Source organism: Pelophylax lessonae (genome assembly GCF_965119305.1).
Source record: "Pelophylax lessonae genome assembly, chromosome: 1".
In the NCBI taxonomy this organism is placed as follows: domain Eukaryota; kingdom Metazoa; phylum Chordata; class Amphibia; order Anura; family Ranidae; genus Pelophylax; species Pelophylax lessonae.
In genome coordinates this window covers 214,295,016-214,439,194 of record NC_138768.1, presented here as the reverse complement: position 1 = coordinate 214,439,194, position 144,179 = coordinate 214,295,016, and the positions used below count along the sequence as shown (strand labels likewise).

At 42.8% G+C, this 144,179-nt stretch overlaps 1 pseudogene across 1 annotated transcript; it reads left to right on the top strand.

Annotated features, from left to right (window-relative positions):
• Positions 1-71,090: 71,090 nt before the first annotated feature.
• On the top strand, positions 71,091-134,176 carry LOC309544696 (annotated as a pseudogene). Its single transcript has 2 exons — positions 71,091-72,068; positions 134,165-134,176. The product of its transcript is annotated as an uncharacterized misc_RNA (transcript).
• Positions 134,177-144,179: the final 10,003 nt, after the last annotated feature.

Genomic DNA, 144,179 nt, shown 5'->3' with positions numbered 1-144,179 from the left:
TCCACCAAGCTCGGACAGGTGTTTCAATTTGTTGCAGTCCTTTAGGGAGACTGCGGGGGAGTTCGGAATCCCTTTGGCAGAGGAGAAGACTTGTTTGCCGACCACGAATCTAGTTTTTTTGGGCATGCACATTGATACCAGTCGAATGGAGTTCCGATTGCCTGCAGAAAACTGGCAAAATTGAAGTCATTAGTGCGGCATTTCATTGCTAAGAGGAAGGTTCTATTGAAGGAAATGCAGTAGTTCTTGGGCTTTTTGGCCTTTGCGTGCAGAATTATGCAAATGGGATGTGTTTTTCGCGTCGTCTCTATCTATTTCGGGCTTGAAATCACCCTTCTCCCATATCAGGATGACTTGTTCTCTGAAAGAGGGCTTGTTGGTTTGGGCCAAGTTTTTGGACGTCTACAACGGTTGCTCTTTCTTTCAGAAGGATTTTATTTTTGCCCCTGATTTTCATTTGTTTACTAACGCAGCGGGCTCTAAGGGCTTCGCAGCTATTTGGAAGACGCTTTGGTGTTGCGTGGTGTGGCCTGAGTCCTGGAAAAGTAACAAACTGACAAAGAATGTGGTTTTGTTGGAGCTCTTCCCGGTCCTGGTGGCTTTGGAGCTGTGGGGTGTATTTTTCGAAAATAGGCAAATTTTGGTAGAGACTGATAATAAAGGAGTCCTGTTCGCAGGTAACTGCTTGTCCTCCAGGTCCTTATTTGTAATTAAAGTACTTAGGCAGATTGTGCTTTTATGTCTGCAATGTAATATCTGGCTTAAGGCTAAATACACCCCAGGAGTGCTAAATAATTTAGCCAACGCATTATCTCAGTTTCAGATGGACCGTTTTTGCCAACTGTTACCAGAAGCAGAGGAGGAGGGCCACTTATGGGAGATTGTCAGGGTTTAGTGGCAAAGGTGATTGAAGGATCAGTGGCTCCAAAAACTTGGGCAAGCAATTCTGCTGCCTGGAGAAGCTGGTTGTCTTTTACGGAGACGAAGGAACTGTTTGGTGGATGTCCATCTGAAGGGACGGTTCTGGAATTTGTAGCATGCATGATGCAGCAACATTTGTCATACAGTCACTTGCGAAAGATACTTGCGGGTATTTCCTTTTTCTGCCACTTGAAGGGTTTTCCAGCATGCATGGGCTATTTTTCAGTACAGCAGGTGGAGACCAAGTATAAGAGGGTCTATAATATGTCAAATGATTGTCAATTGTCACAAATTATCTAAATATATGTATTCTTTATATTAATTTCTTTGCATTATATCAAGTGTTTTTTAACTTGCAATTTACAATAAAATGTGTATTTTTATATAAATTATGTGTTGGTGTACATCATGAGTATGATACCAAGAAAATCCCCATACAGCCCACATTCACCAATCCCCAGCAGGGGTTTATGGTAACATAAATAGTTCAATTAATTTGGGATGCAGGTATCAAATATTTTAAAAAACTTTTCTACTACATAGCACAATCATTTCAATCACAAATTTCTGAACTTTTACCTTTATCACAAAAGGTTGGTGGTGGCGTCTTGTACGAACATGTGATAGTGGGCCAGGATGGGGTCGATATTTGGATCAGCCATTCAAAAATGGACACTCTGGGTAGGGGGGTGGGGATCACCCTGCGGGCCCAAACTGATGGGGGGGTGCCCCTGGAGCGGTGGTCCAGCAATTTCTGGGGGTACGGCCCCAAGGAGGTAGGCAGTTTTTGATCCATCAGGATTTTACCCCACTTACGAAGTATTGATTTGATTTTGTCCTGCGCAAATGCTTAGAAAGGTTGGGTTTACACAATTTTAAGTTTGATTCCCACTATTTTCGGATAGGGGCAGCATCCGAGGTAGCTAGGAGGGGGTTTTCGGATGTGGCCATTAAAGATATGGGGAGGTGTAAATCTAATTGTTTTAAGTTATATGTGAGGCCTAACCTGTTTGTTTAAATCCCTCAGGTTTCCAGCGTACGGTTTGGATTCTGGGACATTCATTAATTTATTGGGCATGGAAAAGAGCGGTTACACTACAAATTTGTCTCTGCATCCGGAGTCTTTTAAGTTATTTTGGAAAGGAATTAGAGGCCTCCAGTTGCACCAACTTTATTTCCATTTGTCTAGGCTGTATCAGGTTTGGCCCCCCATCCATTTTGCTAGTCCATGCAGGAGGTAATGACTTGGGGAATGTCAAAACATTGGACTTGTTATTTATGATCAAATGGGATTTGCATTTTTTCACTCTTATTTCTCCTGGGACGGTTGTTGTTTTTTCAGAAATGGTCCTTTGCCTTCCTTGGCTGTCCTTGTCTCAGACGAGAGTTATGGAAAAAATGAGGAAAAGAATAAACAGGGCTATGGAAAAGTTTATGCCTTCAATTGGCAGCATGTCTTATCAGCACGTGGATCTGGAAGGTGGAATTCAGGGGCTGTACCAGCAGGATGGTATTCACCTTTCGCATGTAGGTCTCGATATATTTAATTCAGGACTGCAGTGTGGTATCGAAAGGGCCGCGCTGGTGGGGCAGGGCTGTTCTTGATGCTCAAGCCCGGCTGCTGGGGACGTTGTATTTTATATGTTAATTTAAGATTACTGTTGCTCAAGTTCTGATAACTGAGCAATTAAAACTCTTTTGGTTCTTTAAGTGAATTTATATAATCAATTTAAATGTTTGTGATTTTCATATATATTAAAACCAATAAAGAGTGCCGCAAAACTGTGAATCTATTTTGTTTTATTTTGGTAGTTTGAAGATAAGGTGTCTGTTTTAGGAGAAAAGGTGCGATCTACAATGCCATATAAAAGGGGGCACAATAAGTGGCCACTTGTGAGGATTGTGGCCACCCTCAGCACATGTTAGGAAATTAGGTCATAGGCCTATAGGCATTAGAACTGTTAAGGAATTAAAAGGTTACATTTTTTCCTTAGTGCTGGAGCAGGGATTAGCCAATGGGGGGGCCATGAAATGTTCTGGGAAGCAGGGGAAGGCTATATAAGGTTAGGGTGGTCTGGAGTTCCTCCTTTTGCATCCAAAGAGCACAGGAAGAAAGTTCCCCCCCCCTCCCTTTTTGTCCCGAGCACTTTTGTGTCTTTGGGTCACCCTGGAATTCTAGGGGGGACGTGGTATTTTATATGTTAATTTAAGATTACTGTTGCTCGAGTTCTGGTAACTGAGCAATTACAACTCTTTTGGTTTTTTAAGTGAATTTATATGATCAATTTAAATGTTTGTGATTTCCATATATATTAAAACCAATAAAGAGTGTCGCTGCCTTTCTTTGCCAAAAACTGCAAGTCTATTTTGTTTTATTTTGGTAGTTTTAAGATAAGGTCTGTTTTGGGAGAAAAGGTGTGGTCTACAATCACAAAAATATATAAAAAATAAAAAATTATATTGTACAAAGACTTAACCTGAACAGCCTTCTCACAGACAAGGAAACATTACTTAAAACAATACTTTAGACGCATAAACATTACAGATGCACATCAACCGCAACACCCAATGCTAGCAAAACATAATACCTTTGCACCAAAGAAGAGAAATACTTAAAAACCAAAGACAATATACTCCAGCATTTATAAACTGGAAAGATATCTGGCTAGCAGGAACCTCCGATATTTTCACTCACCGTTATCAGCATCCAGTTAAGGACTTTAAATCAAGTCTCTAATCCAGCTTCCACTTAAAGTGGTTGTAAACCCCATTCATGAAATCTGACCCATGAACATACTTTATCTATGTAATGTTTACTTATCTCTCTCCAAAGCTCTAGATGTTGTGTCTTTCTGCTGCTTCATTCCTCTGTTATCATCATGATAATGTCTTACAAGTGCTCTTACACACAAGATAATAACAACTGGAAATTTGTGTCAGGGAGGGTGCTTAGAGATAGATAAGCAGAGAGATGGTCTATTCACAGCACAGCTTTTCAAATGTCTTTGTTGGTACAGCTCTGCAAGTTTCTTTGTTCCTCTGCCTATGTGGAGGGGGGGGGGGTGCGAGTTCTAATCAGCTCACACACAGTGTATGCCCAGACTCAAGACCTACTGCTTACTGAGGAAATAAACTTTGTAACACAATGTGCACTTTCTAAACAGTGTAGATAGCTGAAAGCAGCACATATACAAGTAGTAAAACCTATGTAGGAGGATTTGTTTAATCTCTGTGTATCATCTGAGGCTGTTCACTTCACTGGGTATATGTGAGGGTTTACATCTACTTTAAGTCTCTCCTAATCTGGCCATTCATTTAGGGTCTCACCAAGTACTCCTCAGTCAAACTCCCCGTCGAGCTCCAAGTCAAGCTACAGTCAGGGTCTTCCACTGTCCTCTCTGGCCTTCAATCAAGGTTTACAAGCTACTTCTCCATCAACCACCCCTTAGGACTCTCTTGTCAAGCTCCCTATCAGGTTACCAGTCCAGCTCCCTCGTCCAGTCCACCAGCCACGTCTTCTCAGTCAACAACACACCTGGGCGTTTTTGTTGCAGGCTTTATTGGGCATTTTTTGGGCGTCTTTGGAGGCAGGCATAACATCTGAACTTCTGTATAGGGTATATATACACACACACATATATGTATATATACACATACACACATAAAGGTGTTATAGGAGCGGAACCCCACCCCTGCAAATAATTTCATTAGCACAGGGATGGGGTTCCGCTACTTTCACACCTATATGTGTGTATGTGTATATATATATATATATATATATATATATATATATATATATATGTGTGTGTGTGTGTATATATACCCCTATACAGAAGTTCAGATGTTATGCCTGCCTCCAAAGACGCCCAAAAAATGCCCAATAAACGCCTGCAACAAAAACGCCCAGGTGTGTTGTTGCAGGCGTTTATTGGGCATTTTTGGGCGTCTTTGGAGGCAGGCATAACATCTGAACTTCTGTATAGGGGTATATATACACACACATATATGTAAATATACACACATATATGTGTGATAGGAGCGGAACCCCATCCCTGCAAATAATTTCATTAGCGCAGGGATGGGGTTCCGCTACTTTCACACCTATATGTGTGTATGTGTATGTATGTATATATATATATATATATATATATATATATATATACTAGACATTAAGCCCGTTAAATTAACGGGCGCTAGAACATATGTGGTCAAACATTTGTAAAAACAGACTTGTTCCAGTTAAGCGAGAGCCTCTGTTAGCTCTGCATCCTTGTTGCCCTAGCAACGGTGAGGACATGCGCAGAGCTGACTGAGCGGCTCTCGCTTATCTCGTTCTTTTTTCTAACAATGCCGCATGACGTAGCCAGCTCTGCGCATAGCGTCCCTGTTGCCCTAGCAACATCGGGGACACGCGCAGAGCTGACCAAGCGGCTCTCGCGTGACATCGCTCGCCCGCCGCCACTTGTAACACCCGCTGCTGCTTAGCAGTAAGTCCGCGCGAGTACACATCCGCCGCGTGCCCACGCACACCCGCCGCTTCAACAGTTTTGCCCGGTGTTCTATCAGATTTCCCTACCCCACACCCGCCGCTTCAACAGTTTCGCCCGGTGTTCTATCAGATTTCCCTATCTACGTAATTTCCGATTGAGATCAGCTGTGGATTCATCATGCAGCAGCTTGTACCTGCGTCACACGTCCTATTGGGCATGCGCAGAATAGGTAGGGAATTATGATAGCATCGTAAGGGGTCAGACAAAAGTCCTAGTGTGCATGCACCGGCGCATGCGCACCAACGGGTCGGGCAGCGGGGTCTCTTATAACAAACATCCATCCAATCTCCATGGCACACACTGCGCTGACCCGACACTGCATCGACCCGACAATCCGATCCCCATGCCCCACACTGCGCCGACCCGACAATGAGACAGTGGGCGTGCGCTTGTGGGTAGGGAATAGGATTGTCCGATTGGCGCAGTGTGTGCCATGGAGATCGGATGTATGTTATAAGAGATGGCGCTGCCCGATCCGTTGGTGCGCATGCACCTGCTCATGCGCAGTAGGACTTGTGCCTCAGCACTTACGATGTTATGAAAATTCCCTACCTATTCTGCCAATGTTTCCTCTAATTTTTTACTGTGCTGAGCAAGTAAAAAATTTTCTGAGCGCAAACCTTTAGACTGAGCAATTGGGGGGGCGTCAATGCAGAGTGCCCACGGCGATTCCCCCAGTCGCAGAGTGCCCACGGCGATGCCCCCAGTCGCAGAGTGCCCACAGCGATGCCCCCAGTCGCAGAGTGCCCACAGCGATGCCCCCAGTCGCAGAGTGCCCACAGCGATGGCCCCAGTCGCAGAGTGCCCACAGCGATGCCCCCAATCAGAGTGCCCACAGCGATGCCGCCAGTCGCAGAGTGCCCACAGCGATGCCCCCAGTCGCAGAGTGCCCACAGCGATGCCCCCAGTCGCAGAGTGCCCACAGTGATGCCCCCAGTCGCAGAGTGCCCACATCGATGCCCCCAGTCGCAGAGTGTCCACAGCAATTCCCCCAGTCGCAGAGTGCCCACAGCGATGCCCCCAGTCGCAGAGTGTCCACAGCGATGCCCCAGTCGCAGAGTGCCCACAGCGATGCCCCCAGTCGCAGAGTGCCCACAGCGATGCCCCCAAATCTCAGAGTGCCCACAGCGATGCCCCCAAACACAGAGTGCCCACAGCAATGCAGAGATGCCAGCGTTCCCCCCCGTGCACTTACCTCACGGTCACGTCAGCTTCTCTTCCATTCAGTCCCCGGCTTCCCGCGTCTCCTCAGTCCTCCCGGTGCCTCCTCCGCCTCCTCTGGGTGTCCGTCATCCTGGGCGCCCCGTGCAGGCCCGATCCCCGGCCTCTCCTATAGGCCGCGGGCCAGCCGCAGTCTCCGCACTCCGGGGGGTGGCAGTCTCCACCGATCGGAACGCCACCCCCAGCCAGGGCCGGCGGATGTTGAAAGGTGGGCGGGGATCCGCTCGAATACACGCCCACCCAGCGCCGCCCAGTGTTCTCTGCGTCCCAATCGCATTGGCTGTCCGTGTGGCACATGCGCAGTAGCGCAATATCACGGACACAGGGAATCTAGAGTCTGGACGCAGGGACAAACGGCTTTTATTAATATAGATATGTGTGTGTGTGTGTATATATACCCCTATACAGAAGTTCAGATGTCATGCCTACCTCCAAAGACTCCCAAAAAATGCCCAATAAACTCCTGAAACAAAAACGCCCAGGTGTGAAAGTAGCGGAACCCCATCCCTGCGCTAATAAAAATTCTAAGAAAAATTACCTTTTTTTTCTGGTTCTGGACATGCTACAGAGCTGAAACTTCACAGGCACACTTTTTAGACCCACCAGACACGAAATCCAAAGAAATCTCTTTTTTTTTTTTTTTCTCAATAACTTTTTCAAAAATTGGCTCTCTATCAAAAATGACAATTTTTAAGAACTTTTTTTTGTGTGATTAATAGTCCCTGGGGCATGACCCAGAACCCTAGGCACTTTTTAGGGGCATTTATTGGGTTTTAGGGCTTCAAAATTATGTTTTTTGATTACTGAAGTTCGGGTCCCATTGATTTCAATGGGGTTCTGGAATCCGGACCCGAACTTTCGGGAAGTTCGGGTGTTCTGGTCAAACCGACCTTTTCAAAAGTTCGATCATCCCTATTTGTCATCACCCTAGACTTTAGGATAAACAGTGCCCAAATTAGCATGCTAAAGCCTTATAACCAAATGGAGACACGGGATGTCTGGTCACCAGCCCTAAACACAAAAGGGGCAACATTACAACCTATTTACAATGCCTAACATTTGGCTTTGACTTACTAATGAAGAGAGGGAAAACTGGTTCTTTTGAGAAACAGTATGCAGTCTTGTCCTGTATGGTATACAAACATACTTGAGATCAGGTATATATAGCCATCACACTATGTATTCCCACATATCATTTTATTCATATATATATATATATATATATATATATATATATATATATATATATATATATATATATACACAGTATCTCACAAAAGTGAGTTCACCCCTCACATTTTTTGTAAATATGTTATTATATCTTTTCATGTGACAACACTGAAGAAATTACACTTTACCACAATGTAAACTAGTGAGTGAACAGTTTGTATAACAGTGTAAATTTACTGTCCCCTCAAAATAACTCAACATACAGGCATTAATGTCTAAACAGCTAGCAAAAAAAGTGAGTACACCCCTAAGTGAAAATGTCCAAATTGGGTCCAATTTTCCCTCCCGGTGTCATGTGACTCATTAGTGTTACAAGGTCTAAGGTGTGAATGGGAGCCAGTGTGTTAAATTTGGTGTTATCGCTCTCACTCTCTCATACTGGTTACTGAAGGTTCAACATGGCACCTCATGGCAAAGAACTCACTGAGGATCTAAAAAAAAAGAATTGTTGCTCTACGTAAAGATGGCTTAGGCTATAAGAAGATTGCCAAGACCCTGAAACTGAGCTGCAGCATGGCGGGCCAAGACCATTCAGCGGTTTAACAGGACATGTTCCACTCAGAACAGGCCTTGCCATGGTTGACCAAAGAAGTTAAGTGCATGTGCTTAGCGTCATATCCAGAGGTTGTCTTTTGGAAATAGACGTATGAGTGCAGCCAGAATTGCTGCAGAGGTTGAAGAGATGGGGAGTCAGCCTGTCAGTGCTCAGACCATAAGTCGCACACTGCTTCAAATTGGTGTGCATAGTTGTCGTCACAGAAGGAAGCCTCTTATAAAGATGACGCACAAGAAAGCCCACAAACAGTTTGCTGAAGACAAGCAGACTAAGGACATTGACTACTGGAACCATGCCCTGTGATCTGATGGGACCAGATTTTCAGTTTATCAGACAGTGCAGTATAGTCTAATTGGAGACATTGCTAGCAGTGAGTTAGGCAGGGAGAGGATCGTGATTGAGGCAGGGAGAGGAAAGTGATTTGCAGTTTATCAATTGATTATATATTAATTGATTAATTTAGGCCATTGAGTATCTATCAGTCAGTTGAGCATAGAGCATACATTGATCTCTCTATAAATATAGGACAATTGATTACATATATTAGGCCATTGACTATCTATCGTTCAGTTCAGTATAGGACATACATTGATCTCTCTATATATATAGGACAATTGATTACATATATTAGGCCATTAAGTATCTATCGGTCACTGTCAGTTGAGTATAGAGCATACATTGATCTCTCTCTATATATATATAGGATAATTGATTACATATATTAGGCCATTGACTATCTATCGGCCACAATCAGTATAGAGCATACATTGATCTCTCTATATATATAGGACAATTGATTACCTATATTAGGCCATTGACTATCGGTCATGGTCAGTTCAGTATAGAGCATACATTGATCTCTCTATATATAGGACAATTGATTACATATATTAGGCCATTGACTATCTATTGGTCACGGTCAGTATAGAGCATACATTGATCTCTCTATATATACACGACAATTGATTACCTATATTAGGCCATTGACTATCTATTGGTCAGTTCAGTATAGAGCATACTTTGATCACACTATATATATAGGACAATTTACATATATTAGGCCTTTAAGTATCTACGGTCAGTATAGAGCATACATTGATCCCTCTATATATATAGGACAATTGATTACATAAATTAGGCCATTAAGTATCTATCGGTCACGGTCAGTTCAGTATAGAGCATACATTGATCTCTCTATATATATATGACAATTGATTACATATATTAGGCCATTTACAATATATCGGTCACGGTCAGTTCAGTATAGAGCATACATTGATCTCTCTATATATAAAGGACAATTGATTACATATATTAGGCCATTGAGTATCAATCGGTCAGTTCAGTATAGAGCATACATTGATATCTAATATATATAGGCCACTTGAGTATATATTAGGCCATTCAGTATCTATTAGTCGTTTCAGTATAGACCATATATTGATATCTACATTTATATAGGCCACTTGAGTATATATCAGGCCATTCTGTATCTGTTGCTCAGTTCTCTATAGACCATACATTGATATCCCTATAGATATATAGGCCACTTGAGTATATATCAGGCCATTCAGTATCTATTGGTCGGTTCAGTACATATCAGCAGTGCATTATATATAGATTATATATTGATCAACCAGTAATAAAAACCACCCCAAAATCCACATCATGTCCGAAAGGCTGACAAGGAGAGGCAGATGCTCACAGGCCATGAAAAGAGGGCAAGCAGCCTCTGTGTCCCCAGAGAAAAGTGGTGGTCACAGACATAGTGCATCCTTTGCAGGTGGGGCACGCCCGTTCTTTTTTTTCTGGTGCTGGCCGTGTTATTCAGCCACAACATGTAGAAGAGTTCTTGGAGTGGATAACTAAGCCGTCCTCATCCTCCTCGTCTTCTGTCACCCACTCTCATACTAGTTTGCCTTCCATCGTAGCTGCCAAAGTGGCCCGTGCCACAGCTACTCCTTCTGTCGCCCCACCATCATTCACAGAGGATTCACTGAAACAATTCGATCATAGTGTTAGGGACATGCTGCTGGAGGATGTGCAGCAATTCGAAATCTGTGACGTTGGTTCCCAGGTTGATGAAGGGAATAATGTGAGCCTAGAGAGAGGGGGTGACAATGACGGACAAGAAACTAGCAGTCATGTTGCCACAGCTGCAGCATACTGCCAAGTTTGCTCCAGTGACGAGAAGGGAGGGGGTGATGAGGTCACTGACTGTACTTGGGTGCCTGACAGGATAGGAGGAGGAAAGTGAAGGGGAGGGGGAGGAGGAGCCGGGACTACTCCAACGAGGCAGGATGTGCTCCAGGGGCCGCCATAGGAGTAGCCAACCTATTGCATTACAGCACAGAGCTCCACAGGTGCAGGGTGCTGCAAACTCCCTGCGGACCTCCAAAAGTTCATTAGTGTGGGCTTTTTTTAGCACATGTGCAGTAGACTGCAGCGTTGCGGTTTGCAACATCTGTCTGCAGTGGATCAAGCATGGCCAGAACACCAGACACTTGGGCATCACATGCTTGACAAGACATATGACGACCTGCCATGCAGTCCGTTGGCAACAGCACCTGAAAGAGCCACAAGATAAAAACAAGCATACTTCACCATGCTCCTCATCTGGGATCTCTAACCCTACTATACCTCATGTCTTCTCAAATACCTGCATTGAGAGGGATGATAGTATAGCAATGAGTGACACAGAGACTTGCACCCAATCTGCTAGCAGTACACCACCGCTGGATTTGAGCAGAAGGCAAATTTAACTACCCCAGTTGCTGAACCATAGAAAGAAATACTTTCCCAGCCATCCACATGCTCAGCGTCTTAATGCTAGCTTGGCCAAATTGCGATCATTCTAATTTCTGCCTTTTCATCTGGTAGACTCTGCTCCCTTTCCCGAATTTGTGGAATGTTCTGTACCACAGTGGCAGGTACCTAAAAGGCATTTATTTTCACGTAAGGCCATTCTGGCTCTCTACCGTCATGTGGAAAGTAGTGTTTTGGCCTCATTGGACAGAGCAGTCAGCAGGAAGGTTACTGGTCCAGCAGGCATGGACTGGGACGTTACATTTAGTTCACATCGCACTGGGTAACTCTGCTGGCAGCTTGGAAGGATGCAGGACAGGGTTTAGTGTTGCAGCTTGTTTTGCCACCTCCCCTCCAAAAAGCTGGTGCTGGTTCTGCCACATCTGGCTACTCCACCACCTCCTCCTCCGCTTCTTCTTCCTCCATGTCCTATTCTGCTCGATTGTCCTCTGAAGCAGCAGTGCTCCGTAAGCGTTCAAGGGGCTATGCAAACAGTCAGGCTAAAAGATGCCATGCCATGCTTCAGTTGGTCTGTCTAGGAGATAGGAGTCACACCGGGGCAGAGATTCTGTCAGCTCTGCAGGGGCAGGCTCAGAGAAGGTTGACGCCACGACAGCTTGAGCCAAGAATAGTTGTATGCGACAATGGCACCAACCTTCTCTCCGCCCTCTGACAGGGACACTTGACACATGTTCCATGCTTGGCACATGTCCTGAATCTGGTGGTACAGCATTTCTTGACCAGATACCTGGGCTTCCAAGATCTTCTGAGGCAGACCAGAAAAGTCTGTGGCCATTTCCGGCATTCATACAATGCCACTGCTCGCTTATCTGACATTCAACGGGAATTCAACCTGCCCACCAACCACTTCATTTGTGACATGCCCACCAGGTGGAACTCAACATTGGCAATGCTGTGCTGCAGCGGCTGCACATGCAGCAGAGGGCCATCAATGAGTACCTGTGTGAGTATAGCACAAGGATAGGGTCATGGGAGCTTGGCTTTTATTATGCCACGCCAGTGGCTTTTGATAAAGGATGCATGCACCATCCTGTCACCATTTGAGGAGGCCACAAGGATGGTGAGCCGGGACGATGCATGCATCAGTGACACTATCCCTCTAGTCTACCTGCTGGGGCACACACTTCGTAGAATCATGGACAGGGCACTTGAGGCAGAACAGCGGGAGGGAGAGGAGGACTTCCTTTCCTCACAAGGCCCTCTTAATGCAGATATCATGCCTGCAGGGACACAAAAAACACAGGAGGAAGAGGAGGATAGCGGCAGCGTGGATGTAGAGGATAGCATACAGCAGTCTTCAAGGGATGATTTTGATTCCAGCACCTTTGGCAGCACCTTTTGGCTCTGAGGAAGAGGGTTTGCCCTCGAAACGCGTCAGCCTAGCATTATCAGACTTATGCGGATCACTGCATGCTATCCAGCACCACGCAGTGCCTTGGCTACCTTGGAGATCTTGTGTTGATCATGTTTATATGTGTGATACTTACATCTGTTTCGTGAGTATAATATACACTTTTTTTTTATTTTAATAAATCCTTTTAGTGGTATTGCACTAGGTCATGTGCCCTTCTCTTGTTGTTGTCTTTTAGTGTTTTTCGGATACCCTTGATCCTAAAGGAGGCAGCAAGACCACAAACCATACCTGCTTAAGTCCACTTGAACATTCCCCCTATCATACATCACTTGAGTGCACAAGAATTGTTTTAAATTTCAAAGGGAGAATAGCCTGTGGATGCTTGCGGAACCTCTCGTATGGAAAACATTAGGTTTTGTCAACCACTTTTTTTTAGCATACTTTTCAAGGTTTTATTAAATCTTTCGACCAAACCATCTGTTTGGGGGTGGTAGACAGAGGTACAGAGATGGGAGATTTTGTATAATCTACACAGTTCTTGGTAACCCTGGACATAAATGGGGTGTTCTGATTGGTTAAATCACTTTTGGGATTCCCACTTGACTAAACACCTGGACTAACTCCTTGGCGATGGCCTTAGCAGAGGTGTTACACAAGGGTATGGCCTCAGAATAGCGTGTCACATAGTCGAGGATTACCGGAATATACTGGTGACCCCGGGCAGACTTCACTACCGGCCCCACCAGGTCCATGCCAATCCTCTCATAAGGAAACTCGATGATGGGTAGAGGGACAAGGGGATTGCGAAAATGGGGGGATGGTGCTGACATTTGGTACTCAGGGCACGATTCACAGTACTCCCTGACATCTGCATGCAACTTGGGCCAGAAAAATCTCTGGCCGATTCCCTCCCTGGTCTTTTCGATACCGAGATGTTCCCCCATTACATGACCATGGGCCAGGTCTAGGGCCACCCTGTGGAAGGGTTTGGGAACCAGTAGCTGTTCTACCTTATCCTCTCCATGTTTTACCACCTGATACATTAAATTATTTTTAATGGCCATGTGGGGGAAACACACCCCCCAGTTAGGATCCACCGGTTCTCCACCCACCATCTTAACGTTTTCTCTGGCTCTAAGGAGGGTGACATCTCGCAGTTGCTCAGTACAGAAATCCTCTCCCCTGACCTCTAAGTTGGGTACCACATTCTGGCTACTCTAATTGTAAGGACCAGAAATGTTCTCCTGTTCGTTACCCTCCGGCTGGGAGCTAACTTCCAGGCCTTCCGGAAATATACTGATTATCCACTACCTCACCTCGCATACTGTCACAATATATATATATATATATATATATATATATATATATATATATATTACATACATTTACTGAGCATGGTAATTTGTTACACCTTTTCAGAACTCAACTGGGCCCCACCTGACCCCATAGCAGCTACATAGACTGAAGTGGCTTTAGCAATATTTTTACATGTTTCTTTAGACTGTTTATGTCTATGGATAGTTTAATATCTGTTAGAGATATTCATAGTGTTATAGGTCACTTCTAATGAAGACATTTAAGCTAAGGCAGAGACTTTGACCCCCACCACCTTTCCAGTGATATGAGATATCTATATGCAGAGATACCCAGAGATGTAGAAAAGGAAAAAATCAATGAAATGATGAAGCACAATTTTTTCTCTGTTGAATCTGTGGCTTGTGCTGACGGTCATCGCTTGTACTGTGCTGCAAGGTGAACAGATAACACAAAACTCTCCTTTCTGCTGCTTTTGCATGCAGCTAAGAGCTACAATGACAGCTTCATTGCCACAGGCATTCTGATAAGGCTGCATGAGAAAGTTCTGTGATACTGTAAAAGAAACTCGGTACATATATTTTAAGAGAGCAGTCACTGTAGTCATTGGTGGGAAACTGGAGAAAAAATAAATGATTGTGATGCCCATAGCAATTACTCAGAAGTGGAGGTTAGAAAATAAATGAATAGTGATTGGTTGCTATAAGTAGTACAGACATTTGCCTTTCCTGTGCACTGCGTACATGAGGCTCACTGCATGCTACAGACAAAATATCATAAGTAAAATTTTATAAAGTGGTTATATAAACAGGAAACATTGTACTATAATTCATATTAAATAATTTATGTATTTTTATTCTAAACAGAACAGTTTCTCAAATAAAATGATATGTTTTCCTCTCTCAGATTTAGTTTCCATAGCTAAATTGTATTTTTGCATAATGTATCCTCTTGGTTATTATATTCTAATATTAATAACATATTTTTGCATGCATCTATGATCTTCTGACTTTTATTTCTTTATTGTTAAAAAATTAGGAACATTTAGGTGTGAACAAAATATGCTCACAAATAGTATATTTGCCTTTTCTGATGTTTAAAGGAGCACATTTTTTTTTTACAGAGGTTAATGAAAGATTTTAGCAACAATGAAATGCAATCTAATCACAAGACAGAAGGTATGTGGTACCTAAAAACAAACAAACAAACAAACAAACAAACAAACAAACAAACAAACAAAAAACTAACTGGAGGTTGCATGTTCTCTCTGTGTCTGCGTGGGTTTCCTCCTTGTACTCTGGTTTCCTTCCACACTCCTTGGCCCTAGTATGTGTATGTTTGAATGTGAGTTAAGGATGGTAAGTTCCTTGAGGGCAGGGACTGATGTAAATGTATAATATATGCGTAAAGCACTGCGCAAATTGACGTTGCTATATAAGTACCTGTTGTAACGGATCCTATAGTCTCTATGAGAGAGATCCGTGCATCTTCTCCCAAAATCCCAGTGACAATACCATCAAGCTCCCCATTCCTCCAAACATGAGTCCAGACTTCATGAAGGGGTAAAACTAACTGTTTATTGAACTCACACACAGTCAATTTATACACACATGAGCACATCCCCCTCCTCATCAAATTACTACACACAGGTCAGGTGTTTAATGACCACACCATCCCATGCAGATGAAATGGTATACAAGAACTGAACTAATTATCTAGCCCCCTAAACAGAAGCAATGGGAGTTCATTAACATTTCTAAGGAATAATGACCACAAACACTATTCTTAACAGATGACAGTGACTCAATCAATCTGAGCCAATTGACTGGAAGACAGAGGGTTGAGCTGATGACATTATCTGTCCCAAGAAGTAGTTAAAGACTTTATGGCAACAGGCCACAGGTCTCACAGAGCAACTTGGAGAGACATTTGTTGACGACTATCACTCTCCCTTACAGGCAAAACTGTTTATCTTTTGACCTGCCTTTCTTAAAAGGAACAGGGAGGCTCTCATTGTTTGCCTTCTTCTGAAAAACTGAATTTTTGTAAAATCTTACCATAAAATTCCTTTCTCTGAGTCCTCCGACAGTCGCCGCCCCTCATATAGCCTTCACCAATGGGTATTGACTTACTCTCCACAGGAGTAGCTAGGCATAAGACTTGTTAAAAACAAAAGCATCTAACATAGACACACCCATGGGGGCTGTCCCACTGGTCAATACCCCCCTGCAATAGCCATCCCAACTCAGTTTGGTAGCATAGCTGTAAATGTACAAGAAAAAACCCCAAAAGAGGGGCGGGGGTGGCGACTGTCGGAGGACTCAGAGAAAGGAATTTTACGGTAAGATTTTACAAAAATTCAGCTTTCTCTTACGTCCTCCGACAGTCGCCGCCCCTCATATAGTCTTCACCAATGGGATGTCCCAAAGCAGTGTAGACACGAGGGGTGGGAGACGCAACCGTATAAAAGGCAACGCAGTACCCACATCAGAGAAAGGAACCTTACACGCACAGTAAGAGAACCTTCTGGGCAACAGAAAAGGCTCAACAGGGGCAACAGCCAAGGAAAGCAAATAACCCAGGGGATAAACAACCCCAACAACTAAGGACCCACAAAAAAAGGGTCCCCTATGGCACTGCCGCACAGAGAACTTTGCGGCCAAAGGAGGCATCAGCTGATGCCAGAACATCAATCTTATAGAATTTGGAAAAGGTGTGCACTGACGACCAAGTCGCAGCCTTGCACACCTGGGCCACCGAAGCCTGATGCCGGTACTCATCGATCTGGTAGAGTGCGCCTTAACAGGGAAGGGTGGAACCCGTTCCTTCAAAGCATAGGCCTGGACAATCGTCTGTTTGATCCATTTGGCAATGGTCGCAGCAGACGCAGCCGTGCCCTTCCGAGGTCCCTCAGGAAGGACAAAGAGGGAATCCGATTTCCGAAAGGATTCAGTGGACGACAGGTAAACCTTGATCGCCCGGACAACATCCAAGGAATGCAAGGCAACGTCCTTAGGATGCTTAGGCTTCGCACAGAGTGAAGGCAAAACAATGTCCTCATTAAGGTGAAAGTCAGACACCACCTTAGGGAGAAATGACGAGTTAGGTCGCAAGACCACCTTATCTTTATGAACCACCAGGTAAGGGGAGCAGCAAGACAATGCCGCCAACTTCGGCGAGCCGAAGTGATCGCCACTAAAAAGGCAACCTTCTTAGACAGCAGAGGCAACGATATCTCCCGGATGTTTTCAAAGGGAGAACGCTGTAACAAGGACAGAACCAAGTTCAAGTCCCATGGAGGTAAAGGCTCCCTCTGGGGAGGGGCCAAATGTCGTACACCTTGAATGAAGGTGCGAATTAAGGAATGAGACACCACAGGGTGTTGAAAAAGAACAGCCAGTGCAGATACCTGGCCCTTTATCATGGCCAGCGCCAGACGCTGGTCCACACCAGACTGGAGGAAAGCCAACACTCTCCTCACCAAGTATGAGCGAGGAGAAAACCCCCTGGACTCACACCAGGCAAAATAAGCTTTCCAGGTACGGTAATAAATTTTACCAGACGAGGCTTTTCTAGCCTTGATTAAGGTAGGAATGACCTCTGGGGAGAGACCCCTGTCTCTCAGGACCTGGCTTTCAACAGCAAGGCCGTTAAAGCCAGCGACTGTAAAGCAGGATGGAAGATCGGTCTCTGAGACAGTAGATCTTTTTGCATTGGCAGCCGCCAAGGAGGCGCGACTGCTAGGTGAACGATGTCCGCATTCCAGGACCGGCGTGGCAAGTTCGGTGCCACCAGAATCACCAAGTTCGGTTCTGAGGCCAACCTGCGAAGGAACCTGGATAACAACTGAATCGGAGGAAAGGCATACATCAGACGATACTGATGCCAAGGGGCCACCAGCGCAGAGGATCGTGCGTTCCTGCCACGAACCTTTCCACCTTGTGGTTCAGCCGAGACGCGAACAGATCCACATCCGGGGATCCCCACTTCGCACACAGCATTTGGAAGACCTCCGGGTGTAGGGACCATTCCCCCTGATCCAGGGTCTGGCGGCTCAGATAATCTGCCTGCCAATTCTCCACACCCGGAATGTGAACTGCCGAAATCGCCGGGACATGAGCCTCGGCCCAAGACAGAATGTCGGTCACCTCCTGGGCCGCCCAGGCACTCCTGGTGCCCCCTTGGTGGTTGATGTAAGCCACCGCGGTAGCATTGTCCCTCTGTACCCGTACAGGACGGCCCCGAAGTCGATCCGACCGCTGGAAGAGACACAGTTTGATCGCTCTCAATTCCAAGATGTTGATTGGAAGGGAGGACTCCTCCTCCGACCAAGTGCCCTGGGCAGACAGGTTGCCCAGGACTCCACCCCAGCCCGATAGGCTGGCATCCGTGGTAATCACTGTCCACAGCAACAGACAGAAGGATTTCCCTTCCGACACAACGAGACACTCCGATCCAAGGACTGAGGTAGTCTGTCCCACCTGGCCAGGATCTCCTCTTGGAGAAACCGTGTGTGAAACTGAGCAAATGGTATCGCCTTGAAGGCTGACACCATCAACCCCAGGCACCGCATACAGGCCCTAAATGATGAGAATTCGTTGTCCCTGAGGGACCTGATCTCATTCTGAAGGGTCCGGAGCTTGTCCTCCGGCAGAAAAACCTTCGCTTGAGCAGAGTCCAGAACCATTCCCAAATAGGGAAGATGAACCGAAGGAGACAAAGGCGACTTCTGAACGTTGATGGTCCAACCGAACTCCTGGAGCATCTGTACCGTAGTCGACAGATTGCGCAACAGGCTCTGACTGACACTCGATCTTAACAGGAGATCGTCCAGATATCCCAAGACCGCAATGCCCTGTGCCCTCAACAGGCCCAGGACAGGCGCCAGCACTTTGGTAAAGACCCTTGGAGCCGAAGCGAGACCGAAAGGTAACGCTACGAACTGATAGTGGTCCTCCGCTATGGCAAACCGGAGGTACCTCTAATGACCCTCAAAAATGGGGATGTGCAGATACGCATCCTTTAGGTCGATCTCAATGCCAGGAATTCCCCTGGACTCAGGGAGGCCACCACCGAGTGGAGGGATTCCATACGGAACTTTCGAACGCGCACAAAGCGGTTCAGAGCTTTCAAGTCCAGGATTGGACTCACCTTGCCCTCCTTTCTGGGCACAGTGAACAGATTTGAGTAAAACCCCCGAAACCTGTCCTGATGAGGCACCGGGACAATCACCCCTTGGGCAAGGAGGTCCTGTAGGGGCCCTGGGGTCAAACGAAGATTTGAGGGAAAGAATCTGTCCGCCGGCCGTGAAAGGAATTCGATCTTGTATCCCGATCGAATGATTTCCTGAACCCACCTGTCCGGAATCCGGAGCAGCCAAGGTTGGAGGAAACCGCGCAAACGTCCCCCACCCCTGAAACGGGTGAGGGCGTCCCTTCAGGCAGAGGCGGATTGAGCCGCCGCACCAGCATGGCCTTATTTTGCTTGCCCGCCCAGGGCTTTTTCTGGCTACCTTGGCCCTTGAAAGGTTTGCCCTTGTTTTGTGGCTTGAAGGCACGAAAGGACCCCTGATTGGGTCTAAAGGCGGGACCCCTTTTGCCGCGAAAAGGCTTGTTCTTTGGATTTTGGGGCAGCAGAGTGCTTTTGCCCCCAGTGACTCCTTTCACCAAAGTATCTAAAAAGGCAAGACCCTGCATAGGGAAAATCAGCCACCGTTTACCGTGACGTCTGGTCAGCCGACCAGCTCTTCAGCCAGATCAGTCGACGGTGAAGTATCGCGACACTAGACAGGCGTGCAGCCAAAGGGGCCTCATTCAAGGCCGCAGCGCATAAATACATGACCCCTTGATGAATTTGGTCCACCTTGCCCAGCGTAGCAGGTGGGGCAGAATGAGATGCGAGAGTGCGTCTAAGCACCTTAGTCCAATCTGCCACCGCCTGAGCCACCATGACAGAAGCGAAAATAGGTTTGAGCATGGAACCCGCCACCATGTAGGCATGGCGGGCAAGAGACTCCAACCTCCTGTCCGTAGGATCCCGGAAAACCGGGGTATCCTCAGTGGGAACCAAAGTAGCCTTGTTCAATACGGCCACAGTGTGATCCACCTGGGGGGGCCACACACCAGCGCAAATCCGTAGAAGGCGCAAAGGGGTAGAGCAGTTGAAACCGTTTAGGCACCGTGAAAGGGCGTTTCAAACTGCGCCATTGTTTATTCACTGTGTGATGAAACTCAGCGGGGCAGGGAAAAACCTGCGCCGACTTGCGGGTCCTATGTGTACCAAAGGAGGACACAATGCCCGGAGGATTGGGCTCATCCTCCAAATGTAGTGTTTCTTTAACAGAAGAAATCAACGCATCCATAGCTGCACGTTCTTCAGGCGACCATGGGGGAGAATAATCTACCCCCTCCACCTCCGCCTCCCCCTCAGACCCCAGCGGGTCCAGGGACGAGCGAGACCCTGAAAAGGGCACGCCAGCCACAGCAGCCACATCACCATCTGAATCAGAGGAGAAAGATATTCTAGGCCTTTTTCTAGCAGCTCGTTCAGCCATCAGCACCTCCATTTTGGACACTCAAGTCGCCACCACAGCGGCCAAATTAGGTATAACGGGGGGTTCAGCAGAACTAGGGCCCCCCACCAAGGCTGGGGGGAATTTGCTGTCCTGAGATTCCATTGCAGAAAAAAGTACTGGCCCTTTAAGAGCGCTGCGGACTGCGCAGCCCACCGCTAGATACACTGTGTACACAGACCCCCCAAAAGGAACAAAACTGAGCCAGATGGGATAAAACAGAGAAATATGGAAGAGACAGTCTGCAGAGCCCCACAGAGTGTTACCACACCGATCGCTCCAGAGGAAAAGGAAGTGAGGTCACCAGAGGCTGAACTATATGCTGCAAGGCTAAGGGAAAATGGCTGCCCATAGGAAGTAATGGGAGGCTTCGGCAAGATGGCCGCAGACATGTGCTCGGAACGATCATTCTGCCACACACAAGATGGCGCCGGATGGCGCCAAAACCACTGCATAGCAAGCTGTTAACAAGCCCACAGTGAAGCCAGACATGCTGCCCACACCTAAAATGGCGGACTGCGTGGTTTTTACCTGCTGCGGCTGCCGCACACATAGTCTGCACCTCCAAAACACCGAAGTGACACAGGAGAGGGGCCCCCAAACCCACACAGTGCCAGCAGTGCAATAAAAAAGCCCTGCAGGTATCGCATCAGGGAGCCCCACAAAGCACAGACATGGGGGAACACACAGCAACACAGGACTGCCACCCCAGACAGAGGCCCCACACAGAAAGTACTTACCTGTACCGGATGGCGTGGGGTGCCTCAATGAAACGGAAAGCCTCTGTCCTCAGATGACAGGGAATGCCGTCAGCCAAACGCAGGACACTGCAGCACCAAACCGCAGATATGTCCAGTGAGGTAGCCACCTCACAGGCTGCATCCCTGCTGTGAACAGGGATAGGTTGTTCTTAGTGCCAGAGCGAACACATAGCTGAGCGCTCGATGACGGGCTGGAGATCCATCTGACCCTCTGCCCTGGAGAGCCAGGGCGGCCAGTCCGATTCCCAGCTCCGCAAAATCCATCTTCATCTGAAGATCCGACTAAAAACTAAAGCTGACAAAATAAACAGCTAGTAAAGCAAAGAAAAAACTGACATCCTTGCAAATAAAAATCATAAGAAAGATTAGAAGGCTTAGACTGTAGCCCCAGCACAGGGAAGCCTATCTACTCCTAATGCTAGGCAGAAGACAAACTGAGTTGGGATGGCTTACTGCAGGGGGGTATTGACCAGTGGGACAGCCCCCATGGGTGTGTCTATGTTAAATGCTTTTGTTTTTAACAAGTCTTATGCCTAGCTACTCCTGTGGAGAAAACTTATAAACTTATAAAAAAATACCAACAAATACCTCATTTCCTGAGAACCCGTGGTCAACTGAGAAAAGGGCAAAAAACCAAGAGTGCTTTTATAAGAGGGAACTAACTCTAGAATACTAATTATCATAAATATTAAAAGCTAATTATACATTGTGCATTTAGAAACATGTTTATGTCTCTTTTGAATTAATCTATTCAGTTAGCTAGGACCAGAAAGTATGGTAAAATGTGGGATTTTTAAGGTATGCGTTAGGTTTACACACAAAAAATAATGGATACAATCCATTTCTTTCTTTGTACATAAATATTAAAATCTCAAGAAAAGGTTACTTAATACCCAGTTGAGGCAACTTCAAGGACTTGTTAATATAGATGATACTGATTATGATATTTAGTATAGACAATATTACCAATACGCACACTAAACAAATAAATTCACAGACATTATTACCTCAGGCACCTTTACAATTGATGGCAAGTGTAACAGACAAACAGGTAGCACCAGTTGGTGATTCCAATAATATTTTGTTTTTTGAAGCCCATGTAGAGGGGATGGATTTTCCTTGAGGTGATTTATTTTATTTTAATAATAAACATGTTATACTTACCTGTCCTGTGCAATTGTTTTCAGAACAGTTTCCTCTTCTCAGTCTGCCAAAATGGGAAAGCCACTTGTCAGGATTGGTGTCATTACTTGGGTCACCTGCTGGTGGCACTGTTGTTCCTGGAATCGAAGGGCATAATTCCGGGGGCCACCAGCAGGTTTCTTTCAGCAGCTGGACTGTAAACTTAATTAGACTGTACCTGATGTGGACTGCTGGGGGAATATAAGCCTGCCCTTCACTAAAGTTCAGGGCTTCAGTATTTTATCTGCAAGCCCTGTCCCTGTCTGAGCCTGAACCTGATCCTGTAACCTTTATCCTGATCCTGAGTCTTGTTTGCTGTTCCCTGATTCCTGTACCTGGCTTCCTGTACCTGGCTTCCTGTACCTGGCTTCCTGTTCCCATTGTCTCCTGTCCCTGTCCTGTCTTGCTTATGTGTGCTCCCTCCATTTTGTATATAGTAAGTTAGGTTATAATTTGGGTTTCACACTCTCACATTTATTTTCACTAAAGCCCCGTACACACGTAGCGATTGTCGGACGTAAATATTCGGCCGCCGAACGATCGTCCGATTGTCGGCTTGTTAGTATGATGCTACCGACAACCGACAGCGAATTTTCAGCCGAACAGAATCTGGCATTCACACTTTAAAATTTTTGTTGGCCGTCACCAGAACGGCCGATTGTTCGCCAGTCAGTACAGAATTCGGCCGACAAACAGCAGATTAGCAAGACTGGGTATGCTCAGAGAAGAAAAAACACACGGAAAGTTAACCATCACATGACATCACTTCTGCAGTAGGCTGTTGTTGGCCGACAAAATTCGTGTGCAGTCTTTAGCACTTTTCAACCTACAGGACAGCACCGGACAAAAGACGGCAGATCATTCGGCCGACAATCGGTGCGTGTGTACGGGGCTTTACTGTTTATGGTTTACTGGTGTTGGTATTGGAGTGTGTTATTTGGCTTAATAAACTTATTTCAACCTTATTCAATCTGGGTCCTGATTCCTTAAGTGCAGCCAGCTGATCCGATCACCCTTGCTGGAAGCCTGCATGTGGTATCCCTGACATTATACTGAAGCCCCTAACGATGAGATCGGTAGCACCTGGGAATTAAGAATCTTCTGGTCTCAGCATTTGCTAATTTCTGCAAGATGCAGTCAGAGGATGTTTTTTTTATTTCTCACTGCTTGTAACAGAAGACAGGGAATATTGCTGCCAAACTTTGAAACTAGCGAGCAATTGCTGGAATGCATCTGTCTGGCTTGCTCTCTTGTTGACCAAGGCAGAGTTTTGTTTGCAGAAATTCAGCCACTTATTCAAATCTGTGCAGAGTTGGCTTTGTCTAGTATCCCTAACAATGATGATTATTCTTCTCCTTTTAGTGTGTCCCAGGTGGAATCACTTGTGTGGCTATTGGAAGATGATAAACCCTATTTTCTTGAACATTATTCAGTATATTTTGCAGAAGCTCTGCTGGATTGTATGAATGCAGTACATTCTCAAGTCAGACAAGGGAATTGTAAACTGAGTTTTGTTCAGCTCTTACTCCAAACCTAGGAAGATATTTCCTATCTAGCGTCAGCTAACATGCACCTTTCCACTTCTGTCTCTAGACACCTGTTTGCTCAAAGACCCCACCCCCTCTATGTTACCCACAGCAACCACAGCTGCAGTTTAGTATGCTTTGCTTCCAACTGTATGTCCATATCCTGTCTCCACTAGCTGCACTTTTCCTGCATTTAATGCAGTGAAAACCCCCTCTACTACTCCATTGCCCCTAGCATCCTCTCAGTAATCCTCCTCTGTATCTGTCTATCCTTTTCCACTATCTCTCAGTACTGCCATTATGCTTCCATCTACTTTGAAATCTATTCATAGCCCTGCAATCACTCACAAGGTTGTCCGGTGTCTAAACCTAAAAAGAAACCTTCCCAATGCATACAATTATGCCTGCTGCCCAGCCTGATGTGCCTCTGCCTGCTGCCCAGCCTGATGTGCCTCTGCTTGCTGCCAAGCCTGATGTGCCTCTGCCTTCTGTCCAGTCTGATGTACCTCTGCCTGATGCCCAGCCTGATGTGCCTCTGCCCACTGCCCAGCCTGATGAGCCTCTGCCTGCTGCCCAGCTGATGTGCCTCTGCCTGCTGCCCAACCTGATGTGCCTCTGCCTGCTGCCCAGCCTGATGTGCCTCTTGAATCGAAGAGAGAAATTCCGGTGGCCACCAGTGGGTGTCTCCCAGCAGCTAGACTGTACACTTAATTAGGCTGCACCTAATGTGGACTGCTGGGGGAATATAAGCCAGGCCTTCACTGAGGTTCAGGGCTTCAGTATTTTATCTGCAAGTTGTGTCCCTGTCTGAGCCTGAGCATGAATCTTAACCTGATCCTGTAACCTGTATCCTAATCCTGAGTCTTGTTCCATGTACCCTGTTCCTCTACCTGGCTCCCTGTTCCCCTTGTCTCTTGTCCCTGTCCTGTCTTGCTTATGTGTGCTCCCTCCATTTTGAATATAGCAAGTTAGGTTATTATTTGGGGTTTCACACTGTCACATTTATTTTCACTTACTTTGTTTATGGTTTACTGGAGTTGGTACTGGAGTGTGTTATTTGGCTTATTAAACGTATTTCAACCTTTTTCAGTCTGGGTCCTGATTCTTTAAGTGCAGCCAATGGATCTGATCAACCTTGCTGGATGCCTGCATGTGGTATCCCTGACACACTTTAATGTCACTTACTACAAATGTTATTGAACAGAGGGTGGGTAGCAGTATGCTCTCATTTCCTTTATGCATAGGTATAAGTAACATAAAGGATATGGGTGCAATGCAACACAATGTTAAATCACAGTGTAAACAGGATTTTCTGGTTATCGGCATTCTTCTCCTAATGCTGACAGTGAGTGTGGAGAGGAGAGCCAATAACCGGCAAATCCACACAGGGACATCTACACTGATAATCAGGGCACTGATCAATCTGATTTTCAGTAAAGCCCCAACAGTGCTCACCAGTGCTGCCAATCGGTGCCCACCAGTGCTGCCTGTCAGTGCAAAAAATAAAAAGTGCAGGGCCTTAAAAACATATGACAAATCGCATATACTTTAAATAACATTAAAGTGCTTTAGTGATCTCCCATCACCCATGTACAGAGTAGGGATGATCGAACGGTTCGGGTCGACCATCGGTTTGACCCGAACATTGAGTGTTCTAAATTCGGCCGAATTCCGAACTTTTTGCGGAAAAAGTTTGGAATTCAGCAACCAGAACCGACCAAAATGCAATGGGACAGGAACTGGGCTTTAAAAGCCCGTGATTGGACCAGAACCATCAGTAAAAGCCAATTGAGGGGTCAGGAGGATGCTAGGAATGTGATTGGAGTGACTAGGGGATCCAGAGGCCAATCAGTAGTGAATACGCCCCCCCCCAGTATATAACATAGCGCTGTAATACAGGGGCTGTGGAAGAGAGTGGAAGAGAGTGGAAGCAGTTCTGTTACTCCTGCTGCAGAAGTGTAATTTAGCAATTATTAGTGTGAGGAAAGGGATATCTAGTGTAGTTAGGGTACTATATGCCACTATAGTTAGATTCAATAATCTAGTTTCTGTAGGGAAAGTGTTAAGTGTCAGGGTGACCGTAGTGTAGTTTAGGGTGAACTGACTCTGACTGCTATGACAGGGTGACCAAACTCTTCCATGTCAGGGTGACCGCCAGAGAAAAAAGATCATTTGTCTTAGAATTGCAGTAGCGCAGGGATGGGGCTCCGCTCCTTTCACACCTGGCCGTTTTTGTTTCAGGCGTTTATTGGGCTTTTTTGTGGACGTCTTTGGAGGCAGGCATGACATCTGAATCTCTGTGTAGGGGTATATATACACACACACATATATGTATATATACACATACACACATATAGGTGTGAAAGTAGCGGAACTCCATCCCTGCGCTAATGAAATTATTTGCAGGGATGGGGTTCCACTCCTATCACACCTATATGTGTGTATGTGTATATATACATATATGTGTGTGTATATATATACCCCTATACAGAAGTTCAGATGTTATGCCTGCCTCCAAAGATGCCCAAAAAATGCCCAATAAATGCCTGCAACAACACACCTGGGCGTTTTTGTTGCAGGCATTTATTGGGCTTTTTTGTGGACGTCTTTGGAGGCAGGCATAACATCTGAACTTCTGAAGAAAATTCTGAAGTTCAATGGATGCATGTGCTTCCATTGTTGTAGACTCTCAGAATTTAGAGTTAGGACCACAGATAATGGGGTGCCTTGATGGGGCTCTGTGGCTTACACATGTATTTGCAAATGTGTGCAACTAAACCCCTGTTTTTAACGCGTACTGTTGGACAGGTCAATTCGGTTGGTCGCAGATTGGTCGGTAAGGAGAGCTTGGAAATCTTTTTGTCTTGTTATATGCATCGCCCTTCCAATGCTCCTTGCTCAGAGACCAGTTACAGGTGTGGACAGTAACCAGTTGTTTTTGTTATAGACTATATTGACCAGGCAACGCACTGACATCTTTGCTGCCATTGTGCAATAGGCTGGATGTTCAGTGTGCCCCTGTGCCTTTAAGAAGGGGTGGGCTCCCTTCAGGTATATCTGTCCTACATCTGTCCATTAAATGCCTGTGCTTCCATTGTTGTAGACTCTCAGAATTTAGAGTTAGGACCACAGATAATGGGGTGCCTTGACGGGGCTCTGTGGCTTACGCATGTATTTACAAATGTGTGCAACTAAACCCCTGTTTTTAACGCGTACTGTTGGACAGGTCAATTCAGTTGGTCGCAGATTGGTCGGTAAGGAGAGCTTGGAAATCTTTTTGTCTTGTTATACACTTTATAGACCCCCCAGACACTAAATCCAAAGAAATCTCATTTTTTTTTCAATAATTTTTTCAATAATTGGCTCTCTATCAAAAACGACAATTTTTAAGAACTTTTTTTTTGTGTGATTAATAGTCCCTGGGACATGACCCAGAACCCTAGCCCCTTTTTAGGGGCATTTATTGGGTTTTAGGGCTTCAAAATGGTGTTTTTTGATTACCAAAGTTCGGGTCCTATTGATTTCAATGGGGTTCTGGAATCCGGACCCGAACTTTCGGGAAGTTCGGGTGTTCTGGTCGAACCAAACTTTTCAAAAGTTCGATCATCCCTAGTACAGAGTGCAAACTCACCAAAATTAGTAACTTCCACCACAGCAGCATAACCGCCTTAGTCAGCATGATGCTCAAAGACGGATCATTGGCATATAGGGATTCCCAGGACATCTCCTTAAAAGCCTCCAACACTGAATAAATAAAGCTTACCAGGAGCCAAGAGAAGATTCCAATAGTGTAGTACTTTTAATGTAAAAATAATATAGAAGTACATGCAGGACAATGAATCAAATCACTCACATCTAAAAGCCGCTGTCGACCCAGAATTGAGCAGCGGTGTGACGTCAGCACCAAATTCTCTTCCCCAATGCATTTCGTCCAATAGGGCATTATCAAGGGGTATTGTGATACTAAAGTACATTCATATAAATAGTTTCCCTACAACTGCACACAGTTAGCCACTGATGTATTGCAGTGGCCATGTTTAGGGAGTCACGGAGGTTACCATGGACGGCTTAGCCGGAAATAGCGGAGCCGCCATATTGTTGTAGTCCCAGGAAATGGCCAGATGGCCATGATGTAGGTTTATTAAAAAGCTAATTCAGGTAGGGACACAGCAAAACTTCCTGCAAACAAATTGGAAAACCAAGTCATTTACACCCTATGGTTATATATGCCAAAACTAAAACACACAATAAGTTTGGCTAACTTTATGCAGCCGTAAAAATTACATTCTGCAAAAAACATATGTATGATATTTAAAAATATATAAAAAAGTTTTAAAAAACATGACCAGCTCCCTAAAATGTGATTATACATCCTGATCTCATGAACATAAACTCATCATAAGGAATATAAAATATTATTAGTTATGGACCGTAAAAAGATCAATCCCATTAAACACGTGACACAGAAAGTCGCATGTGTTGACTATTTTTAAAACTAATGAAAATATATATGTGAATGGAAACAGCGAAGTCTTAGTAGCTGGGAAAATTCAATGTCTGTTTTGTATCTTTAAATCAATCCCAGGCTACGTTTAACCCAAAAATCCATTGCATCTCAAGTTTGGATACTTCTCTTGTTTTATAGCATCCTCGCCAGTGTGAGTTCAGTTTGTCTATGCCTACAAAGGGGAGGTCCTTTGGATTCCTTTTATGAAATTGTTTAAAATGTGTAGATAGGCTATGGTTCTTAAACCCACGTTTATTATTGTAGACGTGCTCCCTCAGGCAATCTCTGAGCCGCCTGGTGGTCCACCCAACATCTTGTCTTTGGCATGTACATTGAAGCAGATACACAACATGTGCGGTGTTACATGGAAAAAAATGTGTCTATATTATAATTCTTTCCTGTACTAAAGGATGCAAATTCTTTGATTTTTTTTGTTTCTATTGCCCTTCACTGCACATATTACCCATCTGTTGCAAGGATAAAAGCCAGCAAAATGAGAAAAAAAAGTAGGCTGTGTGTGTGTGTGTGTGGGGGGGGGGGGGGTGTGTTGGGGGGGGGGGGGTCAGTAACATTAGGAGCAATTTTATCTCTTAAAGCGGAGTTCCACCCTGTGAACACTTTATTTAATAAAAATACCCCCGGGACAGTCAGGGCTAGTACATTCCACAATGGCTAGCCTCTGATCTGTCCCGGGTTGCACTTACCTTTTAGGAGAAATACTTACCTTGAAAAAGTATTGTCCAGCGCTGCCATCTCAGGTGTGGGCAGCTTGAAGCCAGCGCGATCCTCTTCTGCTTCCTCTTCCTTCTTCTTCGGTCCCACGATGCACTGCACCGGCCCCGCCGTCACTTCCGGTGCGCGCGCGTCATCCCTCCGCAGCTTCTGGGCATGCCCAGAAGCTGTTTAGAAGGGAATGACGCTCGCACCGGAACTGATGTCGGGGGCCGGTGCAGGCGCAATGATTCCTGGGAGCGATGACGTTCAGCTCCCAGGAATCATTGCAAAAGCCAGGAGGTGATGAATCGCCGTGGCCGCTGAGGGGAGGAAGAAGGAAGTAAGGTAAGTATATTTTCTCTACGAGGTAAGTAAAAAAAAAAAAAGTTGCGATTATCCATTTGTTTTTCAGGTGACCCGGAGCGAGAAGATGGAGGTAAGTATAAATTTAGGGTGGAACTCCACTTTAAGTTAGGAACCTTTCTAAAAACCACACGGAGGATCTCAGGGAGAGCATTATTTAAAATCTCCTCTTATAAAATACCCAGTGCTGTTTAATTATACGCTTAGAAAATCTGAAAAAGAACTACATATTCTTCTCATACAAATAAATTGTCCTTTAGGGATATTTTATAACCAAAACAGGAATATGACAGCTATTAAGAGGAATATAGCTATTTCTGTCTGTACTTTTGAAATATGACTTGGTAACTATTTTGTTATCCCTAACCATCAGTGTCAAACCAGAATATTGATTTCATCCTGACTGAAATTATGAGTCAATTCTATATTATGGTCATTAAAATTCAGAAAGGTGATAGGCTCCTGCAAAGAAAGGATATCATCATTCCAGATAAAAATTACATTATCGATGTATCTTTTATAAAAAGAGAGGGCTGGCCATGTTCCACCATTATGCCATGAATAAATTGGTGAGGCTGGCTACAAATTTTGCATCCCATTGCCAAGCCCCTGATTTGTAAATAAAATTGTTGATTGTACCAAAAAAGTTATGGGACATGGCAAAATCAATCAGATCCAAGATGAATTGTTAATGTGGTTGTGGGATATGATCAGTTTTTTGCAGAAAAAATTCTACAGCTTGAAGGCCATCAGAATGTGATATATTAGTATATAGTGACGTGACATCTGCAGTCACTAAGTAAGCCCCATCTTGTATCTCTAGATGTTGAAGGTCAGTGATGACTTGTTTGGTATCTTTAATGTAAGAATTAATTTAAACTACCAAAGGCTGCCTGTCAGTGCTCATCAGTGCTGCCTGTCAGTGCCTATCAGCAGAGGTGGGGGACTTGAGTCACATGACTTGACTTAAGTCACCAGTTTGAGGACTTGAGACTTGCTTGACTAAAATTAATAAAAGACTCGACTTGACTTTGACTTGGTATTCATGACTTGACTTTAACTTGAGACATATGACTCGAAATGACTTTACTTTTTTAAGTTTTTTAATATTTGCATTTTCTCAAGATGTGTTAAAGTAAAATGAATGTGCCTGTTTCTGACACCACAGTCACTTAAAACACCTCAGTGTGTTTTGATTTGGCTGTTTAACAATGGAAATACTGAAAGCGGAGTTCCGGCCTTGGAAACAATTTATCAATAAAAATACCCCCGGGACAGTCAGGGATAGTACATTTCATAATGGATAGTCTCTGAACTGTCCCAGGTTGCACTTACCTTTTAGAAGAAATACTTACGTTGAAAATGTCTTGTCCAGTGCTGTCATCTCAGGTGTGGGCAGCTGAAGCCAGCGTGTCCTCTTTTGCGTCCTCCTCCATGTCCTCTTCGGTCCCACAATGCCCTGCACCGGCCCCGCTCGTCACTTCCGGGGCAGGCGCGGCATGTCCAGAAGCTGTTTAGCAGGGAATGACGTGCCTGCCCCGGAACTGACAGTGGGGCCGGTGCAGACGCGTTGATTCCTGGGAGCAATGACGTTCAGCTCCCAGGAATCAATGCAAGCAGGCCGCAGAGGGAGGAAGTGGAAGAAAGGTAAGTATATTTTCTTCAATAACAAGGTAAGTAAAGAAAAAAAAATCGGCATTATCCATTTCCTTTTCAGGTGAATGTTAGCAAGCGGATGGCCCAAAGTCATTTTTGAGGCCCGGAACTCCGCTGTAACATGTTTTTAGTGACTGTGGTGTTGATGAACGGATGAAGGATTTTGAGCTGTTTGGGCATTCAAAGTCTTTGTTTAATATGCCAGGAAAAAAGCACTAAGCAGTTTTGTTAATGTTGAAAATAAAATAAAACCTTTCCTGACCACTGACTTTTAACTGATTTAAAGGTGAAAATTGGGGTAGATCAGTATTTTGACTTGATTTGTGACTTGACCAAAATAAATGACTCGACTTGACTTGCTTGACTTCTAGCAGGGACTCGACTTGACTTGCTTGCTTTTCGCCACAGTAACTTGGGACTTGCTTGAGACTTGAAGGTTAAGACTTGAGACTTGCTTGTGACTTGCACATGTGTGACTTACTCCCATGTCTGCCTATCAGTGATGCATATCAGTGACCATAAGTGCCACCTATCAGTGCAGCTTCATCAGTGCCTCTTCATCAGTGCCAATCAGTGCCGCCTCATCAGTGCCCATGACTGCAGCCTCATCAGCGCAGATCAGTGAAGGAGAAAACATTCTAATTTACAAAATGTTATATTAGAAATAAAGAAAACCTTTTTTTTTTCAAAATGTTTGGACTTTTATCTGTGAAGATGATTAAATATCACCAAAAGGAAGCTCTATCTGTTTAAAAAAAATTGATAAAAAAATGTGTTTGGGTACAGTGTTGCATGATTGCGCAATTGTAATTTAACCACTTGCCTACAGTGCACTTTCACTCCCTTCCTGCCAAGACCGATTTTCAGCTTTCAGCGCTCTCACACTTTGAATGACAATTACTCAGTCATGCAACACTGTACCCATAAAAAAATTAGTGTCCTTTTCTTCACACAAATAGAGATTTCTTTTGATGGTATTTAATCACTACTGGGTTTTTTATTTTTTGTGCTATAAATAAAAAAACGACTGAAAATATTGTGAAAAAAACACATTTTTCTTTGTTTCTGTCATAAAATTTTGCAAATTAAATTAGTAATTTTTCTTCACAAATTTTGGCCAAAATTTATACTGCTACTTATCTTTGGTAAAAATAACCCAAATAAGTGTATATTATTTGGTCTTTGTGAAAGTTATAGAGTCCACAAGCTATGGTGCTATTCATTGAAAATGTATCACACTTGATCACACCTGATGTACTGAAGGTATCATTTCTTGAGACACTAAAAAGTCAGGAAAGTACAAATACCCCCCAAATGACCCCTTTTTGCAAAGTAGACATTCCAAGGTATTTAATAAGGGGCATGGTGAGTTTTTTGAAGTTGTAATTTTTTCCCACAATTCTTTGCAAAATGAAGATTTTTTTTTTTGTTTTACAAATTGACGTATTAACAGGTTATTTCTCTCACACAGCATATGTATACTTGGAACTACACCCCAAAACACATTCTACTACTCCTCCTGAGTATGGCGATACTACATGTGTGAGACACACAGCCTGGCCACATACAGAGGCCTAACATCCAAGTAGCACCGTCCAGCATTCTAGGAGCATAAATTACACATATAATTTCCTGACAACCTATCGCACTTTTGAAGGCCCTGGAGCACCAGGACAATGGAAACCCCCATAAAATGACCCCATTTCGGAAAGTAAACACCCCAATGTATACTTTTTGAGGTATAATGAGTCTTTTGAACGTGTCATTTTTTTCCACAAGTTTTTGGAAACTGTGGAAAGAAAATGAAAATGCATTTTTTTTTTACACAAAGTTGATAATTTATTAAATATTTCCAACACATAGCATGTACATAGCAAAAATTGCACCCCAAAATACATTCTGCTACTTCTCCTGATTATGTCAATACCACATGTGTGAGATTTTTTCACAGCCTGGCCACATACTGAGGCCTAACATCCAAGTAGCACCGTCCGGCATTCTAGGAGCACAAATTACACATATAATTTCCTGACAACCTATCGCACTTTTGAAGGCCCTGGAGCACCAGGACAATGGAAACCCCCATAAAATGACCCCATTTTGGAAAGCAAACAGCCCAACGTATAGTATAATTTTTTCGGCATAATGAGTCTTTTGAATATGTAATTTTTTTCCACAAGTTTTTGGAAAATGTGGAAAGAAAATGAAAACGCATTTTTTTTTTACACAAAGCTGTCCATTTATGCAATATTTTTAACACATAGCATGTACATAGCAAAAATTGCACCCCAAAATACATTCTGCTATTCCTCCTGAGTATGGCAATACCACATGTGTAACACTTTTACACAGCCTAGCCACATACAGAGTCCCAACATCCAAGTAGCACTTTACACAAAGTTGTCCATAAAATGGAGATCGTTGCAATATTTTTTATCACACCATATTTGCGCAGTCTTCCAAATGCAATTTTTTTTAAACAAATTCACTTTTTTGAATAAAAAAATAACAAAACAGTAAATTTAGCCCATTTTTTTTCCATAATGTGAAAGATAATGTTACACTGAGTAATTAGATAGCCAACATGTCATGCTTCAAAATTGAGCACGCTCACGGAATGGCGCCAAACATTGGTACTTAAAAATCCCCATAGGCAACATTTTAAAAATTTCTACAGGTTACCAGCTTAGAGTTACAGAGGAGGTCTAGGGCTCAAATTATTGCTCTCGCTCTAACGATCGCGGTTTGAACACCGTTTACATATGTGGGTGGGACTTGCGTGTGCGTTTGCTTCTGCGCGCGAGCTAATGGGGACAGGGCACTTTCATTTTTTTTTCCTATTTATTTTATTTATTAATTTTTTATTTTTACACAGTTTTAAAAAAAAAATGTTTTGATCATTTTTATTCCTATTACAAGGAATGTAAACATCCCTTGTAATAGAAATAGGCATGACAGGTCCTCTTTATTGTGAGATCTGGGGTCAAAAAGACCTCACAACTACACTAAAACAGAAAAAAAAAAAAAATTGTTGAAAAACAAAAAAAAACAAAAAAACAAAAAAAAAAACGGCCCTTTAAACCGGTTGCTAGGCAACGACTTTTGACGTAGCTCTGGGACCGGATAGTTTTCCCCGCTGCCGGCGGGTCCGGTAAGCTGGGAAAACATCTGGGACGCGGCGGGAGGGGGGGGGGCACCTCTTCCCCTGCACCGTAAGGGTAATTCCGCGGCGAATCCGCCACTGGGACCACCCTTATCTGAAAGCCAACCGCTCGCCGTTTAAAAAAATACCGGGGTTATGGCAGCTATCAGCTGTTCTAATCGGAGCGACTTAAGTCGCTTTGATTTAGAAAAAGGTTCCTGCACTACTTGGGGACGACTTCAGAGTGGCTTGCATTGACTTCTATTAAAGAAGTTGTTTGCAAGCTGTGCTGAGATCGCGCTCTATGGGGCGGCTTAAGAGTCAAGCAACTTTGAAGCTGCCCCAGTGTGAACCGAGCCTAAGTTCACTGCAGGTATTGCAGACTGTGTTAGTCCAAATGCAAGCACCCACTGATTTGTAATAGGAATGAGGTTTGTGTTTAGATCTACCATGGGTTTGTGGCAAACCTGAGCCATTTGCATCTTGCAGAACCTCCAAACTAGTGCAGCAATTCACTGTCATAGTAACCATAATGCATTTCCTGCCCTTTTAACTTAGGTCAGCTGTTTGATAAAGGTCAATGTGAGTTATTTTGGTTCCCAGCAGTCATATTGACAATGTGCTTTAGCTGTGATATTAAAAGCATAGAAGGAAGAGCACAAGGAGACTTTAGTGTATAGCTTGTGGGCACTATCAGTGCTCTTTAAGTAGATATAAACCCCTATACAAAACTCCTGCTAGCAGCAAAATGCTGTGTATCTTGGGGAATTCTGGGGGTGGGAGAGGGAAGTGTTTTTACTACTTTTAATCCTTTGTGACATCCTAAGCTTCATGCACACTGGTTTCTTGTAAATGCTGTTTATCCTAACATGAGAAAATCAGTATTATAAACAAGCTGCATTTTTTTCAAAAGAGTTTAGCAGAATTTAACAGAGTTTGAAGTTTGGGCATTTATTTATTTAATTGGCCACATTTTTTATTTATTAAGACCATTGAAATAAATAAATGCTGAGGTGCTAAATATTCCTAGAGTTTATGCACGTTTATGACCAGTAATGGGCATTTTTCAGCGTTCAGCGTTTTTTGTGGTAAGAAGAACTGCTCTTGAACGGGATTTTAGGGCATTCAGACTACAGCCCATGAACTCCCCTGCTGATAATATGCAGAGGAGTTTAAGGGCTGTTAAAAAGAAAAATGCTCAAACTCACAAAAACGTAAGTTTAACAGCATCAGTGTGCACGAGGCCTTAAATGTAACTATTATGGGAAATCAATAAATCAATGGGTTTAGTTCCTCTTTAAGCATATATAAACTCAGTCACTAACATCTCGAATAAGCTTTAGTCTGTTAATGTAACTTAAAGACTCATTTTAATTCTGCAGCTTTTATTAAGTCAATAAATAGTGATCCTGCATGAGAGTCTTTCTTCAGATGTTTCCTGCTATGAGGTGACAACGTTTTGTCTCCCAGTTGTGCCTCTACAAGGTGGTCAGGTGGTCATCCTTTCACATGAGACAAGTGACCATTTCTACACACATTATGCAGGCATGGTTCCCCATTGTCTTCATCAGAAAGCTAGCTTGGGAAATGCAATGCAACCATTGCTGTAATGCATACATGTAGACAGAAAGTGGCTTCAAAGGGTCTTCAAAAACAGCACTGAGTGAAACAAAAGAAAAAAGTTAAATGAATAAAAAAAAGTTTAAAATATTGTATTTAAAAAAATGTTGTTTATGATATGTTTTTGATATGCAGTGCTTTATCAAACTAACTGCCTTTCAGTTAGGGGTTAGATCTACTTTAACAGGTCTGAAGTTTCAGAATTTAAAGTGAATCTAAGCACAAAAACACAAATGCAATATATTGCAGCTTACCAGTCCCTGGATACGGTGCCTACATTAGTTTTCTTTTTTAGGCAAATTACCCTATTATCTTTACCTGGTGATCCTGTGAATAACATACTTTATTTCCCTGAACTTTAAACATACCTGACTTTCTTTACATGAGCTAGTAATGCACTAGTATGCACTGCATACTAGCTCATTATGAAATACTTACCTTAGAACGAGCCCCCGCCGCGCCGCCCGCTTACCTGTATGATGGGCGACATGTCCAGTCGCCCGTCTTCCGGGATCGCGGCATCCGGCCATCTGATTGGCCGGAGCCGCGGTGACGTCACTCCCGCACACGTGCGCGGGAGCCAACGGTCACGGCACAGGGCTCTGAAGGAACAGCACCAGCGGCCGTTCCTTCAGAGCGCATGCGCCAGTGACGTCACTGGCTGCATGTAAGGTAAATATCTCCTAAACGGTACATTTAGGAGATATTTACAGTACCTATAGGTAAGCCTTATCATAGGCTTACCTATAGGTAAAAGTTGCAGAGGAGGGTTTACTTCCTCTTTAAAGAGGAACTGCAGTCTGCTCACATAATTTGTAATAAAAACATATTTGCCATTCTGAGGCTTCCCTCCTAACACTATGCATATTATTTTATATACACTGTACTTGCCAAATATGCTGCAGAAATCTCCCTCCACTGATTCTGGCTGCAGCCATTTTACTGTAGACAACTGAAGCTGCTCCTTGTTCACTTCCTGGATTTACACAGACATACAGAGGCACACAGACACAGACACACACACACACACACACGTATATATACAGACAAACAGATATAATCACACCACTGCTTGCCTGCACATTTCTCCTCTTTTGATGGATCCTCATGAATCTCTTCTGTCTCCTGTTATCTCCACCCTCATCCAGCCCCCTCCAGCTCTGCAGCTCTCATTGACCCTCCTATGACTCATTCCCCCTCTCTTGCTGGCAAACTCTCACGAGAGTGAGAGAGAGAGAGCTGTGTAGGATGTCATTAGCCTAGGCTTTTTATAAGACAAGAAAGAGGAAGTGGGCTGTATAAGGTATTCACTGACAGAAAAAAATGTTTTACTATCCAAAGTTAAAACAACAAGGGCAGAGGATTTAAAAGATAGAAAGATGAATAAATGACTGAAGGTCCGATTTAATATAAAATCAAAAGCTGCAGCAAAAACTACATAAAATAACCTTTTTTCCAAGTAAAAATTAATAAGAGGGTGTTTGTGCTGCTGATGTTATCTGGAAATCGTTACTGTTCTGTAATACCACATACTTAAAGACAAGGATTGGTGTTTTTTTTTTTTTTCATGTTGCTCTCAAAGTTGCATTAAAAGAGACCTCTCCTTACTGTATGGTAATTATTTTTAAAATGTCCCTCATAGCAGTCCCAGTACCCCATGCTTTATTTGACAATAGCTTGCCTATTAGCCTTGAAAATTGCTATAATTTGAGGAAAAGTGTCACCTCCACCCCTATAGTCCTCCACCATGTACTCGTTGATCCCTATAAATGAAAAGTACACTGCTTTTTTAACGATCAACAATTATGTTCTCTATTTGTTAAAAATGCACAGAGCCTGAAAAACTAAACCCAATGCATCCATGACATCTAAGGACCGGAAGGCTGCAATATATATTATTTTTTGTACTTAGGTTTAGTTATACTTTAAAGTATATCACCTATGCAGAAAAACTAGGTTATGCAGATGCTGACATCCACAGTATTATCTTTAGAACAGTAGTTCAATTATTGCATGCAGTTTATAGAAAAGTCCACATATTATAGTTATATATATATATATATATATATATATATATATATATATATATATAGTTATATATACATATTATATAGTTGCTCATATTATATTTAGATATGCATTTACTACTAAATATATAAACCTTTCTGTGTTTTTATATACATTTATTTTGTATACTTTTGTTAATTTGAGGGCCAAATGCAGCTATACCTGTTTTAAAAATTATGTATAAGAGGAGCTACCCATGTTTAATTTGTGCAGGTCTGTCGAATCCGGCTTGATATCTGCAGATCTAAAATTTAGCATCAAACCCAACTGAAACCTATAGGGAAATCTTATACTACATTCTGGTCATTTTCAAGGCTAATGGGCAAGCTTTTGACAAAATAAGGGTATGGAGAGGAGGGACTGCCATGCAGAACATTTAGCAAAGCAAAAATAATATGGTAAAATGGGGGAAAGCTCCTTTTAATGCATCTTCGAGTGTGACATGGGAAAACACCAGTCCTTTAAATGACAAGCTTAGGAGATGCTTTTAATCACTTGACCCCCAGGCCAATTCTGGCATTTCTCTCATACATGTAAAAATCTGTGTTTTGTTTGCTAGGAAATTAGTTAGACCTCCAAAAATTATATATATATTTTTTAAGCAGAGGCCCTAAATAATAAAATGTTTGGTATTGCAATCTGGTATGTCACACGATATTTGTGCAACAAATTGTTTGGAAAAAAATATATTTTATTGAATTTTTGTGAGCATAAACACAATATAATACCATGTTTTGGGTAAAATTTTAAAGATGATGCTATGCTGAGTAAATAGATACCACGCATATCATGATTTAAAATTGCACATGCCAAACTACTTTACAATAAATTATCCATTGTCGATGCTTTAAAAGCTTTTATAGGTTACTGTGCCTTTACAAAGTTACACAAGGGGTTTGGTGCCAGAATTATTGCTGTCACTCTGACGTTCATGGCTATACCATGCTACTGGAACCTACTCGTGCATTCACATGTGTACATGAGCATGGGGGGACAGGGGCCCCTAAAATAAAAATGTATTTATTTGATTTTTTTTCAGAAGCTTTACACGGGGATAACCGCTTGTAAATAAACAAACCAAAGTCAGAAGTGATTCAATCTACATTGCTTCCAGTTTCTGACATCAGAGAAAGGGGGAAGGAACATCTATTCCTTCCATTCTTCTCAGTATATGTGATCAGACCAGTCTCATTGGTCCCAGACTTGGACGGGAGAGCAGGGTGAACGGCGGTGGTGGTGGGACCCCCTTCAGCTGCCTGTAAAAGTAATTTTCTGCTGTAAAAAACATACCAGGATCATAGTAGTAGCTGCAACCATGATCCTGGTATAACCACCTCAATACAAGGTCGTAAATATACGTTATTTTTTTTTTCATTCAATACATTTTTATTAAGTTTCAAGAGTACAACAACAAAACAAAGTGTAATACCAAAACAAACAGTTTCCAATGTCATGTAAAATAATACAAAGGTGATCGAATACAGTATTTTAGTTACAGGTGAAATTTTTTGTCAAAGACAAAATTGAAACATAGTAAGTACTTGAATCATGTTAGAGGAGATATGACGCCCCCCCCTCACTCGGAACCCCTAGGAGGGAGCAATGTCACCAAGCCCAGGGAGGGCAGTGCCAATCCCCTCCAATTAGTGAGAGAATACATCATAAACCTGAATTAAGATATTCTTTTGGCAGTAGTAAGATGAGGCCAAATAGACCAGGATTTTTTGAATTTTTGATATGTTAAACCGTTAACAGTTAAGGATTTTTCTAGTAGATAATTATCATCCCCCTTTCTCTGATGTCAGAAACTGGAAGCAATGTACGTTATTAAGGTGGTTAAACTGTATGTAATGTAATGGAACAGTACTATCTTCAAAAGCAGTTTCAGCAACACCGTATGCTGGCATAACATATTTTGGACATTTGAACTTTTACATTTAGCTTGGTTTAAATACAGCAGCAGCCCAACTTGGTCAGTGGCAAAGCAGCTTAATAGTATAGTATTGAGCTTCTATTTTCACAGTACCACACAGTATCTGTAAAGGTTTTATTTTGCAATAAAAATGACAGCGTATTATCTGAGAGACAAAATCCGCAAATATTGTTCAGTGGCTGGACAGTATGTAAGCAGCTTGGTTGGGCCACAATATTAATGAGAGAGACAAGATAGGTTTTACCTTTAATTTGTGAGAAAATAGCCAAACAATCAGTACAGTGGCAGGACGGTGCAACTTTAGATGGCAGCAGGCATCAGCTGGAAAAGAAATGATAGAAATAACATTGCTAAGGTGTTGACAATTAAATAGCTAGCTATCAGTTAGATGTTAAAGACAGTGATTGCATGGAAAAAAGCTGCATCCAACAATTTGTTCAGCTAGCTCTCCAATGCACAAGAATATCAAAAAAGTATGGCTTAGCCACCTGGTGGGAACATGGCAGGGCCCAGAATGGAGCACATTGTGTCTGTCAATGGCTGAAAACCACCATGTCAGTTTTGTGAAACTGTAATGCAATTAGTGTGGCTCAGAAGTAGCAAGGCCCAACTTTGGTGATGTTTCTATAGTGCAAATTATATCTTTTAGGTTTTGTTGTCTACTTTAAAGTATTATACATTGCTTTTTTCCAGAACAGATAGGGCTTTAATTTGGTAGCAGATATGGATACATATATTTTTGTTTCATTAGTAAAAATATATGTTGAAGAATTTGTATTTATATTTTTTTCCTAATCTTTCTGCAAAATGCTTTATGAGAAATGGGGGTTCAAAGTGCAAGGTATACCTCTTGCCAAAAACCTTGAGGGGTCTACATTTCCAAAAAGTAGAAGAATTTTGGGGTCCTGCCATTCCTCAGCCACTGTTAGGCCTTTTTCACACAGGCTTTCCGATCAGGTCCGCCTATCAGTTTTTCAGGCGGACCTGATCGGACACTCCATGCACCTCTATGGAACAGCGGATGTCAGCGGTGACATATAAGCTGACCCCCGCTGCTATCTGTTCTGATCCTGTCCGTGAAATGCAGACACATGGTAACCCTATTTTCCATCCGTCCGGAGGATCGGATCGGGTTGGATTGGATGAAAATGGACAAGCGGTCCGTTTTCATTTATCTCCCATAAAGGAGAGCGGGGCTTTGACAGGTCCATCTCAGTACAGTGAGCAGAGATGGACTTGTCATGCGCCTGCTCAGCGGGGATCGACGTATAGATCCCCAGCTGATCAAAGCGAAGTCCGCTGGGCGGAAAGCCCGTGTGAAAGGACCCTTAATGCAATTTGGTACCAAAAAAATGTCAGTCCCCAGCCATTGAGAGCGCGAATGCCCTCTCTTGTTTCTGGCCCTGACATGTTACCCCCAAGGAATTATAGCATTATGTATTGTTCTCATGTATAGAATCAGTAGTTTAAACTATTTTAAAGCATCATTATCTACTTTTACATAAGAAACTGAAAAAACAACAAGAAACAACAATTTCCTGAATTGTTTTCATTTTTTGCTTTAATTTTAAGTAACTCCAACTAAAACTATTAATTACAAATGTTCAACACATTCACAATCTAACACTTCAAACTGTTTTCTTTTCAAAAGGGTTCAATTTGAGAGGTAATTTAATATATTATAAAATATAGATTCTTTGTTGTCATGTCATAGTGTGACAAAAAAAAACTTTTGTAAATAATGTCTAATATATACACTATTGTTTTTACACCATATATTTACCCATAAATTGGAAAAAAAAACAGGCAAATTTATTATATTGTGTGATTCCAGAAATTGTTTTAAAAAAATAATTTCAGAAAATAAAACACTGTGGCTCCTCTTTTACATTTTTTTATATGTTTCAGAAAGTACTATTGGACCCCCAAAACAAGATTGAAGACTGGCTAGGTTGACACAATATATGAATAAAAAGACACCCGGCTTCACGTTAGGTTGATTGCAAAACAAAGCAGCAAATGTAAGACAATCCATCACATGTCGAAAACCTGGTTTTGCCGCATTTTGCATTTTCCTGTGGCAGGGGGGTCAAAATGTTCCTATCCTGAATGCGATTTTTCCACGGTCAGAAGAGGGCGGTTGAACCTCACCTAACCACAGAAGCTCCTAAACTCTGCTAAAAACCTATGTGTACATGAACACACAGGCTTTTATGGAGTTGAGTTTAAAAGCTTTAAAAACACGCTTTGGGCATGCCATGAATGATAACCATGAAAGCTGTTTGTGCTCTCTACTGAACTGTCAAGCCATCAAATGGCTGGTACCAAAATTGATCACATGTGCAGCACCCTGTCAACTGCAAATCAAACAGAGGCTAAGACGGCACCTACAAAGATGGGAGGTTTAGTCCTGCTTTCCAGACCTTTAGCATTATTAGACAAAGAAGTGCTTTTTTGTTATTGCTGTTGTTTGTTTTAAAGTTTCTAAAGTTGAGACCAGAAAAAAAAAAATACAGTAATAATATTTACAAGCAAAACATTGTTGACCAACAGCAAAATTCAGAGCTTTAAAAGCTAAACTGTAAAAGAGTCACATAAGTAAGCATAAATATGAAATCTAAGCTTTATAACTTAAAAAAAAAATCCTTTTACCTAGTGTTGCTGCTAAAACCCACCAGACCACTTAGCGATATGACTATAAATCATCAAAGTGTTTTATACAATATCCTCAGATATCAGTATGTACATAGAGTGAAAAAGAATATAGAATATGTGTATGTATAAATTGCATTTGGAACTTTGCAAAGAGCTGCTCTGTGGGTCGGCATTATACATGTCTCCAGGAATCATCTATAAAAGATTTGAAGTGGCATTCACACTAACTTGCACATTTCATCCAGGGCTACATTCTACTTTGCTGATGCAGTAAGTGAAGTCCACATTTAGGCTCTAAATTGACACAATATATGAATAAAAAGACACCCGGCTTCACGTTTCATATTTCTTTATACCGACATAAAATGGAAAATAAAATGTAATGGGAAAGACACTTTTATCACAGCAGCTCGAGCTCAGAGTGCTGACGATGGATAAGTATTTTGTGTTTTTTTGTGTTTTTTTTTTTTCAAAGTAGATGCTCATTACTTGTGAGGGGTTAGAACAGCATTTTTCACCTTTTTTCAGTCATGGAATCCTTTAAAACTATTCAAAATCTTGAGGCCCCTCAGTCTAAAATGTAAAAAATCTAAATGTTACTTTATAATGGTAATCATGAACCTGAGATAATACACACAACCTTAAAATCAGAGTCCCGCCAGCACATCAGAGGACCCCATCACAGAATCCTCTCATAACATCAGAAGCCTAAACTTCCCATTAGAGTCTCCCCTTCACTTTAAATCCTTCCTTCACAGAGTCCCCCTCATCACAAACTCCCCTCTTCCCATCAGGGCCCAGCTTACTCTAGGAGCAGGTCTAGACAGAGGTGCACTTCTATTTATCTGTGAAGGCCAGTTACAGGTGGGGGCAGGTGCCATTTTGTTTGTTACTGATGTAATATTGGTAAGGGGACACTTTGGGCACCACAGCTGCCATTGTGCTATGTGCTGTGTGTCCAGTGTGCCCCTGTACCTTTAAAGAGGAATGGTCTACCTCGAGGCCCACCTGCTCCCTATCTATCCATTAGAATGCATTTGCTTCCACTGAGGAGACTCTCATAAATTTACAGGAGTTAGGACTGCAGGTAATACAGGGTGCTGTGAAGTGGCCTTGCAGCTTACGCATGCATTTGCAAATGTGTGCTACCTAAACCCCTGTTTTTAACACATACTGTTAGACAGGGTAATTTGGTTGGTAAGCAGACTGGTTGGTGAAGTGAACTGGGAATTTCTCTGGTTTTGTCTTTCATGCGGTGCCTTTTCATGGGCTCCTTGATGTGAAGGCCAGTAATAGGTGGGGGAAGGGGCAATTTTGTTTGTCACTTCTATTTACTTCTGAATTCTGGGGGTGGCCCTGCATACAGATTGCGCTGAATCAGTGGCATGCCTCCTGGAAATAGAGATTTATTGTTTTTTTAAGATGTGAGCAGCCAGCCAACCCACACCATGGCAATATATGATGCTGATCCAGGGCAAACTGTGTCATGTGTTCATGGAACCACGAAGAACCAAAATTGCTTCTGGGTTGAGAAATGATGAGTTAGCAGCTTAAAGAGTATATATACACAGAAAAATGGGAAAAAACATAGACCACTGTGGCTGATGACGGCATCTACCTCTTTTGTCTGCTTGTGTAGCTGGAACTGCTAGAGTTGCATTTTGCTATAGTGGGCAGCTGATTTGAACAGCCAAGGGTATGTTTGAGCCAGGGAGAGACATAAAACAAAAAGACAACCACTGTTGTGCAAATAGGGGCATACAATCACATGCTGGTGAAAAATAAGTTTCAGCAGAGAAGGTGCTGGATCTCACGACTGGTATCTGTGAACAGCATGTGGCAATAAGTACTGTATGTACATAAATTCATTTTCATGTTGTATCATTTATTTATAGACCCCTTTATGGATAACTTGCCGTGGTGAAGGGGCTTACGTAATTCAGTGAAGCTACGAGCTATGCCCTGTAGGCTCAGCCAAGATGGACAGGTCACAACTGAGAATTCTGACAAAATGTGATCCACTGGAGAAGGAAATGGAAACCCATTCCCCTATCATTGCCAAGAAAACCGCATAAACAGAAACAAAAGGCTAACAGATATGACACCGAAAGATAAGTCCCCCAGACCGGAAGGTTCCCAATGTGCTACTGGGAAAGAGCAGAGGGCTCCAGTACTAATGAAATGACTGGACCAAAGTTGTAGGGACTTTCAGCTGTGGATAGTAGGAGAGAAAAGAAAGTCAGATGCTGTAAAAACGAATACTGCATAGGACTTGGAATGTAAGATCAATGAATCAGGGTAAGCTGGATGTGGTTAAACAGGAGATGACAGATTGACCATTGATATCTTAGTAACTAGTGAACTAAAATCGACTAGAATGGGAGAATTCAAATCAGAAGACTACTATATCTATTACTTTGGACAAGAATCTCTCAGAAGAAATAGTGTAGCCCTCATAGTCAACAAAAGAATGAGGAAAGCAGTACTGGAGTACAATCCAAAAAATTACAGGATGTTTTCAGTCCATACCCAAGGCAAACCACTCGACAATAATCCAAGTTTATGCACCAATCTCTGATGCTGAAGAAGCTGACGTTGACCCCTTTTAAAAGATCTACAACACCTTTTAGAACTAACCCCAAAAAAAGATATCTTTCTCATATTAGGAGATTGGAACGCTAGAGTAGGAAGTCTAAGCATATCCGGAATAACAGGTAAATATGGTCCTGGAGTACAAAATGAAGCAGGACAAAGGTTAAAAGAGTTTTGTCAAGAGAACACACTGTTAATAACAAACATTCTGTTCCAATAACCAAAGAGGGGACTCTACACATGGACATCACCGGATAGGGCTGACGCTACCACTATGCAATATTGGCAGCCGCCTAGAGCACACTGGCTTACCTACTCTCCACTGGGAAGAGAGAGGATGCCTAGAGCTTATCAGTGCCTGTGCGACTGTGCCTTGTCCTCTATCACACCCCTACCCAGAAGCTATGTGACCAGTGGCGTAGCGTGGGGGAAGACAGGCGGGGCTACGGTCCCGGGGCCAGGTGCAAAATTTAAATAGGTGCTGTTGTACGGTCCCGAGTGTGTGGGCAATTTAGCATGGGGCAAATACTGTTGCCCCTTATATGATATCCTTCCCAGAGAGTCAGGTTCTGTGGTGGACCGGCGGCACTGCAGGCTGCGGCAGCAATCAGCACAGCAGTGCCCTTGGTGTGTGGGCGGCTGCTGGCTAGGCATCTCAAGCCAAACATGGCAGTAATCAGCGAGAGACCCAAATGAGCTGAGGGCAGATAGGCGGGCGGGCCTAATAGAGCCTGGGACTCGGTAGAAGAGCTCCACCAGCACTGCCTCCTCCTTTCTCGACCTTACCCCCTGACCCTGACCCCAAAGAGGCGAGAAGCAGCGGGGTGGGCACAGCGTACTGTACCCCGTGCTTCCAGAGCAGCATTGATTGCTCCAACCTTCTCTCAGTCTCCGTTCTCTAATGTCATGTGAGTCCCGGAGAGCCAGAGCAAGGACTGTCCTCTGAGGACAGGATGGCTGGGGGCACAGAGGATGGCCATGAGCCACTGCCTGGCTGGAAGTATTAAAGCAGATCATCATCAAGGACAAGGATACAGACTGGCATGGAATGGAAGGTACCATACTGTCATTATCATCACAGACCTGGCCTGCAGGTTGCAGATCTGCAGACAGAGACTGGGACAATAAGACAGAGGAGGGGCTGCAGATAGGAACAGGCCTAGGGGTCTCTCTCATCTCCCCCCTCACTCCCCTCTCTTAGCCCCCCTCCCGCTCAGCCCCCCTCTCCCCTCCCCCCTCTCTCAGCCCCCCTCTCCCCTCCCCCCTCCCCTCCCTGAGCCCCCCTGCTCTTCCTCTCTCAGTCCCTCTCTTAGCCATCCCATCTCTCAGCCCTCCCTCTCCCCTCCCTCTCTAAGGCCCCTCCCTCTCTCACCCTTCTCTCTCCAAGCCCCCTCTCTCTCAGCCATCCCTTCTCTTAACCCCCCCCCTCTTCACTGCCTCTCTTAGCCCCCCTCACCCTTCCCTTTTTCTCTCACCCCCCCACTCTCTCAGATCCTCCCTCTCCTAGCCCCTCTTCAACCCTCCTCCCTCTCAGCTTTCCTTGTCTCAGCCCCTGCTCCCTCTCTCAGCTCTCCCCTCCTTCTCGCAGACCCCCTCTCTCTCAGCCATCCCCTCTCTCAGCCCTCCCTCTCTCAGCCCTCTCTTAGTCCCCTCTAAGCCCCCCTCTCCCCTCCCCTCCTTTTCTCAACCCCCCTCTCTCTCAGCACCACCCTCTCTCAGCCCCTCCTCAATCCTCCCTCTCTCTCAGCCCCCCCTCAGCCTCCCCTTTCTCTCTCAGCCCCCCTCTCCCCTCCCTCTGTCAGCCCCCTCTCTCTCAGCCATCCCCCCTCTCATCCCCCTCACACTCAGCCCTCCTTCTCACAACCCCCCTCTCTCTGCATCCCCCTCTCTCTTAGCCCCCCTTTCTCTCTCAGCCCTCCCTCTCTCAACCCCCCTCTCTCACAGTCCCCCCTGCCTCTCCCCTCCCTCTCCCCTTCCTCTCTCAGCCCTCCCTCTCTCTCAGTCCTCCATTTCTCTCAGCCCCCTCTCTGTCAAACTCCCCTCTCTCTCTCAGCTCTCCCTCTCCCCTCCCTTTGTTTCTACAAATCTGTTTTTTTTTTTTCCTTTTTTTTGGTAGGGGATCTGGTCTTTCCTAGGGTGCAAAATAGTCTAGCACTGGCCCTGTCATCAGATGGTCAACACAGAAATCAGATCATTTATGTTCTCTGCAACCAAAGATAGAGAAGCTCTATAGAGTCAGGTAAAACAAGACCTGGATCTGACTGTGGCTCAGGCTATGAGCTTCTTATGGTAAAATTCAGCCTTAAATTGAAGAAAGTGGGAAACACCACTAGACATTTCAGATATGATCTAACTTGGATCCTTGTGAATACTTAGTGGAGGAACTATGGAAGTAAGTGTGTAACATTGTACATGAAGCAGCAATGGAAACCATCCCAAAGAAAAAGAAATACAAGAAAGTAAAGTGGCTATCTGATGAGGCTATACAAATAGATGAACAAAGAAGGAAAGCAAAAGGCAATGGAGAAAGGGGAAAATATACCCAACTGAAAGCAGACTTCCAGAGGATAGTAAGAAGAGACCTCCTAAACAAAATAATGCAAAGGATTAGAGGAAAACAACAGAATGCAAAGACTAGAGTGCTTTTCAAGAAAATCTGAGATATCAAGGGAAAGTTTTGTGCAAAGAGGTGCTTGATAATTGACAAAAATGACAAGGACCTGACAGAAGCAGAACAGATAAAGAAGAGAAAGTAATAATACAAGGAAGAACTATACAAGAAAGATCTGAATGTCCCATATAACCACAATGATGCAGTCACTGACCTTAAAACCGGATATCCTGGAGAGTGAAGTCAAGTGGGCCCTAGAAAACATTGCTAATAACAAAGCTAACAGAAGTGATGGTATCCTAGCTGAGTCATTTAAAATTCTAAAAGATGATGCTTTCAAACGTGCTGCACTCAATATGCAAACAAGTTTGGAAAACTCAACAATGGCCACAGGATGTGAAGAAACAAACTAAGTAAAGGAGCAAGCGCTCTGGTACAGGCTGGATGGGATGGTGATAGTATACGAAAGAAGGGAACAATAAGGAACAGAACACTGGACTATAATAAAAACAATAAAAAGTCCTTAAAAAGAAGTCCAAGAGTTAAGTCCCAAATAAGGTATTAATGGTGCAATAAATGGTAATTGCTGCTGAAAGGGCTGCTCCAGGGATCACAGTGAAGTCAACGCTGTGGGTACATGTAAAAGAGAGAGAGAGACAGAGCGCCTCTAAGTGCAGCAATTTATTATAAAAATGGACATCATAATGAAAGCAACTCACTAGATAAAAAGTAATCAAGGCTTGTAATCTCCGGTGGTAGGTGGAAACGTAGCTGTAGCCCCCTGATGTCCCGTGGGGTAGAATGCTCCGTGCTGGCCGGATAGACAATCAGACGCTAGCCAGAGGATCCTCCAGTCTTCCGGGTACCAAGTATGGCTGGGCGCTCAAGAACCACGCTGGAACGCAGCGCACGCTGTGTGACGTCACTGGAGATGAACCAATAGCACGCAGTGAGCAGCCATCAGACCGGCTGCCAGCCCAGACAGTGCGGAGTGTTGGGACTCCTGACGGCGGCGGGCAGTTCCGGCGGGAAGGAGATCGGGCGATGACGGTGAGTGACTGACGCACGCATCGGCACTGCCCCCAATGACGTCAGAGGGTCAGGATGTCCTGAATGATGATTGGTCCAGGCTGGAGTCTGGACCAATTACAGCTAGGACATCACAAAAGTTGGGAGTGTCGGGGCGAATTGCTCTGTGCTCCGGTGACCCCCAGAAGGCCGCCAATCGGCGCCTCTGCCCGCCGCAGGTGGGGTGGAAACCCCCCCCCCCCCATAGCCACCACTAAATCCGGCGCCCCTAGTGGGCTAAAAATTTATTTATTTTTTTAATCTTTTTTTTTTATCTTTTGTTTTATTTTTTTTTGGGGGGGGCGTCGCCCCTGCGCCCCCTATACACAGGCCACCACTGGAGAGATCCTCTTTAATTTTTCTATAAACCTTTGCAGACTTTACAAGCAATATATTTCCTGTGGCATGTAAATATTTTCTGTAGTATAATTGCTGTCCAGTATATAGACATCACGTATTTCCACATTTTCTCTGATCTTCTGGTTATGTTTTGCATCATAATGAACATGAAAACAGAATATATGTTGTGTATTGGCAAAGGACAATCTCAAGATTCTGTATCTTTCAGCACATTATTCTCTAAGGCTTTTTGTGTGATTTTTTATTTTTTTTTGTTTTGATTATCGCGCACATGTGTTAAAAGCCTCCGAGCATATTGATTTCTGAAAGCTAGTAACAAGATATTTTCAGAGATGACTGGGCCATGTTTAAAAGTACATCAACAAATTATGGTTAAATCACACTTAGCTTTAAGATGTAAGATAATGAGCCTCCTCTGGCCCAGGTTACAAGGGCACATTTTAGTTTTAGCTTGTAAACACTAGTCTAAAAGGTGCTGTGTTCAACAACAAGCAACAACAGGCATTTACAAATCATTTGAAAAGCATCAAGTAGGTGTTTTGACACTGTTAAAATATCCTTTAACTTCGTTCTGGGAGTGCTGATGCAATATCTTAATGGGAATGCTGGCTATAACCTTCAAAAGCATTTAGCAGGCTTGAATGCTTGAAGACTACTGTTTAAATCTATTATAAATAAATAAAGTGGAACTCCAGCCCACTTTTTAGCGATAAAATTGGAAGAGTTAAGACCTCTGTCAGATAAGTATTGCTGTCTTTGTCTCTGTTGTGGAGATTTATCCTAACTTCCTGTTCTAAAACAGTCCTAAAGCAAGGGGAAATCCAAGATATGACAGTTGTCATCAAACCAGGCTATGAGAGGAAACATCCCACTGGAATCAGCTGTTCTGGTTATGTAGCCCACGGCACTGCTGTCATGGCAGCCACACGACCTGAGCTGTTGCACTCAGCTGAGCACACATTGCTCCTGTGCAGCTGTCATTTCACTGTCCCCTGCTGTGTATGTATGGAGTGGCTGTATATGAAGAGGGAAAGAGTATATGGGCACTGCACCTGCAGCCGTTGGATGAAAGTTCCACACCCAGCCTGTGACAGAGTGACACAGTATTTTGGCTGCTGAGCAGCTGAGAAGAGGAGGAGCAGGGTCATTCACTGCAGGAACATGTGGGAAATGTAGTCCATACCTGGAGACTTTGCACCAAAAAAAATCTGTGTGGGACTACAAGTCCCATGAGGATCAGCTGCCTGAAGACTAGTAAGCCTGAGTCTTGACTCATGTGGAAAAAAGGAAAGAGTGGTGCTGTGCAGTTGCAGGTGTGTTGCTGACCCGGTGGACTTGATGAGGTTGGTGGCACAGTGGAGTGCCAGTACTACCTGCCTGCAACCACTGCTGTTGTTGAAGGGACTGTGCCCTGGAGTGAAGGAACCTAAGTCCTAGGAGAGGACACCTGAGCCTGGAGCACCACTAGCTTTACCTGTGATTGTTACAAAAGGGACCAGAGTTGCCGCCTTTGCCATTGAACCCCACAAAAACTATGCTAACGAGGGTCCAGGGTTCTGGACACCAACTAGAGGGAAGAGGTTCCACAGCAGAATGTTGAGAGATGAGAAGGCGCTGGCCACCAGCTTAGTACTCTATTCCTAAAGGGACATCGCCACCGTAAATCGGGATGCACTTTGGGGACAATTCCCCCATTACCATTGGAAATAAAATAACACTTTGCTCCAATATCATCTTAGGCCAAAATTCTAGCCAACATCAGGAGTACCACTGGCCAGTGGGAGGGGTTAAAAAGGGACTGAAACCCTTATATTCGACTCCCATATAGTTCAGGACCCAGGAGGTGTGGATTTTACCCCTTTGAATCAGGATCTGGGTACCCAATGGGGCTGTGATTTTTGCAATAGCTAGTTTACAAATTAATACCAGTGTAACACATAATTTTGCCTTTCTAACTGTTTACTGTTGCTGAGGTTATTGTCACTTTTCTGGGTGTGTCGAACAAATAGATATTCTTTTATCTAGCCTTGGTGTGTCAGTGGGCATGGCACTACTGGAATGGTTGTTGTCACCAGGAATCAGGGAACCCGTAAATAAGCGGCTCCTACCCATACATCAAAACTAATTAAAAAAAAGTATTGGCTGGCATTCCAAATAATGCCCTAGTAAACTAAGCCTTGGGGTATCTGCCATTGTGCTACCAGCTTTTAGTTATGTTTAACAATGCACATGCAAATGGTTCTTAGTTCTAGAAAGCAAAAGGAAAACATATGGGAACTGCCATTCTTGACTTGTTTTTCTAGATGCTGGCTCTGGGGTGATCACCCTCATAGCTTCCTTTGTGAATTGTAATATGAAATTTGTAATATATCTTAATACTTCTTATATTTCTCAGGTTCGATATGTTGGCTGAACCACTAGGAGGCTCTGAAAGCGTCTCCATGACCATGTGTATGATAAAAATTATTTGACTAATGCTTCCAAAACTTTAATGAGTGCCATGGTGGGAATCTTGTGGCTATCCAGATTAAGGCTGTTGAAAGAGTAAAGCTGGATACACACTATCCAACTTTTGTGGTTAGATTTCCTTCAGATCTACCTTTTCTATGTAGTGCAAGGGCCTGCCAGATTGTATACAAATTGAAAGTGTTTAGGTTTGACCTCATATTCTATGGTTTTGGTAAGTCTAAAGGAAAAAGTCTTCAGAAAATCTTATAGTGTGTATGGCCCATAAGGTGTCCAGGGGGTGGACCTGTTTAGGCTCTAGTGCAAATGTTAAGTATATTGGAATTTCCAATTGCAAACAAGACACCCCGCTGGTCTCAAATTTGAGTTGGACATCATTCATTTTATGAGTGACACCAGTTTATCTATTTTAGCATATGCGTTATATGGTCAGATTTGGGTTTGTCTGTCAACTAGGTAGTAGTAGGAACTTTCTATTAGCTGGGGTGGTTTAAAAATGTCATACTTTTTCCTTAGTGCATATTAATTTTAGTTTGTAATGATTTTATTGTAGCACCCTACAGGTAGGTGCTAGGTAAATGCATAGTGGGCTTTGTCAGCATAACAGCAGGGCCATGATTGCTTTTTGGTTAGAGTGTCATGGCTTTCAGGTGTGTCTGCTGACAGGGGAGTCTCCCCACTGGCTCTGTGAGAGGTTTCTCATAGGGCAGTGAAGGAAACCCAACCAGGGACACATTCAGGCTTGTAACTACCCCCGAAGGCAGATTCTGGTGCAAAGGATTCTGGGAGTGGGTATACTGTAAGTCAAGGGGCGTGCGTGACTCATGGTCTTTGGCGGGAAGCAGAGTCCCAGGAGGGAGAGGACGGCTGTCTCTCCTCCTGTCAGAGGAGCGGATGTCTTGGGTGCAGCCTGAGAATCCAGAGAGTGCTGAGTTGAGCTGAGGGGGATCCAGTGTGCCGAGAACCAGTGGAGAGCAAGAGGGGTCCAGTCCCAGGAAAGCCTACACAGGTTGTGAGTACTGAGAATTGCCCCTGGGGGTCTGCCTAGTGTTAGAGGGGACCACTCCGGAGAAGGTTCTAGGATCCAAGTATCAGCTAGCTGTAAAGGGGGTGCCTGGTCAGAGGACCCTGAATAAGGGGGTACCTGTAGTTTGGGCCCTGAAGAGTCAGAGCACAGTGTGTAGTGCATCAGTTAGGAGTTGCAGCCATACAGGAATCTACAGCAAGCTACCTCAAGCCAGTGCAAGGCTGGAGGGAGCAGTCAGTGACTTTGCAGTGCAAGCAGTCTCAGACATTCATTGTTCTACAGTCCTGGATCTTTTGGACTTAATTTAGAGTTCCAGCACAGCTTTCAGAGATACAGTGTGTTCAAAGCGCCAGTGTGCGTTGGCTAGTTTCGGCTGGCGTCAAGACATCGCTAACGGGCATTTTTGCTATAAAGTCCCGGAAATTGTACATAGTCGAGCCAAAGGAGTATCCCACTCATTCCCTTCTCCCATCCACTAAAACTACAATAAAACAACCAAACAAAGATGCCGGAGTTGTCAATGTGTCAGTTCTCACACCCAGGGTCGCAGCTCACATGGGCTGGAGAGGTAACCGGTAACAATGGCAGACCCAACTCAGGCCACAGGCCTGGAAATATTGCTACATTATTAATTTCATTTATTTTTATTTTTTAAATTTTGTTATATGGTTTCATTTTTTGTCCATGTAGGGGTTAAAGTTTTATTTTTGTTGCTGATCTCTCTGTTTAGTTGCACTTGGTGATATGAGGTTGGGTTGGACATATATGTATGCATGGGATTTAACCACTTTACCTCCGCTCATATGGAGGTTGCTGCGGCACTTTCCCGTCCAACGACATAGACCTACGTCGGGCGCGATCACGGCTCCCAGAGCGCGCTCCCGCGCGCCGCGGGAGCCGATTCCGATCAGATTCGTTTGGGAACCGATCAGTCACCAGATACTGACCAATGATTTTTGGTCAGTGTCTGGCGATTTGTCCCTGCCAATAGAAATCTGTCCCCTGTCTGTGTAATGTAAACACAGGCAGGGGAAGTGATGTCACTGTCCCTCCTGGAGTCCTTTCAGTTCCAGGAGAAGACAGAGAGACATCAAAAACGTGAGTTCCACCAAACACTACACTGACACACCTCACATAGGCACATTTAACCCCTTGATCACCTCTGATCACCCCCTGATCACCCCCAAACCCCTCACAGTGAACACTATATAGAGTGGTATACAGATATTTTACTGATCACTGTATAAGTGTCACTTGTGAGCGTAGTTTGCGCTTGCGCTAGGCCCAAATAGGGTTAGGGCACCCACCACCTAGCCCCTAATAAAGTTTTAACCCCTTGATCACCCACAGTTAACCACTTTACTCCCTATTACTCTGTGCACTAAATACAGTATATAGGTAAATACTGATCACTGTATTTAGTGTCACTAGTGACCTTAATTTGCACTTGCGCTAAGCCCAGATAGGGTTAGGGCACCCGCCACCTATCCCCTAATAAACTTTTAACCCCTTGATCTCCCCCAGTTAACCCCTTCACTCTCTATAACACAGTGCACTAATATATACAGTATATCAGATAACTACTGATCACTGTATTTAGTGTCACTTGTGACCCTAATTTGCGCTTGCGCTAGGCCCGAATAGGTTTAGGCCACCCGCCATCTATCCCCTATAAAGGTTTAACCCCTTGATCTCCCGCAGTTAACCCCTTCACTCCCTATCACACAGTGCACTAATATATACAGTATATCAGATAACTACTGATCACTGTATTTAGTGTCACTTGTGACCCTAATTTGGGCTTGCGCTAGGCCCGAATAGGTTTAGGCCACCCGCCATCTATCCCCTATAAAGGTTTAACCCCTTGATCTCCCGCAGTTAACCCCTTCACTCCCTATCACACAGTGCACTAATATATACAGTATATCAGATAACTACTGATCACTGTATTTAGTGTCACTTGTGACCCTAATTTGGGCTTGCGCTAGGCCCGAATAGGTTTAGGCCACCCGCCATCTATCCCCTATAAAGGTTTAACCCCTTGATCTCCCCCAGTTAACCCCTTCACTTCCCTGTCACAGTGTTCACTATATACAGTGATTACCGATCACTGTATTAGCGTCACGGGTGACACAACTTAGGCTAGCTAGTTAGCGTCAGGGTCCCACTACACCACCGTTACTTAGCATCAGTTAGAGTCAAGTACACTAACACACATACACACATACACACACCTCCGTTACTAGTATAGTGTTTGAACAGATAAATATCTGATCTGATCAGAACTATACTAGCGTCCTCATAATTTAGTGTTCCCAAAACGCAGTGTTTGCACAATCAGCACTGATTCCTGCTAGCACCTGCGTTTAGCCCCCCTGCCCAGCCCACTTTACCCAGGCAAGTGTAGTAATCAATAGATTACTGACACTTCCAAAAAACACAAATCACACAAAACCGCTGTGTTAGCAGAGTCAGGCCTGATCTCTGTTAGCACTAGCAGTTTTTTTTTGTAGCGACCAAATAGTCCTCGACAACCAGGTGCTTTTATTACCTAGTAGTCACACTACTGTACCGGTAAATTTAGTTACTAAAATGACAAAACGTTGGTACAGTGGTGAAGAGGTATATAATATACTGACCATGGCAGGTGAGAGCGATGGGGAAGCCTCACTGGCAAAATCAGGGTCAGTATATGAACACGGTGACAGCAGCGGCTCCCTGACAGATAGCTCTGACAGAGGGGTCCCTGCTAGGGTCAGGCGTACCCGACCCCATTCTGGAGTTGCTGATTTGCAAGAACCGGGAGTTTCTCGTATGCAGCAGAGTGCCAGTACTAGTGCCGCTCACACTTCTCGTGATCTGGCAAGCACGAGCGGCCTAGTACACCCTGGACCTTCAACCAGCACTGCAGTATCACCTGGTGACGTGGCGAGTCACCTAAGTGCAGTTGAAGCTGGTGCGGTGGCTAGCACGAGTCGTGGCCCGCAGCCACCGCGTATCCGAAGACAGGCCCGTAGAGCCCATAGTGTCCTCCCTGAAGCGCTGGCATATCCTAATTGGCAGCCCACAGATTCCACAGCGCCAGTACTTCCCCCATTCACCGCCCAACCCGGAATCCAAGTGGAAACAGCTGGTTTTAATCCCATAAACTTTTTTGAGCTGTTTTTCACTGAAGATCTTTTCAGATCTATTGTGGACCAATCAAATTTGTATGCTCAACAATTCATCGCCGCCAACCCAAATTCACCCCTTGCCAGACCATTCGCCTGGAATCCTATTACGATTCAGGAGTTTAAAACCTATCTGGGCCTTTCCTTCAACACGGGCATTACAAGAAAGAATGAATTGCGGTTATATTGGTCCACTGACCCAATTCATCAAATGCACGTGTTCTCTGCTGCTATGTCCAGGGCTCGATATGAACAAATATTTTGGTTCATGCATTTCAACGACAATGAACTCTGTCGTCCTTGGGGAGACCCTGAATATGATCGGCTCCACAAAATTCGGCCCCTCATAGACCACTTCAATCAGCGGTGCGCAGCCTTGTTTACCCCCCAACAAGATGTCTGCTTTGACGAGTCCCTGATTAAGTTTACTGGCCGCCTTGCTTTCAAACAGTACCTCCCCAGCAAGTGTGCCAGATACGGGGTCAAGTTGTATAAGCTTTGTGACAGGGCCACAGGCTATACAGTTAATTTCCGTGTCTACGAGGGAAAAGATAGCACTGTGGAGCCCCCCGACTGCCCAGGCTACATAGGGAGCAGCGGCAAGATAGTTTGGGACTTGGTGTCACCCTTATCCGGAAAGGGGTACCACTTGTACATGGACAACTTATATACAAGCGTGCCACTTTTTAGTCACCTCTTTCATTTGCAAATTGGCGCTTGTGGCACCGTGCGATCTAATCGCCGGGGGCTTCCCCCAACGGCTAGTAAATGCCCCACTGAGCTCGGGGGAGAGAGCCTGTTTGAGGTGCGAGGAATTGCTTGCAGTGAAGTGGAGGGAAAAACTGAAACGTTTATGTGCTGTCCTCCATTCACCCAGACACGGCAGTCCAAATTTCTACGGTCACCGGTGTTGTTGTTGAGAAGCCCCTCTGTATCCACGACTATAACCGTAAAATGGGAGGGGTGGACTTCAACGACCAGATGATGGGACCGTACTTAATTGCCCGTAAGGCCAGACGCTGGTACAAAAAAGTGTCTGTATACCTATTTCAATTGGCTGGGGTCATTTGGGGGGGGGGGGGTTGTGCTGTCTTGAAATTTCAGGGCCTCCGAAACTGTGATGGGTAGTGAGGAGTAAAATCAAAAATTTACGCCATTAGAAAACCTAAAGATGGAGATTGATTTTTGGGGTCCCGTACACAGCTAGGCTCCCAAAAAGTCTCACATATGTGGTATCCCTGTACTCAGAAGAAGCAGCAGAATATATTTTGGGGTATAATTACTCATATACCCATGGCATGTGTGAGCAATATATCATTTCAATGACAACTTTGTGTAAAAAAAAAAGATTTTTTTTTAGTCATTTTTCAAACACCTGTGACAAAAAAATTAAATATTCAATGAGCTCAACATGCCTCTCAGAACATTCCTTAGGATGTCTACTTTCCAAAAAGTGGTAATTTGGGGGGGTCTTGTACTGCCCTGCCATTTTAGCACTTCATGAAATGAGATAGGCAGTCAGAAATTAAAGTTGCGTAAAATTTCAGTATTTACACCATAGTTTGTAGACGCTATAACTTTTGCGCAAACCAATAAAAATACGCTCATTGAATTTTTTTTTGTCAAAGACATGTAGCTAAATATATTTTGGCCAAAAAAAATGACAAATTGAGTATATTGGATATTTTTTAAAAGACAAAGTTGAAAATGTCATTTTTTTTGCAAAATTTTCGCTCTTTTTTTATTAATATCGCAAAAAATAAAAAGCGCAGAGGTGATCAAATACCACCAAAAGAAAGCTCTGTTTGTGGGAAAAAAGGACGTAAATTTCGTTTGGGTACCACATTGCATGGCCGCACAATTGTCAGTTAAAGTCGCACAGTGCCGAAGCACAAAAAGTGGCCTGGACGTAAGACAGCAAAATCCTCCGGTGGTAAAGTGGTTAATTGCTAAAAAGCATCTGCAGCTACATAGGAAAGTGGTGGGTTGGTTTAAAGCTTGTTTACTGCTTTTTAAAGAGATGTACAGTAAATACTTGAATGTCCATAACCTGGCTATGGGTTCAGTTTATGCCCTAGATTTAAAAAATGACACACAAGACACACAATACTTCAAGAAACCAGCCTAGTAATCTTTCCATTAGATAAATGATTTAGGTATCTTCTATACATATCTTTTTCCAAATGCTTACATTATCACCATACTCCACTAGTTATGGACTAAAATATATATAACTCCCTTTCCTTTTTTGGCAGCATTCTCTTCTAATGACTGCTATTGTAATAATTGCTTTTATAACTGCTCTAAAAACTCAGTAACTTTAAAGATGGTTGCTGTACGTTTCTCATTGTACATCTTTGTGTTTATGATACAAAGCTTTCTCTTACTACATGTCATAATGCTATAAACTTTATGAACATAAGACGACAGAAAAAGGGAAAACTAAATTTCTGCTTCAATTTATACACACAACTCTCAAGAAAGAGAGTTTTATGACAGAAATAAAATTAATAGCACATCACGGATCACATTTCCATGTATGAGGAACTAAACTACACTATTTATGGTTGCAAAAAATCACAAAGTGGCGTGCTAAAATTTTATGCAAGCTGATTTTTAATATTAATGGGACACAAGTGACAATTTTCTCTTTCAAGAACTAACAAGAAAACAAGATGCCGCAAAAAATGATTTGACTATAATATCTTGATGACTTAAACAATTAAATACAATGGAAACATCAAACTAAACCTGTCTAAATGTTTACATTGAACTGACTAGGTTTACTACTAGAAGATATATACAATCACAATGAAAATATATATTATTACGTGAAACTCTTCGGCAAGAACATTTTATGTATGTACTGATAAGAGCAACACAATGGGTTTCTTTCAGTGCAGCGGTACTTGCCTTTTCTCCTTCTAGTCTCTATCACAAACATGCCCAGTTCCAACTAATTTGATCAAAAATGCCTAAACAAAGGTTATCATTAACCACTTAAGCCCCGGAGGATTTTCCTGCTCAAAGACCAGGCCCTATTTTGCGATTCGGCACTGCGTGACTTTAATGGACAATTGCGCGGTCGTGCGATGCTGTACCCAAATGAAATTGACATCCTTTTTTCCCATAAACAGAGCTTTCCTTTGGTGGTATTTGATCACCTGTGCGATTTTTATTTTTTGCACTAGAAACAAAAAAATAGCATCAATTTTGAAAAAATAACAATATTTTTCACATTTTTTTTATATGAAATTCCCCCCAAAAATGTAAAAATCAAAATTTTTAACATTTTAGGCCAATTTGTTTTCTGCTACATATTTTTGGTAAAAAAATAATCGCAATAAGCGTATTTTGATTGGTTTGCGCAAAAGTTATTGCGTTTACTAACTAAGGGAAAGATTTATGTAGTTTTTATTGTTTTTTTTTTTTAACGAGTAATGGCGGCGATCTGCGCGTTTTTTTGCGGGACTGCAACATTGCAGCGGACATATCGGACCCCTGACTAAAATTTTTGACACTTTTGGGGGTACCAGTGACATTACTACAGTAATCAGTGCTATAAATATGCACTGTTACTGTAAAAATGACACTGGCAGGGAAGGGGTTAACTTTATTAGTGATCAAGGGGTTAAGTGTGTCCCTAGGGGCTTGTTTCTAACTGTAAAGGGGCGTGGCTAGTGATGTAACCACAGAGACATACGATCCTATATAGCAGGATCGTATAGTCTCTACAGTTACACCAGGGAGAATGACAGGCAACTTTGTTTACATTAGCCGTCTGCCTTTCTCCCTCTCCAGCGGGAGATCGCGAGTGACCGGCGGACATCGGAGCCGCCGGTCACATGCGTGGGGCTGCAGAGGAATGAGCGGGGGTGGGAGCGTGCCTCCGGCGGGTCACGCTCGCCCCCTGCAGGCTCCTGGGTGAGCGACGTAGTCTTTTTTGGGTGCACCTCCAGCGGTCCTGGCTCCTCCCCCTGATGAGTGCCCCCAATAGCAAGCCTCCTGCTATGGGGGCACTTGAACAGGCTTGCTCCCGAGCCGTGCTCCTATGAATTTACATTGTCTGTTACACACACAGAGCTTGGCTCAGTCATGCCCCCGTTCTCTTCCTTGGCTCTCTGGTGGTTTTAAATAACAGCAACAGGAGCCAATGTCTCCCCCTGCTGGATGAGCCAATGAGGAGAGAGAGACCCAGGAGAGCCACTGCTCTCATACATATCACTGGATTGAGATGAGGCCCAGGTAAGTATAAGGGGGGGGGTCTGCCTTTAGAACCACTTTAATCAATATATACCTGTTTTATCAAATGAAGAACACTAAGGGGTGCATTTATCAACAAATTCCAGTGCTGCTAATCCATTAAAACTGCATATAAATTAATTTTGTTTGAATCGGACAAAACTGAATGTTTTCAGGCTATATTTTGTGCATATCAAATGTTATTTATTAAAAAAATGGTGAATGGGGAAAAAACTGCATTATGACTGCTAATTGAAACTGAGGAACATACTTGTTTCCTGTGATACGTGGAGCCACCTAATGACCATGATGCAGGGTTTTCCCTATTTACAGTTTTTTTTTTTTTTTTAAATGAATAATACTTGATCTGCAGAAAATAAATCTTGAGATCACTCGATGTTCCCGTTCATACAGAAATTCACATGAAGTTTTAGGCTCCATGCACACAGGGCGTCATAAAAACGTGCTCCAAAGCTGTTTACTTGACGCCAGGAAAAAGCGGCGTCAAAAACGCGCCTCAAGCCGCGTTTTGCATTGGCGTCATAGCGCGTTTAGGCAAGCGTTTTTTAAAGTAAACACAACTTTTTACATAAATTCACTCCCATATTACCCAGAATTCCATAAAATATGAGAAATATCACATGACTATGCCATTTTGTGAGGAGAAACTGAGGAGAGAGCATTTTACTAGTTGTGGGAGATTGTTTTGAGGAAAATGGATCCTGTGATTCAAAAAATCGATGAGGCAATCCTTCTGATTGCTCTGCATAGGATGCGGCGGAGGAGACAGATGGAGGAGGAGGAGAGAAGCAGCAGACGGCGTAGATTCTGGGTACATCCCATTGTATCCCAGCGTCCTACGTTGGGGTACTTTCAGAGCATGTACACCCATCTTCGCATGCATCCTGAAAAATTCTTCAACTTTACAAGAATGTCAGTATCTGTCTTCGATGACCTGCTGGGGAGGCTCAGGCCAAGGTTAGAAAGGATGGACACCAGGATGAGAAGCAGTGTGTCACCAGAGGAACGACTGCTCGTGACACTCCGGTAAGTGATATTTGTTTTGAAGGAGGGGTTAGTGCCTGTTCACACATATGCAATGTCACACATTGTATGACATTGCATGCATGCAATTTGTACCGAACTGCTATGCAAATCGCATGCGATGTTTGTTCATTGCGATTTCTTGCAAACCGATTGCATAGCTTATGTCGCATTGCATGTGTACAAAATGTATTGCGTTGTATTGTTTTGACACTCCCAATTTTGTTCTTTTTTAGGTTCCTTGCTACAGGATTGAGTTTCGTGTCCTTACACCACCACTTTCTTCTTGGTGTCTCGACGGTTGGCAAGATAGTCCGAGAAAGCTGTTTGACAATATGGGAGGAGCTTAATCAAGTCGTAATGCCGGAGCCAACAGAAGACCTCTGGGAAGCAGTGGTTGATGAATTTTGGGAAAAAACTCAGTTTCCCAATTGTCTGGGCGCACTGGATGGCAAACATATCAGGGTCAAGAAGCCTCCTCACTCAGGTTCATCATATTTTAACTATAAAAAATACTTTTCGGTGGTCCTGCTGGCATTAGCTGATGCGAATCTGCGTTTCGTTGTGGTTGACGTTGGAGCATATGGCAGCCAGAGTGATGCCCGCATTTTTCGTGATTCAGCGTTCGGACGTCGGCTAAATGAAGGAAGGTTCAACATTCCAGAAAGAAGGCCTCTACCTTGTACCGAGGATCCAAGCTTACCAATGGTCATGGTAGCGGATGAGGCCTTCGGACTTAGTGAAAATATAATGAGGCCATACAGTGGCTATTGTCTCAGTGACAGCCAAAAAATATTTAATTATCGTCTCAGCCGTGCACGCCGCGTTGTTGAATATGCCTTTGGAGTCCTGACAGCAAAATGGAGAGTGTTACTCACCTGCATGCAGCTTGATGTGGAGAATGCCATTAGGGTGGTCCTGGCATGCTCTGTTCTCCACAACTTCCTGCGGGAGAAGGAGAGGAGCACTGTTGAACCGGAACCCCGAAACCAAAATCAACGGGTGCAATTTTTGGACTTGAGGTCAACGGCACGGGTGATGGGCATTCGTAACCAGTTTGCCGATTTCTTCTTATCACCTGATGGAGAAGTTTCGTGGCAAAATGATTTTATTTAAAAAAAATGTTGTATCTTTCTAAGCTCTGCCTTCTTGTTTTTTTTAGAAATAAAGCAATTTAAAATTTGGCAGTTCTTTTCACGTCTCCCATTTCTTCAGTTCAGCTGTGCCTTGTACCTTGTTGGGCAGAAGAAAAAGAGTCCTTTTCTTCTGCTTGAGGCAAGCGTATGATACCCCTTGTTGGGCTGCACTTACGCTTGCCCCAGGCAGAAGAAAAAGAGTCCTTTTCTTCTGCTTGAGGCAAGCGTATGATACCCCTTGTTGGGCTGCACTTACGCTTGCCCCAGGCAGAAGAAAAAGAGTCCTTTTCTTCTACTTGAGGCAAGCGTATGATACCCCTTGTTGGGCTGCACTTATGCTTGCCCCAGGCAGAAGAAAAAGAGTCCTTTTCTTCTGCTTGAGGCAAGCGTATGATACCCCTTGTTGGGCTGCCCTTATGCTTGCCCCAGGCAGAAGAAAAAGAGTCCTTTTCTTCTGCTTGAGGCAAGCGTATGATACCCCTTGTTGGGCTGCACTTACGCTTGCCCCAGGCAGAAGAAAAAGAGTCCTTTTCTTCTGCTTGAGGCAAGCGTATGATACCCCTTGTTGGGCTGCACTTACGCTTGCCCCAGGCAGAAGAAAAAGAGTCCTTTTCTTCTGCTTGAGGCAAGCGTATGATACCCCTTTTTAGGCTGCACTTACGCTTGCCCCAGGCAGAAGAAAAAGAGTCCTTTTCTTCTGCTTGAGGCAAGCGTATGATACCCCTTGTTGGGCTGCACTTACGCTTGCCCCAGGCAGAAGAAAAAGAGTCCTTTTCTTCTGCTTGAGGCAAGCGTATGATACCGCTTTTTAGGCTGCACTTACGCTTGCCCCAGGCAGAAGAAAAAGAGTCCTTTTCTTCTGCTTGAGGCAAGCGTATGATACCCCTTGTTGGGCTGCACTTACGCTTGCCCCAGGCAGAAGAAAAAGAGTCCTTTTCTTCTGCTTGAGGCAAGCATATGATACCCCTTTTTAGGCTGCACTTACGCTTGCCCCAGGCAGAAGAAAAAGAGTCCTTTTCTTCTGCTTGAGGCAAGCGTAGGATACCCCTTGTTGGGCTGCACTTACGCTTGCCCCAGGCAGAAGAAAAAGAGTCCTTTTCTTCTGCTTGAGGCAAGCGTATGATACCCCTTTTTAGGCTGCACTTACGCTTGCCCCAGGCAGAAGAAAAAGAGTCCTTGTCTTCTGCTTGAGGCAAGCGTATGATACCCCTTGTTGGGCTGCACTTACGCTTGCCCCAGGCAGAAGAAAAAGAGTACTTTTCTTTTGCTTGAGGCAAGCGTATGATACCTGTATGCTAACATACTGCAGAAGTGTACCTTAAACCCAAAAAAAAAAAACACACATATTCACGTTTAAAGATTTATTAAATGAACAAGCTGGAGTAACAAAACAAAAAAGCAAACTGGAGTAACAAAACAAAAAAGCTCAAGTTATAACTGCTGATATTGAGCAGATTGGTCAGCAGGGCTCGGATGAGGTGATTGGGGACGGGGGAAAGTGGATTCAGGGTGGGAATGGGTAGGTTGGGGCAGGCGCTCATTCCCAAAGTCCTGGGGATGGTAGGGTCCTTGGAAGGCAGGGGGTATGGCAACATTGGAGCACGTTGAATGTCCTGGAGGAGGGGGAGGAGGAAATTCCGTGGGGAAATGTGGGGAGTAATAGGAAGGGTAGGAATGGCCGGATGGTGGCTGCCATCTATGTTGCTGATATGAGGGGGGTGGTAGCATTGCTACAGTCCTGGATGACATTGTGAGATCCTGAAAAGCACTGGATGGATCGCTAGGTGGTGGCCCACCACTTAATTTTGCTGTAAGGTATTGCACAGCAAAAACGTACATTCGATCCATACAGTGCCTCTCCTCGGCTCCACCAATCTCCTCCAGGACGTGGTACATGTTCCGCAGGAATGAGGCGCGCGGATTCAAAGGATCCAAAAATGGGTCCACGATGCGCCTCTCCTGCCTCACTTCCTGCAGCAAGGCTACCAACCTGTCCTCAGTTTCAGGGGCGAAAATGCCACTCCTCTTGCGCTGATTGCGGCCTCTACCACGGGCACTCCCATTGCCACGGCCACAAACTTCCACGTGGTATTCTGGTTCCTGGTGGAGGCTGCTGGCAGGTGTAACCTGGCTCGTAGATTCCTGTGAACAAAAATGGGCATGTTCAGATTGGTACATAGACTGACAGACAGAAGAGACATAATGGACAGATAATTACCTGTGCTGGGGATTGGCTTTGGGAAATGGAGAGATTGGGGGATAGCACCTCCGCATCTGTGACACTCCCACTTTCAATGCAAGCAGCATCTGGAGCATCCACCTCCTCCTCCTCCTCGATATGTTCCCTGCTGTCTGAAATGTTTGATGTTGTGCTATAGAGAATTAAAACAGTTAAGAATGTACATTTTTTAATTTTTGTTAGGGTATATGTGACATAAAAAAAAAAGAACTTACTCACTTGCGTTTTGTAGCATTGATCGGCGCAGGAACGCTAGGTGATTATGGAACAAATATTGTTTTCTCCGTGGAGCTGCTGCTCCACTCCGCTAAGATTTTTCAAGTTCAGTCAGATCTCTCCTTACTCGGTCACGTATGGATTTCCGCCGCCGTTGTAATGTTTTGGCTACGAAAAATTGGGCCCAGTCTGGTATGAGCGCATTGGAAATTTCACTCCAGATCTTGGTTTTACGCAGGCGATCATTATATAACGGATGCGATAAATCCCAGAGTTCTGGATTCACTTCAATGGCTGAAATCAGCTCTGCCTGAGGAATATCAGTAGCCATGCTTCTTCTTTTCCACACTTCTCAACAGGGGCAAAGGTCTCTTGGGTAATGTGGGCATGTATTTCCTGTTTTCCATGTGATTACAGTCACCTATCACATTTTTTCTGTATTTCCTGGTTTCCAGGTCATTACAGTGACCAATCACATTTAAAAAAAAAAAAAAAACGCTTGACGCTGCTTGACGTGCGTCATGCCGCGTTTAGGCGCGTTCAGGCGCATTTTAGTAGCGTCAGGCGTTTTTTGCAGCTTGACGCTGGAGCTCCAGAACGAACAGTTCCTGGGGTTTTTTTTGGAGCTGTAAAACGCCTATGCCACTTGGAGCTCCTAAAAGCTCTATGTGTGCATGAGTCCATAGAATAACATAGATGGACGTTCTGCAGCTGCAAAAAAAAAAAGGCTGACGCTGCTAACAGCAGCTCCAAAAACGTCCAGTGTGCATGAGGCCTTATAGTTACACTCCTAAGTTTGCTAGAGCAGTGTACTGTTATATAAACAATTACTGTGTTTGTTGTTTTAAAATATAAACTGCTACTTTCATTCTTGTTTTACATCTTTTTTTACATCTTAGTGCTGTTGATCCCCTCCAGTCCCATTCAGCCATGTCTCTTCTATATGCACTTTCTTCAGTATCTACTATGAATCACTGCTCTGGACTGGCTTCCTGATATCTCCATCAGGGGCATGTATGACATAGTGACAATGCAGCATTGCAACTGGGAGACACTTTTCACCCTCTTACAGGTAATGTCTGAGCAAGAACCTTCATAGCAGAATCACCAGGAATTATTTAAATAAAATCTGCAGATTCAAAAAGATTCAAAATTTTAGAATAACATTAACATGTTAAATCTTATATAAGATTTTGGTATTTGGGTTTAGATCTACTTTAATTGTTCTGCTTCTGTATAGATACAGCACGTGGTGATTTGGTATTTTTGTTAGTTTGCATCAACCTGTTTTTAGAGACACACCAGATAAAAGATTGTATGTACTTTATTTTAACCGATTTCGCCATTGAAAATATTTATATAAAGCACTAGACATAGAACAAATAAGTGGCACATGTATATTGCTCGTACTAGAACACATGGAATTGCACTCTTTGCAGAGAAAGTTGACAATCAAGAAGATTGGCTGGTGAAGTCCTGCTTTTAGAGAAGATTTCAAAGAGTTGCTTATTTATGTGTAAAATAATGTTCTCTGTCTCAGACATAGAGTGGACAAAATATATCAGGTACTCAAAATAATGGAGAAATCAAACAACAAAATTGTCTGGTGCCAACATCTCCCTTTGGTTTTATCTCTGCTTTGCTTCGCTCTTATTATATAGTTTGAAGAATATAGCTTTATGAATGTGCATAGTACTTCACCCTTTTAAAAAGCACTGAATAGGTTGGATGAAATGGAACTTCAGCAGTACAGTACAAAGTAAGGAGCAGGGAATATTAAAATCTAGTGCACTGAAATGCAAAACAAGATACATTTTTCCTTTCAAGGGTCTATATTTATTAAAGTAGATCTTAAACAATCACTAAAACCTCATAAAAGCTTGAACATGTTAATGTAATTTCAAAAGTTGCTTTCAATGTTTTTTTTAAACCTGTAGCTTACACATATACATTGGTTACATTCACATCAGTCCCTGCCCTCAAGGAGCCTATAATCTAAGCTGTTACCTGTTATGGGGTGACAACTGTCACCCAATTGTGCTCCTGCCCAATCACCCTGTTGCATGCAAACTTTGTTTAGATTACAAGCACTGGCGTAGTGTCAGGGTCGCAAGGGTCATAATTGTGACCCCATCCCTACTCCAGGGGGTCCTGTGCCTCCTCCCTTTCACTTTACATTTTATGCCTTTTGTTTCACTTGACCCTCCCTTCTAGATTGTAAGCTCTAACGAGCAGGGCCCTCTGATTCCTCCTGTATTGAATTGTACTGTAACTGTATTGTCTTCCCCACACTGTAAAGCTCTGCGCAAACTGTTGGCGCTATATAAATCCTGTATAATAATAATAATAATGTCACTGTGCCTGTCTGAGGCAGATGTGCGAAGGCCAATGTGTGTTAGGCAGACTCAGATCAATCCCCTCTCCTTCACACAGGTGATGGGTGTGATGGGGCCGCTGAGTGGAGGAGGAAGGTCATGTGCTGGGGGGAATGATAGGAAGAACTGCGGTGATCAGGGAATTTCCTCCTTTCTGGTGTGCAGACCCAACTTCTCTCTGCTGCCTCCTAGATCAATGTCCTTTCTGTCTCTGCCCCTCTGTGAGCTGGTTCATCCTCACTCCTTCCCTCACCTCTGCCTCCATGACAGTCCGTGCTGGTCTCCCCTCACCTTCCTCTTCTGTTATGGCCCTCTTCCCATGATGTGTTCTCATGATGTGTTCTCATGATGGGAGCAAGGCCAGGGGGTACACACTGTCCAGCTATAGCCAGTTTAGGTGTGTTAGAATGCATGCCAGCAAACTAGATAACTCCTCTAGATGAACTTTTGGGCATAAGCTAAAACATATTCCTTTTTCTGCACATAAGAATTGGTGACTGGCTAATAAGAACTTGCGTGCACACACGAGTCGTTACGCATTTTCATGCACTCCGGCGCTTGCGCGCACATGTGACAGATGCTGGCACCAAACAGACTATTTAAACTCAGCCAGTGTTTTGGATCAGTGCCGCTTTGTCTTCAGCCTCCTGTGATCCTGTGAACCTGTATCCTTCTTCAGTTGCTGACCTGGCTTGTCTTGACCATTCTCTGAACTTCCCCTGCATCGACCTTGGCTTGTCCCCAGAACTCTGCTCCTGTTCCACTGATCGGTTCCAGGCATGGCTTGTCTCCTGACCACGTTCCTGTCTGTGCCCTGTACCCAATCCATCCTGTCTGTGTATGACCCGGCCTGCCTGCTGTAGCCAGCACCAACTGCCTGCCTACTTCCCTGCTTGCTGAAGCCATCTGACAACTTCTCCTGTCCAGCGAGGACACCTACCCTACTTCTAGCAAGACTTACAGGCACTCATGCCACTCTGTACTCCTGCACCTCCTGTCTAAATTATCAGGGGCCCTGAGTCAGAGGTGTGAGAGGCCTTCCTCATAATATCAGTCTTTGCTACTTGGTATGTGATAGAGTGCCTAAGATGCTACAACTGGGCAGCAGGTTCATCAAGTAGGGCAAGGTCAGAGTGCAGCATGGGGGGTGGAGGAGGGGATGTGATAACACTCTACAGTCCAGGACATTGCGCTAGGGGAGTTCTACACATTGACAGGAACTGAGACTTCTCTGGACTCCCCTTGTACCAGAAATATCCCATGTGTGGGGGAATGACAGGAGCCAGCTTAGGGGAGGGGTGAGTCCTGGACAGGCTGTGACTTGTAGTTTGCAGGCAGCAGGTGGACCCCTGTGTGACTTGAAGGGACCCCCAACACTGCTGTAGCATTGGGACTCACCTTTGTGGCCTCGCTCTTACACCTGGACAGGAGGGGAGTCGGGGGCAGCATATAGAGAAACCAATCCACTCCATTTTCCTCCTTCTACCACTGAATGCTGGCTTCTCCTCCTCTCTCTCCCACCAGAATTCAGTGGCAATGGAGGAAAAAGGAGTGAATCAGTTCCTCTATATGCTGACACTACTTTCTGTCCAGGTTACTTTTATTTCTGCTGCTTGACCCTTATTTCTGCTGCTTCATGAACCAAGGCATAGTAAGCTGTGTTTACCATGCTTCGGTTTATGAATGAGCAGGAAGACTGCGCAGAGCTCTTTCTGTTAATGAGCATAAACATTCTTCATTCTTTCACATTCATTCACTCTTTCTTTCTGTGAAGATGTGTCTTAAAATAGAGATATTTCACCCCCCCCCCCCCCCACAGCAGGTCTGCTTTATATAAAAAAAAAAATAATAAAATAAATGAAAAAATAATAAAAAGTAACAAATAAAAAACCTACTGACTCCATCCACTGCCCTACTGTCTGTAGTTATTCATTCACAAATACGTGAAAAAGTACATAAAAACACCCACAAAGTTAAAAAGAAAATCTGGTGTTAAAAAAAATAAGCACTGTTCCCTTGAGGTCAATCCAATGTCAGTCATCTCATCTAGCAATGTAACAATTTCCTGGTGAATTTCCAGGAATCTGTGAGTATTCATTCTGTATGTGTTTTTAATAAAGCCAGCGTTTTAAAGTTATAAGCACTATTGGAATATTTTTTCCCATCCTTGTGCACCCTGATGATAGTGGATGAAGGAGGAGGTTACTCAATGCAATGATTAAAGAGCCAGGATATCTAGAATATACTATATAGCGCAGGAAAGGCTTAGACCAAGCTTAATTGCAAGGTCACACTCATTGAGGTGAAAATACACCTAAAGGGGGAAGTGCGAGTGACATCATATTTTTTTTTTGTGACATCATATTTTGATTTTGGAGCGCTATAAAGATAAACAGGATCAAGTCAGTTATGTGGATGGTGATTGGCTAGTTGGAGTCAGGCCACACAAGAGTTATATGGACTATACATAAGAGGTCTTTATACAAGCAATAATAATTGCATGCCAATTTGGTTTCAATACCGTGGATTGTTTTCACACTGTATGATTTGTTACATATTGTTTTGCACTAAGGATATATTTATGTTTGTAAGTTAAGCACAGCGCGGCACATACTGTATATAGAATTTAAATGTAAACACAAAGTTTAAAATTCTGATCAACTAGCCTCTGTTTATAAACATTGCTGGTAGGCAAGCAGTTAGGCCCCTTTCACACTAGTGCGATTTGTCCCGCGATTTTGGACCGCAAAATCACACGACAAGTCGTTTTCCATTATTTTCAATGAGCCCCATTCATATCAGTGCGTTTTGAAGTTGCACCGACTTCAAAGTAGTTCCTGCACTACTTTGCCACAATTTGATTGCGTTTTGAGCCATAGCCATTGCTTTCAAAATCGCATCAAAATCGTGGCAAAGTCGCGTCAAAATTGCACCGCAAAATCGCAGTAAAATCACGTCGCATAAGTGTAAAAGGGGCCTTAGTGCCGGTTCACATTATTGCGGCTGCGGAGATTGCATGTAATTCGGAGCGCACTGCTCCTTCATTACATGCGATCTAATGTGCGGATGCGAATTCAGCCATACACTTTGTATGGCTGAATTCGCACTGTATCCACACCAAAGACGCACAGGACCCTTTTTTTCAGCCGCATCAGGATTGGATTGCACAGTGGTTCACACTTGTGCGATCCAATCCTGTGCAAACTGTCAGATCGCACTGTGATATGCGATCAAACTGGGGGGTGTCGTTAACATTTAATTGACACCCCCTGCGTATCGCATATGGCAGTGTGAACTGCCAGATGTGCGGATGCGATGGGGGAACAGGCTGCGAATTCGCAGCCTTCCCGCATCGCACAAGTGTGAACCGAGCCTTAAAGGATTTGTGGATTTTTAAGACCCCTTTCACATGGGGCGGATCTTGTAGCAGAATGGACACTAAGAGTGTGGTTTGTGTTGGAAGAGTGAAGGAGCAGTGTCCCTCGGGAGATGGGTGGGGGTTTGTTATTGGTAAATACCTGCAGTCTATTGTTCTATTGTTCCTATCTGGCCAGAGTAGGTTATTATGGGATGTTCAGTTTTGTGTGTGGGATGGCTCGAAGAGGGAGGGGTTTTTCTAGATTGTAGTTCCCTTGTGTTTGTGTTTTCAATAATAAAACTTAGTCTAGTTTGACTCTCAGAACTGTGTGTCGTCCAGTTACTGGGGGAATTTTGCCTTGGATATTTTAGCACTTCCTCAGCTTCAAGGATTATACAGCGGAGATACCTAGGCTGGGTATTGGAGCTCCGTTACATTGGTGGCAAGCGGTGGGATGCAAGCCTTGCAGAAAGAGGAAGCAGTTTGTACAAATTCGGTTACACGAATGGAAGTGTGAATGGAGACGAACTATGCTGGATTAAAACGAGCCACGTTAAAGGATTTGCTGGAAGCGAGAGGGAAAATAGCCAGCAATAAAACCAAAGCCACGCTGATTGCAGAGCTGACCGAGGAGGATCGGGCACGCAGTATGGCTACAGAAGCCATGGATACAGAATTTGACAAAGAAGTGAAACGCAGGCTAGCGTTTTATGGAGAAAACCCCTCAATAGAGCTGATACAGGCAACGTTAGCCCAAGTGGATGCCTTTATCACAGCAAGAGAGGACCGGGAGAACCAACTCCGGCTGGCAGAGCAGCGTGCCTTGGAGAGACGGCCAACTACTACACAGGCACCAGAGACAAGATTAAAGGTACCACATAAAGCTTTTAAAAAGTTTGTGTAAGCAGAGGAAGAGATTGATGGCTTCCTGCAAGATTTTGAACGGCAATGCAGGCTGTACCAAGTACCCCTGACAGACTGGGTACGTATCCTAGCTGGTAAAATGTCAGGCCGTGCAGCAGAAGCCTACAGAGCCGTGCCAGAGGAGGAAATCTCAAGCTATAGCCGGGTAAAGGAAGTGATTTTGGCAAGATATGCCATCACCCCAGAAGCGTACAGGAGACGCTTCAGGGAAACCAAGAAACAGGAGAAGGACTCCCACACTGAATGGGCTTGCCATATGCAGAGGGCAGCCCAAGCCTGGCTACAAGCCTGTCAGGCAACCACAGCAGAAACGATCACCCAGCTGATTTTACTGGAACAATTCTATAATGGACTAAACCCAGGGGTACAGGAGTGGGTAAGGGACCGCAAACCTACCACTCTCCCTGAAGCGGCCAGGCAGGCCGATGAATATCAGGATGCCCGCAGGCAATCACAGATTAGCTTCAGTCCAAACCCCAGACCGCTGAACAATAACCCAGGGTCACCAGCACCACAAAGATCAGGACTAATCCCTAAGCGCCCAGAAAATCTATACCATGGGCACAACAGAGTGCAGTGCCATTTGTGCAAGAAATTTGGGCACTATCAGAGAGACTGCACTCAGAATCGAAACCACGCTTCATGGATTCTAACAGAACCCCCACTACCACAAAGGGGGCGAAACTCCTCCAAACACCAGACACCCAGATACCCATCCCGCAGTGGGGTACAGTGCCACAGGTGCAAGCAGTTTGGGCACTATCGACGAAACTGTACCCAGAGCAGGAACCAAGCTGCAGGGATCCGACCAGGGTCACCCCCTTCAGCACGGACAACGGTCCCCTACTATGCCGCAGAGGTTCCCCCAGTCGTACCCAGGTTCAAACCCACCGAGGAGCAATTGGGTACCCTTCACGAAGCTAACCTGGTGCAAGCCACTACGGAGAACAGACAGCACCATCTACAATCCGTCCAGTTAAATGGAAAGCCTGCGCAAGGTCTCCGAGACATGGGAGCTACTCTCACCTTGGTCAAGCGACACCTGGTCCCAGATGCCGCTCGAACCGGAGGCTCAGTAGTGGTACGGATGGCAGGGGGAGCAGTACATCGGCTACCCACTGCGAGGGTCCACTTGGATTGGGGTGACGGGTCAGGTCTGATCGATGTGGGGTTGATACGGGAGCTCCCCACCGACATCTTACTGGGGAACGACCTAGGCCAGTTGCCCTCAGCATTCCTGCCAGTCCAGATCCCAGGCCCACATCACAGAGACCTACTGGCCTTCTGAGGTCCAGACACTTTAATGTTTGCATTGGGAGCAGTATTGAGCCAGGTTGGAGAAGATGGCAGAGAACAACCCGTAACCTACTTGAGCAGAAAGCTTCTGCCCAGGGAAAAGAAGCTTCAGCCCTACTTGTATGGACAACAGAATGGCAATGCTAATGGGTTATCGCGACAAACTGAACTGGAAAAATGATCTGTGAGTACTCCCCGGACATCCCCAAGCCGATCCGTTATGGATCAGACTGTGTATGCCGGCTTATGGTTAAGGGGGAGCAGTGTAGCAGAATGGACACTAAGAGTGTGGTTTGTGTTGGAAGAGTGAAGAAGCAGTGTACCTCAGGAGATGGGTGGGGGTTTGTTATTGGTAAATACCTGCAGTCTATTGTTCTATTGTTCCTATCTGGCCAGAGTAGGTTATTATGGGATGTTCAGTTTTGTGTGTGGGATGGCTCGAAGAGGGAGGGGTTTCCCTAGATTGTAGTTCCCTTGTGTTTTCAATAATAAAACTTAGTCTAGTTTGACTCTCAGAACTGTGTTTCGTCCAGTTACTGGGGGGATTTTGCCTTGGATATTTTAGCACTTCCTCAGCTTCAAGGATTATACAGCGGAGATACCTAGGCTGGGTATTGGAGCTCCGTTACAGATCTGTTTTCACGGACTCTGCTTGCTCAGCGGGATTGCTCTGCTGATCTCTGCTGAGCAGGTGGATGACAGGTCCGTCTCCACTCACTGTGCAGAGATGGACCTGTCAGAGTCTCGCTCTCCTCTATGGGAAGGCTTTCTGTTTTCATCTGATCTGACCCACTGGATGGATGGCGAACGTATCATCGCCACATGTCTGCTGACATACGCCTCCCCATAGAGGACAATGGGTGGCCTGATCGTGTCTGCCTGAAAAACGGACAGGCGGACCCGATTGGTCCAATCATGTAAAAGAGGACTAGTGCTGTCCTTTGATGCGAATGAAAGGACCCCGTTCCCCACTAAAAGGTGTTTTTTTTAAAAGTTGCCTTTGTTCATATTTCCTAATGGCAGTATCCTGGTATTCACACCCTTTTATGAACTAAATCTTGCAGTTTAGTCTTAAAAAAGGCCATAAAAAGATAACAAGATTCGGCTCCGATAGACTTTAAAGGGGTTCAGCTCTATGCTTAGTGTTAGCAAACTTTCAATGAACCAAACATTGCTTAGTATGCTCATTACTATTCAGGAGGGACAATAATCTGGCAGGTTAGGTAATCTTTCCTGATCATTACTGTTGTCCCCTGAGAAAAGCTGCACCAGCAACATTTGCCTACATTGCCTAAATCCTTATCCCTTTAATATGGCCACCTTTTGTTCAAATAATTTTTATTACAAATTTAAAGGAGCATACAGAAGTTTATACTTAAACAATCGTTAGAATGGTATCAGAACAAGGATATGATTTCCAATATACTCAAAAACCCTGAACAGTTAAACGTAGAAAAACTGTATCAGAAAGTTATAGGCCCCATAATCTGGCACTACCCATTAACATGACTCATGGGCATGTCTAAGGCTATGAGCCCATTATTCTCAGCACCTAGGCACCAAGAAACAAGAAAGATTGACATGTAATAATAAGTGATCACCTCCGGTAGGTCAGTAAACAGCACCATTTTGGCACCTCTAGGAACATTCTGTCCCTTCACTGAATGGATCAGATTGAACACCCTGATCCAGAAGCGCTGGACCTTCAGACAGAACTACCAGACATGATACATTTTACCTTTCTGTCCACATCTCCGAAAACATAGGGGTGAGGTACTAGGATATAATTTGGCCAACCTTTTCGGGACAAGGTACCAGCGCGATAACACATTGCCTCCACCAATGAAGTGTTAAGTATACCCTTGTGCACCATAATCTACCATTTTTTCCACATTTCCTCCTCAACTGTCTCCCATAAATCCAATTCCAATGCTGTTTGGTATGAAGATTTGTTACCCTGATTGGTGAACAGGACATATAACTCCGTAATGCCTCCCTGTGGTTCAGACCCACATATGCACCTGTTCTCAAAGATGAGTGAATCACAGGTTCAGCCGAGAGAAAAAAGTTTATATATACTGTCAATACCCAGATCTGAACCAGGACCTTTTTTGCTTTTGGCAGTAGCACTTTTTACTGTGCCACCTGAGATACTGGATGGCTTCCTCTCTGATCACTTAGACAATTTTACTTTCTGTCTTTTTTCTGATGAACCTTGAACTCCTTGCTTCTACCATTAACTTTGTATTTAAGCCATGCTTTTGCACTTCCTCCTTGCCAGATTATTGTGCTCTTCTGCAGCCAATAGCTTGCTCCTTACACTCCTGCTGCAGTTCTCATCTTTATTACCACTCATTACCAACTTTTGGTTTGTTCTTCGAATATGCTTCCCCCTTAACCAAAACTGCAACCACGTTACTGGCCTTTGGCTATGGACTATGTTTCTGCTGGATCCCTACCTGCTGCATCTGCTACCGGATCCCGGCTTGATCACCTCCTGGTGGGCAGATCCTGAGGACTGCGACCTGGTACCAGTATGCAACAAAACCCATTCCCACCATTAAGAGCATTGATGAAGACTGACTAGCGCTTAGACCCTGTACCTCAGGTGAGCCCAAATCACCCATCAGGGGGAAATTTGTGCATTGTCCTGCTGGTTTCTATGTGAACATTCACTGCAATAGCTACTGGCCTGTGATAGCCTATACATTTGACTGTAACTGACAGGCTTGCTCTCTTGGCCCAAGGACATCTTCGGGGGTCAGTGCACGTGCTACTCTATCCTACTGTTAATTCAAAGCCTGCTCACCCCACCTTCTCACACTTGATTTGTAGTCAGGATTGGTGATAAGGCAGTTTGCCCAGCCTTTATTCTTTTTCATACATGGTCACCAGCACCTAAACTTCAAGTGTTAAATGGCCCAAAACAATTGCCAGCAGAAGATACAGCTTCAAACACGAACTGAACTTTCCCTATACAGATATCTATCACCCACCCAGGGCCCTCTCCTCTACCCATGGAGAACTATTACCTTCCTTCTTAGTACTGCATCGATGGCTGTGGGGAGACTTCATTGGTGGCAGGCTTCCCTTCCACAGCCAGTGCTGCACCCTTAGAAAGCGCCACTAGAATCCATATTGCTTAAACCAGTGGTTCACTATCATTGTTTTTTCATCTGCCTATGCATTGTTACCTGTATTAACTCTGATTACATTAAAACATTATCTAACTTTATACTGCTGCAAGCTGATTGTTTCTATAATTGACATGAACCACTTTGAAGTACTCAGTAGAACAGTGTTTATTAAAATCCATTTTCATTGCCTTTATTTTATGCTGGCTACTGTTTGTGACAAGGTTACTGAACAGTGTTTGGCAAAATCGTGTCTGAACCTAGAGTGTCAGATGGGTCGAGATGTTTGCAAGGTCAGGGCAGTTCCAGAGGACAAGCGTAACTCAGCAGCTTTTATGAGAGAGTGCTCCAAAACAATGTTTTAATGAAAGAAAACTATACAAGAAAATATTTACACAAAAATATTACAAAATATACAATAATCAAAAGTAAAATAAACAGCATTAAAAATGAAAACTACTTAGCAAAGTTCATCTGGTCTTTGGGTTGTGTGAAGAGTCATAATGTATATGTTTGCATAGTAAATCCAATCTGATACATCGGAGTCACTGGTTTTCATAAATTATTCTTAGCATTCCTTCATAATTCCAATTACTGGCACAACTATTTCCAAAGTGGTAATCATAGAGGAAGCAGGTTCAGCTGGAAGAAAAAAAAATCTTTCTTTCCTCTTCTCTCTTCAGCATTGGTAAAAAGTCGCAACCAAATCTGCTGACACAAGATTGATTGGCTGATTACCTTTCCTCTGATTTATTTGCCCGCCCATGCCAGCATAGTTCTGACTGGCAGTAGCAAGCCTTCTGAATGTATTGCTCCTCGTGTGAAAAGGCAGGGGAAAGGAAAACTTGGTTGGAGCTAGCCCTGTGACAGATTAGGACTGTGGATATGTGGACAAAAGTGAAAAACGAGGACCAATGCGCTACCAGAGGGATCTGACTCTAAATAACAATAGTGATATATCAAAAATAGGTAACGTGAATGGTGAATGAAACAGAAAAAGCTGCCAATCTTAATCGGTGTCCCCACAGTGAAATAACAATGTGCTAATTCAAATAAATATGTCTCAAACACAATCTAAAAATGCTAAAAATATCTCAAATCAATCGTGCTATATGTAAACAAATGTGAACTAATAATGCTGCAATAATCTTGCCGGTGTCCAGATCCATATATATATGGTGCAAGTGGAGATATAATGGTAAATGACGGTGTGCAAAAAGTTCAAATAAATGTCCAAAATAAATCGAGCTGAAACACAAATCCTATGTGTGGAGAGAAGTCTTCCAATATGACATCAAACTTGGTGGTCAATTTAAAAAGACGCAAAAAACAAATCTTCTTGTCGCTCAAGTACAGATAGGTGTGTAGTGGCCGCTTACCTCAATACACACCAAAAACACGTGTGTATAATCCAAAAGCTCTTTGACACTATTCCAGAATGGATGGATGGTGGGATCCCAGAAGCGAGCAGTCACTGATCTCCTCCACTATCTGGCCAAATATAGATTCTCCGCTGTGAAGACATACATCAAGTACACCAATCGAGCCAAGATCAAGTCCGGCATGTGAGAGGATGTGTCTCTCACAGCTCCACTGCAGCACAGCCTTTTAATCCAGCAGCAATCCACCGGAGATCTCAGCTGGCATTACCATTATATCTTTTTTTTTTTTTTCCAAATGGATTTGGACACCATCAGGATTATTGCAGCATTATTGGTTCACATTTGTTTACATATAGCACGATTGATTTGAGATATTTTTAGCATTTTTAGATTGTGTTTGAGACATATTTGAATTAGCGCCGATTTTGTTCACTAGCAGATATGTGGACATACAGTAGCTTACCCACTCCCTGAATCCAAGCTGTCATTTATCGGAGAGTTGTCAGAGTAAATCTTTTACTATTCACTTCCTCTGCCAACTGTCTGAAAAGTGACAGCTGGGTTTCAGGGAGTGGCAAAGCAAACCTGTCAAGGCATCAACATTTTCAGGAACCACTTTTTTCCAGTTCTTTTGGTGTTAGAGGACAAAGTGTCACATAATGTGGTGCCACATCCTGCCCACCCTATATTTCATGTCACCAGCCACTTCTCTGCAGGGTAGGGAATGGATGTGGCCTCTTGTTGTTTCCCTGACTGGCTGTTGTGGTTAAGGGTCACAAGGGTTAAGTGGCAGTCTTCCCTGGTAGAGCTAGAAGGAGGTGAGAGATATATAGCTTGGGCAAAGCTAGTTTGTTGGCAGCCATTACTGCAAGTAAGTGGTAACCTGTATTCTCTGTATAGGACCATCAAGGCTCAGAATGTAGTCTTAAAGATTTTACTGCTTTCTTTTTTTTTAAGAAAACTGGGTGGTGTATGGGGACTTTGCAGTTTGGAACTACTTACAACCCCCTGTTTAGTAATGCTGGACTCTGGGATATTTGTTGTATAGGTACGGGTTTCTCAACTCTTCTCTTCTCTAGGCTTGGATAGGTGTGAGAGAATCCTTAAGAGTGTTAGTTAGGCCAGGCTGGGTTGCCCTGCAGGTGTTCCTTAAGTGACCAGTGTTGGGATCCTCAGCATGTCGTGCTGAAGGTACTAGTTGAATCAAGAGAATTCACCTTGGGGTAGGCAGTAAATTGCTTAAGATCAGTTGTGTTCCCCCACTACACAGCACCTTTTTCAGCCTTGTGAATATAAAGTAGCTAGAATCACATGGAGCAGGCATTATCTGCTACATAGGGGAGAGCAGTGTCTGCTGCTTCACACAAGCATGAAAAAACAAGACACTTGAGCTTGCCTTCAGCCAGGCCAGTCTGTCTAATGCAGAATTTATAGGTCAGCAGAAGTCTAGGGAAGGTATCAGGACAGAGGATTGTCATGGTTGTTAATCACACATTTATACACATACAGTATACGCATTGCCACCAAAACGACGATGAATGTTTTTTTACACGCTGCAAACAGAAGATTTACTTTGTCTACTACTTTTCTTGTAGCAGCCTTTTCCAACCATGAAGTGCACATTTAGCTAAGTTTTAGAGAGTGACGGATTTGTGTTTAAATAATCCATCAGCTTTTATGTTACAGGGGAAAAGACTTTGCTGCTTAAACAACTATTTCACTATAACATAATAAAAAGGTTCACCATGCAAAGTACACAATTATTACTTACCTGTTCTGCTGCCTCCATTGTTGTTAAAAAGAGAGTAACTTGCACAAAGATCTTCAGCATTCAACCATTTCAGCTGGGTTGGATGCCCGGTCCCCAATTGTGTGTTGTGGTTCCTTCTGCCAGTCTCTGTGTTCTGTGGTAACAAAGGGAAGGGCAGAGGAAAACACAGAGTGCAGCAGAGGCATCCAACATGTCTAGAAGTGTCAAATTTAGAAGATCTTTGATTAAGCTTCTCTAGTTTGTTTCCCAGTAATTACAAACATTAATTGTTTGTTTATCATGTATTGTATATGATTGCCCATTTCTAGCCCATGTATTGTCAAGTTGCTGCTGTTTTGAAGACCACTATTATAATTTAAGGCTGAGTACCACAGAAGGTGGTCATGGAGGGGATGGAGGGCCCCTTTTGCTGATGGTAGACCAGTATTACAGAGCCATCTTTTCTGGTCCCTGGGATGGATGTTTCTAGACAAAATTCTAAACGTATGTGGACAAAACCAGGAAAGGAGAATTTAAAGCACCAACATTCCAACAGTAAAGAATTCAAAAAGAATAGGAGTATAGGGATTTTTAAGGTGCACAGATTGATTAATACAACACAAAATTTAATATAACTAAAATCAAAAAATATTCATTAGTACACAATATTGTTAAAAACATTAGTGCAACCATAGAATATAATTTATCAAATGCATATTACAAAAAAGTAACATCACGCTTGCATTTCCGACACGTTTTGCTGTAATGGCTTCTTCAAAGGAAAGCGTGATGATTATGATGATGAGGCAAAGAAAAATCCGGAATCAGTTACAGAAAAAATGCTTCACAGTCATGTATGAATTGTACATACAAAAAAGAAATGAAATATATCTTGGAAATACAACAAACAATGCAGCATCCTTCAGAGCGGACATCAGTTCCCCCCAATAATGAATACCCTTCCTCCATGTGTTGCACTTTGGGGCAGGGCTTAAAAAAGGTCACAAAATGATGAGAGTCTATTCTCATGGGCCCTTGCACAAAAAGTCACTCAAAGTTACATCTGTATTGTTTAAGCATCTCTGCATGGCCAGTAATAAACGTTATACCTGTCATCAGCCTAGTGGACAAGTGCAGTGCTGTGACTCCAGCGCTGTAATAGTGCTCACTGAGGGCTTTTATATATGTCCATACCCACCCCCCTCCACCCATCCGACGCAAGTGCGTCAGGAAGTGGTGCAGACGCACAATAGGAAGCCGCGCATGCGGGGGAGAGATCACCCATCACGGCCCAGCATCCACGTGACCCAGTGCCCACCTCCAGAAGGGAGTGGTCTGGAGTTGAAGGACATACTGCCGGTCCAACCGATCTAAGGAGGGGGGCGGTGTATACTGGGGACCGAGTCCTGATGTCTCAGGAATGACGTGCGAGAAGCGGAAATCCTGCCCACTGTCCACAACAAGCTCCTTGAACCGGGGCACCCGGAAGCCAAAACCAACTGCCGCAAGTGGGCCACAAGTCGAGTAAACACCCGGCCGAGATGCATGCTATGAGCAAGGAAAACCAAAAGAGCACCCTGGGCATCCGTACAGGGATCCTTATTGTCGTAGGGGATCCTGATGACCAGTGCCCGGTCCAACAGAGACAGACTTGAAAAAAAAAAAGGGAGGGAGAAATTATGAGTTTAGTAATTTATGTACAGAACATGAGTAGTGGAAACCTTAATCAGCTCCAAAAGATGCAGCTACTAGAACTACAGTATCTCACAAAAGTGAGTACACCCCTCACATTTTTGTAAATATTTTATATCTTTTCATGTGACAGCACTGAAGAAATGACACTCTGCTATAATGTAAAGTAGGGAGTGTACAGCTTGTACAACAGTGTAAATTTGATTTGCTGTCCCATCAAAATAACTCAACACACAGCCATTAGTGTCTAAACTGCTAGCAACAAAAGTGAGTACACCCCTAAGTGAAAATGTCCAAATTGGGCCCGATTAGCCACCCCCCCGGTATCATGTGACTCGTTAGTGTTACAAGGTCTCAGGTGTGAATGGGGAGCAGGTGTGTCAAATTTGGTGTTATCACTCTCACTCTCTCATACTGGTCACTGGAAGTTTAACATTGCACCTCATGGCAAAAACCTCTCTGAAGATCTGAAAAAAAGAATTGCTGCTCCACATAAATATGGCCTAGGCTATAAGAAGATTGCTAAGACCCTGAAACTGAGCTGCAGCACGGTGGCAAAGACCGTACAGCGGTTTAACAGGACAGGTTCCACTCCAAATAGGCCTCGTCATGGTAGAGTAAAGGGGTTGAGTGCATGTGCTTAGCGTCATATCCATAGGTTGTCTTTGGGAAATAGATGTATGAGTGCTGCCAGCATTGCTGCAGAAGTTGAAGGGGCTGGGGGTCAGCCTGGCAGTGCTCAGACCATATGCCGCACACTGGATCAAATTGGTCTGCATGACTGCCGTCCCAGAAGGAAGCCTCTTGTAAAGATGATGCACAAGAAAGCCCGCAAACAGTTTGCTGAAGACAAGCAGACTAAGGACATGGATTACTGGAACCATGTCCTGTGGTCTGATGAGACCAGGATAAACTTATTTGGTCCAGATAGTGTCAAGCGTGTGTGGTGGCAACCAGGTGAGGAGTACAAAGACAAGTGTGTCTTGCCTACAGTGAAGCATGGAGGTGGATGTGTCATGGTCTGGGACTGCATGAGTGCTGCCAGTACTGGGGAGCTACAGTTCATTGAGGGAACAATAAACACCAACATGTGTTGTGCCATACTGAAGGAGAGCATGATCCTCTCCCTTCGGAAACTGGGCTGCAGGGCAGTATTTCAACATGATAACGACCCCAAACATAACTCCAAGACAACCACTGCCTTGCTAAAGAAGCTGAGGGTAAAGGTGATGAACTGGCCAAGCATGTCTCCAGACCTAAACCCTATTTAGCATCTGTGGGGCATCCTCAAATGGAAGGTGGAGGAGCGCAAGGTCTCTAAAATCCACAAGCTCCGTGATGTCATCTTGGAGGAGTGGAAGAGTACTCCAGTGGCAACCTGCGAAGCTCTGGTGAACTCCATGCCCAAGAGGGTTAAGGCAGTGCTGGAAAATATTGGTAGCCACACAAAATATTGACACTTTGGACCCAATTTGGACATTTGCACTTAGGGGTGTACTCACTTTTGTTTAGACATTAATGGCTGTGTGTTGAGTTATTTTCAGGGGACAGCAAATTTACACTGTTATACAAGCTGTACACTCACTACTTTACATTGTAGCAAAGTGTAATTTCCTCAGTGTTGTCACATGAAAAGATATAATAAAATATTTTCAAAAATGTAAGGGGTGTACTCACTTTTGTGAGATACTGTATATGATATAATGGTTTGAATACATCACATACAAATGGATCACATAACAGAAAAAATATATTCAAAAACAACCAGATCCATTGAATACCTGAAAAAAACTGCTTAACTATATGAACACGTCAAGCCCCCATCATCACCATTGTAATAGGGACTGATATAACACCATATTACAGAGTATCCCATTGTAATGATATAAGAGTTGTATCATCACCTTAAGCTAGGGCCTATAAGAAGGGTTTAAAGCTAATCCTTTCATTCAAAATAATTACATTTAGATGTAATTATTGCACTTTTCTCTTGAAAGGTAAAGATATCTCTCTTCCTAATGGCACTGTTTGAACACCTAAATATAAAACCACTTGTCAAACAGTAGGTGTAGTATACCTCATGAAATGTAAATGCAGTGCCAAAACAACTCCTAGGAGTGAGTAGGGTGGGTCCCTTTGATTCAAGGCCACTACTTCAGTCGTGGGTTTGTGCGCTCCTCCACCGACACCACATGCACAGCCCACTTACCAGATGCCTCAAGGGTAATTGCAATAGATGTAAATCAATCTCCACAGCGATCTCCTCAGAACCAGATAATGAAATGCCACTTGTTTATTCCCATGTAGAGGGTTACAACGGTCCACTCAGTGCCATCATAAAATTCAGGGAGGTATGAAGAGGAAGAGAAGGAGGCTACATAGTGTAGTAAGCTTGTAACTTTGTTTATTAAGAAAATAAATGACTTACATGTCCATATCTTAAAATCAGCGAGGAGGAATAGCAGACAATCAATCAAGCAGGAACCTGGAATGCACTTCCGTGTTCCACCGACCAGAAATGACGTCTAATTCAATTTATCTGGCTGTTTTTAAATATATATTTTCTGTTATGCGATAAATTTGAATGTGATGTATTCAAACCATTATATCATACAGTTTTAGTAGCTGCATCTTTTGAAGCTGATTAAGGTTTCCTCTTTTGTCATTACTCATGTTCTGTACATAAAATACTAAACCCATAATTTCTCCCTCCCCTTTTTTTTTCTCGAGTCTGTCCCTGTTGGACCAGGGCGCTTGTTTAGCCTTTCTTGTTCCAGTTCCCAGTATACCCCGCCCTCCTCCTTAGATTGGTTGGACTGGCAATATGTCTTTCACATCTGGACCACTCCCTTCTGAAAGTGAGTGCTGGGTCACGGGATGCTGAGCCGTGATGGGTGATCTCTCCCGTGCATGCGCGGTTTCCTATTGTGCGTCCGCACTTGCATCGAACAGGTGGAGGAGGGTGGGTATGGACATATATAAACGCCCTCAGTGAGCAACAATACAATGCTGCACTTGTCCAGTAGGCTGATTACAGGTATTAAGTCTATTACTGGCCATGCGGAGATGCTTAAACGATACAGATGTAACTTCGGGTGACGTTTTTCATTCATTTTGCAAATTTTGGTGACCCTGTTGGCCCTTTCCTTTAGGTGTTTTGTGCACATGGTTTCCCACTAGACAAACCGATCTGGTTGTTTGAAGGTAAGACAGATATATCAATACTTTTAACTTGGGTGGATATACCAGCTATTGTCTGGCCTGACACCAGATGGACATCTGGGCTTCCTACGCTGTAGTTTGACTTGTAAATACTATAGGTTATATATTAGGGGTTGTAAACAATGATTGAAATTTTATATTATGTCTGTATCTAATTTGTCTTACTAATATATATTCATCTGATCATTCAAGGTCACCTACCCCCCTCTGTGGGAGATCCGGTTTGTGGGGTGATTCCCCCCCCCTTTTTGTCCTATTGTGCGAGGGCCCATATGGATAAACTCTCTTCAATTTTTGATCTGGTTTTAGCCCTGCCCCAAAGTGCAACACATGGAGGTAGGTTATTCATTATTGGAGAAACTGATGTCCACTCTGAAGAATGCATCATTGTTTGTGGTATTTACAAGATATATTCCTTTTCTTTTTTGTATGTACAATTCATATATGACTGTGAGGCATTTTGTCTGTAACTGATTCCGGTTTTTTCTTTGCCTCAGCAGCATAATCATCTTCATGCTTGCAAGCGTGATATTACTTCATTGTAATATGCATTTGATAAACGATATTCTATGGTATGGTTGCACTAATTTTTTTTAACAAAATTGTGTACTAATAAATAATTTTTGATTTTAGTTCTATTAAATTTTGTGTTGTATCAATCAATCTGTGCACCTTAACCACTTTACCACTAGAGCATTTTGCTGTCTTACGTCTGAGCCACTTTTTGCGATTCGGCGCTGTGCGACTTTAACTGACAATTGCGCGGTCATGCGACTTCATACCCAAACGAACTTTACGTCTTTTTTTTCCCACAAACAGAGCTTTGTTTTGGTGGTATTTGATCACCTGTGCGATTTTTACTTTTTGTGCTATAAACAAAAAAAGAGCGTAAATTTTGAAAAAACAACAATTTTTTCACATTTTTTTTATATGAAATTCCCCCCCAAAAAATGTAAAAATCAAAATTTTTTAAAATTTTTGGCCAATTTGTTTTCTGCTACATATGTTTGGTAAAAAAATTCACAATAAGCGTATTTTGATTGGTTTGCGCAAAAGTTATTGCGTTTACTAACAAAGGGAAAGATTTCTGTCATTTTTGGTGTTTTTTTTTTTAACGCGTAATGGCGGCGATCTGCGATTTTTTTTGCGGGACTGCGACATTGCGGCGGACAGATCGGACCCTTGACTGACATTTTTGACACTTTTGGGGGTACCAGTGACATTACTGCAGTAATCAGTGCTATATATATGCACTGTTACTGTAAAAATGACACTGGCAGGGAAGGGGTTAATTTTATTGGAGAGGGAGGGGTTAATGTATGCCTGGTGCTTACTGACGTGTGGGGGGGAGGTGACTGTGTAAGCCAGGGACAGATCGGAGTGTCCAGCTATGCTGAACACTCCGATCTGTCACTCCCTGTCACTTGGGAGATCCGCCCGCTTGTGTTTACACAGGCGGGGGGATCTCCACACTAGATCCCCGACGATCGGGGCAGAGCAGCGGCAATTGCCGCTGCTCCTCCCCTGGCCCGACTCCTGCTGTGACTGAATACAGCGGGAGTGAGCCTCCGGCGGCGTGCGAGCGCCGCCCACAAGGGGGAGTGTCTGACGACGTAGGTCTACGTCGTCAGACGATAACGAGCCACTTTGCCGCAGTAGTACTACGGTACTCAGTGGCAAAGTGGTTAAACGTCCCCATATTCCTATTCTTTTCAAATTGTTTATTGACATAACATGACCAATCAAAAGGGTTGTTGAATTCTTTTATTATTCTCCAGTTAACACTCCCTATATATCTATCTACATGGCACAATCTTACAACCTAATTTCACAATCTGACAACCAACATATTATTGAATAGAATAAAACTATGATTTGATAGACACCAAGTATGATATGAATCCTATAAATGTTTACCTTGGGAGGTGCAATGTGTCTCATCATCTCTCTGCATCTGGTAATATAGGTGTGTTTGGTGTCTAAGTAATTGTTATGTTTTTATACTTTAGTGTAACCTTGTTTTATAAAGACATCTCCATTACTTCCAGAATTTGGAATATGAACTTTAGTTGGAAGTTATAAAAAACCTACACCAGAATGTGTATTTGGTCAACAGACAATTTTATGTTCAGTTTCCAAAAGCCGTTTATGACTGGGCTGCAGTAAGAGGCTTTACATACCTGTCTAATATCTTTATGTATTCCTTTGTAGCTCAGTTGCTTTGTGCCAATGTTTTTGAGCTTCTTGTTTACTTTTGTGAATTTTTAACTCCCAAGAATGCCTAGCACAAATATGAGGTTTAAATCTTACCGTTGTTGTTAACAACTACCACATTTTGAAAAAATGAGGGTGGTACTGTGTACAGTATCACTTCCACAGTCTCTCCAGACAGTTTGGGGTCATCAGACCGCATTATTGCCATACTTTCCTATTAGAGCAGTCATAGGCCAATTTTACCAGCTCACCTGGACCATTTAGATTTACTGGCAAAGCCAGTAATGGCTGCACACTGGTGAACCAAATTTGAAGCAAACCTATTGGATTAGCAGTTTGTGGTTTGCACAATTCAGTTTGCTCATTCCTAGCTGCAACTCATCATGAAACAACTGAATGTCAGTTTTACTAAATACTGTATATGTGATAAATAATATAAATCACTGTACTTTTAACATAAAAATGTGCTACAGCAGTTTCCCCTGCCCTTGCATGACATTACCCAGTAGTATTTCCTTTTCCATAAAATGCTGGCAATAAAAAATGGACCCTAGGAATATATGTAATTTAGGGGGTAGGGGATGCATAGTACAGTTTCCTGCAATTCAAAAAAGTAATAGTCAACCATCAGGACTCTATTAAAATCGCTACCATGCTACTGAAGGCACACTTAAATTATACCATCCTTATGTATGTAATTATTTTAAAAAGAATAAAACTAAAATTAACTGTTGACGACAACATACTGTTTGCTTTATGTGCAGTTTAACTGTACAAGCCAACAAAAAAGTGAAAGAAAAGATGGTTTAAAGTTTAATAACCTATAACCAATGGGATTTTGGCTTCTCCCAAAAAATCCTGCACCCTGTGCAGTTGTCATGCTGAATTTGGCCACATTTGTCCAGGGATAGCCAGGAGAGAGAAGAAAAGGAAAACATTTTTTACAGTTTGTAAATGTTCAGGACTGTTTGAAATGAATTTAATCTTGCTATTCCAGGCACTGCCTTTCGAGTACCATTACAGGTTACAGGAGGTCAAATTATGATGATGGCTAAATATGGAAATGATTGATATAGGTATACAATATATAGTTAACAAATGTCATTGTATAATTAAATTGCTTTGTTACAAAAGGAATCTCTGTGATAGATTCACTGTTGTCTTCCCACATGCATGATTCCGATTTTTGGAGGTACCTATTCAACCTACTATTTGTACTTTTAGAACATCACTTAATAATGCTGTTTGCAGCAGGACAAACTTACCAACAATTTGCTTCTCCAGGCCCTCAGCATAATGAAATGAAGCCATCCGTCTGGTTATTGATCTGCTCCCTTATAAAAGTGGTTTGAAAAAAGCATTTAAAATAAACTTGTAAACATTATTATTACAATGCATGCCAGTAGTTCTTATACAGTAATCTCTTTGTATTACCGAGAGCTATATAACAGGAGGTAGGAGATATTGAACTGAAATTGAAAAAGTATTAAATCCTACAAAACCAGAATATTTCTGACATAAAATAACAGCTGTACTAACAAACTAATGATCGATGTATGATAATACAATGGGCACCATTTCATTTTTTTTAACAGATATTTTTGCAAACTGAAATGTGATTAAGTGAGAATTAAAAGAAAAGAATGGAGAGCAAGCTGATTTAAAAATCTACCAAATAAAAGCACAAAAGATTCTTGTAAATGTATTTAATGAATATTAAATATAACTTTTCACAGAAAAACAAGAAAATGGGAAGTAAATCAAGAAATGATCTTAACTCTGCTACAAACTATTGGCAGTTTGTATGGTGGCCAAAGATGCATATGTTATAAGTTATAACAGAAAGGTATTTATATGACAACCAATCAGCTTTCAGCTTTTAACTTTTTCACATACTCAGCTCAGTAAAGAAGATTTTGTTTGCTTTTTAATTGTTAGTGTAGCATGCATATTGAAGCCATTCCTGTTAATAAAAGCGGGTATTTGCTTCCAAATGCGAAGTGTGAATTTTGATGGCAATTCTCAAGCTGGGCCCTGCCATTTTATTATATATAGTAGGTCAATAACATTGGTTTGTCACATTAAAGTATATCATAATCTAAAAACAAAAATGTAATATATTGAAGCCTAACAGTCAATTGATGTGTTGGTTGCATTAGTTTTCTTTTTTTTTCAGGCTTTTTTTTTTCACCTGTATACCTTGCCAGTAACACCGTTCCTATCCTAGGATGAAAATGCTTTTACTATGTATCTGTGTAGGAGCGGTTTCATACACAACACCTCCTCTCTCTTCTCAGCTCCATAAAATGGGTGGGAAGGTTCTATAGTCCACAGGTGAGAACTGCGCAGTTATACAATATTGCTTGGAATTTCAGTGCAGCATTTTCAGCTCATTATTGGAAGTTAGGAGCTCATTGCACTTATTGAACAGATATAACAAAACACTTTAAATTATATATTTAAAAGACCAAAAGGTGGCAAGTATGAGGAGTTAATTGTTATAGTTTACATGTACTAGAAATAGTAGGGAGGCTCAGTAGGGGGTAGGGTTATGCTTGTCACTTAAAGGAAATGCTAAGTTTTGCTTATAAATGTAGCTTCCTATATCTCTGAAACCCCCTGATTTTTGTTGCATATGACCTTCACTAAAGGAAGCCTAGGCTTTTACATTTTCTTCTTTCTATGCTTAGTTTTAATTATTCAGGTTTGTGGCAGATGGTTGTCTATATGTGTAAGTATGAATGTGAATTAAAAAAGAATAGCGCACACATGCAAAAGAAATGACTATCAAATATGGAGACAATCCATAAATAAAAATGGGGATTTGGTCCCACCATATGGCCATATCGTGCTCAAGCCCACCACTACGTCAAAGTACCCCATTATCAGTGGGTCCTACACTATCCATAAAAAAGGGGTGAATCCAGCCTCTCTAACCCTTGGAGACAACACTCCTTGCTGGGAGAGATGTGCTAATGCACTACAAGGGACTCCTCCTATATCTACTTGATAGTGGACACTGATAGAGTACAGGTGTGTGTGGGGGGTGGGGTGCTCAACCTCAGAAGTCTGGTCAGACCGAATACATAATAAACAAGCAAAAAATTGGGGGAGCAAACCCTGGACATGTATATCTAAAGCCAGTGCAGCTATGAACCAAGCGACATGTATATTAAAAAAGAATAGCGCACACATGCAAAAGAAATGACTATCAAATATGGAGACAATCCATAAATAAAAATGGGGATTTGGTCCCACCATATGGCCATATCTTGCTCAAGCCCACCACTACGTCAAAGTACCCCATTATCAGTGGGTCCTACACTATCCATAAAAAAGGGGTGAATCCAGCCTTTCTAACCCTTGGAGACAACACTCCTTGCTGGGAGAGATGTGCTAATGCTCTACAAGGGACTCCTCCTATATCTACTTGATAGTAGACACTGATAGCGTATAGGTGTGTGTGGGGGGTGGGGTGCTCAACCCCAGAAGTCTGGTCAGACCGAATACATAATAAACAAGCAAAAAATTGGGGGAGCAAACCCTGAACATGTATATCTAAAGCCAGTACAGCTATGAACCAAGCGACATGTATATTAAAAAAGAATAGCGCACACATGCAAAAGAAATGACTATCAAATATGGAGACAGTCCATAAATAAAAATGGGGACTTGGTCCCACCATATGGCCATATCGTTTTGCAAGTATGAATGTGAGTTAGGGACTTTAGATTGTAAGCTCCTTGAGGGACTGTTGTGAATGTATTATGCATATGTAAAGAGCTGCATAAATTGACGGCGCTATATAAATACCTAAAATAAATAAATAAATAAATATTGAGTGTCTAAAATTTCTCACTGGTCTTTGCAATGCCTTATAATGCATTCTGAAATGGTATTATAGGAGAGGCCTTTACAAAGAGCTTAACTTCTCCCCATGATAATTGTACAAAGTCAGATCAACAGAAGACTGACATGATATGTGGGGAAAATGTTCTTTACATTGACTGAACATATAGCACAAATCATATTTCATGTTTTTAATCATAAAATGCAATATATCCTTCACTATTGTGCACAAAACACAAAACTTAACTGACAGATGGATATTATATAATTACATTTTTACAGATATCTCTGTAATGTTGGAGGGCCTCCCCTGGTTCTTTATCCAAACTTTTCTAATTTTAATTATACTCCTGGGACGTGAATAACACTGTTTTATATTAAGCTAAGTATTTTTGTAGCAATCTCTGTATGCAAGTTGTACTATATTATGAACATGAGGCATTTTAAAGACAGTCTTGCTGTCTGTTAATGGGTTAAGTCAGATCTCCTTTATGGCATTTCACAGTTGGTCTCCCACTTCCATAATCTCTGAGCCCTTTGGAGTTTCCTTTCCTGCCTCTTGAGCTGTAACTAGGTCAGGCCGTGCTCTGGACTGCCTGCGGCAGCTTTTGCAGCCAGTGGGGGAATCTGCCAAGATAATTTAAAAGGACAGATATCGCCTCTTCAATGACGCCAGGGACTGCAAACAGGACCATCTAGCTACAGTTCATCTGCACAACAAGTAGGATGAGCGAATTAACAAGCATACTGATTTTGCAGTCTTTGAGAGATAGTGTGATAAGGAACTGGATATGGAATCCACAGGGTATGGTGCAGGTTTATAAGAAGACAGAACTCTATTTTGAAATAGCTAATAGGATTTACATACTCTAAATCTAAGCTTTGATCAAGACACAAAGCAGAATATAGTAAATTTAAGTTATCATGAATATACCATAGCTGGTTATACACAAGCAAATATAGGCTTTTGGAATTGGAAAAGTGTAATCTTTTGCATTTTTAGTGGCAACTCGCCAACTAGAACAATACATTTTCAATAAATTTCTACTTATTAATGTACTAAAACTATAAACTACTCAGTTACAGTCAAACAACTTAAGTTTCACAACACATTCATTTATTGGTGGTTTTTTGGGGCTGACAAAATGCAGACAGGCAAGTGAATTTATCTAGTTTAGTGGTGGTCAATCTAGTAAATAAAGTGAGCCCCTAGTTTGGCCCACACTTGTGGAGAGGGCTGCAAAATGAATTTGTTCCCTGAATTTGATACTATTATGTAAAAATGGTATTGATACAATGACATGGGCAACATTGGGGGAAATGTGTAATTGTTTTCTTATTGACTTGATTATTTATAATTTATTGCATTTAAATTGTTTTTCTTTTTACTTTTATTTTACATTTTTCTTCATTCAGGAGTCTGGCTCTATACAAGGGAGAGCTAATCTTCTTATCGCTCAAAAATAAAGCTTTATCTTTGGACAGGTTGGGATGTCTGTCAGCAAATTGGTGAGATGACCGAGAAGGGATAAGCTGACGATGGGGGATTAAGCATCCAGGGAGGGATGTCTGTCAGTAGGTGTGGGGAGGTGGGCCAGCTGGAGAGGGAAGACTGTTAGGTGGCTTGGGGATTTTGAGGTGGCTAGGGATAGATGTCTGTTAGCTGGAGGGCATTGAGGCAACTTCGGAGAGATGTGTGTCAGTGGTGTTGAGGCAAATGGGTAAGTATGAGATGAGGTGGCCAGGGAAGGATGAAGATCAACAGGGAGTGAGGTAGGGATGTTTGCCAGCAGGGGTAGGGTAAGGCAGTCAGGAAGAGATGTGCTGTCAGTGGGATAGTAAAACGGGCAGGATGTCTATCACAGCTGTTGGCCGAAGAGGCATGTCAGTGGGAGATGAGGCAGTCAGAAGAAATATCTGTCTTGGAGAGGCCAGCAACTATACGGGCTAAGGCAATTAGTTAGAGGTGATTTTTAGCATAGGGGGCAGGCCAGCCTCTTTATGAGTCAGCCATCAGCTGTCCCTCCACTAGCAGAATGTGGCCTGCTCTCTACTCTCACTCATAACCTGAACTGAGCAGCATGCTTTTGGATATCAGAGAGGAGAGAGACACTGCCAGCCACACATCCACTGGTAAAGCTATATATTTTCCTCTTGTTTACATATTATTGGACTCAGCTCCTTGCCCCCCATCAACTGCTTTCCACTTACATGGTCCCTTGTCTGCAGCAAGCAGCAGGTGTCAGCTCAGTACTCTGTGACTGAGCTCAGGATTGACTAGTGTATGTATGCCTGGCATAGAAAGCAAGGCTGGCAATGTTTCTGTATGAATACAAGGGACAAGGGGTAGCAGCTGACTGTGGGGGGCTTGTTTCGATGGGATATCAGTGAAATATCCTTTAGCAGCCCAGTTGTTTGGAGAACCATGGTGCTCAGTATGCAGCAAGTTGTGCTTCAGACCTGAATTGAGGTCTGAAGCTCATTGCATGCTGAGCCCAGGCACGACATGTGTTGGGCACCATTAATCTAGCTAACCATGGAACTAGTATTAAACCAATTTCCCATTGCTATTTTTTTATACTTACATTTTATTGAAATAGTAAAGTTGATATACCAAACATAGAACTGAATTCACTTTTGGATTGGCACCCTATTCAAATAGGCCTGCCATGGCATGAAATATGTGTTAATTACCAACTACCATTAGCATTACAGATGAAAGGGAGGGCACCTCATAACCATATATTGTAACAGTAGTACCTGTGTGGGCCATAATAAAAGAATACTGGAAAGAGGTATAACAGAGAAAAAAGGACTGCAATGCACTGATAAGATAAAGTTTGCATTAATTGCATCAACTTTACAGATTAAATGAGTCCCGTACATTATTATAGACATCTGATCATGAAGGTGTGAAGAATTATTGTCAATTGCATATGTAGCTGGATTTTTCCAAAAGCTTCAAATAGAACATCTCACCATCACCAGGTAATGAGAAAGGATGTTTTTCAGTTTGAAGATGGTGGGATCTAGTTTTTTCAATTTTTTTTATTGAAAACAAAGTACCAAAATTACAGCATCAGTACAATAGAACATAAGAACGTCAAACAGTAATATATGAGAAGGTGTACAAACAAGAACTGTGCCACCCTGACATTCAGTGAATTTAGAAACTCCATCGGAAACAAAGGTACTGTAAATGAACAATTAAACTTTTCAGCAAGGTGGGAGCATTCGGCCCACTCGGGGCGCAACAGGAGTAGGAAACAGTGGGCATTCACAGTGCAGCCGAGAGCTCCCAAAGGAGCATACTGAAAAGGACGTGGTGGGATCTAGTTTAACTCAAAAGTTACCAAATGGGTCTATGTTTACTTCTGTTAGTCCTGATAATGCAAAAACTGGGGAGCTCCATTTCTTCCAAATTAGGTGCCATCACCACTAGAAAGATAAAGGTTTGCTAGGACAAGTTGCTACTTAAGCATTATATACAGTATGTTTCGTAATTACCATACAGATGGAAGTTTTTATCCCAAATAGATCGCTAAGTACCTGAATCGTTTACTGAACCAAGCGTGTATGCCCAAAAATCCCCATAAGCATTCTTATTCATTCACATTTAAATAAGTGCACAGTGCTGTTACCTAATTTTTTGCTTACTGGACCTTAAAGATAAATAGATTCAAAACTGTTTGTGAGGTCAAGCAGCAACAAAGCAGAACTTCAGAAATGACACTATCTCTACCAGACAGTATTTGGAAAAGTATATTTTTATTTTAGCCTGGGAATTTTAGCAATTTTACTTGTAGTTAGATTAACTACATCTTTAAGAAAGATTTTGTAAGGAATACAGCACAAAACCAAAATTTTCCCCACCAGTGCCTCGAAAGCAGAAGATCAGCTTTATCATTTATCACTGTTATTGTTTTGGGTTAATCGGATTTTATTACCTATATGCAGTCTATACTGTATATAATAACTTCATACATTTTTAAACTAATGCTTAATCTTTACAAATAAACATTTAACACAGGTTGCAAAAATGACAAGGACATGCTATGGGTATCGGTCTGTTTCCTTAGACCTGGCAGAGATCCTCAGCCTGTCTTCACATGCGCAAGATTTGGTGCTGAACAATGGGTCTAGTGAGCATTCAGGAAGTGATATACTGTAATACAAAAGTTAAAGGAAGCATGGAAAGTGCTATGCATGGGTGAAGGTACGTTTTAGGTTACCCCCATCCAGCACACATCCCTTATAGTCACTATCCACACTCCTGTAAGATTCATGCTGTGCAGCTAATTGTCAGCTGAGCCTACAAACTCTCTGGGCAGTACCTTCCTTCATCTGTGCATGCACAAGGAAAACCACCATCATTCCTGTGTAGAATCTGTCTGTTATTCATCCCTACACAGACAGCCTCTCCATAGGAATATGAACATGGATTTTGCAGGAGTGTAGAAAGGTAAGTATACATTTTCTTTGTGGGTAGAGAGGGTAACTTAAAGCTGCATTCTGGGTAAAATTCTAACGTACCCTTGCAAGTAATCTCCCCCTGTGCTGCAAAGGTTAAATGCTCATTTTTGTATAAAAGAAGTTTTACTTACTGTAACCCTCTCTCCCTTGGCAAACTGCAGTCATTCCATCCATCCAATGCTCCTGGTTGTGAGCAGGCCCTCTGCAGCCTCACTTAAATTGCAGGACTGGTGGTACCTGATTGTGTTAGAGGGCCTGTGACCAATGGAACAGCAAATAGAAATCGCTTTAGAGGACTAGTCATGCAGGGTAACTCTACTTTCGTGGCGAAAAAAATAGCTAATAAAGAAGAAACAATATTGCGACACAAGTCATATTGTAATTGAATGTTATTAAAAATTACCTTTCCCTTTCAATCTGCAGCTGCTGTATTGTCTGAAATTGCAATGCAATATGGCTACCTGGAGCTGTTCTGTATATGTACTGACCACACCCCAGAAACATAATTTCCTGCTTGTGTGATTGGCTCACCAATTTTTCCAGAAGTCTGCTTAACCACTTAAGCCCCGGAGGATTTGGCTGCTAAACGACCAGGGGGTATTTTGCGATTCGGCACTGCGTGACTTTAACGGACAATTGCGCGGTCGTGCGATGCTGTACCTAAACGAATTTGGCGTCCTTTTTTTCCCACAAACAGAGCTTTCTTTTGGCGGTATTTGATCACCTGTGCGATTTTTTGATCACGCGCTATAAACAAAAAAAGAACGTCAATTTTGCAAAAATAGCAATATTTTTCCCCTTTTTTTATATGAAATTCCCCCCCAAAAAAAATGTAAAAATCAAAATTTTTTAACATTTTCGGCCAATTTGTTTTATGCTACCTATGTTTGGTAAAAAAAATTGCAAAAAGCGTATTTTGATTGGTTTGCGCAAAAGTTATTGCGTTTACTGACTAAGGGAAAGATTTTTGTCATTTTTGTTGTTGTTTTTTTTAACACGTAATGGCGGCGATCTGCGATTTTTTTTGCGGTACTGCGACATTGCGGCAGACAGATCGGACCCTTGACTGACATTTTTGACACTTTTGGGGTTACCAGTGACATTTCTACAGTAATCAGTGCTATATATATGCACTGTTACTGTAAAAATACACTGGTAGTGAAGGGGTTAACTTTATTTGAGAGGGAGGGGCTGTGTGTGTCCCTAGGGGCGTGCTTCTAACTGTGATTGGCTGTGGCTTCAGCTGTATGCAGAGTGATCAACGGATCTACATAGTAGATCCATATGATCAGCTCTCATACAGAGGGGAGAATGACAGGCAGCTTGTTTACACAAGCTGCATGACTTTCTCCCTCTCCCCCGCCGATCGCAGAGTGGCCGGCGGACATCGGGTCCGCCGGTCACACGCGCGGGGGGGTCCGTGACCACGCGGGAGCGCGCCTCCGGCGGCGCGCGCTCGCTCCCTAGACCCTCACAAGCTAGTGACGTAGCCCTACGTCACTTTGCCTGTGAGGGGCTGACCGCCGACGTAGATCAGCGTGCGGCGGTCGGCAAGTGGTTAAGAAACAAGTCTGATTTCTGGCACCCTCTGCAATAGAAATGTCATTTTTGGTGCGATAATCCCAATAGGAACACATACAAAGGGATGCAGACCCAGCAGATTTCCTCATTAGTGTCCTGCAGCTGACACAGCTGATAGATAATTATGAAACCACTCCCATTAGACCCACTCAGCACAGAGGCACAGAGGAACAAACAATGACACAAGGTAGGAATCTGCAACAAAGTTTGTTAAAATCCTTGTAATGTACATAGATCACCCAGAGGGGAATGTTTTTTCTCAACAAAAGTGGAGTTACGCTTTAAGATAACCTGCAGGAATGAGAGATAAGGTAAGTAAAATTGCATCTTGATGATACTGTAGACAAAAATGAGCATCTAGCCTTTGCAGTGGGGGCAATCCTACTGCAAGGATAACTTTGAAGTTTACCCGGAGTCCAATTCATAGTAACTCATTAACCACTTCCGGACCGCCCACCACATATATACTGCGGCAGGGTGGCCCGGACGTGCAAAATCACGTATAGGTATGTGATTTTGTACAGGGATTCTCGGGGGCGCACGTGCCCTGCAGGAGCATCACTCCTGCTGTGATTAGACACAGTGGGAGCCAATCAGTGGGTCCTGTGGCCGCTTATGTAAACAAGGTGGATGGCTGTTCTGTCACAGAGGAAGAGTAAAATCTTGCGCTTCAGCCAAGCTGAAACACAGATCTCTCTTTTCTTCTAGCACATCCATGCTTAGAAAGCATTCCCTAGGAACACACTTAACCCCTTGATCACCCCAAGTGATAACCCCTTCCCTGCTAGTGTCATTTATACAGTAACAGTGCATTTTTTTAAGCACTGATCACTGTATTGGTGTCACTGGTCCCCAAAAAGTGTCACTTAGTGTCAGATTTGTCCACCGCAATGTCGCAGTCCTGCAAAAAATGGTTGATCGCCACCATTACTAGTAAAATCAATAAAAAAAATAAAAATGCCATAAATGTATCCCATAGTTTGTAGACGCTATAACTTTTGCGCAAACCAATCAAAATACACTTATTAGGATTTTTTTTACCAAAAATATGTAGCAGAATACATATTGGCCTAATTCGATCAAAAAAATTTGATTTTTTTTTTTTTTTATTGGGAATGTATTGCCAGCAGAAATGTTTTTAAACTGTTGGTCTTTTTTGGTTTATAGTGCAAACAATAAAAATTGCAGAGGTGCTCAAACACCACCAAAAGAAATCTCTATGTATGGGAAAAAAAAGATATACATTTTATTTGGGTTTAGCATTGCATGACCTTGCAATTATCAGTTAAAGCAATGCAGTGCTATATTGCAAAAAATGGCCTGGTCCTTAGGGGGGTAAAGCCTTCCTGGAGCTGAAGTGGGTAGTTCACCAGCATACTTTTAAATTATGGGAGAAAATAGGAGATTTTGATAGAAAACTGCACAATGACTCAAACTCCAAACAGTATTCTAGAAGGGATTGGTCCAGAATCCCATTACTGCAAGGCCCAACAGTCACCATGTTGAGCAGATGAAATCATTGTCTACCTAAATTTTCAATCCTTCCTAAAAGATTTCCAAGCCCATGGGCCAATACATAGGTTGGTAACCAGCAAATTAAGTTTCAAATGACCATTACTTTTTTATAATCACCCAGTCTATGGGAACCTTAGTTTCCCAACACAAATGTTGGATTGTTCAGACATTTATTACTGGTGTCCTTGGTCTCACCAGCCAAAATAAAAATAATAGCCATTAAATAAGGTTGCAAGCTTTTTGTTTGATGTGTTTTTGAACCTGAATTAGACTTGTACAAATCAGAAAGCTGTAAGATAACAGTAAGCAGTTACTATGAGTCGCTCAGGCAAAAGATAACAGTGCACAGACTGCATTCCTCTGGGCATTGATTAGGCAGTAACCTGATAAGAACATTCACTCAGTGTGTACAAAGATACATAATGCACTTAACCCAACATAATTTGGAATTCCACTGAATAAGATACGCTAGATTCACTATAAAAGTACAGTAATATTACTTGTATTTAGGACCTTACTACATAGATTTTTGCAGCTGCACACTAGTGAAATAAACTGCTCAGAGACATTACCTAATTGCCAATCGAGATGTTTATGATCAGATTGTGGAATATCTGTATATCTATGACAGTTTTTATTACTTATATATCCTATAGCCAAACGATCTTTGCGAAAAAAATGAATACTCCAAGACATAAAGGAACTGAACTTATTCTCTCTTGAGTAAAGGGGATTAAGGGGGGATATGATCAACATGTATAAATACATAAGGGGTCCATATAGTGAACTTGGTTTTGAGTTGTTCACTGTAGGCTTGGTTAACATTTGTGCGATGCGGGAACGCTGCGAATATGCAGCCTGTTCCCGCATCGCATCCGCACATCTGGCAGTTCACACTGCCATATGCAATATGCAGGGGGTGTCAATTAAAAGTTAACGACACCCCCAGTTTGATTGCATATCGCAGTGCGATCTGCAAGTACGCACAGAATCGGATCGCACAAGTGTGAACCACTGTGCAATCCGATTTTGATGTGGCTCAAAAAATGCCTCCTGTGCGTCTTTGGTGCGGATGCAGTGCGAATTCAGCCATACAAAGTGTATGGCTGAAATTCGCACCACACGTGAGATCGCATGTAATGAAGGAGCAGTGCGCTCCGAATTACATGCGATCTCCGCAGCCGCACAAGTTTGAACCGGCACTTAAGGTCAACACAGAGGACAAGGGGGCACTCTTTACGTCTAGAGGAAAACAGATTTATTCTCCAAATACAGAAAGGTTTCTTCACCGTAAGAGCTGTGAAAATGTGAAATAGACTCCCTCCAGAGGTGGTTCTGGCTAGCTCACTAGATTGCTTTAAAAAAAGGCCTGGATTCTTTCCTAGGTGTACATAAAAATGGGTACTACATTTTTTTTTAGGTAAAGTTGATCCAGGGAATATCCGATTGCCTCTCGGGGATCAGGAAGGAATTTTTTTCCCCTGCTGTAGCAAATTGGATCATGCTTTGCTGGGGTTTATTTTCACCTTCCTCTGGATCAAAAGCGGGTATAGGATTAAGTATATGGGATTGTATGGTTGGGTTTTCAATACTGGTTTTTTTTCGGTTGAACCGGATGGACTTGTGTCTTTTTTCAACCTGACTAACTATGTAACGGGGGGCCGGATTTAAAGAAACTGCAGCTTCAAACATCTATGACGTGTTTCAGTTTCGCCGCGTTCAAATCAATTAACTGGCGCTGCGGCGAATTGGCGAGTAAAACAGCAATAATGAATTCCGCCGTCAGCGGGATTCACTTACGATCGCGGCTTCGCCAATTCGCAAACTTATGTCTTCGTGCTTATAGCAGTTTCACATAGCGATGTGGGGTAGTGGATTAGTGCACACATCACATGTCTGTAATTCATCTCCCTCTGCTGTAGGTTCGAGGCTTACCATCTCCACCTACTTTTTTTATTTTCTTTTTTTGTTTATATTGCTAAAATGTAACGGATTACATCATATATATTGCTAAATAATGTTACACTCAGAAGCGCTTGCAAGCTTACACCATTTTAAGTGTTTTTTTGATCTTGTCTGTGTGTCGAATCGATCTTATGAAGGAAAGTACCAAAGGCAAGTGACCAAACCCCTACCCTACTTCAGGGCAAGATGAAACCTCACAATTTTACCATGGTCTTCTTCCCACATTCCATACAATGTTTAGTTCTTTAGCTATATGTGCTTTTTAGCCTTAACACACTCCTTTTTTTCCACCATACAGCTTTATTCTGCACAATAGCTAAGTGCTTTGCAACTTCACTGCAGTTCACAACGTCATGGGTTCAAATCACATCACTACACTTGGGATCTCTTTTCACTCTCATTTTTTTAAACAGTTTTTTTAAACTATCTTGAATTTGGGGGGGGGAGGGGGGTGTCCTACCCAAATTTCAAGCACATCAATGGAAACAACACAATTTTGATTTTATGAGTGTGGTCCTAGTTTTATCGAGATGCAATTCTTTACATATTTACCATGGTTCTTACAATTTCTTGACCAATAAACATAGGTGTCTGATATTGGACTCTCTCCATATTTCAACAACACAGACCCTCATAGTCCAACACTACATTTGCCTCACACCTCAACACAACACTGTCACATCCCTACTCTACATTACAACCCCTCACATCACCAGTACAAGCAGCATGCAAAGTGCAAAACTCCGGCCTTGGCAGCTTAATGGGCCATACACTAACAATTTGTCTAGACTTTTTCCTGTAGACTTAACCAAACCATATAATATAAGCTCAAACCTCAACACTTTCAATTTGGATGCAATCAGGCAGGCCCTTGCACTACATAGAAAATGTCAATCGGAAGGATAAAGTCTTCTCTAAATCTTACAGTGTGGATGGCCCTTTTGTCTGTAGGCACCCACACAAAACAAAAAAACACATGTTCAATTCTAATGTATTTATTTATTTGAGAATGACAGCAGAAGGAGGGATGCAGCAAAAGAATATTGTCACTCTCCAGTCCGTGTGCCTTTACAGCGCCAGACCACGATCTTTGCTCCATGGCTACGGGATTCTGATGTCTTCCACAACTTCCGGCAGAGTTCAGAATCCATTCTGCACCTCTACCAGCTCATAGGGGACAGGCATGGCAAGGTTGCTGGGCAGCTTCCAAGCCACTTTCGAAGTTCCAGGGTGTTCATGTTGGTCATTGGCCATGTGCCTTACCAAATATCCACTGACCACAAAAGAAAATGAGTGGAGTCCATCAAGGTGGGTTTCTACCACCTACACCCGCAAGCAGTACCACTCCTGGAAAAATAAAACAAAGGATAAGACATTTCATAATGAAAATCACATCTTAATGCCTGTTTGCTTCATTCTGAACTTCATTTAATTTCGACATCACGAGTGAAATAACACATTTTATGCCAACTTACACAAACCAGAAATCATTAATGTAAACATTTGAATACACACCTGTGACGCCAGACAGCCCATCACCACAGGCTTCCCATGGTACGTGCCATGATTCCAAGATGTTGATGTTCTGGAAAATTACAACACCATAAGATACCAAGCAGCCATTCATGTTATCAATAACTACACAGGTGGCATAGACACAAATAAACACCTGCCAGCTCTTCTCAGCCCTTTACACTATTCACAATACCAACATGTTTATGGTTAGAGGTGCATGTTTTTGCTCAAGTAACACAATTTTACCAATGTTGACTACACTTTATCTACAATGGCAAGTGTCATTGGCAGATGATAATCACCCTCTGTCTCCCTGTGAGTGGCACCTCTGCTAACTAGCTAATTAATACACATGCCCTATCTTGACCGGTTACAGTACTTACATGTAAAGTGGCTAGCAACCAGGGTATTCCGGGTGGCCATACCGGCAGCGGTGCTCCGCCGCCTGGGGGCCGCCGGCTGACGGACCTCTGGCTCCCTCTCCTCCGTCAGCTCCCAAGAATCATCCCGGGCAACGCACATGTTGTGCAACACGCAGCACGCCAGGATGATCTTGGAAGCCTTTGTAGGAGAGTACAGGAGTTCACCCCCAGGCCGGGCCAAGCAGAGAAACCGGGACTTGAGAAGACCTATGGTCAACTCAATGATACTCCGGCTTCTCCGCAAGGCCCTGTTGTAATTCCTCTCTGCTGGGCCCTGGGGGTACCTGATTGGAGCCATCAGCCACGTCAGCTGCGGGTAACCAGCATCCCCTGAAAAATAAGAAAAATATACATTAGTTATTCATATCATGTGACTTTAGATGACTCCTCAAAATGGGAGACAATTAGGCATTTTACTAAACAACCTGCTCGTCTGTTTGCAAAAAATCATATGAAACATCTCAACTCTGTCTAATTGCCTAAATCACTAATACAAATGGGAAAAAGGACACACAAAGTGGTGGGTTTCTCTTGCAAGTTCCAACTTGGCCCCTATTTTGTTCCTATTACATTAGCCTAGGTCTTACTTCTGGAATATATCTGCAACTAGAGTGAGGAAACCAATATTGACTCACTTATGCAAAGTACTTTGGGGATATGGCAATACCATTGGAATCATTTGTAGGTTTTCTTTGGGTGGCTAGAGGACACAATTTACACATTGGTTAACCACCTTCATTGGACTCAAAGACAACTTTGCAAATCTTTCTTTTGTGAGCTGCTAAGCTGCTGATCTGGTTGTGTGTGAACAGCCTGACAACTCCTAACACATCCATTTTAGGTAGGCTTTGCTTAAATCAGGGTGTACACCGATGTAGCTTATTCCTATGTCTATGTAATCTTACAGTTTATGTTGTTAAGACAAAATACTTTACCAATAAGCCACCCTTCGGGCATTTGTCCACTTTCAAACACCTCGTACAGAGTACTTGTTCTTAACATACTGGAATCATGGCACGACCCTGGGTGACCAGTGTTGACACTCATGATGCGCTGTTTGGCGTCACACACTAATTGGACGTTCACGGAGTGGTACTGCTTGCGGTTCCGGTATTCACTTTCGTGGCTCCTTGGGGGCCTAATGGCTATGTGGGTGCCATAGATTGCCCCTAGGATTTGCGGCATGTGTGCCCGCCGGTAGAAACCCAACTTGACTTCATTCCACTCATTTTCATTCTGTGGCCAGTGGATAAAATTGGGCACTATATCCACTATGGCATTAATGACCAACATGAACACCCTTGAAACTGTGGGCTGGCTAATGCCCATGATACTTCCCGAAGTGGCTTGGAAGCTGCCACGCCCTAAAATATACAAAGTGGCCAGCAATCTGGCCATGCCGGGCACCGCATGGCCGCGCTGTGTGTCCGGGTCAATTTTCTCTGCTATGAGCTGGTAGAGGTGTAGAATAGTTCCTCGCTCGAGCCGGAACTTCCTCCTGACATCAGAATCCCGCAGCTTGTCCAAATAGATCCTTGGAGCAAAAATGCGTGGCTGGCGAGGTAAGGGCACACGGACTGGAGGTGCTGCTGCTGGAGGTGCTGCTGCTGCTGCTGCAGCTTCCCCACCTTCTGCTGCCTCCTGTGCCAGGGCCTCCTCAAACAAGGCACCGATAAATGCCAGCATTGCACCATCTAATGCGTCTGGGATATCGTCCTCCATTTTGAACGCGCAAATTCGCGAATGCGCAGATATATATAGAAACGGCCGCTAATTATCACACCTGTGAGCCAGCTATAAAAGGAGCACATGGCCAATATGGCTGCTGGATGTTATAGATCGATGTTTCTTATGTGCTAGCAAGACCCTGTGACCCACAACCTACATTATCTGGAGGTAAGACAATTGTATCTCTCTCTCCCAAAAAAAAGGAAGGAGAGAATTTGTACTTATCTTGGGTGTGCTTAAGTTGTCTATGGTGAATCCCCTCCAACCCACAATAGCTTGGGAACCCCTCAAGTGTCTTTTAATCATTGGCAGTTGGCCCCATGTGCATGTGGTTTGGACATGTGTTTTCTCATGTTTGTTAAAGGTGTGCAGTCTAGATTTGGCATCTAAACCTGCCCCCTTACCTTCCCAGCTTCCAAAGACACCATTTTTGCTTTCCTGATAACTGTAATTTATTATGTGCACGTATGTAGGTCATGCGATTTCTCATGTATGTTTAATGTTTGCAGCCTCCTTTTGCCTATAAAGGATTACACCACCCCCCCTCCACCAAGTCTGTTTGTGCCATTAGGTAAGTGTTTGGAGGGCCTTGTGTGATTTGTACCCATATGCGTTTTCTTATGTGTTTTTTTTTTCCATTTCTTTGCAGCCTCTTCTGCTCTTTGCCACCACCACCACCACCACCACCACTGTGTTTGTGCCATTAGGTAAGTGTTTGGAGGGCCTCGTGTGATTTGTACCCATATGCGATTTCTTATGTGTTTTTTTTTTCCATTTCTTTGCAGCCTCTTCTGCTCTTTGCCACCACCACCACCACCACCACCACCACTGTGTTTGTGCCATTAGGTAAGTGTTTGGAGGGCCTCGTGTGATTTGTACCCATATGCGATTTCTTATGTGTTTTTTTTTTCCATTTCTTTGCAGCCTCTTCTGCTCTTTGCCACCACCACCACCACCACCACCACCACCGTGTTTGTGCCATTAGGTAAGTGTTTGGAGGGCCTCGTGTGATTTGTACCCATATGCGATTTCTTATGTGTTTTTTTTTTCCATTTCTTTGCAGCCTCTTCTGCTCTTTGCCACCACCACCACCACCACCACCGTGTTTGTGCCATTAGGTAAGTGTTTGGAGGGCCTCGTGTGATTTGTACCCATATGCGATTTCTTATGTGTTTTTTTTTCCATTTCTTTGCAGCCTCTTCTGCTCTTTGCCACCACCACCACCACCACCACCACCGTGTTTGTGCCATTAGGTAAGTGTTTGGAGGGCCTTGTGTGATTTGTACCCATATGCGTTTTCTTATGTGTTTTTTTGTTCCATTTCTTTGCAACCTCTTCTGCTTTTTTTGCCACCACCACCACCACCGTGTTTGTGCCATTAGGTAAGTGTTTGGAGGGCCTCGTGTGATTTGTACCCATATGCGTTTTCTTATGTGTTTTTTTGTTCCATTTCTTTGCAACCTCTTCTGCTTTTTTTGCCACCACCACCACCACCGTGTTTGTGCCATTAGGTAAGTGTTTGGAGGGCCTCGTGTGATTTGTACCCATATGCGATCTCTTATGTGTTTTTTTTTTCCTTTTCTTTGCAGCCTCTTCTGCTCTTTGCCCACTACTACCACCACCACCACCACCAAGTCTGTTTGTGCCATTAGGTAAGTGTGTTCTGTAACTGTTCACTAATTATACTGTATATGAAGAGCAATCTGCAAATCCTGTTTTTTCTGTTTTCTCTTTTGTCATTTCAGATTTAGGAGTTTGGGGCTCTTTGCTGCTGCTGGACAGCCAGATTCTCTGCCCACCTCGTGCTCCCATGGCCCCACCCACTGGAAGGATGAGAAGGGGCAGGGTGGCCAGGGTGGCCAGGGTGGCCAGGGTGGCCAGGGGGGGCAGGGGGGGCAGGGGGGGCAGGGTGGGCAGATCGTTTGGCTCTGGTGTGAGGGAGGCTCCAGCTGTATCCATGAGGGAGTCCACCATCCCCATCCCGGAGGAGGAAGCCGGGGGAGGTGGTAACACACCAAGTGGACAAGCTGGCTCTTCTGACAGTAGTCCTGGAGCGGGTCCGTCCACCAGAGTCAGCTTGTCCACATTATCCCGGCTTCCCCGTTTCAACCACAATCAGTGCTGTGCCCTGGTCCACGCCTATATGGCCAGATATCAGGCGATACATGGGACCAGGGCCGCGTCTTACTCAGTAACAGAGAAGAACAGATTGTGGGATGAAATCCGGGATGCTGTAAATGCACTGGGTGAAGCACCTCGCCACCGTGACAGTGTGCGGAAGAAGGTCAACGACATCTGTGGGTCCGTTCGGAAGAAGCTAATTGCATGGGCTGCGGAGGGTCTTTATGACCGACAAGGTCGGCTGGATGAACGTGCACGAAGTTCTCTCTGGGATTATCAATTACCTTTCTTGAACATCATAGGACCTGATACCATCTTTACCAGAGAGGACTTAGATTCGGATGCTTTGCACCGAGGTAGGATATTATCTTGGATGTCAATTGTGTGAGTTGTTTGGAAAAGATTAACTACTATCCTATGTGTGACATTAATAGAATTTGATACTTGCCCTTCCAATTGTCCTTTTTTTGTTTTCCCCAACCTGCAATTTGTTCATCTGTAGCACGGATCTCAGCCCCTCCACAGCCCATGCAGCTTGGCGAACCAGACGGACTCACAGGTGTTGACATCAGTGCTGACCCTCCTCCTGGTAGGTCCAATATCATACTGTGCCAAACAATGTAGATGTTTTTTTTTTCCAAGATAGCTCATATTGCTATGTCCTTTACAGAAGATCCGCAGCAGGGAACACACCCAGTGCAGCTAGGCCTGGAGGAAGGTGTTGGTATGTCTAGTCAAATAATGTTTTTTGGAATCTTATTAACCCCATTAACACACATGTTTTTTCTTATGAAAGAGTGTTGCCTTTTAGATGTTTACCCTGCAAAACACAGTTGACAGCATTAATGGGTGCCGTCATTAGTAGGCAGACCAAGCCTTCTTAACCTTTGGGAGGGTTTAGCAAGTGTCCTATGAGCCCAGGAAAGCACTTTTGAATGTTTGGCCTCAATGCTTCATTCATGAAGCTAGGAGGGCAATCTGGCCATAATCATTACTGACTAAGGTTATGTACTAAACATGTTTTTTTTTTTTTGTTTTTAAAAGAACATCAGGCCCCTCTTGACGTTGCAGCTGGAGTTGGATCAGGAGCTGGCGACGATTCTGCATCCAGTGCTGTGGTATGTGATATAAGGGAACAAGGTGCACATGTAACATTTCAATGGTAGCATTGATTTTGGACTAGATGTGGCTTACATTGTGTGTGTTAAATTAGTGCTATGACATTCTGACGATGCACCAGCACAACAAGAGTTCTATCTTGAACATCAGGGAATTATGTTATAATTTGGTGTGCCACTAATGTTCCAAAAACATCCAGGATCTTTAAAGTCCGGCCCGTCTTTGATTTTCCAGGTCCAAATTCATGGGTATCGTTTGGTTGGGTTGTCCTCTAGCCGATTGATGGCAAGATTTTAGACAACATACGTAGATGTATAAAGTCATTGGTGTAGTAACAGATTTACCAAAAGCATAAACAACCTACCACACCAGGGTTAATTGAGAACACCTTCATGTTGAATCTTTTTTGCCTTTGTCATATTAGTCCTACCAATATAATATGTACCCATTATCAGAAGTGTTGCTAGCTTGGATAATCTTACAATGAACAAGTACTCATTAGAAGCACATCAAACTTTTCAACGTTCTGCTTGGGGTGTTAAGTTGTCAAACTAATCTGAAATATTTAGTCATGATGTTTGATAATGATTTGGTCTATTTCTTCTGCTTTCAGGTAGCCTTAGATGCAGAGGGATTGTCACCTACCCAACTTCGTCCATCTATGCTGGATGTAGCCGAGAGGCTGCTTGATGAGTATCAGGTCCAAAATGAGTTAAGGAGGCGTACTCAGCAATCTACTGAGGCAGTACGTCTGCTCGGGCTCATACAGGAATCTGTAGCAACAATGGTACAGGTTCACCAGGATATGTTACAGGTTCAACAGGATATGCGTAACAGCTTGGTAAGTTTAGCAGACCAGCATCAACGGGATCGGCAAAGTGTTGACACTCAGGTGCTGGCCACACGCCAATGCCTGTTTGGATCTGAAGATGCCCCATTGGCAGAGCCCTCCCAAACATCTCACTCACCTGCCACTGCAGGTTGTGGTAGTGGGAGGGTAATGCCAGTGTTGGCCACTTGTCAGGCAGCTGGGGATGGGACAATTCCTCCTGTAGCCACTCCTAGCACTTCACACTCCGTTCGGACTCCCACACCCCTCAATGAGCAATCCTCCTGCACAACCTCAATGCGCACTGGTTCCACAGTACCCCTTCCACCTGACTACATTCCCTCCACACCTTTATCACTTCACTCCTCCCCAGGCCGTTCTTCTTTTTTGTCACCAATGCGACATGTCGTTTGCCCCCGCACCGTGGACCACAACAACCAATCAACCACCACTCCCCACACATCTTCACAACCCTTGCACCACCAGCAGCATCAAATAGCCTTGGAGCAGCAACGATCCCATCTCATGGTAATGGCACACGTTACCCAAATTCTTAGGCTGAGCACAGAGCAGATGGGACTATTGGCACAAGATCTTCAGTCTGGGACATTTCCAGGGTTCAACACCCTGCATCAGCAGCAGCCTCAGACACAAGATCTGATCCTAATGGGCCACTTTACCAGAACTCTAAGGCTAACCCCAGAGCAGATGGGACTATTGGCCCACCATTTGATGGCAGGAACCTTTCCATTGCTCACCACACTGCTTCAGTCACCACCACCACCACCAACTTAATTTCTTTTTTTTTTTTTTTATTTGGTTTTGTTAATGATTGTTACATTGGCCAATTTGTGGGGCCATTTTTTTTTTAAATTTGAGGGTGGCACAATATGGTTTATTATAGTGCTTTTTTTGGGGATGAAATAAAATTTTATGCAAAATGATTAGTTTGTGTTTGCTCTTTGGTTTTTTAGGAGTGTTGGTGGCCAAGTAATGGCCCTGGTTAATGTAGGCATTTATACACACGTGCTTCTCGATCTCCAAACATATGATTTCATGTAAATTTAGATAACTCAATGTTCACATAACGACCCAAGAAAAGGTCTCCCTTCAAATGTAGCTTCAAAACAAGTCTCAAGGCTAACATAAACCAAAGCCAACATACTAACAATTACAGACCACACCACTCAACTAAACAAATACAACACAAAAGACATTCGATGTGTACACCAAAAAGAAAACTTGGGTAATAAAATAAATGTTTTAATAACACATGTGGGTGTCTACCAACTGTAGCGTACAAAAAATATATTACAATATATAATAGAATGAACTAAATTGCCAATGTAACATTTGTGTTGCAAAGAGCAACATACTTTAATTTTATTTAGATAAACATATTTTATGTGTTTTATAATTTTTTTTGAGGTTTTCACTAAAACAAGTCTTTTTTGTAAACATTTTTGGTTTAGTTTGTTACCAAAAACAACAAGGCTTTTTTGTAAACATTTTTGGTTTAGTTTGTTACCAAAAACAACAAGTCTTTTTTGTAAACATTTTTGGTTTAGTTTGTTACCAAAAACAACAAGTCTTTTTTGTAAACATTTTTGGTTTAGTTTGTTACCAAAAACAACAAGTCTTTTTTGTAAACATTTTTGGTTTAGTTTGTTACCAAAAACAACAAGGCTTTTTTGTAAACATTTTTGGTTTAGTTTGTTACCAAAAACAACAAGGCTTTTTTGTAAACATTTTTGGTTTAGTTTGTTACCAAAAACAACAAGGCTTTTTTGTAAACATTTTTGGTTTAGTTTGTTACCAAAAACAACAAGGCTTTTTTGTAAACATTTTTGGTTTAGTTTGTTACCAAAAACAACAAGGCTTTTTTGTAAACATTTTTGGTTTAGTTTGTTACCAAAAACAACAAGGCTTTTTTGTAAACATTTGTGGTTTTGTCGGTTGCCATAAAAACAACAAGGCTTTTTTGTAAACATTTGTGGTTTTGTCGGTTGCCATAAAAACAACAAGGCTTTTTTGTAAACATTTGTGGTTTTGTCGGTTGCCATAAAAACAACAAGGCTTTTTTGTAAACATTTGTGGTTTTGTCGGTTGCCATAAAAACAACAAGGCTTTTTTGTAAACATTTGTGGTTTTGTCGGTTGCCATAAAAACAACAAGGCTTTTTTGTAAACATTTGTGGTTTTGTCGGTTGCCATAAAAACAACAAGGCTTTTTTGTAAACATTTTTTTTTTTGGTTGCCAAAAACAAGGCTTTTTTTGTTATTTTATTTTTTTTTGGGTCCCAAAAAAAGGGTTTTTTTTAAATTTTTATATTTTTTTTGGTTGCCAAAAACAAGGCTTTTTTTGTTATTTTATTTTTTTGGGTCCCAAAAAAAGGGTTTTTTTTAAATTTTTATATTTTTTTTGGTTGCCAAAAACAAGGCTTTTTTTGTTATTTTATTTTTTTTTGGGTCCCAAAAAAAGGGTTTTTTTTAAATTTTTATATTTTTTTTGGTTGCCAAAAACAAGGCTTTTTTTGTTTTTTTATTTTTTTTTGGTGCCCAAAAAAAGGGTTTTTTTTAAATTTTTATATTTTTTTTGTTTCCCAAAAACGAGGGTTTTTTTAATTTATTTTTTTTTTTGGTCCCAAAAAAAAGGGTTTTTAATTTTTTAATTTTTTTGTTTCCCAAAAACGAGGGTTTTTTTATTTTTTTATTTTTTTTGGTCCCAAAAAAAAGGGTTTTGAATTTTTAAATTTTTTTGTTATATTTTTTTTTAGAATGTCGAAATGTGACAGTTAAAAAACATTGTAAAATTAACCAAACAAATTAAAAAATAAAAACTATAATCTTTTTAAGGGTGACACATTCCTGACAAATGGCTCCTGAGGGGCTGGATCGGCCCCATAAGTTTCTTCCAAAACCAAGATTCGGTCTATGCACCATGTTACGTATTCCAAAAGGACCTCATAGGTGAGGTGCGTGTGTCCTGGGTAGAAAAAGACATGACAATTAGTTTTATGCAAAATGATCCAAACAACGATTGTAATTAATGTGCCTCAACAAATATGCTTAGGAGTCTATTGGTTGGCTTTTATCAACACTCTGAAGCAAATATGCTAAATTGCTGGTGTAAACCTTAAACTCAAACTTTCACAGCAAATTGTTCAAAAGGTTACATAAGATGGCTTGGAATGTTAGTAGCAGTTCCACCAAAGCTAAGTAAAAGGCTTTTCTTCATGTCAACACAAGCAATCATTTAGAAGAATGTAAGGTGTTTTGGGTTCAATTGGTCAACACGATACATGTGCACACATTTATCTCTATCACCATTGGAGTTTGTGTAGCGTTCTCTCTCCCTCTTACTGTCTATAGATTGAACCTGACACATAGTAGAGACTTACCCTTTGGAATTCGGAGGGCCAGTTGTGGACGGAGCAGATGTGTCTGCTCCCCTGATCTCCTTTCCGCCATCCCAGCTGTGTTAAGAGAGAAGAAAAAGTTTATCAACAAATGGACTCACGCTAACTGTAGGTTAGGCAGTCATGAAAACGCTCTAACACCCACTCATTACCCCTCCACATTTCCCTGAAAGTTTTATTTAGACTTTGATATGGTGGTGATGCAGATTTGTACAGTGCAAGCGTCATTCTACTGGGTGAAGCTTGTAGCGTTAAGGATACGTACTCCCTGCTTTTGTGCTGATTGTGTTTTTCGGATGTTTTTGGTGCCTCAGCCCTGCCTGTTCTAAGTGTTGGAAACATATTTTGGGAGGGCTGTGGAAAACTAATCAGGTTAGACTTACACTCTCTAGGTTTTTGGGGACAAGATAAATAACAATCCTCCTTTTTACATGGCCCCTGTACACACCTCTAGGCACCTCCCTCCTGTTGGTTGACCCCACAGCAGGCAGCTTGCTATGGAGGCACATGAGATGAAGCCAAGCACCCTGTGCCTGTTCAGGCACCTAACTGTGAGCCAGCCTTGCCCCCCTCCCTTCCGATGGTCTCAATGATTAGGAGTGACAGCATCAGGAGGCAATATTGGCATGCTGTCACCTCAGTTAAGGAGGAGGGGGAGTCTGTTCCAGACAAGTATTAGTGCAAAAATGTGGACAGTAAAAAATGGTCCCAGTAAGTCTGAGGGGGAATATGCACACCTATCACTTGGAATACTAATGCATAGAATGCATTCACATAAAGAACCTACTGCCTTTAGAGGAACTTGAAGCCTGAGCGGGGACATACACAGTTAGCATTTCTCCACTTACTAAGTAGACACATTACTGGAAAAGCACACAACTTACCATCATCAGTTTTTTTTTGGGCCCCCGAAGTTGATGGCGTGGCTGGCTCGGGAGAAACTGCACAAAAAGAACACAAATTGTGAACTGGAATGTGGTACATTACCGAGGAAGAGTATTTATGAAAGATTGACAAACACACATTTTCAGTGTTGACTAAATCAGGACATGATTAAATTACAATGTCCACAAAAAATTTACAAGTACAAAGCACACCATTTCCAATGTAGAGAAACTAACACCAATTTAGAATAGGGTGGCTTGAGATAACTTACAAAAGATAACATGTCCTGTAAAGCTCCCCAAAACCACCTTGCAAACATGAAGGTTAAGCAAGAGTGTTTCATGACCAACCTTCCTGTCACATATAGCAAAACTACACTTGCTTAGACTCCAACTTAGATTATCCTAGATACACATCATCCTAGCACACACAATTCATGTGAGAATCTAATTTTAGGTACTTACAGACTAGTTCAGGGGAGCCTGGAGTGGGGGAGGATGGGGGAGACCCTACATGGGGGGATGGTGTCCCTTCATGGGGGGATGGCGTCGTATCTCCTAGAAACACAAAGACACAAATACAATCCTTTAACCAAAGCTATTTGATAAAGGCACACAGAAAGTAGTTGGGAAACATTGAAGGTAGTAGTTACTTTGGACTGGGTAAGCAGCAGCCCCTCTTCCCCAGTCCTCCACAACTAACATCCTCAATGTCAGCTGCTACATAACCCCAATGGCAAAATATAGATATTACAGCCCTTAGATTTCCCAGGACACATTGAACACACAAACACATGTAGAATACTTACTTCCCATTTGAGGAGAGCCCAGGTCCTCATCCGGTTCAGACGAATTGGCCTCTTCTTGGGCAACAATGTGTTCCTGGCCCGGATCCAGGCGACTTGGCCCTGCCTGAGGCTCCTCTCTTGCTGAAGTTACATCAACCACAAAAGAAAACAAAACAAACAATCATTCCTCCAAGTTCGACCTAATACACAACACACCAGCACATCCACATTACTTACAGGGGGCCTGAGAAGGCTGAGCCTCCACATCCTGATCACTGGTTTCTAAAATAAAAGAAAAACATTATATATTATTTATGGACACAAATAGGCAGTAACCTCTCATCATGCTAGCACCATACTCAATGCCCCTACAATTCAGAACATAGAAGTGCACTTACACCAATGAGATGCATTGAGCATGTTTTAAAACAGGAGGGCACCATGCAAATTAAGCGGGCGCCTAAGGCCTCGCACCTACAGGGGCCTTGCGGCCAGTGGCGGAGCACCAACATTTCGAAGGGCGCAGTCAGGGAAATCTCCCAAGTAAAAGATTGCTTTCAATCCTCGGATCAAAAAGTTGCAGCAGTGTGCTGCAGTCCCTTCACTGCGTCTGCCAGGTGTCTGTTGTCCGCTGACACTTACTCCTCCTTCTCTGCCTGGGGATTGGCCGTCTGATCATGTTATCCTAAGATGTGGAGGAATCGGTAGGTGTGTACCTGCACCAGTAGGAAGTGACTGGCCGGTCAACTCACTCTGCTATCATCATTTGTTGCTCTGGGAGGAGAGCTCCGCCCTGGACCCGGAACATACAGGTAACCAGGCCCAGACTTGATATTTTGCAGGCTGGTCATAGATTTGTTGTGTCCACTATGCAAAGGGGTTGAGTTGCCCAAGGGAAGTTGGAAGAGTCTGAAAATGGTTGGTGGAGGAGGAGGAGAAGAAGGCCCTGGGTGGCTGGGGGACAAGGAGAGGGCCCCTGGGTGTTTTCTAGAGGAGGAAAGATCCACAATGACGCCAGAGTCAATTGCCAAGGAAGAGAGTGGAGCTGAGCAAGTCCTGCCTATCTGACCTGAAAGCCAAACATGGTGTAGATGGAGCCCTTTGCCCTACACAATGACAGCACCAGAGGTGGAAGGTGAGTGGTAGCGGGTCTTTGACATTATAGAGCATATGGACTCTGTCCATTATTGGTAGTTTTGTTTGGAGTTGTCCTTTAGATGTTTAACTGTGTTGTTTTTGACCCGAGCTGTGAGGGACTGAGGTATGACAGCCCACTATGCTGAGACTTATAGTGCCCTAGAATGTTGAGGACTGAGGAATCCTTAGTCCCTAACAGAGGGCACTACAAGTCTTAGCATAGCAGGCAGTATTTCCTCATTCCCCTACAGAGAGGATTACAAGTCCAAGCAGGTAGCCTTCTGCAGTGGGACTTGTTGTGCCCTTGACTGTGGTGGACTGAGGAAGGGAAGTGTAAGAGGGTCTCTGTAAGCTCAGATGTATGGGGGAGCTTTGGGGAACACAGAGTTCCCTTTTACACCAGAGTCCCCAGCTTCCCCCCTCAAATAATGGTTCCCAAACTCTCCTTATATCAGAGTCTTCACACTTCCCTCTTACAGTGTAGTAAGTCTGGAGACTCCGATGTAAAGGGGGCTCTGTAAAATGTGATTAGAGATTAGAAATTTCTAACATTTTTATTTTCTACTTACGATCCACAATTTTCAGCTGCTCAAATGGCTCGCTGCCTCTGAATGCATATTGGAGTGTGGCCGTCCTCCTCCTCCCCTTCTTCACCAAAAGCACAAGAGGGTGCCGTCCGTCCGCTTTGGCTAGAAGCAGAAGAAAAAAAAGAAACATAAAAAATACGAATGTACATAGTAGTATTAAAGGTTGTGAAGAGACACTTGATGGAGGTAGGAAAGGTAGGAGCGAGAGGGAGGGGGGGGGGGTGTTGGTATTAGTGTTGTTGCATAGCTAAACACATGTCCACCTACCCAAAAAATTGTAACCTATCTGGTCACATGTAATGTATATTTTTACTTACCGGAGATTTGCTCCACAGCCTTTAGCAGGAGCCTGGGTGAGCGCCTTTTGGCATCACTCCAGGCCCGCTGCAGATCCACTATATCAGGCAGGAACTGAAATCTCCGCTGCAGCCTCATCCGGAGACGACACATCATCTTGTGCTTTTGGTGAAGATGCGTATAAACTTTATCATACCCCCAGAGGAGGAGGAGCTGTGGAAAGAGCAGTGTATGTTTGAGTCCAAGTATGTCCAAAATAGTACAGTCTTCAAATAACATGCTAGGTCGTCTTTGAGATATTGTAGAACAAAGAATTCCATTTCTGGTAATACATATACATCGATGTCCAAATCTACCTCCATGACATAGGTTGCCCCACACTGGTGATTTCCTCTACATGATATAGCCATTTTCTCAATTGGCCTTTCATGACACACCCAGGGCCGCCATCAGGGGGGGACAGGCAGTCACTGTATTTACAACCTTATTGCTGTCCATTTAGCAGGGTGCAAGTAACTTTACACACATGTAGCATAGGTATCAACTTTTGTCACCATGTTAAAAGGACAGCAGTATGGGTAGCATTACAGTGACTGTTATTAGTCCAGGCTCACTAAACTAGCCAATGCTTGGAAAAGCAAGCCATGCAGATTGCTTTTCAGGTCCCTTTTAACACGAGCTGTCTGATTGGGTGTGGCTGTTAATTTTTAACGCAGACCTGATAAGCCCCTCAATTCTCCTTTATGGAGTGTTATATGTAAATGGGATTGCTTCATTTGAGATGCAGATTTAAACTGTGTATGGCCAGGCTGAAGGTACCCAAGTTGATTGGTCGATCACCTGGAGGACAACGTACAACCAGTCTGTCAGATTTTACACACACTTATCGCTAGCATCTCTTGTAGCCACTAGCAATAATCACTGTGTTTTCCTGGCAGGGGCAGCACCAGGAGAACACAATGGCTCCGCAGGAGGGTTTCCCCTGTCTGTGTTGATGGTGGAATCAAGGCAAAATGTTTTTCCTGCAAGCCACGGGACAAACAAAGATATTTTTTTAATTAATCCATGATTTTGCCAAAATGGAAAAAAAAAGATGTTTGCTTTGTATATTCTTAAGTTTGCTACATAACTAGAACATGTAACAGTGTTATATCATTGCAGGAGATTTCCCTTCACTTCCTGTCTTGGTGTCACCAGGACAGGAAGTGAGGGAATCTCCCGTGGGGATATAGCCAGCAATTCTTTCCTTTTATATATACTATGGACATTATAAGGCAACAATTGCAAGCTATTTCCCCACAGTGATATTCCCCTCACTTCCTGTCTTGGTGACACTAAGACAGGAAGTGAGGGAAAATCTCATGCAATGATATCACCCTACTAGAAATTGTAGTTCCGTCTAAAAAGTATACATAAAGTAAGCACTTGGTTTCCAAAGTGGCAAAATTATGGAGGAGTTAAAACCCCATAGTGTGATCGGGTAATCTGACGGTGTGTTCCTACACTCCTCAATGTGTCTGTTCATTAAGCTGTGCTGAATTATCCTTGATTCACAATTCCTGCAAGAGTTGCACATGGTATGTGGGAGATGCAAATTTAAGGTGGCATAATTATCCACACAATCACACATAATCCTTTTTAAAGGTCCCCAGCAGAATTTGATGGCATAGTGGTTCACAGCAGTGCCATCAGATTCCAGTTAGATCTGTAAATTAACAAAGCAATGTGATCTGGGGGTGTATTTAACTTGCAATGGACACCCCCATTCATTATCATATGGCAGTGTGAGATGGGTGTGTTGGGAATGTGATCCATTGAGACAAGTGATTATACACTCATGTGTTTCTTTTAGAGGTGATTTGTTCAAGGCAATCCTTTGAAGACATGACCATTCCAGATTTTTGTGATCACTGATTCCATCTCAGGTGAACCAATTAGCTGCTGTGTGCAGATCCAGCTTATGATGGTAAGAGTGTCAGACAAGACAAACGGTGCCGAGCTTGCAGTGTGTATGGATGTATGTAAGGCAATAATTTTTGGCATTATGCATTTAGGGAATATAATGTTTCTAATCTTGCATATATGAAAAGGGTCAATACATTTGTCTTTATCGAGACAGATTCCAAAGCGTCAGAGCAATCTGTCACAGATAATTGTGTTTCATTTTGTGTAAAAGTTGAAACGAATCAAATCTATCTATATACAGGCATAGCCCACTTTAAGTACACAATGGGACCAGGGCATGTATGTAAACTGAAAATGTACTTAAAGTGAAGCAATCCCTTTTTTCTTTTCTCGATGCATGAAAATACACCAGCTCCATTGTAAATTTTGGCCACATTGACATAGCCTTACTCCCAAACCATGTGGGAGCATGTTAAGGGGAGCCAGGACTATGACATGATAGATTACCTAGGCAAGCTGGCCAGCCACAAAATGGATATGGTGTAGTCCTGGGTACCTGGGTACCCTGTCGTTGCTCCCTAAGTTTGTTATCCCTGTCACTTATGGTTTGTGAGCAGTGTCATGGCAAGCTGAACAAGCTGTGTCCTTACTCACGATTGTATATAAAGTGAGTGTACTTAAAGCAGGGTATGCCTATCTATATCTATATAGAAAGTTCAGAGATGTGAACCTGTTCCCTATTATATACACTAATATATGGTATATAACATATTCTATAATGTATCTAATGTATATATATTGTATATAATATATACATAGTATATATATTGTCTAATATATATATTTTGTATAATATATATTTTTAATATACACATACATACATATATATATATATATATACACGTATATACATATATATACATATATATACACGTATATACATATATATACATATATATACACGTATATACATGTATATACATATATATACATGTATATACATATATATACATGTATATACATATATATACACGTATATACATATATATACATATATATACACGTATATACATATATATACACGTATATACATATATATACACGTATATACATATATATACATGTATATACATATATATACATATACATACATATACATACATATATATACATATATATATACATATACATATATACACATACACATACACATACACATATACATATATATATATATACATATATATATATATATATATATATATATATATAGGGAACAGGTTCACATCTAGGAAGTTTCTATAACAGGAAGCTTCTAGATCACGTCTAATAGGCAGAAAGTGCATGCGCAGATCAGCAGACCAAAAGTTTCTTGCACACCCGCTAGATAAGCGACCCACCCAGCCACCATCCCCCATCCCCCATCCCGCACCCTGCACATTCACACCCCCTCCTTACCTTACACACAAATGCCACTATTTCGGCAGTAAACAGTGCAGGAGCCATGATGCACTCTTAAGACAGGGCCTGGACAATTTCCGGAAACGTGTGCACGCACCAAAAGTTTCGTTTCCGGTTTCATGTATAAATGTGAGAACGCGGTTTTGTATATTCGCGAATTCGCGAATAGTGAACATACACAACCATTAAGCAGATTTAACTTAGAAAAAGAAATACAAATACATACATTTGTGGACACCAGAAAACTTTATTTAGACACATGAAGACATTTTAAAAAAAAATTGGAAACATGCTGTTTATTACATTTGTATTTTTCAAACCAAAACAACCTTTGTACAACATTTAGACCATATACATCGACAAAGAGCCCATAATCAACAGATGCATGTGCAGATTGACAGAATTATGTTAACAGCAATAAATACTTACAGAGAGTCAACACACAACACAGCCAAATCTCACCTCCATAAATAACAAAGGGCCAAAAATGTTACCCATAAAACATGTGACACACAAATATATTGGACCTCTTCGTAGGTCAAATCTTTCCTGATGTCTGAGTGAGCTATATATAATCCAAGCAAACACACCCAGAATGGTAACGCCCAGTCCAAAAATTAACTGTGTGTGTCCTGTGTGTTTTGGAGCATGCTCAGTTGCCAAAACAAGGGAAATAGAAATGAGGAATAGAAATGTATGTAGGTGTGTATAGTATATGTGAATTGAAAAAATTCTCTCTTGAAGTTTGCTAGTCATTATTTAGAATGTTTAGATACAGGAATACATACATATATATACAATTACGTGAGAGAGAGAGAAATATATATTTAGGTAAACAATTGAAACACACCTTTTGGGATTTGGGAAGTGAGATTGTGACAATTGACCAGATATGTAAGCCAACAATCTGACTCATCACTCATGAACATCCCTAAATTTGGCGTGGCAATTATATCAGGCGTTCTTATGTGCATTTTGGCTGGCGTTTTCACAGGCGTTTTGACATGCATTTTTTGGGCAGGCATTGTTATATGAAATCACCTACAAAAGCCCCAAAAACAGACCACAAACACGTACATGTGAACGTAGCCCGTTTGGGGGCGTTTGAGGGGGATTTGTCCAGCTCAAGGATCAGCTCCCAAAACAGGCAAAAAATCCAATCCTATTCAGTTCAATGGCCCCTGTTCCCATGTGAGCATTTTGACGGCATGAGGAAAACACCCAACGCTCACTGAGAAATAGCACAATGATTAGGGAGTCTGCCTTCCTGCTGTAGGTTTGTAAGTTCGAATCTGGAAGGAGCCCTCTGTATGGGCAACACTTGGATATCTCCAATCCTCCAAATGTTGACATCATTAATTTTGTTCATGTTTGAAAAAGGCATGTGTATCAGCAAACTTTTAATCTAAAGACATGAACAAAATACAAAAGATGCCACATAAAGTCAATATGTAGCAATATTGTGAGCTAAAGCTCTATTTGTTTGTTGGGCATACTTTGCTAATTAGCCAAGTATAAGGGATATATATATATATACCTTCAGTTAAATGTGTAGTAAAATGGTAACACTTGGCCATACCCATATGGAAGAAAAGGTAGTATTTGCAATATATTTCTAAAAACATTCTTTGGAAACACATAAAATATTGTCAAAATTGTGACATTTCCTTGATATGTGTGAAATGCTAATAATCTTTCTTTGAAATATGTTTTACATCTATTTTTTTTCTATCTGACGACCAATTCCCCAATGTAATATTTTGTGGGTTTTTTCAGAGAATGTGGAGGTTCTATATAAACACTGTAGATTTGACTGCTATGATTTCTGAGTTAGCAGGAAAGGTGTATGGAATGTGATGGTGTTTACTAAAGGATCCCTTGTTGGAAGTGTGCATGTTTTTCCAATTCCGCCGGTTTTTGCCATTTTCTATGGGCGAGACAGCGGATTTGCAAGCGGTATTCAAAAAAAAAATTGACCCAAAATCGCGCTGGCGAAATTTTTTGAGCCAATTTGGCGTTGCGCATGCGCACATTCGCGAGTTCGCAGCTCGCGGCTGGAGGACCTGTTTAACCTTTCCACACTTTCGCAGATATCTCTCTTTCTAAGTCAGTTTTTGAGATTTTTTAAACGCAAGTCATCTCCAAATTGACTTCCACACCTTCCACAGTGATTTGGGATTTTTGGGGGTACAGGGGAAAATTTGGCTAAACTTTAGTCGAGCTTTTAGCTGGCGTGGTTTTAAGTCGCGCTCTGACCATATTGCATCTTAATGAATCTCACACTAGGCGCTATTTTCCGCCCGCCGTTCTTTGAATGCCAATTTCAGACTTAAATAATCGCCGCTTCGCAAAATCACGCCGAAACGCCAATTCGCCGTACTATGAATCAGGCCCTATGTAACATATCTATCAGATTTTTTAAATGGTTATGTTTCTTTGAGATAAGGTTAGAAATGTCTTCTTTGTGCATAAATGTGCCTACTTGGTCTGAAACAAGCACGCATTTTATATGCCTCTCTATGCTATTTAATTCTTGTAGACAGTTCAAGATTTTTGGGGAGTTTAGGTAGCAGTCACTATAATAATAAGAACCAGCAGCTTTAACAGACTCTGTAACAGACAGCTATTCTTGGGTTAATCTGGGTTGGATTTTTTTGGTTGATGGCTATTGATATAAGCTTGATGCCCATGAAGTCTACTCAGTGCATACCCTTGTATTTATGGCTCCTATTAATGAAGGGGCTTTGAAGCCTGATAATGGAATTACATCCAACCTCCTATATTTACAGTGTGGACACCCTATTGTAAATTAAACACTTTGAGGGTGATTTACCTAAATTGGCACACACGAAATGTGGTGTAGCTGCGCATAGTATCCAATCAGCTTCTAGGTTTTAGTGTCAAAGCTTAATTGAACATGCTAAAGTTAGAAGCTGGTTTCTTGCTATGTACAGCTGCACCAGATTCTCTGTGCACCAGTTTTAGTATATCTCCCCCCCTATCTAGTGATATTTGGTTTAACTTGCCAAATGGTCATTTGGGACACAAGTTAGTTAGAAACACTAGCAAAGAATAACCATTTATGTTTTTTTCACAGCTTCCTAAAACCTATGAAATGTGTAAGAAAAGGCTTCACTTGTAATCACTGCCAATCAAACAAAATTCTCTATATCATGTTGTCTGCATTGTTATTTTTTTTAAAAGGCTTCCTTGTACCTTTATATAGAGACAAGTTTGCCTGTCATGTGACTTTATAGGTGCTGCCCTTTTCCTAACAGTGCAGCTCCTGGGCACATCCCCTTCCACGTTAGCTACATAATTAATGGAAGTGACGTAGCTAGGCAGCAGGCGTTGACATTGAAGGATAGTGCTGTAACTTCTAGAAAAGGTATGGCTAGCCTGCTGTTTGATGGTGCTTTTTCCATAGAACAAGGCTAGTAGGAAAGGAGGAGCTGCAGAACATGCTGCTGATGTCTGGGAGGGTGGGGTGGTGCTGGACGGGACTGTAGTGAGGATGGGCAGGATAGGGGCAGGGTTTTCCTAAAACCCCTGCAAGATGTCTTTACACAGTAATAAACAACGGTTTCAGGAAGTTTCTCAGAGCTGACAAATTAGATCAACAGGCAAATCATTGTCAGTACAGAAGACTGCTGACTGTCTAGCTTATACTATTCTTTCTAAACTAGACAATGAGCAAGTCTCAAAATGCATAAAATCAAAGGTAAAGTTATTTAACATAATAATTATGGCCAAATTTTCAATTTTGAATAGAATTCCATTTTAAGTCACATTAGCACAAAGGCAGTTGTCAGTTAAAGGTAAGAAGTGGTAATTTTTGGCTGCAAGACTAGATGATCAAGAAATTATCTGCCTAGTTGGTCTCTTGAAGGTATTCATGTCTGATTTTATTGTCTGATATGAAAAAGATTTGAGGTTCTCATGTGGTAATAGAGTACAGCTAACCTTTCAGAATGTAAAAAAAGCACCTGTAGCAAAACTGTCTCACAAGCTGATACTTTTCTTTCATATGATGAACACAATGAGGAAATGTGGCATTCTATGCACATTTTATATAGTAAAGCAAAGAAAATAATCTGTTAAGAATGTTTTATAACTCTGCTGGATCCATTTTTGAACCACAGACATATATCGCCTCATAATGAACATCACATAGCATTCAAATACTCTGCCTGACGAAATGTAGACTTGTTGATACACACCTCTCCTTAATCAGAACCTTCCCATCTCACAGTTGATCACACTCGGTCACACACCTATACCCTTATAATACTTAAATCTTAGACTAATTTGGACCCTGAGTACTGCCCCCATGACCATTGATACACCAGAGATAGTACAAAAGAAGCTGCTGAGCAGATCTCTAGGAAACCTTACAAACCTTTCTTAATGCATCCAGGAAACTTCTCCCCTTTCCTTAGTAGCGAACTCTCTGTTCCTTCTCAATTCCCTTCACTCCATGCTAGATATAGTGTTCTGGGGGGGGGGGGGAAGGGAGAAAGAGAGAAAGAGACGGAAGAACCCCCCCCCCTTTTTTTTCATTTTCATTTAGAACTCCACACCACTTGGAGAATAACATTGTTCGGAATGCATGCCTCATATACTCTTTTATAGAAGAGGCCTCTAAATACAACAAGACACACTTACTCTCCCTTGATTGACTAACTACATACATCACCCATACACTCACTCTTATATCCTATGTCTCATCTCACACGAGTAGTCTCACAAGCCTGCGAAAAAGAGGGAGGAGAAAGGAAGGGGAAAAATAATAAAATAAGAAAAAGATTTTTGAGGAAACAACTCTTCCTTACTTGAGATCAAACCATATGCGATATTAGATCTACTTAATAAAGCTTTCATCTCTAATATATGGTTTCGTTCACACCTTTGCCTAACCTTGGACTCATCTGTTTGCTGTTATAAGTTAATATAAGATTAGGGCAAAAGCCCCTTGTTTCTATACTAACTTCTGCTGTTTATATGTATGAAATGTTTGTACCATTGATTTTGTTCATGTTATTAACTACCAAATAAAACTTGTTTGGAAAAAAAAAAAGAATGTTTTTTATTAGCTCCTGCAGGCTCAGTAATTATTCTTGTACTGACAAAAAATTAAGTAGCATTGCCCAAAAAAGTTTCAAAGCTAATGATTACAAATTTTACTATTTTGTTAATGTATAAGTAGAGATATTGGCAATCAAGCGTAAAGGAAAGATGTACTTTAGTTCTGCCTTACTCCCACTATTACATTACTTTGTGGTACTACACACTCTACAAATTTACATGTGCTAAAAAAAAAAAAAAAGTCTTCACCTTGTGACAACACATTCATGCTTCTTTCAAGAAATGTTTTGCATGCACCAATATGATGTGAAGTTGTGCGCATTTCTCTCCCAATATAGCTTGGATACAAACTTTGTCCTATGCAAACTTAACTGCACGTGCACTCTGTTGCACGATGAAATGCCAGTAATCAAGCAAAGTCAACAGATAACGGAGAAGATCACTCCTGGAGGGTGATTACTGTATATAACTGCTGCGCTTGGTAATAAAAATGTATGCAAAAAAATGATAAATAATAACACGTTGTATAAAAAAGCAGGTTACAAGATATTGTGAAAAGAACAATAGAAGGCAGTGTCAAAATGGTGCAGTGCTAAATTTAAACAAAGTCCAAATCCAGAGATAAAAACACAGTGGATAAGAATATGGGTATCTTCTGTTTCTGTGTGAAAACAACCACCAGCACCCAACCACACAGCCTCTTACCAGAAAATGTAGACCCTGACTACAAAGGTCTATACAAGCAGAGTATTAAATATCAGGCACAGACCAACTCCCAGAGGACGTGAGTAGAGTTGAGCGAACACCTGGATGTCCGTGTTCGGCGGGTTCGGCCGAACTTGAAAAAAAAATCCGGGCCCGTGACCCAGACTTTTTTCGAACTTTACCCGGACACCGAACCCCATTGAAGTCAATGGGGACCCGAACTTTCAGGCACTAAAATGGCTCTAAAAAAACAATGGAAAGGGCTAGAGTGCTGCAAATGGCAGCAAAATGTAGTTAAGAGCATGGCAAGTGCTCTGCAAACAAATGTGGATAGGGAAATAACTTAAAACAACAAAACAAACACAAAAATAAAACAATTTTCTTCATCTGTGAAGGACGAGGCCAATTTGGAGTAGGAGGGAGGTTGAGGTGGCTGTGTAGGTGGAAGCGGCGGTGGAGAGGGACGAGGTAGCCAACTCTGCTTTTTTTAGTCATTTTAAATTAGGGTACACCCCAAAAGAGTGAGAAAGATCAAAAATATAACAATGGCTGGGTAAGGTCAGTATCCATCTCTATTCTGCACAAGGTATGGAAAAGTCCTGTGGGATCCATGCCTGGTTCATTTTAATGAATGTGAGCTTGTCCACATTGTCTCTGGACAGGCGGCTGCGCTTGTCTGTGATAACGCCCCCAGCCGTGCTAAATACACGTTCAGATAATACACTGGCTGCACGGCACGCCAGCACCTCCAAGGCGTAAAGGGCAAGCTCAGGCCATGTGCCCAATTTGGAGACCCAGAAGTTGAAGGGGGCAGACCCGTCATTCACTACATGTAGGCGTGTGCACACATACTGCTCCACCATGTTGGTGAAATGCTGCCTGCTAAGACGTTCCATATGAGCTGCTGGTGCTGCTTTTTGTTGTGGCGTGCTGACAAAGCTTTTCCACATTTTGGCCATGCTAACCCTGCCTTCTGAGGTGCTGACGGTGCCCTGGTTGCGTTGGCGACCTCTTCCTTCTCCTCCTCTGCCTTGGCCTTGTGCTTCCACTGTGGCCCCACTGTCAGGTGGGAATGCCAGCAGCATTGCGTCTACCAGTGTGCGCTTGTACTCGCGCATCTTGCGATCACGCTCCAGGGAGTGAATTAAGGACGGTACATTGTCCTTGTAATGGGGATCCAGCAGCATGGCCACCCAGTAATCATCACAAGTTAGAATGTGGGCAACTCGTTGTGGAGACACTGCAGCATGTAATCGCTCATGTGTGCCAGGCTGCCCAGAGGCAACAAAAGGCTGTCCTCTGTGGGAGGTGTATCGTCTGTGTCCTCTGTATCCCCCCAGCCACGCACCAGTGATGGCCATGAGCTGGCCTGGGTGCCACCCTGCTGTGAACATGGTTCCATCTCCTCCTCCATCTCCTCCTTCTCCTCATCCTCCAGAACTGTGCCCCTGCTGGACAATTGTGTACCTGGCGTTTGTGGGTGCAGGAACCCACCCTCGGAGCCACTTGTGAATGAATGCCCTGAAAGCCTTGGAAATGATCCCTCTTCCTCCTCCTCCTGTGCCACATCCTCTTCCATCATCGCCCGAATCGTTTTTTGAAGGAGGCATAGAAGTGGGATAGTTAAGCTGACAACAGCATCATCGGCACTGGCCATGTTGGTGGAGTACTCAAAACAGCGCAACAAGGCACACAGGTCTCGCATGGAGGCCCAGTTATTGGTGGTGAAGTGGTGCTGTTCCGCAGAGCGACTCACGCGTGCGTGCTGCAGCTGAAACTCCACGATGGCCTGCTGCTACTCGCACAGTTTTTCCAGCATGTGCAAGGTGGAGTTCCACCTTGTGGGCACGTCACATATGAGGCGAGAAGGCCGAAGTTACGCTGCAGCGCTGACAGGCGAGCAGCAGCAGGGTGAGAACGCCGAAAGTGCGCACAGACGGCCCGCACTTTCTGCAGCAGCTCTGACATATCGGGGTAATTTTTAAGGAACCTCTGCACCACCAAATTCAGCACATGCGCCAGGCAAGGGATGTGCGTCAAACCGGCTAGGCCCAGAGCTGCTATCAGATTTCGCCCGTTATCGCACACCACCAGGCCGGGCTTGAGGCTCGCTGGCAGCAACCACTCATCTGTCTGCTTTTCCATGCTCCTCCACAACTCCTGCGTGGTGTGTGGTTTTTCCCCCAAACAGGCAAGTTTTAAAACTGCCTGCTGTCGTTTACCCCTGGCTGTGCTGAAGTTGGTGGTGAAGGTGTTACGCTGACCGGATGAGGAGGCGGTAGAGGATGAGGAAGTGTAGTAGGAGGAGTTAGGAACAGAAGGCAAACTGAAGCGCCCTGCAATCCTCGGTGGTGGAAGGACATGCGCCAAATTGCTATCCGCCTCAGGTCCAGCCGCCACTGCATTTACCCAGTGTGCCGTTAGGGAGATATAACGCCCCTGACCGTGCTTACTGGTCCACGTATCGCTAGTTAGGTGGACCTTGCCACAGATGGCGTTGCGCAGTGCACACCTGATTTTTTCCCCCACTTGGTTGTGCAGGGAAGGGATGGCTTGACTGGAAAAGTGGTGGCGGCTGGGCACGACGTACTGTGGGACAGCCACCGACATAAGGCTTTTAAAACTGTGCGTCTCCACCAGACGGAATGACAGCATTTCAAAGGCCAAGAATTTTGAAATGAAGGCATTCAGGGCCAGGGATCGCGGGTGGGTAGGGGGGTACTTCCTCTTCCTCTGAAATGTTTGGGAGATAGAAAGCTGAACGCTTCCACAGGACATTGTGGAGATGGTTGGTGACCCAGGTGGTGGTGTTGCTGACAGATCATCTGTTTGTGGTGGGGCAGGTGCCGGTATCACTACAGAGGTGGATGAAGAGGCCGAGACTGCAGCAGAAGAGGAAGCAGGAGGAGCCAGAGACCTTTCTTGGTTTTGAAGGTGTCTACTCCACTGCAGCTCGTGCTTTGCACTTAGATGCCTGATCATGCAGGTTGTGCTCAGGTTGAGAAGGTTTATGCCTCGCTTCAGGCTCTGATTGCACAGGGTGCAAACCACTTGTGTCCTGTCATCAGCACATTGTCTGAAGAACTTTCACACTAGAGAACTCCTTTGAGCTGGCTTTGGTGCGCTCGGTCCCTTGCTGCGTTGGGCAGTAGCAGGCGTAGTGTCTAGGGCACCCTGCTCCCTCTTCTGCTGTGCTGGTGGCTCTGTGCGACCACTGCCTCTTCCTCCAAACTACTCAGGTCACCTGCATGACCTTCATTCCATGTGGGGTCGAGGACCTCATCGTCCTCCACATCATCTTCCACCCAGTCTTCACCCCTGCCCTCCTTGTCGGTCTCCACAATTCTGAGTGCCGCAGCAGTTGGCACCTGCATTTTGTCATCATCGGAGACGTGCTGCGATGGTCCTTCCATGTACTCATCTTGAGAAATAAGTGGTTGGGCATCGCTGCACTCAATCTCTTCCACTTCTGGGACAGGGCTAGGTGGATGGCCTTGGGAAACCCTGCTGACAGAGTCATCAAAAAGAAGAAGAGACTGCTGCATGACTTGGGGCTCAGACTGCTTACCTAATTTGCCAGGGGGTGAGGTGAAAGACGGTTGGACATCGGCTGCAGGTGCCAACTCTGACCTTTCTGCAGTAGACTGGGTGAGAGACAATGTGAAGGAACTGGAAGCACTGTCAGCAACCCAATCTACTATCGCCTGTACTTGTTCTTGCCTCAACACTTGTAGAGGCGCATGATGCCCTACCAAATACTGCTGCAGGTTCTGTCGCCTACTCACACTTGAGGAAGGTGTTTCACTTGTGCGTGTAGCTGGCACAGATCGACCACGTCCTCTACTTGCAACAGGAGCTCTACCAGCAGCACTACGACCCAGGCCACGGCCCCTATTTGATGTTCTCCTCATATTTCTGTAATTTATGATCTTGCCCTAGAAAGGTGTTTATTGAATAGCGGAACAAAACAACAACAGTATAGCACTGGTGTATCTCACAGTCAAATGTGCAAACTATGCCGCAATTTAATTTTTTTTACCCCAAAAGGGTGTTTATTAAATAGCGGAATAGAAAAACAGTATATAAATACAACGGGTGTATCTCACAGTCAAATATGCAAAGTATGCCGCAATTTAATTTTTTTCACCCCAAAAGGGTGTATATTAAATAGCGGAATAGAAAAAAAATTATAAAACGGTGTATCTCACACATACAAACACAGACAAGGCCCTGATTACAATTTTTTGTACCCTAAAGGGAGGATGAGGAAGAGGAGTAGGAGGAGTTCGGAACAGGAGGCAAACTGAAGCGCCCTGCAATCCTCGGCGGTGGAAGGAGATGCGCCAAACAAATTTAAAAGGTGTATCTCACACGTACCGATACAGACTGTGCCGCAATTTAATTTTTTTCACCCCAAAAGGGTGTATATTGAATAGCGGAATAGAAAAAAGTATATAAAATTGGTGATTTTTTAATAGCACATGTGAACACAGCAGTGTCTTATGTTTTATGTCACGGTCAGCAGCAGGCTATGAAGGGAAAAAAAAAATTCCCCTTTAAATTTGTAATTTTTAAATAGTAGATTAGTACAGACTATGCCGCAATTCAATTTTTTTACCCCAAAAGGGTGTAGATTGAATAGCGGAATAGAAAATAGTATATAAAAAGGTGTATCTCACACGTACAAACACAGACTAGGCCCCGATTACAATTTTTTGTACCCTAAAGGCAGGATGAGGATGAGGAGTAGGAGGAGTTCGGAACAGGAGGCAAACTGAAGCACCCTGCAATTCTCGGCGGTGGAAGATGCGCCCAAAAAACTTGAAAGGTGTATCTCACACGTACCGATACAGACTATGCCGCAATTTAATTTTTTTTACCCCAAAAGGGTGTATATTGAAAAGCGGAATAGAAAAAGTATATAAAAAGGTGTATCTCAGACGTACAAACACAGACTATGCCGCAATTTAATTTTTTTTCACCCCAAAAGGGTGTATATTGAATAGCGGAATAGAAAAAAGTATATAAAATGGTGTATCTCACACGTACAAACACAGACTATGCCGCAATTTAATTTTTTTTCACCCCAAAAGGGTGTATATTGAATAGCGGAATAGAAAAAAGTATATAAAATGGTGTATCTCACACGTACAAACACAGACTATGCCGCAATTAAATTTTTTTTACCCCAAAAGGGTGTATATTGAATAGCGGAATAGAAAAAAATTTATAAAACAGTGTATCTCACATGTACAAACACAGACTAGGCCCCGATTACAATTTTTTGTACCCTAAAGGCAGGATGAGGAAGAGGAGTAGGAGGAGTTCGGAACAGGAGGCAAACTGAAGCACCCTGCAATCCTCGGCGGTGGAAGATGCGCCCAAAAAATTTGAAAGGTGTATCTCACACGTACAAACACAGACTATGCTGCAATTTAATTTTTTTTACCCCAAAAGGGTGTATATTGAATAGCGGAATAGAAAAAAGTATATAAAATTGGTGATTTTTTAATAGCACATGTGAACACAGCAGTGTCTTATGTTTTATGTCACGGTCAGCAGCAGGCTATGAAGGGAAAAAAAAAAATTCCCCTTTAAATTTGTAATTTTTAAATAGCAGATTAGTACAGACTATGCCGCAATTTAATTTTTTTTACCCCAAAAGGGTGTAGATTGAATAGCGGAATAGAAAATAGTATATAAAAAGGTATATCTCAAACACGTGAAAACACAGACTAGGCCCCGATTACAATTTTTTGTACCCTAAAGGCAGGATGAGGATGAGGAGTAGGAGGAGTTTGGAACAGGAGGCAAACTGAAGCACCCTGCAATCCTCGGCGGTGGAAGATGCGCCCAAAAAATTTGAAAGGTGTATCTCACACGTACAAACACAGACTATGCTGCAATTTAATTTTTTTTACCCCAAAAGGGTGTATATTGAATAGCGGAATAGAAAAAAGTATATAAAATTGGTTATTTTTTAATAGCACATGTGAACACAGCAGTGTCTTATGTTTTATGTCACGGTCAGCAGCAGGCTATGAAGGGAAAAAAAAAATTCCCCTTTAAATTTGTAATTTTTAAATAGTAGATTAGTACAGACTATGCCGCAATTCAATTTTTTTACCCCAAAAGGGTGTAGATTGAATAGCGGAATAGAAAATAGTATATAAAAAGGTGTATCTCACACGTACAAACACAGACTAGGCCCCGATTACAATTTTTTTACCCTAAAGGCAGGATGAGGATGAGGAGTAGGAGGAGTTCGGAACAGGAGGCAAACTGAAGCACCCTGCAATTCTCGGCGGTGGAAGATGCGCCCAAAAAATTTGAAAGGTGTATCTCACACGTACCGATACAGACTATGCCGCAATTTAATTTTTTTTACCCCAAAAGGGTGTATATTGAAAAGCGGAATAGAAAAAGTATATAAAAAGGTGTATCTCAGACGTACAAACACAGACTATGCCGCAATTTAATTTTTTTTCACCCCAAAAGGGTGTATATTGAATAGCGGAATAGAAAAAAGTATATAAAATGGTGTATCTCACACGTACAAACACAGACTATGCCGCAATTAAATTTTTTTTACCCCAAAAGGGTGTATATTGAATAGCGGAATAGAAAAAAATTTATAAAACAGTGTATCTCACATGTACAAACACAGACTAGGCCCCGATTACAATTTTTTGTACCCTAAAGGCAGGATGAGGAAGAGGAGTAGGAGGAGTTCGGAACAGGAGGCAAACTGAAGCACCCTGCAATCCTCGGCGGTGGAAGATGCGCCCAAAAAATTTGAAAGGTGTATCTCACACGTACAAACACAGACTATGCTGCAATTTAATTTTTTTTACCCCAAAAGGGTGTATATTGAATAGCGGAATAGAAAAAAGTATATAAAATTGGTGATTTTTTAATAGCACATGTGAACACAGCAGTGTCTTATGTTTTATGTCACGGTCAGCAGCAGGCTATGAAGGGAAAAAAAAAAAATTCTCCTTTAAATTTGTAATTTTTAAATAGCAGATTAGTACAGACTATGCCGCAATTTAATTTTTTTTACCCCAAAAGGGTGTAGATTGAATAGCGGAATAGAAAATAGTATATAAAAAGGTATATCTCAAACACGTGAAAACACAGACTAGGCCCCGATTACAATTTTTTGTACCCTAAAGGCAGGATGAGGATGAGGAGTAGGAGGAGTTTGGAACAGGAGGCAAACTGAAGCACCCTGCAATCCTCGGCGGTGGAAGATGCGCCCAAAAAATTTGAAAGGTGTATCTCACACGTACAAACACAGACTATGCTGCAATTTAATTTTTTTTACCCCAAAAGGGTGTATATTGAATAGCGGAATAGAAAAAAGTATATAAAATTGGTGATTTTTTAATAGCACATGTGAACACAGCAGTGTCTTATGTTTTATGTCACGGTCAGCAGCAGGCTATGAAGGGAAAAAAAAAAAATTCCCCTTTAAATTTGTAATTTTTAAATAGCAGATTAGTACAGACTATGTCGCAATTTAATTTTTTTTACCCCAAAAGGGTGTATATTGAATAGCGGAATAGAAAAAAGTATATAAAATTGGTGATTTTTCAATAGCACATGTGAACACAGCAGTGTCTTATGTTTTATGTCATGGTCAGCAGCAGGCTATGAAGGGAAAAAAAAAATTCCCCTTTAACTTTGTAATTTTTAAATAGCAGATTAGAACAGCAATCTGTAGTAAAATATAGCTGAACGCTGCACACAACAGACTGATAAAAATATATTTTTCTCCTCCTCAGTGGGCTCAAGTGAGGGCAAAAAGATTGTTTACTGCACCACCCCCCACACAGCAAAATCGATGTATATCGCTAACAGACGATTGTTCTGTCCTGTGTCTCCTATCTGTCCCTGCCTACTCTCTCCAGCCTGTCCCTAAAATGCTCAAATATCTTTCCCTTCCTACACTCCGACCTGTCCCTGCATTCTTTTCGGGCACAATGTTGTTTTTCCCTGTCTGTCCCTAATCAGCAGCAGCCAGCACCGTTATGTGTGCTCTCTCCCTACACTACAGCAGACTGACGCACCGCGCTGTGTCTCTCGAGCTTATAAAGACCTGGGTCACATGCTTCAGCAATTACCGAAACACAGATTTTAAACCCGAACATACAGTAAAGTTTTCGGGTCCGTGTCCGGGTAGCAAAAATCCAATTATACGGTACGGACCCGAATAATTCAGTCCGTGTTCGCTCAACACTACTCGTGAAGGCCTGGAATAGTACCACTGGATTGGCGTAGGGCCAATGTGGGGCCTATATTTAAAAAGGGATCAAAGTCTTTGCCAAGTAACTATAGACCTTTTAGTTTAACTTCTATAGTCGGTAAGATATTGGAGAGTTTAATAAAATACCACATAGATGAGTTCTTGCTGGAAAAAAATATTTTAAGCAACAGACAGCCTGGATTCATGAAAGACAGAAGTTGTCAAACAAAGCAGATTTCTTTTTATGAGGAGGTAAGTAAAACCTTGGACAGAGGGGTGGCTGTGGACGTAGTATACTTGGATTTTGCAAAAGCGTTTGACACAGTTCCCCACATACGGCTAATGTGTAAGGTAAAGTCTACTGGCTTGGAAAGAAAATTGGCTAAAAGATAGAATTCAGAGAGTAGTGGTTAATGATTCTTACTCTGAATGGTCTAAAGTTATCAGTGGTGTACCCCAAGGTTCAGTGTTTGGAATCTTACTTTTTAATATCTTTATAAACGATATAGGGTCAGGGATTAAAAGTAGCATTTCAGTCTTTGCAGATGACACCAAGCTTTGCAGTGGAATAACTTCTTTACAGGATGTCTCCAACTTACAAGCTGACCTCAATGCACTGTTTAATTGGGCAACTATGTGGCAAATGAGGTTTAATGTTGATAAATGTAAAGTTATGCACTTGGGGGCTAAGAATATGCATGCATCATACATACTAGGTGGAGTAGAACTGGGGGAATCCATAGCGGAGAAGGATCTGGGTGTTCTGGTAGATCATAGGCCTAATAATTGCATGCAATGCCTAGCTGCTGTTTCCAAAGCAAGCAAAGTCCTTTCTTGTATTAACAGAGGCATAGACTCCAGAGAGAGAGATATAACTTTGCCCCTGTACAGATCATTAGTAAGACCTCATCTGGAATATGCAGTTCAGTTTTGGGCACCAGTTTTTAAAAAGGATATCAGGGAACTGGAGAAAGTGCAGAGAAGGGCAACCAAACTGATAAGAGGCATGGAGGACCTCAGCTATGAGAAAAGATTAGAGGAACTGAATTTATTCTCTATTGAGAAGAGGAGATTAAGGGGGGATATGATCAACATGCATAAATACATAAAGGGTCCATATAGTGAACTTGGTGTTGAGTTGTTCACTTTAAGGTCAACACAGAGGACAAGGGGGCACTCTTTACGTCTAGAGGAAAACAGATTTTGTCTCCGAATACGGAAAGGTTTCTTTACCGTAAGAGCTGTGAAAATGTGGAATAGACTCCCTCCAGAGGTGGTTCTGGCTAGCTCACTAGATTGCTTTAAAAAAAGGCCTGGATTCTTTCCTAGGTGTACATAATATAAATGGGTACTACATTTTTTTTTAGGTAAAATTGATCCAGGGAATATCCGATTGCCTCTCGGGGGATCAGGAAGGAATTTTTTTCCCCTGCTGTAGCAAATTGGATCATGCTGTGCTGGGGTTTATTTACGCCTTCCTCAGGATCAACAGCGGGTATAGGATTGTGTATATGGGATTGTATGGTTGGGTTTTCAATACTGTTTTTTTTTTTTCACTGTTAACTGCAGACACTCATTATTGTATCGCTCAACAGCCCTTGCTACAGCCACATATTTTAAATTTTAACTGTTCAGTCCAAAACACCTTCTGCCATTTTTCTGCACCCCAGTTCCTATGCTTTTGTGCATACAGTAGTTGAGCCTCTTAGGCCTTGTTTCCACATCTGAGGAAGGGTTTTTTTCATGAAGACCACTTCTGATCAGACATTTTTGGACAGTAGATGGATGTATCTGGGTCCCACTGGTATCCACCAGTTCTGTGCCAATGCACTGATGGACATCTTCCGATTTTGAACGGAGGTAAGCATGATGTGTCTTTCATCTGCTGCATTAAGTTTCCTAGTCTACAGGCCTCAATGTTTGCAATTTCTTTGTGCTTTTTCAAAAGAACTTAAACAGCACATCTTGAAACATTACTCTGCATGAATTATTTGCCTGGGAGAGATTTTGTTAATGCAGCATGACTAACTATCTTGTGTCATGGCATATGACCTGTGACATGAAACTGTCTACCACAACCTCACCTTAGTAACAGAGTTTAGTTGTTCCTTACCCAGTTTTTAGCCTCCTGCACAGTTGTTTCTGTTTCAGTTCATGACTGTGTTTCAATCTACATATGAAATTTATGATTATTTGGACCTGAGCTGCGGATCTCTGCAGCTCCTCCAGAGTAACCATGGGCCCCATGGCTGATTCTCTAATTAATGCTCTCCTTGCCCGCCCTGTCAGTTTAGTTGGACAGCCATGGTATATTTGTAGTTGTGCCATGCTCTTTTTATTTTCAGATGATGGATTGAGCAGTGCTCCGTGAGATGTTCAAAGCTTGGGATATTTTTTTTAAACCTAACCCTGCTTTAAACTGCTCCACAACTTTATCCTTGACCTCTCTGGTGTGTTCCTTGGCCTTCGTGATGCTGTTTGTTCACTAAGGTTCTCCAGCAAACCTCTGAGGGATTCACATAACAGCTGTATGTATACTGAGATTGAATTATACACAGGTGGGCTCTATTTACTAATTAGGTGACGTCTGAAGGCAATTGGTTCCACTAGATTTTAGTTAGGGATATCAGAGTAAAGGGGGCTAAACACAAATGCACGCCACACTTTTCAGATATTTATTTGTAAAAAAAATTGAAAACCATTATATATACACTGAACAAAATTATAGATACAACACTTGTTTTTGCCCCCATTTTTCATGAGCTGAACTCAAAGATCTAAGACTTTTTCTATGTACATAAAATGCATATTTCTCTCAAATAGTGTTCACAAATCTGTCTAAATCTTTGTTAGTGAGCACTTCTCCTTTGCCAAGATAATCCATCCACCTCACAGGGGTGGCATATCAAGATGCTGATTAGACAGCATGATTAATTCACAGGTGTACCTTAGGCTGACCACAATAAAGGCCACTCTAAAATGTGCAGTTTTACTGTATTTGGGGGGGGGGGGGGGTCCGGGGAGCCCGAAAACCAGTCAGAATCTGGTGTGACCAGCATTTGCCTCACGCGGTGCAACATATCTCTTTCGCATAGAGTTGATCAGGTTGTTGATTGTGGCATGTGGAATGTTGGTCAACTCCTCTTCAATGACAAAATTTCTAGATATTGGCAGGACCTGGAACACGCTGTTGTATACGCCCATCCAAAGCACCCCAAACGTGCTGAATGGGTGAAATTTACGAAGAGTATCCTGGCCATGCAAGAACTGGGATGTTTTCAGCTTCCAGAAATTGTATGCAAATCATTGCAACATGGGGCCATGCTTTATCATGCTGCAACATGAGATGATGGTCGTGGACGAATGGAACAACAATGGGCCACAGGATCTCGTCACAGTATCTCTGTGCACTCAAACTACCATCAATAAAAAGCACCTGTGTGCGATGTCCATAAAATACTCCTGCTCATACCATAACCTGCCGCCACCATGGGCCACTCGATCCACAAGGTTGACATCAGCAAACCGTTCACCCACACAATGCCATACATGCTGTCTGCCATCTGCCCAGTACAGTAAAAATGGGGATTCATCTATAAAGAGAACACCTTTCCAAAGTGTCAGACACCATTGAATGTGAGCATTTGCCCACTCAAGTCGGTTACGACCAAGAACTGCAGTCAGGTTGAGACCCTGATGAGGATGACAAACATGCAGATGAGCTTCCCTGAGATGGTTTTTGACAGTTTATGCAGAAATTCTTTGGTTATGCAAACCGATTGTTGCAGCAGCTGTCAGGGTGGCTGGTCTCAGACGATCTTGGAGGTGAAGATGATGGATGTGGAGGTCCTGGACTGGTGTGGTTATACATGGTCTGCGGTTTTAAGGCCGGTTGGATGCACTACCAAATTCTCTGAAACGCCTTTGGAGACGGCTTATGGTAGAGAAATTAAGATTTAATTCATGGACAACAGCTCTGGTGGACATTCCTGCAGTCAGCTTGCCAATTGCACGCTCTCTCAAAACTAGCGACATCTGTGGCATTGTGCTGTGTGATAAAACTGCACATTTTAGAGTGGCCTTTGATTTTTGCCAGCCTAAGGCACACCTGTGCAATAATCACACTGATGTGTAACAGATCACCTCAAATATGGAAGACGCTGGTGACATCATGTGGTAACGTCATGCGGCTTCACTTCCGCTGATTTCATTGGCCGGCGCCATTTTGTTGACACCGGCGGGAATCATTGCACGATGGGGGTACTTTAGGACCAATCTTTGGGTCCAAATTTAGGGCGGCTCACACTGGGCTTACTTACCTTCTTGGTAAGCATGTTAACTTTCTACCCTCTAAGTATCCAGTCCAGGCTCTATTTCCACTATGTTGGAACTTAATGAATTGTTTTTTAAGGTCAAGGGGTTTCTACTTATATGGGGCTCTATATACCCCCTCACTGGATAAGAATTTTGGGTCCTACATTCGTTCAATATTATGACCCCTCTCCATCTGGATTACTTAGCCTCTGTTCTGACCATTTAAGGACATACTTCCCTTTATAGGTAAGTTAGATCTATCACGGGGGGTGCACTGAACTAAACTATAGTGCATATACCCATTCCCCCATATATTTACTATCATTATACTCATTAGGTTCCATCAAGATATCCATATCTTTATGGTGAAATTATCAACCCTAGGGGTCAGTTTTCCCATACAGACCATCTATATTCTATTCTATAGGTGAGATATAATTAATTTTTTTTTGTTTTTTTTTTTATTGTTACAAGGTACCTTCTGTCTACAGTCAGGTCCATAAATATTGGGAGATGGACACAATTCTAATCTTTTTGGCTCTATACACCACCACAATGGATTTGAAACAAGATGTGCTTTAACTGTAGACTTTCGGCTTTAATTTGAGGGTATATACATCCAAATAAGGTGAAAGGTGTAGGAATTACAACAGTTTGTATATGTGCCTCCCACTTTTTAAGGGACCAAAAGTAATGGGACAATTGGCTGCTCAGCTGTTCCATGGCCAGGTGTGTGTTATTCCCTCTTTATCCCATTTACATGGAGCAGATAAAAGGTCCAGAGTTCATTTCAAGTGTGCTATTTGCATTTGGAATCTGTTGCTGTCAACTCTCTATATGAGATCCAAAGAGCTGTCACTATCAGTGAAGCAAGCCATCATTAGGCTGAAAAAACAAAACAAACCCATCAGAGAGATAGCAAAAACATTAGGTGTGGCCAAATCAACTGTTTGGAACATCCTTAAAAAGAAAGAACCCACCGGTGAGCTCAGCAACACCAAAAGACCACGGAAAACAACTGTGGTGGATGACCGAAGAATTCTTTCCCAGGTGAAGAAAACACCCTTCACAACAGTTGGCCAGATCAAGAACACTCTCCAGGAGGTAGCTGTATGTGTGTCAAAGTCAACAATTAAGAGAAGACTTCACCAGAGTGAATACAGTGGGTTTACCACAAGATGTAAACCATTGGTGAGCCTCAAAAACAGGAAGGCCAGATTAGAGTTTGCCAAACAACATCTAAAAAAGCCTTCACAGTTCTGGAGAAGGAAAGGAACTGCTCATGATACAAAGCATACCACCTCATCAGTGAAGCATGGAGGTGGTAGTGTCATGGTGTGGGCATGTATGGCTGCCAATGGAACTGGTTATCTTGTATTTATTGGTGATGTGACTGCTGACAAAAGCAGCAGGATGGATTCTAAAGTGTTTTGGGCAATATTATCTGCTCATATTTAGCCAAATGCTTCAGAACTAATTGGACGGCGCTTCACACTGCAGATGGATAATGACCCGAAGCATACTGCGAAAGCAACCAAAGAGTTTTTTAAGGGAAAGAAGTGGAATGTTATGCAATGGCCAAGTCAATCACCTGAATCAGATAGAGCATGCATTTCACTTGCTGAAGACAAAACTGAAGGGAAAATGCCCCAAGAACAAGCAGGAACTGAAGACAGTTGCAGTAGAGGCCCGGCAGAGCATCACCAGGGATGAAGCCCAGAGTGGTGATGTCTATGCGTTCCAGACTTCAGGCTGTAATTGACTGCAAAGGATTTGCAACCAAGTATTAAAAAATGAAAGTTTGATTTATGATTGTTAATCTGTCCCATTACTTTTGGTCCCTTAAAAAGTGTGAGGCACATATACAAACTGTTGTAAGTCCTACACCGTTCACCTGATTTGGATGTAAATACCCTCAAAAAATCATTAAAACTGAAAGTCTACAGTTAAAGCACATTTTGTGTGTTTCGTTTCAAATCCATTGTGGTGGTGTATAGAGCCAAAAAGATTATAATTGTGTCGATGTCCCAATATTTATGGACCTGACTGTATATATCCTCTTGTTGAGCGCTTATCACTAACAGAAAACAATACAGAATATGATTATTATATATATATATATAATCAGTCCCCTTTTTTATGATTTAATGTCACATATATATTTTTCCTCTTACCATTATACAGATAGTGACCTGTGTTTGGGTTCCTTTTGTCCCCTGTGTACGCCCCAAGCCAAGTTCTTGCCCGTGTGTGTTTGGAGGAGGTTTGTCCACCACTGAAGTCATATTTCTATGCAATTACTTATAAGTATATTGTATATACTATATGATTACTAATATTGTTTTTTTGTTCATTCCAAGAATGTAACTGTCTGTATACGGTTCTGATGAAGCTTACAGTGAAACGCGTTGACCTTTGAAACAGACGTATTTTCACATCCACGCAACTTTAATATGTATTATATTTCTACTATATATTTGTCTTACATTCAATAGTTATGTTCTTCTGTATGCAATTTTGATGAGCTGGACCCCCTTTTTGGTCAGCCTCATAATTTTAGCTTGTTATTGATTTTAATCTTGAACCAATAAATGCTTATTTTATTATTTTGTCTATGGTTACCTGTCTCATGATGTGCCTATAAAGTCCACACATAGGTACAGTTGCCCTCTGCAACTGTTGTTTTCCATCATCAATCTGCTGCTTCTCCTTTCACTGTTTAGTCACAAGATGATGAATAATGCTGGCTATCAGACTGAGGAAAAATAGTGGGGGGGCTGGTTTTCTTTTTTTATCATTTAACCCTGATATTTGTGGCTCTGCTTTAAGTGCCCATTATTGTGTAGTGTACAGTCTGCACTGCTAAGTGTTTAATTGTATTAAAGTGTTATAAAAAACAGTAATATAAAAAATGTTTATCAGCCCCTGCGTACTGCCCACAGCTTATAAATCATCTTTTTACATTAAAATACTGCAGTTATATACCTTTTTAGCTGTTCTGTATACTGCAGTCATGTGATACTCCGCAGGGTCTGCCTAAGTCCAGAGTGTTCATGTAGGAGGAGATTTCACTGCCTCTTGAAATCCTGTATAGCCTGTGTCCTCGCCTTATGGGAGGTGGATCATCCATCAATCATGATTCGACATCCCACCCACTGAGTTACTTTTTAGTTACTGGGCATGGAGGAGGAGGGAGGGACTTGGCTGTCATTGAGGATCTGTATAAATGCCCACATGTGTGATGTTAATACCATGTGATCTGAATAGCTCAGCTAAAACCAGGAAGTGTTCTTTCCAGCAATAGAGACCAAACTGAGCATGTGCAGCTGAACTACACTTACTGTGCTTATCTGGACTTGCCCAGAGTGAACTTGCAGGAGGGGAGGATCTGTGCATACAGGATCACACAGCCTTTTTACACAATGCAGAGGATTAATCACTTAAAGCGGAGTTCCACCCTGGGAATACTTTTTTTTTATAAAATACCCCCGGGACAGTCAGGGCTAGTACATTTCACAATGGCTAGCCTCTGATCTGTCCCGGGTGGCACTTACCTTTTAGGAGAAATACTTACCTTGAAAAAGTATTGTCCAGCGCTGCCATCTCAGGTGTGGGCAGCTTGAAGCCAGCGCGATCCTCTTCTGCGTCCTCTTCCGTCTTCTTCGGTCCCACGATGCACTGCACCGGCCCCGCCGTCACTTCCGGTGTGCGCGCGTCATCCCTCCACAGCTTCAGGGCATGCCCAGAAGCTGTTTAGAAGGGAATGACGCGCGCGCACCGGAACTGACGTCGGGGCCGGTGCAGGCGCATTGATTCCTGGGAGCGATGACGTTCAGCTCCCAGGAATCATTGCAAAGCCAGGAAGTGACGAATCGCCGTGGCCGCCGAGGGGAGGAAAAAGGAAGTAAGGTAAGTATATTTTCTTCTATACGAGGTAAGTAAAAAAAAAAAAATTGCGATTATCCATTTGTTTTTCAAGTGACCCGGAGCGAGAAGATGGAGGTAAGTATAAATTTAAGGTGGAGCTCCACTTTAAGTTACACAGTAAGTATAACAAGCATGTTATTCTGCATCCATAGACAGATTTACTGTTGTGTGTTTGGTAACACTTTAAGCAAATCAAGTTATGGTCATCTCTAGTTTGCTTTTAATTTAAACATATGTCAAAAGACTTTATATTTCATTGTTTTAAATATGCTTGCTAAAGGGGTACTCAGAAGGAGAGAGGAGCCAGGATCGCAGGTAGGGGACCCAAGAAGAGGAGGATCGGAGCTGCTCTATGCAAAACCATTGCACAGAGCAGGTAAGTATGACATGTTTGTTATTTAAAGGAACAAAACTTTAGAATGACTATAAAGTATGGTGAATTTTTTCTAAAGCCAATTGTTTACATCTATTTCTTCTATAAAGTCTCTTGAATGAAAATCACACTTCCAGGCTGTGTATTTGAAACACTTGATCATTACAGTTGCTAAGGTAATTGTGTTGCTGGAAAGAGGTCAGTAGCTGTCTTTGGTGTACCACTTGCTCCAAGCCTATTACAGTAATATATAAAGACAAATAAAGAGTGTGTTTAGAGTTGAACAAAGAAGACAACCCTGGTGCAGAATCATTTAACAAGAACTCAATACACCTCCAGCAGTTGTTGAAACAGAGACTTAGATGAGAACCTCGACTCGACAGGCAAATATAAACATTGCTGGCTCACAGATTCATACATAAACCAATAGAATTGCTCTTTGTAATTATCCCAGCTTGTATCTTAGCTATTTTGGCAAAAAACCTCCATGTTTTTTTTTTTTCAAGTGCTGGAAGAATTCATTTGTTAATTACCAGAACTTGCTTATTATTGAAGAAGAGGTCATTACTGGAAAGCAGGCTAGTTAGAGGACATTTTTCAGAAGGCTCCCTGTAGTATTATTGTACATGATTAATTACAATTGCATTTAAAGCAAAAGTCTTCGTAAACAGTACACAGTTGAAAAACATACTGTATACAGTGGGTATAGAAAAGAATAACCCCCCCCCCCTTTAAAATAATCATATTGTGTTGCTTTCCATTCTGAAATGAAGACAGACATTGCTTTTGTTTTATCCAGCTGTATTTACTCAGTGCAACTTATAACATCCAAGTAAAAGATATAACATCAACTTGTGAGAAAAAAAAAAAAAAAACAGAATCCCTTAGTTGGAAAAATGTTCACACGCTCAGGTGTAGCTAATCACCTTCTCAATAAGAAAACAAAGCCATTTGACTTTCATCTGTGGTCAACTGTGGTCATTTTGATTAGCTCAGTATGAAAAGAGCTTTCCTAGAGCATTTTAGTCCTTGGTAGTTCAACTGAGGCAAACAATCAACTATGGGTGGCAAGACACTGTCAAAAGTTCTCTCCGGGATAAAGCTGTGAACAGCCACAAGTCAGGAGGGGGATTCAAAAATATTTAAAATGCTTTATCAATGCCTAGAAGCACAGTGAAGTCTTTTATTAAGAAATGGAATTTAGAACAACACAGACATTTTTATGTGGCATGATATTTGCACAGTCATTTATCAAAAAATGGTTTCCCTACTAGCCTGGCCGCCACTGGTGTGGGACCGCTGTTATCCGGTGTTTTGTACCGGCTATCAGGGTACCAGGAAACCAGACCACATGGGGATGCAGGTAAAATAAAGCAGTTTATTGGAGCAAGCAACAATAAATGCACTGCAAGAGTGAGGAAGTGAGAGCAGGAAAGAGCCGGGGTCAAGTCTAGAAGTGGGTAGTCATCCAAGCTGGGATTGAGCCCAGAAGCGGGTAGTCTGCCAATGCTGGGTCATCTGCCGATGTGAGGTTGTCTGCCGATGCGGAGTCGAGAGCCAGGAGAGTCATCAGCCAACCCAGGTCATACATGGAGGAACATGGAGAACAAGAGACTGCTAGCAGAGATGCACCTTGGAGCACAAACGAAAGGGCAAGGACTAAAACCCATCAGGTGATAGGTATAGTCAGGTGTGCAGCATCATCACTGTGTGACACCCAGGCAACAGGCAAGTGATGATGCAATCAGGGTTTATAAGAGGCAGCAGCAGTAGTCTGCACATGTGCAAAATGGCTGCCAACAGGAAGGCAAAGCCTAGCCAGTATAAGGTGTGGAGCCCCTTCCTGCCCCCCTCCTCTCTCAGTGTCCATGACGTGTGCCGCTACTTCCGGGTGTGCTCACATTGAGCTTGGCTCCCCGCCACCTTTGAGTACACGAGTTCCCTCCCCACCACCTGTTGTGGAGCAGGAGGTGGCGGGTAGGGAACTACTGGCGGCTGTGCTGCCAGACCTGGCTCCCCCAGAGACCAGAGAACAGGAACTTGAATCGTGAGGAGGCGGTGGATAAGCTGTGTGAGGTGGTGCTTAGGCTGCTGGGGGGAAGGTGAGGCTGGTGCACAGAGAGCTGTGTGTCATGTGGGGTGAGCTGGGTGCTGCTGTGCATTTTGTGTGCAGTGTATTATATGTTACCAGTCACACTGCTCCTCCCCTCTGACACAGAGGGGGGAGCAGTGTGTCAGAGCCTTCCCTGCCCCAAAGAACCCACCCCCCTCATGTTTAGGGCATGTGGCCTGGTAAGGTTCAGGAGGGGAGCGCTCGCTCGCCCCCACCCCCATCCTGGCTAGCCAGGCTGTGTGCTCGGATAAGGGTCTGGTATGGATTTTAGGGTGAACCCCACGCCGTTTTTTTTTTAAATTTTGGGGCGGGGTTCCCCTAAAATCCATATATATATATATACTGTATGTATATATATATATATATATATATATATATATATATATATGTATATATATATATATATATATATATATAACTTTGTGGTATACACTGCACAATCAAACTGTGAAAAACAAAATTTTCTCTCCCTGCCAGCAATGTATTATTAACTATACTATCTGTTAAACTCAGTACACTTTCCCTGAAGGAATTCCACTTATAAATCACCTGCAGGCTAGGGGAATCCAACCCACAACCTCTCAATTGCAAGCCTAGTATTCTACCCCCTACGCCACCATCAAGCCTGCTTAGGCTGAACACACTGTCCCTGTGGGGAAACAGAGCTTTCATTTTATGATATTTAATCACTGCTGGGTTTTTTTTTTTTTTTACCTTTTGCTATATAAATGGAAAAAGAACAATCATTTTCAAATATTGCTCTCATGTTCACTGGCCAGGAAGTACAGGAGGGTGAAAAAAGAACAAATTGTTTTCGTGGTTCTAAGAGTGCAGTTGTCTGCAAGGATGGCTGGGACTGATGTCTCACAGGAAAGTAGTCAGCCGGATGTGCAGACAGGTCAGTTCAGGTGCAGGCAGAGACATTGTCAGCAAGCAGGCAATGGATCAGACCAAGCAGCAGGCATGCAAGCATACATATTGTCAAAAACAGGCCAGGATATGTACAGACAGCAGACAAAGGCAACACTGCCATGGTGTGGCGGTGATCAGAAACGCCATATTTGCCTGGTGTGGTGGTGATCAGGGACACTGTAACTGGTGTGGCGGTGATTGAGGACAAAATGAGTGGTGTGGCAGTGATTAAGGACTGGTGTAGTGGTGATCAGGGACACTGGGACTCTTGTGGCAGTGATCAGGGACACTAACTGGTGAGGTGATAATCAGGGACAATATGACTGGCATGGTTATTAGGGACATTGGGCTTCATTCACAAAAGCATCTTTTGGATCCGGACACATTCTCTCTAAATATCGCATGTGATCCTGTAACTATCAATTCACTATACCATTTTGAGGTATTTACCTCAAAACATTTATTACGTTCAGTAAATATCGCATGAAAAGGCATTAAACTCAACACACACATGGAAATAATTAAATAAATGCATACATGAATGTATGTAATTAGGTAGTGATCTAAGCATGGAATAATGATGGAAGTGATGACTTTGGTCATCACACCTGAATGGGGTATGGAAATGTTTAAAAAAGAGCGCCAAACCACAATCTAATGAGTATTTGGTTAGTCTAACCTCATTTACCAGCTGTACATTGTTTTTCTCTCCCCTACATCC